At 46.1% G+C, this 126,767-nt stretch overlaps 2 protein-coding genes and 1 pseudogene across 2 annotated transcripts; 2 read left to right on the forward strand and 1 right to left on the reverse strand.

Annotated features, from left to right (window-relative positions):
* The first annotated feature begins 25,664 nt into the window (after window positions 1–25,664).
* Window positions 25,665–26,960, forward strand: LOC123460149 (1-acylglycerol-3-phosphate O-acyltransferase ABHD5). The gene is made up of 2 exons (XM_045147812.1): window positions 25,665–25,692; window positions 25,814–26,960. Exon 2 carries the CDS (start codon window positions 25,891–25,893, stop codon window positions 26,815–26,817), a length of 927 nt encoding a protein of 308 aa, XP_045003747.1. The 5' UTR covers window positions 25,665–25,692; window positions 25,814–25,890; the 3' UTR covers window positions 26,818–26,960.
* A 17,935-nt stretch (window positions 26,961–44,895) lies between these two features.
* On the reverse strand, window positions 44,896–48,278 carry LOC123460249 (annotated as a pseudogene).
* Window positions 48,279–56,096: 7,818 nt separating this feature from the next.
* On the forward strand, window positions 56,097–85,155 carry Mal (mal, T cell differentiation protein). The gene is made up of 4 exons (XM_004651750.2): window positions 56,097–56,276; window positions 78,778–78,945; window positions 80,052–80,177; window positions 84,583–85,155. The coding sequence occupies exons 1-4, from the start codon at window positions 56,184–56,186 to the stop codon at window positions 84,655–84,657; spliced, it is 462 nt and encodes a 153-aa protein (XP_004651807.1). The 5' UTR covers window positions 56,097–56,183; the 3' UTR covers window positions 84,658–85,155.
* The last annotated feature ends 41,612 nt before the right edge of the window (window positions 85,156–126,767 follow it).

Consider the following 126,767-nt stretch of genomic DNA (forward strand, 5'->3'; position numbering starts at 1 on the left):
GGTATCACTGAGGTGTGGGTTTGATTGGGTTTGGTCTGTGGGTCCTCTGAAGCCACCGCTTTCCCATTGCACCTTCCAGGGTGCCACATCCAAGTCTTGTCTCACAGCTGGCTTTGGGCAGAAGTAGACTAAGACATCCCACGTGGTCCTCTGAGGACCTCGTGGATACTGAGCATTGGAGACATGGTGTTTTGGGATGCAGGAGCCCTCAACTCACACCATGATGTCCTGCACCAAGCAAGTTGCCAGTAGGTTTGGTTCATACCTGTCCAGGACAGCAAGGGATAACCTGCTTGCTCTGGGCAAAAACCAGGATATGATCTGTCTCTCTTTTTTGTAATTTGAGGCAGGGTCTCACCTTAGTACAGGCTGACCTAGAACTCACTCTGTAGCCCAGACTGGCCTCAAACTCACAATGATCCTCCTACCACAGCTTCTTGAATTAATGGGGTGAGCCATCATGCCCAGCTCAGGCCATCATCTCTACAAGAGATAGAGAAAGAATAAAGTGTTGACATTTAAAACACAAACAAGCCTTATAGTCTCTGGGACTGACACACTGGTGATGTGCCCAGAAAATCTCTCACTGGCAAGGTATCACACTCTTCCTACCCCCAAATCTGTCACTGACCTTCCCATTAGGAATATGAGGTGATGCATATCTCAGTAAAAACTGAGCACTGCACACATGCTCACTGGAGATGGACTATGAGGAGTATAGCCTATTAAAAAAAAAGATTTATTTTTATTTATTTATTAGACACAGAATGAGAGAGAGAAAGAATGGGTGTGTCAGGGCCTCTAGCCACTGCAAACAAACTCCAGATGCATGCGCCACCATGTGCATCTGGAGTATAGACTAGTTTTCACCCAAAGTTCAGAACTCAACTCCCAAGGTGCACTGTTCCATTCTCAGTCCGATCTGGCCCTCCCTAGGACACCAGCCATCCCAGTAAAGTCCTCTTGCTACCCCCACCATCCTCCCTCAGTCATCTCTGATGTACCTGCCCATCACCTCCAGTGGTCCATGGAAGTGTGTGTGTGTGTGCGTGTGTGCATGTGTGCGTGCATGTGATTCCATGGTGATGCTGGACCACTGTACAGAGGCTGAACTGCCAGGAATGAACTTCTACTGTCTGAGTGACCAGGGTCACACTGAGCTGGGTTTATCTCTGTGTACAGGTGTGGGGCAGGACTGGAAATCCCTCTGCCTCTCAGGGAATGTGTTTCATCGGTTAAGGAATGATGGGTCAGTGGCAAAGCCCACTGGGGTAAGTTCAGGTGCCTCCCAGATGGTTTTCTTTCCGACTCACCTGCCAGGGCATCTAGGAAACTCACAGATTTCTGCATCCACATCCAGGGTCGAATTTCCCAGAAGACCACGTCTGACCCACTCTCTGGTTCTGTCTGCTTTTCTGAACTAAGTTTACATATTCTGAGCATTAGATCACACCGCCCTGGGATTCAAGCCAAGTAGGACACCCCTGGTCCACCTGCCCGCCCCTGTCAGACTCTGAGGCTGCGCACTGTATCTATGTGGAACATTCCTGGTGAGAGCGCCCAGGAAATAGGTGAGGGAGGCAGGGCAGATGGAGACCCTGGCTGGCCATGAGTTTGCAGCTAACCCTGCTGGGACTCTGGAGCAGGCTGGCATGCAGGCACCCTGCCTGAGCCCAATGGGTAGTCTCTATCTCCACCCCAGCTGATAGGTCCAGGTGACAGCAGATGCTGCAAAGCAGGAAGAAAGGGAATAAAAAAGGCCATTTGCAGCCATCTGCGCCACAGGCACTATTTGGGACATATTGATACCAATATGGCAGCATCCTCTGGCACAAATAGCATAGTCAGTGGTCAATAACCTCCTTCAACGTGGTCGGCTGGAGATGACTCAGTGATTAAGTGTGCAAGTATGAGGGCTTGAGGGGTCTGAGACCGCTGGAGCCCAAATCTCCGGATCCCACATAAACTGCTGGACTTGACCCCGTGTGCCTGTTACTCCAGTCCCAGAAAGGGGCACAAATATCAGAGCATCACTCATGAAAACCAGCAAGCTGTAGTATCAGTAAGGGACCCCAGCTCAAAATGAGAATGGGCAGAAGAGCGTTGGAGCAGGATGCTGTATGTCCTTCCAGGGCCTCTCCACGCGCTGCAGGCAAGCACACGGCTGCCACAGGGCACATACCACACCCACACACACATACAAAACACATGAAATACATGAACTGGTAGGCCAGTGGGTCCACGACACCACTCTGATGTAGACAGCAGGCGTTTCCCTTTACCCAGGCAAGGCTGGGGACCTCCTGTGTCAAGGAGAAAATCCTGTTTAACAAAATAAGGGCAAGCTGAAAGAAAGAAAGAAAGAAAGAAAGAAAGAAAGAAAGAAAGAAAGAAAGAAAGAAGGAAGGAAGGAAGGAAGGAAGGAAGGAAGGAAGGAAGGAAGGAAGGAAGAAAGAAAAGAGAGAGAGAGAGAGAGAGGGAGGGAGGGAGGGAGGGAAGGAGGGAAGGAAGGAAGGAAGGAAGGAAGGAAGGAAGGAAGGAAGGAAGGAAGGAAGGAAGGGAAAGGAAGGAAGGAAGGAAGGAAGGAAGGAAGGAAGGAAGGAAGGAAGGAAGGAAGGAAGGAAGGAAGAAGGAAAGAAAGAAAGAAAGAAAGAAAGAAAGAAAGAAAGAAAGAAAGAAAGAAAGAAAGAAAGAAAGGGACCTGTACAGGTGAGGACCAGAAAAGGGAGGTAGCTGTCCCCTTACACACCCCAAGGGCCTCCCTGGAGGCAGACGCCTGCAAGACTGCCAGCTCTGAGCCTGCCCTCTATAGTGACTTTGAGAGAGCAAAACTCTCTCTTCCTTCTCTTTCCATCTCCCTCCTCCTAGCAGATGCTGAGATGCCAAGTTGTCCTGTCATTTCCTCTCCCTGACTCCAGTAAGTCACCTCAAGACTCTCCCGTGCCGGGTTTAACATTACTTCATCTACATGAGACCACGAATCTGCGAAAGGGACTCCCGGCCCCGCAGTGGCCCTTGGAGGGGTGCACAGCGACTCCAAGGGTGCATTCCAGGCAGCTGCTCTTGCTGGCAGCTTAGAAGGTGCATCAACCAGAGAGGTGACCTACCACTCTCTCCTGCGTGGGGTCTCCTCTTCCCACCTTGAAGAAGGAGTCCTCAGCCAGGGCAGCTGCTAAGAAGGTGACAGTGATAGCCCTGGACCTGCATGTCTTTGGACTAACACCAGCTGGCCTGGGCCCAGCTGGTGGGAACCCACTGGGGTCCATGTGCGGGTCCACACAGCTGGACGCATGGCCACCTGGTAGAGGTGCTCTTCCCACTTCACACTGCACCCTACAGTCTGTCCTTCCTTCCCTTAGCTCCACCTCAGACACTACACCATGAACCTGCCAGAGTCTTCTCTCCATTGCACTGAGGATGGTGACATGACCTCAGCACCTGGGCTGGCCCTAATTAGCTGGCCAAGAGGAAGCCAGACCCTCTTTACCCAGCCCCCTCCTCTGTTTTGGGCCCAGTACATAGTAGCCCTAACAAAAATGCATTACATGTTGGTAGATTCTCGAGGTCTCTTCTAAGGAGACTGTTGAAATGATAGCTATAAAAATAGAACCAGGGCTGCAGACATGGCTTAATGGTTAAGGTGCTTGCCTGCAAAGCCTAAGGACCCAGGTATGATTCCCCAGTACACAAGCAAGCCAGCTGCACATGGTAGCACATGCATCTAGAGTTCGTTTGCAGTGGCTGGATGTCCTGGCATGCCCATTTTATCTCTCTATCTGCCACCCCCAAAAATGGATAAATTAAAAAAAATTTAAAGGGAACCAAATTCAGGAGTCAGGTTGATATCAGGGGAAGGATCAGGAGTAGCAACCAGGGGGGCTGGTTGACCCCCAGTGGCCAATGATGCCTATAAAGTAAAGACTTGAACAGATCTGTTTGGATAGCTCAGGGTTGGCGAGCACTTAGAGGTTCCTGGAAGGTGGCTCACCTGAAGAGGGCATCGCATCTTTTTGCCCTGCCCCACCCCTTACCCTGTGCCTTGCTCCCTGGCTAGAAAAGAGTTTTCTCCTTTACAAGGAGGGGGAAGTACCAAGTGGGCCGTTTCCCTGAGTTCTGTGAGCTACGCCGGCAAGTTATCCCATGTGAGGAGGATCAAGGGACCCTCCAATTTCTAAACAGTTGGCCAGAAGCCAGGGGACAACCTGAGCCTGTCCTCTCAAGGACAGTCTTGTGGGACTGAGGCTTCAGTCTGTGGATCTGATGCTAGATCCAGACAGTGTCAGAATTGAGTTAAATTGGAGCATACCCAATTGTTATCTCAAGAATTGGTTAGAAGCAGGTGAGGGTGGGGGAACCCCATGATCTGGAATCAGAAGAGAAGCGCTGAGGACAAACAATAGAGAGAAAACAAGGTTTACTCTTCAGAGTTGTGCCCACATTTTTAGGAAGAAGAGGGTGCAGATGTTTCTCAATTTGTGTTGAAATTATGTCTGAATGAACCTACCATCAGCTGAAAATGCTATAAATAAAAACTACACTTAATCTACCTATCTACTAATCTATCTAGCTTAGCCTGGCCTCTCTAAAACATGAATAGTGTGTTGAGCATCTCATGCGGTTATACGCTGCACTGAAGCAGTGTTGTCTGCAAACCCTCACAACTGCATGGCCGACAGGAAGCTGTGGCTCACATTATACCATGCACCTCTTGTCCAAAGAAAAGATCAAAATGTTAAAAGTATGGTTTTGGGTCTGAGAATGTCGCTAAGGTGGTAGAGTGTCTGCCTAGCGTACATGAAATCCTAGGTTCAACCCCAGCACAGCATAAACAGGGTATGTGGTTATGCCTTAAATCCTAGTGCTCTAGGATATGGCAAGGGATGATTCTGTAAGCATGTTGATCAGTTAAGGTATAATATTTCCAGGGTGAAGTTATGTCAAGGTGGGTATCAGTGACTAAACTGTATACTCTCCATACTCCCCCCAAATCAGATGTTAAAGTCCTAATTCCCAATGTATTTGGAAATAAGGGTTTAAAAAATGTTGTATTATTTATTTGAGAGAGAAAGTGGGTGTACCAGGGCCTCTACCCACTGCAAACGGACTCCAGACACATGCACCACCTTATGCATCTGGCTTATGTGGGTTCTGGGGGATCAAACTTGGGTCCTTAGGCTTCACAGGCAAGCACCTTAACCACTAAGCCATCTCTCCAACCCAGAAATAAGGTTTTTAAAAGGCAATTCAGAATTAATGAGATCACAGAGAAGGTCTGGACACTGGAGAGGTTTCTCTTGCCACCATGCTGATACCTCAAAAGGTGCAAGTCAGGAAGCCATCCTTGGTCTTTGTAATGATGAATCGTCAGCTTGGCTGCATTGAGAATCACCATGGAAACATCTCTGGGCATTTTGAGAGGGTGCTCCCAGACAGGCTTAACTGAGGAGGGAAGACTCACCCTGAGTGGGTAAGTCTACTCTGTGGGCTGGGGTTCTAGACTGAATAAAAAGGAGAAAGTTAGCTGAGCGCTAGCATTCATGTCTTCCTCTCTGCCTCTCCTTCCTGGCTGTGGATGCAGTGCGGCTAGCCACCCGATACTTCCGTCAGCACACCTTCCCTACCATGATGGACTGTACCCCCTCAAAGTCTGACCCAAAATCAAATACCTTTGTCAGATATATATATAATTTTTATTGACAAGTTCTATGCTTACAACAAACCATGGTATTTCCCTCCCCTCCCCCACTTTCCCCTTCATAACTCTGCTCTCCATCATATCCCCTCCCTCTCTCCACTAGTCTCCCTTCTCATTTGATGTCATCATCTTTTTCTCCTATTATGAGGGTCAGGCACTTTGTCACAGCAACGAGAAACAAAACTAACGCAGTCTTGTGCTTCCAACCTCCGGAACTGTGATAAACAGATGTCTACATGTCAGCCCTTTGCTCTGTGGTCTACGGTTGGGTCAGTCTGTGCAAACTAAGTGCAGTTATACCAAGTCATCACCCCAAAACTTGGGAGGTGGAGTTCATCTTGAATTACATAGCCTATGCCAGCCTGTGCTACATTAAAACCCTGTTTAAAAAACAAAACAAGTCTGTGAAGTGTTTTCATCATGTGTTGCAGGAATGGGCACAAGTGAACTCCCTTCAGCGATGTTAATCAGTGACAGAAAGCAGTCCCTCTTCCGCTAAGATCGTGGAATTACTGCTTGAGCTGAGTCAGTTACCACAAAGTTCCACTAGACGGCGCATAGGCTCCACTTGGATGTCAGAAAGGACGGATCATCGGAGGTGCTACCCAGTGCTAGGCGCTCCAAAGGGTGGGACCCCAGGGAGAAATTTAGGGATTTTACCAAACGGGGGGGGGGTGAAGGCGCCTCTCCACAGGAGGTGCCACAGAGAGAATGAGGTGCTCCTCACGCTGGGAGCTTTACTTTTTGCTTCACATATGGGGAAACTGAGGCCAGAGGCACAGTGAACGTGCTTCAGCACAGGTCGCAAGTTGGGTCAAGGGTGAAGGAAAGGAGGCAGTGTCACAGGGAGCCCACATATTTGGGGGAGTGGAGGGCCTTGGTGTGGGAGGCCACTTGACATATGAAAGAGCACAGTAAGGAGAGAGAGGGACTCTGCTGTAGTTACCTGTGGTTGCTGGGACACACCCAGCCAAAAGCAGCTGATGGGAGGCAAAGGTTTACTTCGGTTTATAGTCTCCCATGGAAGCTTCGTCATGGCAGAAAAGGGATGGTAGAGCAGAAACTGGGCATCACTTCTTGCCAGGGCAGCTGGTAGAAAGCAGCAAGAGGATGAGCTGAGCTGGCAAAGGGCAAGCTAGCTGTAACACCCCTAAGCCTGCCCTCAGCCACACACTTCCACCCAAAAGGCTCTGCCTCCCAGATTGCCACCAGCTGGGGACCAAACATTGAAAACACATGAGTCTATGAATTCAAACCACCACAGAGCCCAAGGAGGAGGCAAGGCTCAGAATTAAGACGAGATCCAATATGGGATGGTGTGTGTGTGTGTATGTGTGTGTGTGTGGTGTGTGTGTGTGTGTGTTGTGTGGTGTATGCACTGTATACAGATTCGTAGGCCCCATTTGTGCACATAGGGAGGCGAGAACATGGGGTGTCCCTCTTATCACTCATTTGCATATTTCTTTGAGAGGAGGGTCTCTTCCTCAATCCAGAGCTGCTGTCTATGAGCAAGTCCCAGCAATTCTCTGGTCTTAGCCATCCCACACTACCCTTCCATGCACGCTAGGCAAGGATATTACATCCCAACCCCCTATACTGAAAATTTAAAGCAAGTGTGACGGTGTGGTGGTTTGAATGCAAAATGTGACCCTTAGGGTCATGTGTTTGAATACTTGGTCCTTAGTTGGTTGCACTATTCAGGAAGATTGTGGAACCTTAAGAGGTGGAACTTTGCTGGAGGAAGCATGTCACTGAAGGCAGGCCTTGACATGTTACAACACAGCCTGCTTACATGCATTTCTCCCTACTTCCTCCCTTCAGATGTGACACATGTGACTCTGGCTTCTCTCTCTCTCTCTGTTTCATCCTTCTTCCCTCCCTCCTCCTTGTTAACAGGAGAATGTGATTCAGCTTCCTGCTCCTGCCATGAGTATCCTGCCATGATGAAACTTGCCCTTAAAACTATAAGCCAGGGCTGAAGAGATGGCTTAGTGGTTAAGTGCTTGCCTGTGAAGCCTGAGGATCCCGGTTCAAGGCTCAATTCCCCAGGACCCACATTAGCCAGATGCACAGGGGACTGCACATGTCTGGAGTTAGTTTGCAGTGGCTGGAGGCCCTGGCATGCCCATTTTCTATCTCTATCTGCCTCTTTCTCTCTCTGTCTACTGCTCTCAAATAAATAATTAAAAAAACCCTATAAGCCAGGGCTGGAGAGATGGCTTAGTGGTTAAGTGCTTGCCTATGGAGCCTAAGGACCCCGGTTGGAGGCTCAATTCCCCAGGACCCACGTTAGCCAGATGCACAAGGGGACGCAGGCATCTGGAGTTCATTTGCAGTGGCTGGAGGCTCTGATGTGCCCATTCTCTCCCTCCCTCTTTCTCTGTCTGTCATTTTCAAATAAATAAATAAAAATAAACAAAAAAATTTTTAAAAAACAAAACTATAAGCCAAATAAATCTTTCCTAAATTGCTTCTGGGCAGATATTTTGTTCCCAGCAACAGTAAAGTCAATGGTACAGGTGGTTAATTTTGACTCTAAATGATGGGATTTAGAATCACCTAGGTAACAAATCTGTGGGCATGTCTGTGAGAGCGTTTCCAGGGAGTTTTGACCTAGAGGGGAAGCCCCACCCTGAGTGAGTAGAGCCATTCCATGGGCCGGGGTCCCACACTGAGTAGAAAGGAAAGGCGTGGAGCACCAGCCTGCACCTCTGCTTCCTGAGACACACGACCAGCCACCTCTTGCTCCTGCCGCCATGTGCCCTGCTGTGATGGACTGTCCTCCAAACTGTGAGCCAAAGTAAACCCCTTCTTCATGTTGGCCACGTGCTTTCTCGTGGTTATAACAAAACTGATAGAAAGTAATATGTGGAGATTTCAGATTTTTGGACTCGTGTGTAAATTACATGACTTGTGAGTTTTAGGTTGAACTTTAAGTTCATAAACAGTGATGGAATATTTAAGAGACTATAACGTTAATCACATTTCAAAGTTAACTTATTAGATATAGACACAATGGCTCTAATGTCAATGTAGGCATATTTAAGAAAGAAAATGAGTTTACTAAACTTATAAGAAGCTTATAGAACGTATAGAATGCTGGAAGATGTTCGTTAAACTAGTTTATAATAGAAACCATATACTAATTAAAAGCCCATTAGTGACTATATTATAACAATGAAAAATCTACAAATAAAATTAGAAAATAATTCTTACTGCTGGTATTAAAAGAATAAAGTACTTAGGGATAAATTCAACAAAAAAATACACTGGAAAAAATCACTGAAAGAAACATTTTGTGTTGTTTTGTTTTGTTTTATTTTGAGGTAGGATAACTTGGAATTCATTATCTAGTCTCAGGATGGACTTGAACTCAGGGTAATCCTCCTACCTCTGTCTCCCAGGTGCTGGGATTAAGGGTGTGCACCACCCTGCCTGCCAAAGATTTTTTTTTTTTCTGAGGTAGCCCAGGTTGGCCTGAAACTCACTATGTAGTCTCAGGGTACCCTGGAACTCAAGGTGATCCTCCAACCTGTACCTCCCAGTGCTGGGATTAAAGGCATTGCCACCATGCCTGGCTCACTGAAAGAAAGTTAAAGAGCTCTGTAATTCCAGCACTTGGGAGGTGAAGGCAAGAGGATTAAGAATTCACTGTCATCCTTAGCTACATAGCAAGTTTGAGGCAGCCTGGGTTACATGAGACCTTGCCTCAAAAAAAAAAAAAAAAGCAAAAAAGGATGGAGAGCTTGGTAGCGCATGCCTTTAATCCCGGCATTCAGGAGGCAGAGGGTCCGAGGACCACTGTGAGTTCGAGGTCAGCCTGAGACAATAAAGTGAGATCCAGGTCAGTCTAAGCTACAGTGAGACCCTGCCTTAAAAATACCAAAAAAAAAAAAAAAAAAAAAAAAAAGATGGAAAAGAATCCATATTTATAAGTTAGAGGGAGAATCATAAGAAAGCAATATTCTTTTTTTTTCTTTTTTGGTTTTTTTTTTGTTTATTTTTATTTATTTATTTATTTGAAAGTGACAGACAGAGAAAGAGGCAGAGAGAGAAAGAGAATGGATGCGCCAGGTCTTCCAGCCACTGCAGATGAATTCCAGATGCGTGCGTCCCCTTGTACATCTGGCTAACGTGGGTCCTGGGGAATCGAGCCTCGAACCAGGGTCCTTAGGCTTCACAGGCAAGCACTTAACCGCTAAGCCATCTCTCCAGCCCTTCTTTTTGGTTTTTTGAGGTAAGGTTGCACTCTAGCCCAGGCTGACCTGGGATTCACTATGTAGTCTCAGGGTGGCCTAGAACTCATGGCGATCCTCCTACCTCTGCTTCCTGAGTGCTAGGATGGCACTCCACCTACCTCTGCCTTCCCAGTGCTGGGGTTAAAGGCATGTGCCACCATGCCCGGCTGAAAGCAATATTCTTTTAAAAATGATCAACAGAGGGCCGGAGAGATTGTCCAGTGGTTAAATCACTTGCCTGCAAAGCCTGGCAATCCAGATCCAATTCCATGGTACCCAAAGCCAGATGCACAAAGTGGTGCATGCAACTGGAGTTCTTCTGCATCAGCTGGAGGCCCTGGTGTGCCCATTCTCTCTCTCCTTGCAAATAAGTAAAGAAAATTAATATTAAAAATGATCCACAGATTAGTGAAATCTCTACAAAAATCTCAATGGATGGTTTTTGTGGGGTTTTTTTGTTGTTGTTTATTTGTTTTTAAAAATTGACCCAGGGCTGGAGAGATGGCTTAGTGGTTAAGCGCTTGCCTGTGAAGCCTAAGGACCCCGGTTCGAGGCTCGGTTCCCCAGGACCCACATTAGCCAGATGCACAAGGGGGCGCACGCGTCTGGAGTTCGTTTGCAGAGGCTGGAGGCCCTGGCGTGCCCATTCTCTCTCTCTCCCTCTATCTGTCTTTCTCTCTGTGTCTGTCGCTCTCAAATAAATAAATAAATAATAAAAATAAAAAAATTAACCCAAATTCACATGGAAGTGGAAAGGATATGGAATAGCCAAAACAATCTGCTAAAAATTTTTTTTAATTTATTTATTAAAGAGAGACAGAGAACGGTCACACCAGGATCTCTAGCCACTACAAATGAACCCCAGATGAATGTGCGCACCATGTGCATTTGGCTTACATGAGATCTGGTGAATTGAACTTGGGTCCTTAGGCTTCACAGGCAAGTGCTTTAACTGCTGAGCCATCTCTCCAGCCCCAACAATCTGTTTTTAAAACCAGAGTTTATTGTGAGCATTTTGTGTGTGTATGTGCGCGTGCGCGCGTGTGTGTTTAGTGTCTGGTATATGCATGTGTGTGTGCAGATGTGCATACCTCCTTTTGCAGGCACCAAAGAAAGATACCGGGTACCGTCCTCTGTTGCTCTATTTCTTCACGATAGCATGTCTTGCTGAAACTGTAGCATGCCAGTCTTCAATTGACGCAGCTGACCACTGAGCCCCAGCGATTCTTCTGTCTCCATCTCCCTAAGGCTGGGGTTAAAGGCACTCATGGCCACACCCAGCTTTTTACACATCTGCTGGGCATAAAACTCAGCTCCTCGTGCTTGCACAGCAAGTGATGTTTCCACTGAGCCATCACCTCAGCCCCAAGAAGGATTCTCTCCTTCTGTTTTCATTACTATTTGTATGTATGTATGTATGTATGTGTATGGGCATGTATGTGCTGCAGTGCACGTGTGAAGGTCAGAGGATAACTTTGAGTTCTTTCTCCTCTCCTTCCACTTCTTTTGAGACAAGGTTTCTCTCACCACAGCCTCCACCTCCTCTTGCCATAGTCATGTTAGGATACAGACACATGTGTCTTCCTGTGTCCAGATTCCTGTGGGCTTTGAGGAGGATCAAACTCAGGTCAGCAGGCTTGCAAGCGAGTGTCCTTAACCACTGAGCAATCTCCCCAAGAAGAGGTTTTAATAGAGATTTTAAACTCGGACGTTAGGGGAGAGAGACACTCAGGAAAAGAATAGTACATACTCAATACCCGAAACAATCTTTAAAAGGACAAAGTTAGAGGACTCACACCTCCAATTTAGAAATGCAATAAAAAGCTGTGGTTATCAGTTGTTTTTGAGGTAGGGTCTCACTGTAACCCAGGCTGACCTGGAACTCATTTTGTAGTCCCAAGATGGCCTCAAACTCACAGCAATCCCCCTACCTCTGCCTCCAAAGAGGATTAAAAGTGTGAGCCACCATGCCTGGCAAGAATCATCTTTTTATTTTTTATTTTTTTTGGTTTTTCGAGGTAGGGTCTCACTCTGGTCCAGGCTGACCTGGAATTAACTCTGTAGTCTCGGGGTGGCCTTGAACTCACGGTGATCCTCCTACCTCTGCCTCCCAAGTGCTGGGATTAAAGGCGTGCGCCACCACGCCCGGCTAAGAATCATCTTTTTAATAAGTGGTATTAAGACAAATGGACACTTTGACACTCGCTTGCCAAAATCCAGAGTTGATCCTCTACTCATGCCACATATAATAATTACATCAAATAAATAAAAGGTTTAAAGGCAAGAGCTAAACTAGTTAAGTCTTAAAAGAAAATCCAAGCCAGGTGTGGTGGCACATGCCTTTAATCCCAGCACTCAGGAGAAAGGAGGAGGAGGATCATTCTGAGTTTGAGGTCAGCGTGGGCTGGAGTGACACCCTACCTCAAAAACCTAATGAATGAATGAATGAAAAAAGAGAGAATCTAGAAGCACATATTTGTGACCTAGAATTGGGTAGTGGTGACTTAGATAGGACACCAAAACCACAAGCAACAACAACAACCATATATATATAAGCTGGCCTTTATCATATGTATAAACTTTTGTACTTCAAGGACATCATCAAGAAAGTGAAATAGAACCTACAAAATTAAGTATTTACAAATAATCTATCTGAAGAAAGACTTGTATCTGAGATATACGAAGAGCTCTTGGAACTCTTGGATTGGGGAGATGGTTCAGTGGACAAAGCATTGCTGCTCAGGTGTGAGTACCTGTGTTTGGATTCCCAGAACCTCTGTAAAAGTCAGAAGCCATGATGGGCCTCTGTAACCCTAGCATGCTGATGCTGAGATCAGAGACAGAGACAGGGGAATTTATCAGAAGCTCACAAACCAGCCTGGAAAGCACAGTAGTGAACAACAGCAGTGAGAGAGAGAGAGAGAGAGAAGGCGTCAAATAAGATGGAAGGTGAGGACAGACATCCAAAAGTCCTCTGCACGTGCACTGTGGCATGAGCACACCAGCTTGCTCTCTCTCTCACCCACACGCATGCACACACTCAAACTCTTGCAGCTCAATAATAACATAAAAGTCCTGAAAAAGGGAGACAACAGATCTGAATGGAAAGAATACATACAAAGGGCCAATAACTGTGTGTAAAAATGTTCAATTTAATTTGCCATAGGGAAATACAAACTAAAATCAAAAAGAGACGTCCCGTGCAGAATGGCCAAAATAAAAATGACAATACCAAATGCTGGCAATACAGGAAAACAGGACATTTTGTATATTGGCGGAAGGAATGGACAGCATATCACTCAGCAAAACTCAACCTACCATGGCCATATGATCCAGCAAGTGCACACCTGGACACTGATCCAGAAAAGAACCCCCGGGCAGGTCTCAACCTTGAATTTTCTGATTTTCTTAATTCCTTATGTGGGACATGGAGGTTTTCATGTTTTAAAAGTGTCCTGCAATATGGACTGTCTGGACTCTGGGCCTTAGGGTTGGTATGGCCTGAAGCCTCTGATCCTTGGTTGTGCAGGATAGACAGACCTAAGGACGTGGCATGTCCCTGGTGAGCCTCAGTGTGGGCACAACGTGGGATGTGACAGGCGCCGGAGATCAGGAGTCCCAGTGTGCGCATATCATTCGCTCTGCTTCCCTCCTGTCCCAGCCCCTCCCTGACCCCTGGCCCAGTATTCCACTGCTTCTATCATCTTGTCCTTTCAAGAATATTATTGAGATGGGGGTCAAGGAGATGGCTCAGAGGAACAAGCTCGTGCTGAGCAACACTGAGTACCTGAGTTCAGATCCCCAGACCTTATGCAAAAGTCGGCATCTGCAATTCCAATGAGAGTAGCCAATGGCGAGAAGGGAAACACAGACCGAATTTACCAGAAGATTTTGATAAGAAACTATGCCTAAAATGGAGCAAAGGGGGGATCAGCCTGAAAAGTTGCCCTTTGACCTTCACATGGCATACTTTGGAAGGGACACATACAATAAATTACAAAAAAACAATAATTTTAAATGAAATACATTGTGTCAAACATGTTAGGGTTAGATTGTTAAAACTCAGCATGAGCAGGCTCAGGGCCACACAGGCCTTGGGCCAGGTGCTCATGTCATGACCCCTGCTCCCAGTGGAAAGCAGAGAACACAATGGGCAGGGGAAATGCTTGCTGAGCCAATGAGAGCTACAGGCGGAGTGAGGAGGAAGATCCTGGGCCTGCCTGCATTGAAAAGCAAATGACCTCCAGTGCTTGGGTGAGTCAGCCTGGCACTGATCTAGGGATTTCAGAGAGAAGGAGTCTCACTGAGGAACCTTGGTGCAATGGATGGCAGGACTATAGTATTAAAAAGCATATAGGGTGAGGGGCTGGAGAGATGGCTCAGCAGTTAAGGCCTGGCTTGCAAAGCCTAAGGGGACCCTGGTTGAATTCCCCAGTACCCACATAAAGCCAGACACACAAGGTAGTGCATGCATCTGGAGTTTGTTTGTAGTGGCTGGAAGCCCTGGTATGCCCACTTTCTCTGTCTCATAAATGAATAAATAATTTAAAGAAGAATACAGGGGGCAACTGAGCTACTACTAACTGAAAAGTCAGCACAGCCCTTATGTCTAAAAAGACACAAGGGAGGCAGTGGTGACCATGAAGCCCTGCAGATATGCCACAGTGGGGATGATGCCACAGGAGAGCCACCAAAGGCTCAGAGCTGCTCACTGTGGCTACTTCACCCACCTAAATTAGGAACACTGGTTTCTGCCCTCCACATGTCTGCCAATAGCTGCCAGAACCTACCATTGACCAAACCAAATAAAATAAAGGCCTGGACCTTGAGAGCAGGCAGGGCAGAGCAGGGCAGGAAGTGAGCTGCTTGAGAGAAGTCCTGTCTGTAGAATGTACCATTCAGCGTCTCGTTCACAAGGGAGGGCACACGTGCATGGAAACACCTGCTTATGCCTTTATTCTTGGTGTCTGTTGTTTCCAAAACACTTACACCTTCTGGTTTTATTTGATTCCAGGGAACTGCTGATTTTTCTTTAAAAAAAAAATAGAAAAACTCTCATCTGAGAAGTAACTTACAGAAATTATAGAAGGTTCAGATGCTTACCTGGTGAACGTAGGCATCACCGAGAAGCCCCTACTGGAGGTGGTCCACGTTAGTATTCTCCAGCTGTGTTTGAAAATGTCACAGTTCTGTAACATCCATGGGCAACAGTAGGTGCCAAGAATCCCGTGACAAGGCCAGGTCATATAGAATTCACCAAGGAGGCTCTCTGGGGCTGCTGTTAGCCTGTTGCCCACTTGATGATAGAGGGAAGGGAGGAGGGCATGCTCAAGTCAAATAATGAGGGCATCAGTGAGACAGCTGAAGGGGACCTGCCTCTCCTTGGGCCATGGGACAGATGTTAAGCACTGTTAAAATGAGTTAGTGCTAAACATAAGTTCTTCAAGTTCTAATTGTGAACACTCCTGATGTTCCTTTTCTATAAATAAGTATTGATGCTGGAGGATGGGGCAGTTTAACTCCCTAACTGACAACTGTTGAACTGTGCCTCTCTGCCCTGGCTCCTTTGAGCAAAAAGACTGTCAATCAAGCAGCCAGCCAGACTATCAGAATGGCAGCAGTCATTTTGAATGATCTGCTATCATCTTGAAGAAACCACAGAATGATCAGAGCTGCTTGCTGTGACTCCTGAGGCTGTAGCATCAGCCAGGACTGTCTGAAACCATCTGGACCAACTTTCTCCTATTACAAACCTTGGTGGGCCGTAGATGACCCTGCAACCATGCCTTCCTAGGCTACAGGGAAAGCCCTTCTCATGGCCTAGCAGAGAACTGCTGTAACTACTACAAAAGAACAGCGCTGTGACTGGTGAAAGCAGAAGCCTTCATGTACATGTGGGGTATGCTGGCATTGGAGCAACCCCGCTTCTGTGCCTATATAAGCTCACTTGGTCAAGCTGGCAAGGACACACTCTCCTTTGCTGCCTCTCCTGGTGTCGCAACATTAAAGGGAAAAAGAGTTCTCTCAGATCGTCGTTTTTGGCTACTTTCAGTAGATGGGCTGAGCTTGAAGTGTAAAGAAAGGAACAGGGGCAGCAGAACCCATGGCAGTGCGGGCTGATCCATCACACAACGCTGTACAAGTAACGCCTGACTGGCTGCTTGTCAACTAAGAAGAGGTGTGGCCTTGACACCAGCCGCAGAAGCAGAAAGATCAGTAGCAGCTGCTTCCCGAATGGCTGAAACTTAGACAAGAGCCATGGCAAGAAGAGGCAACAGTTTCAGGATACCCATGGCAGTAACATGAGGGGTGCAGAAGTAGAGGGGGGTTGAAGAAGGATGGAAGGCTGTAAAGTGTCTGGGAAGAAGCTACAGGTTCTGGTCACAAGTCCAGAGAGCTGCCACATCTTTAGGATCGAAGGTCTGAGGACTCCAGACCTGGGAGCTGTAGTAATGGTCTGTGTCAAGGGCTGATAAGTGGTCACTTCCTAAGGCTTCTCGGGACTTGTACCACTTATGGGGCTGGGGCCCTGCTAGCCGAGGCTTGCAAGACCTGGAGCGCTAGAAGCTGCTGCCCGCACTGCTCCCGCCTCATGAGCTGCCACTCACTGCTGCTAAACGCTTGTCAGACGTCAGAGTGCCACAGACCAGCCCTTGAAGAACTTCTCCGTGCCTACCTCCAATTTCTATCTGGACACAGCAAAAGGACCCAGTCAGCTGACTGGAAGCATTGAGAGGGTGGCTCAGAGAGAGAGGGAAGGTGTTAGGATGGGACTGTGTGTCTTAAAGACATCAAGGCCAAGAGTACAAAAGAACATCTCCAAGGTGCCCAGAAAGCCTGGACAATGAAAACCACCAAGGGAAGCTCAGATAGGCACATAGCAAGCAGCCCAGAACTGAGTGCCCACAGCCAGCAAAGGAGTGGTTGCCACTAAGGAACCACAGGTGAGGAGGGCATTGCACTTTCCTTCTTCTCGCTGGGGTAAAGCACCTGACCAAAAGCAGCCAATGGGAGAACAGGGTTTTTCTCAGGCTTACAGATTCCAGGGAAAGCTTCAGCGTGGCAGAAGAAAGCAGCTCACTTGGTTACACATCTACAGCAACACCAGCAAGCATGAGCCACTCTGAACACAAATGGCTGGACTCAGCCCCAAGGTCTGCCCCTGGTGACACACTTCCTCCAGCAGGAAGGCTAAGTAGGAAATTTGCTCACAAACACTTGAGGCAATGGGGACATGACCTTCAGACCACCACAAAGAGGCCTGCTTGGGGCTCACCTCGACAGCGAGAACCTCGGGCAAGCAGCAGCCATTATTTTGCCCACTTCCTCTGAATGCCTCTGGCTGAGGACATGAGGTAGAGAGGCAAACAGGGAAGTCTGGGTTCAGAAGGAAGAGCACAGCCCACCCCACCCCTTCCACAGAAGGATAAAATATTGCAGCATTCGTTTCAGACTTCTAAACCTACAAAGCAGAACTATTCCTTCATATCTGGAAACCACAGGAGCTACCAAGCACTTGAAATGAGGCTGCTCCAAGCAGCAGTATGCACTACATGTAAAATTCACTCAGGAGTTCAAAGACTTGCTATGATAAGAAAGAGTATCAAATATCTCAGTGATTTCCATATTAGTTACACATGGAAATTATAATGTGCTAGACATTACTGGATTAAAGAAAATACATTCTCACTTTTTCTAACATGGTTACTAGGATATTTAAACAAATGTTTGGTTGCTATTGACCATGTGGTTTTTCTCTTTGATACACTTGCTATAAGAAGGGACCATAAGATGTCACCCAGTACCTGGCAGGAAGGACCCGCATGGTATGGAAGGGGACAGAGGTGGGAGGAAAAACAGTGCCTTCTGCTTTCTCACTGCTAAGCTCAGCTCTTCCAACAGACTGTGATGGTCATTGGAGAAATCCACTCTCCCTTTATTTCCCTCTTGGACGCCAGTTCTTACCCTGAAGGAAAGCACGGATATATTACTATTACATGATTAAAAAATGGGCTTGGAGGGGGGTGGAGATATGGCTCAATAGTTACGGCGCTTGCCTACAAAGCCTAAGGACCCAGGTTCAAATGTCTAGTGTCCTGGTAAAGCCAGATGCACAATGGCATGCAGCTGGAGTTCATTTGTAGTGGCTGGAGGCCCTGCCATACCCATTCTCTCTCTCTCTCCTATCTCTCTCTGCTTACAAATAAATAACTAAAAATATTTTTTAAAAATGAGGTCCAAGCCTGCTGTGGTGGTGCATGCCTTTAATCCCAGCACTGGGAGGCAGAGGTAGGAGGATTGCTGTGAGTTCAAGGCCACCCTGAGACCCCATAGTGAATTCCAGGTCAGCCTGTACTAGAGTGAGACCCTGCCTTGAAAAACCAAAAAAAAAAAAAAAAAAAAAATGAGGTCCAACTCTGGGCATGGTGGCACATGCCTGTAATCCTAGCACTTGGGAGGCAGAGGTAGAAGAATCATGTGAGTCTGAGGCCATCCTAGGACTACAAAATGAGTTCCAGGTCAGCCTGGGCTAAAATGACACCATACATCCATAAAACACAAAATAGATTCAATTGTGAGCATAATAAAGGAACAAAACACCATACCAAGGGATAAATAATATTTTCCATACAATCATAGTGAAAAATTTCACAAATCTAGGGAAAGAGATGCCAACTCAGGTAAAAGAGGCATAGAGAAAACCAAATAGGATCAGAAAAGAAGCTCCCTATATCATATCATAGTTAAGATACTAAGTGTACAGAACAAAGAAAGACTATTGAAAGCTGCAAGAGAGAAACTTCATGTCACATACAAAGGCAGACCCATCAGAATAATAAAATGGAAAATTTAAAAGCCAGAAAGACTTGGAATTATGTATTTCAAGTCCTGAAAGACCAAGTTGCCAACCCAAACTACTATACCCAGCAAAACCATCAGTCATAACTGAAGGAGAAATAAAAATTTCCCATGATAAAAGTAGGCTAATGGAATTTATGACCACCAAGGTAGCTCAACAATGGATATTGGAAGGAATACTTCAGAGGGAACAAAAGGGTTCAACATATCAAAGGAACTATAAGGGGAAAAAATAAACAATACCAGGATAGTTGTTAAACAACCAATGCCCAAGAAAACACAAAACACTACAACATGATAGGAAAAAATTAAAACATTAAAAACTAGATTGAGGGCTGGAGAGATGGCTTAGTGGTTAAGCACTTGCCTATGAAGCCTAAGGACCCCATTTCGAGGCTCGATTCCCCAGGACCCACGTTAGCCAGATGCACAAGGGCACATTCATCTGGAGTTCATTTGCAGTGGCTGGAAGCCCTGGTACGCCCATTTTCTCTCTCTCTCTCTCTCTCCCTCTCCCTCCCTCTCTCTCTCTCTCTCTCTCTGTCACTCTCAAATAAATAAATAAATAAAAATGAAGAAAAAATTTTTTTAAAAAAAACTAGATTGAACATTTGCAAGGTAGAGGTAGGAGGATCACTGTGAATCACTGTGAGTTCGAGACCAGCCTAACACAGTGAATTCCAGGTCAGCCTGGGCTAGAGGGAGACCCAACCTCAAAAAACAAACAAACAAAACAAAGCTAGAAAGATTGCTCAGTGGTTAAGGCACTTGCCTGCAAGGCCTGATGGCCCAGGTTCAATTCCCCAGTACCCACATATAGCCAGATGCACAAAGTAGCACATGCATCTGCAGTTTATTTGCAGTGGCTGGAGGCCCTGGGGCACCCATTCTGTCTCTTCTTTGTCTTTCTCTTTCTCTGTCTGCTTGCAAATACATAAATAAATATTTTTTTAAAAATAAACTGGATTCAAGTCATGGTGATATATGTCTTTATTCCTAGCACTTAGGAGGCTGAGGCAGGAGGATCATGACTCAAGATCATCCTGGGTGATATATTGCGGTTCTGTGTTATAAAATAAAGTAATATAAGATAAACCAGACTCAGCATCCTCCAAGGAGACCCTACCTCTGAAAGCTTCCACCACCTCCCTATAATTTTCCTTGGCTGGGTCCAAGCCATTAACATACAGGCGTATGGAAGACGCTCTGGATGTAACTATAGCAATGGGCTTGGTCAGTTTGACAGACCTGTGAGGGATCATGTACATTCTGCTAGCCTCTTGACACGCCTGGGAGAGATTATCTTTATTATGTTAATTGAGGTAGAAAGACCAGTCTAAAGTGTGGGTAGCACCATTCCAGGAGCTGGGCTGACGCTAGGATTTACCCTCTTGCTTCGTTGCTGTTGATTAAATGTGACCGGCTGCTTCGAGCTCCTGTTGTCACGCCTTCCTCACCATGACGGGCTGCACTCCTGAGACTGTAAGCAGAAATAAGCCTTTGTCTAAGCTGCTTCATGTTAGGCATTTAGTCCCAGCAACGCAGAAATAACTGAAACAGGCTCCTTACTTCTTCCTCATGAAAGCAATTTCTGAGACTTCAGTTCTCAAAAAGGAAAGAAAGATATGACAAGATCCTCCTAGTGGCTCCTAGGTCGTGGCTTGGGACTTGTGGAGGTGAGCCCTGCCTCCTTCGCAGGCAGCTGACCTCTGCGGAAACCACTACCCACCCCACCAGCTCTTCCTGAAGCTCACCTACTCACCTGTGGTCTCCAGACCTGCAGGGGGCAGCACGCAGCTCTGCAGATAGGCAGCCTGCTCCTTTCCAGCCCCTGGATGACAGGAAGATGGATGACAGATAGAAGTGTCACAGTTACCTTCTCATTACTGGGACAAACTCCTGACCAGAAGCAGCTTATGGGAGGAAAGGGCTTTCTTCAGGCTTACTGTTTCCAGGGAAGCTTCATCATGGCAGAAAAAGCTGGCTTACTCTATTATAGGGAACTGGGGTTCAGGAACAAACCTTGAACCCCAAACCTCAAGTTTGTGTCTGTAATTTAACCAAAGAATTGGATAAACTAGATTGAAAAGAATGATTTTTTTTTTTTTGCTTTGTTTTGTTTTTTGGTTTTTCAAGGTAGGGTCTCATTCTAGCCCAGGCTGGCCTGGAATTCACTCTGTAGTCTCAGGGTAGCCTTGAGCTCACGCTGATCATCCTACCCCTGCCTCCTGAATGCTGGGATTAAAGGCGTGAGCCATCATGCCCAGCTAAGAATGACTTTTAAACCACCACATTTTATGTAAAAAATATCAGAGGGCTGGAGAGATGGCTTAGTGTGAACACTAGCTTACAAAGCCTAATGACCTGGGTTCAACTACTTAGCACTCACATAAAGCCTGTTGCACAAAGTAAATGTATCTGCAGATTGTATGCAGTGACTGGAGGCCCTGGTGTGTCCATTTTCCCCTTAAATAAGTATAAATATCAGGAATAAGAGGTAGAGGGAGGATTCACCACATGGTCAGGGAGCCCATGTTGGAGAACAAACATGGGTCCTGGAAACAAAAATGTGAAGAGGGGTTTTCCTAAAAGGCATGTGTTTCCAAAGAAATTAAAAGGCCATAAAATCAGAAACAAAGAAATATCCCTTCTCACCTCGGCAGTCAGGTCGCTAGAGTGGGAGAGGCCTAGTCTTGCTCGCATGGGGGACTCAGGAGTGGAGTTGTGAGCAGACCACGGTGTTCCCTTCCGTAGGTAAGATATTTGCAGTCAGCATTTTGGAAGAGATTGGCGCACCATGTCAGGTGTGTCATCCAATTGGCTTAGGCTCACAGAAGGGGTCCACCCACACCTGGAAGGGGTGCACACTCCAGAGAGAGAGAGAGATTGAGAGAGCTTTGATTGAATGAGATGAGAGCAGATGCTGAGTCCTGCAACTGAGGGGGGGGGGGAGCCGAGGTAGGCATGATGTAAGGTTCCTCCTTATACGTCTGTCCTAACTGTTTTAACTGCTTGAGCCCCCCCCCCAAAAAAGCTATCTGCCTAGTCCCTGTCAACTCTATCACACATCCACAGCAGACAATGAACCCAGCAAGCACAAACCACCAGAGCTCAAAGAGAGCTCAAACTGGCTCTGAACAACCCTTAGGGCTGGACTCAAGATCTGCCCCTTTGACATACCTCCTCCAGAAGATTTAAGTGGAAAGCTTAATCAGAAATACCTGAATCTGGGGCTGGAGAGATGGCTCGGCAGCTAAGGTGCTTTCCTGCAAAGCCAAACAACCTGGGTTCAATTTCCCCAGAGCCCATGTAAAGCCAGATGCACAAAGTGGTGCAAGTATCTGGAGTTTGTTTGCAGTGGCTGGGGCCCTGGTTTACCAATTGTCTCTCTATCTGCCTCTCTCTCTCTCCCTTTTTCTCTCTCTCTTTCCTTGCAAATAAATAAAATACCTGGGTCTTGAACTTTGGATCTCCCTGCCTTAGCTTCAGAGTGCTAGGATTACAAGTGTGCCTAACATGTCAGGTTTACTCAGCGTTAAGGATTGCACCAGGGACTTCATGCATACTAGGGAAACACTATACCAGCTGAGCTACATCCCCAGCCTCCAGTGACTTTCTTACTTTCTGCTAGCTCAAGAACTCTAGTGAAGTCTCTAAGTTCAGCCACCTGAGCTGAGATGCCTGGCAGCAGAGGCCTGGCCTTATAAGCAGCATTCTCTCAAGAGAGAAGACACTCTAAAGAGAGACACTTGTGACCCTGTTTTTCAGCTGTCAGACTATTGAGAAAATGGACCCCAAGGAATTGGAATCTCCCCAGGAATCCTATGTTTGTACAGGGGAAATGCTAGAACCCTGGTGCCCGCCAAAGGAGGATCTTGTCTCCCAAAAAGAGATTTCTCAAAGTTCTGATGAGTTACCAGACCGACTCAGAGGACAGACTGGAGCAGAAACAAAGATGGGTCAGTGAAGGGTCGGACCCGACCTGATCAGTACTGCTTTGTCATGCACACCTCTCACCTTTTTAAACAATATTTTATTTGCAAAAGAGAGAATGAATGTGCCGGAGCCTTGAGCCACTGCATGCACTACTTTGTGCATCTGGCTTTACATGGGCACTAGAGAATCGAACCTGGATAGTTAGGTTTTGCAGGAACTTTCCTTAACTGCTGAGCTATCTCTCCAGCGCCTTTGTCTTCTTTTATTTAATTTTTTTTTAATTTTTCTTTGCAAGCAAGGGGGGGCCAAGAGAAAGAGAGAGAATGTGTGTGTGTGATGTGTGTGTGTGAATGAATGTGCCAGGGCCTTTTACCACTGCAAGCAAACTCCAGATGCATGTGCCACTGTGTGCATCTGGCTTTATGTGAGCACTGGGGAATCAAGCCCCGGGCCATCAGGCTTTGTAAGCAAACAACCCTAACCACTGAGCAATTTCTCCAGTCCTAAGAATTTATTTATTTATTTATTTATTTATTTTTCAAAGTAGGATCTCACTGTAGCCTAGACTGACCTGGAACTCACTCTGTAGCCCAGGCTGGCCTAGAACTCACGGTGATGCTCCTAACTCAGCCTTGCAGATGACAGAATTAAAAGTGTCTGCCATCACACCTTCTATTTAAATCAAAACCTCATCAGGACCCAAAGATGAACTTAGAAGGTCAGTGGATGCTTTATTTGTCCCTTTTCCTAATGTGGCCCTAATAAATAAATCTCCTTTCTCTGTGTCTCACTGTTGTTTGTCCCTTTAGCCTACTGAGGACAGGTGTCTAAGCCTAGCTGCTTAGAGCTGTAGTTGCCCGCTCTAACCCTAACAACTACACTAAGAGCCTCAGTGGTGTCTTCCACAGAGACACTGGCATAGTCCACCTTATGTCCTCCTTCTGATGTGAAGGAGTGACCATCAGTAAACCAAGTATAATCAGGGTTTTCTAGGGACTGCTTTTGCAGGTCTGACTATGGACAGTCAGAGATAGAAAGGACCTCCAGATAGTCATGATGAGCTTGTCTTATATCCTCAGGAAGAAGTGAGAAGGTAGCTGGACTTAAGAGTGAATTGCTATTGGGGAAGCCTGCCTGACCATAGTCAAAGGGACCCGTTAGTTTTTAATATGGAGAGGAGCTGATGTGGGACATAAATAGTAACAGATGACCCAACAGTGAGCTTAAGGGCTTTCTTAGCTAGTGTGGTTGTGGCTGCCAGTCCCCGAAGGCAGGGATCAGGTCTGTCTGTTTGATTAGAGCCTTCCCAAGTCTTTCAAGGGAGCCATAGGGTTTTCACTGGCTCCCTGCTCAGTGGATAACAGTTTGATATAATTAAGGATTTTAACCCTACTCTTATTCCTTCTACCACACAGGCTATCAAATGACCACAAGGCCATCTATCTACTGGCTCATCATAGTCCCAAGCAGGTCTACATAGGAATGGCTGCTGGTCCCACAGAGCAGTCTGAGTTACAGGCATGTAACGGATCTCTAAAGAGCTGAGAGTAATTCTTTGTGTCTCAGTCTGGGTAAGAGCTGGCCTCAGCAGAGTATTAATGTAAGCTCATGAGAGGTCAATATGTTGAAATTCATCTGAGTCATGAGAATTTTCCTATATCTGTTCTGATTTTCCTTAAGTCCTGCATGGGAAAAAGACTTGAATTTTTCAGGCCCATCTTCATCTCCCTGAGTGTCCCTAAAAGGGGCTAAGAGCCAACTGGAGGTTTGGAAAGTCCCAAGCAGACTAGGGAGACAAGCCTGAATTAGTTCCTGAGCCTAATGGGGGAGCAAGCGTAGGAGGGTAGACAGAGGCAGAAGAGGAAGCAGGAGTCTCAGAATTTCCTCTGCAGAGGTTTTAAATTGGGAGGGGAGGCTTCAAGAATATCCCCCAAATTCCTAAACGCTACCTGGAGAGGGTCTCCTCAAAGCCAAGAGGCTAGGATTCAGTTTGCACTGGCCACAGAGGACCTTATTAATGCTAAGAGAGAGAGAAAAAAAATGAGCACAGGAATCTCAGACTACTTCCATTTCCCCTTACAAAGACAGCTCCAATTGAAAGATGTATTGTAACTTAAATTGCCATCAAAGGGCAGGGGGTACATGTTGCCACCTTTCCCACAGTACTGAAGCCCAGCAGTGTTAACAAAAGAAAACCAAACATTTTTTTTTTCTTTTAGAATTGAGGATCAAATAGGTCCAAGTTCCTCAGGATGCATCCCCAGGGTGTGTCTGCTGACGCTGAGGGTTGATTTCAGGCCTGCGAGAGAACAGAAGGTGGGCATGGCTCCTCTGGATGACAAGCCTGATCTTGGGAATCCCTCTAGACAGGCCTTCTGAGAGAAGGGCGCCACCTCCTCGGCCCTGTGCCTGGCAGACTCCTCCCTCAGTCTCTGAAGATCCAGGACCTGGCCCGATCTCATTTCCATCAGCCACATCCGCAAGGTTGCCTTACAGAGTTGATCACGGCAGGGCATAGGCTTCTTGCACAATTTTATTCTATTCTCCTGAGAATCCGGCAGGGAACGAGGTGCTTTGTTTTCTTTCAAAAGTCTGAATGTAGTACAAACCTCATGTTCGGCTGTAAACTCACTAAGGGAAAAAAACCAAGGTCAGGGGGTGTAATAAGGGCCGTCACCATGTAACAAGAGGGAAGCATTAGAAAGGAGCTTAGAGGTGAATTGTGCTGGAAACTCAGCCTGCCAGATCCTCGCTGCTAAGGTAGCAGCAGGGATGGACCTGGGATCCTTTTTTTTTTTTTTTAATTTTTATTAACATTTTCCATGATTATAAAAAAAATATCCCAAAGGGCCTCTGCGGCCGGGCGCGGCCCAGCCGGCCTGTCAGCCGGCTTCAAGACGCGTTGTTCTTTACGCCGGCGCGTCGCGGCGATGGCCGCTGAAGAGGAGGTGGACTCGGGCGAAGGAAACTTCACGGAAGGGTGTGCAGAGTGATTGTCTTCCCAACGCTGCTGTGCGTGTGCGTGCTCCTGAGATGGGTCGTTGTGGTTGTCCTGAAGGGTGGACCTCGGAAGACGACCATTACAGGTCAGGATGGCTAACGGGCTGGCTTCCCACCTGGTGTCCTACATCTACATCACACCTTAAAGAAGCTGAAGAGAAAATGTTAAAATGTGTTCCCTGCACTTACAAAAAGGAGCATGTTCGTATATCTAATGGGAATAGAATATGGACACTGAAATTCTCCCACACTGTTTGCCATAAAACTCCCCTTGTTCTCCTCCATGGTTTTGGAGGAGGGCTTGGACTCTGGGTACTGAATTTTGGAGATCTTTGCACCAATAGGCCTGTTTATGCTTTTGACCTATTGGGCTTTGGACGAAGTAGTAGACCCAGGTTTGACAGCGATGCAGAAGAAGTAGAGAATCAGTTTGTGGAATCCATCGAAGAATGGAGATGCGCCTTAGGATTGGACAAAATGATCTTGCTCGGGCACAACCTGGGTGGGTTCTTGGCTGCTGCTTACTCACTGAAGTACCCATTGAGGGTCAGTCACCTCATTTTAGTGGAGCCTTGGGGTTTTCCTGAGCGACCAGACCTTGCTGATCAAGACAGACCAATTCCAGTTTGGATCAGAGCCTTGGGAGCAGCATTAACTCCCTTTAACCCCTTAGCGGGCCTCAGGATTGCAGGACCCTTTGGTTTAAGTCTAGTGCAGCGTTTAAGGCCTGATTTCAAACGGAAGTATTCTTCAATGTTTGAAGATGATACTGTGACAGAGTACATCTACCACTGTAATGTACAAACCCCCAGTGGTGAGACAGCTTTCAAGAATATGACAATTCCTTATGGATGGGCAAAAAGGCCAATGCTGCAGCGAATTGGTAAACTGCACCCTGACATTCCAGTTTCAGTGATCTTTGGCGCCCGGTCCTGCATAGATGGCAATTCTGGCACCAGCATCCAGTCGTTACGCCCACAGTCATATGTGAAGACTATAGCTATCCTTGGTGCAGGGCATTATGTATATGCAGATCAACCCGAAGAATTCAACCAGAAGGTCAAGGAGATCTGCAACACAGTGGACTGAGCACACTGAAGCACTGTAGGAACAACTGGTGACTGGCAGGCTCTTTGGCAAACTCATCATTATAGCCAAGAATGAGAAATAACCCAAGAGCTAGGCAGTCTCCTGTGCTGACTTTGCACATGTTTTTAAGAAGTCGCTTGCATATCTAAACCAGTTAGTGCCTTTTAGAAGGGTGTTCCTGGGCTGGAGAGATGGCATAGCGGTTAAGCGCTTGCCTGTGAAGCCTAAGGACCCCGGTTCGAGGCTCGGTTCCCCAGGTCCCACGTTAGCCAGATGCACAGGGGCGCACGCGTCTGGAGTTCGTTTGCAGAGGCTGGAAGCCCTGGCGCGCCCATTCTCTCTCTCTCCCTCTATCTGTCTTTCTCTCTGCGTCTGTCGCTCTCAAATAAATAAATAAATAAAATACATTTAGAAGGGTGTTCCTTTCTCCTATACAACATTTAAATATACAAGAGCCTACAAACTTAATAGCCTTAAATAAAAGGTTATTTGTCCTCTGATATACTAAAAATTTGTTATTTTTTAAATGAGACATTTTTACCTAACTTTGCTGATTGGGTCCTTTTTATATTCTAGTCTGTATTGCCAATTTAAGGGCACGATTTCCAAGTATGTTAGTTATATGCGTAAAGGTGCACTTTATTTTCTTTCCAAATATTTTATTCTAACAACTAATATAGTTAATCCAAATCCAGAGTATTTTTTATGTAAAAATTTTTAGTTGTTTAGAATACTTCGTTTTGAAATGTAGTGAAAAGATAGGCTTTGATCAAAAGAATGGGTGTCAATCACTAGCATTAATTCTCCTGGTTTTCCTGTTTTTATGTTTAAGACTGGAAGGCTATGTTCAACATTTTAAATGTGATCTATCCTGACATACAGTCTGCATTACATTGGAACTTTTGTGTGATACAGTGTCTTACTTCCAAGGAAACATGGCCTTAATACTTCGGTGATAATTACTGAAAACTTGCCCCTTTTCCTTCCCATTAATGTGATCTTTCCCAGAAACCAGGAAAGAACAAATGGAACAGATTTCTCACTCATGGGGATATTGAGACTGTTACTTTTCAGTAAGCCAGGTCATTTTTTTAATGAAAATTCTAACTCATATTCATATATACTTATATATATGATAAAACTGGGTTACATTTTTACCACTAAACCATAAAGAATAGGTGGTGCGGTTATGTCTTGTGGTATCAGACATGAGCTAGCACTTGTATTTATTTTTTAATGAGTAATGTGTTGATTGAGTCGTTTATATACTTTGAAGTTATATTACAAAAATCCTATAATGTTGATTGAATTGGTTGACAGTAACTAATAACAAATTTAGCACTTTCTCACATATTTAAAACAAGGGAAATTTTGTAACTGTGAGAAAGTTCCATGTGGTAACTGGATGCTGCAGACAGCCTCCTCCACAGAAAATGAAATAGAATTACCAGCAGTGCACTTTGCTAACATGGCTTATCTAGGAGAAAGGCGGGCAGTGTCAATGAAAGCAGTGAACTAGAGCTAATCCTGTGATGGTTGGTGTCATTGCATTGTTTGTGGATAATTAGGAAATTTGTTATAAAAGATAAAATTTTATCACTGTTCATTAACTACCAGAAAGACTGACTTCTGTTTTCAGCATCTTCCCCTATGAAAGAAGAGATAGATGATAGTGAAGCCAGACTTCAGCTTCCTGGTGACTCCTTAGGTGCACTGGTTTAGTGCAGGAAGGTGACAGGGGAAACTTAAGAACAAAGGTAGCCTTTACTTTGTAGTTAGTGAGCGTCTTGAGTGGCCACATTGAAACCTGGAAGTGGTATGAATAATTTGAGCAATACTTCTAAATTTTGTTTACTACTCACTAATCTCTCTTAGTTGTTATTCTTTGCTGGGTGAATGCTGGTTTCTCTCATATGGGGAAGTCTCTGTATAGGAAATGGTTTTCCCCAGATATCAAGCAAAAACGATTTTCCTGCTGACTGACCTGGCTTTGTTTGTTGTCATACCTCTTTTGAATTTAAATTGTTCTGTGGTAAAACATATATGATTTGTGAAGATTGAACTATCAGAGAATTTTATAATCCTAGAATCCCTGAGAATGCGATGGGTGCTAAATGTGCTTTCTTAAATCTGTTACAATATTTGATTTGAGTTATACACAGTGTGCCTTTGTCTTCTTTCATAAAATAAACTTGACTGTGGTGGCAACAGCAAAAAAAAAAAAATATATATCCCATGGTAATTCCATCCCTCCCCACCCCCACACTTTCCCCTTTGAAATTCCATTCTCCATCATATTACCTCCCCATTACAATCATTGTACTTACATACATACAATATCAACCTATTAAGTACCCTCCTCCCTTCCTTTCTCTTCACTTTATGTCTCCTTTTTAACTTACTGGCCTCTGCTACAGAGTTTTTTCCTTCTCACGCAGAAGCCCAATCATCTGTAGCTAGGATCCACATATGAGAGAGAACATGTGGCGCTTGGCTTTCTGGGCCTGGGTTACCTCACTTAGTATAATCCTTTCCAGGTCCATCCATTTTTCTGCAAATTTCATAACTTCATTTTTCTTTACCGCTGAGTAGAACTCCATTGTATAAATGTGCCACATCTTCATTATCCACTCATCAGTTGAGGGACATCTAGGCTGGTTCCATTTCCCAGCTATTATAAATTGAGCAGCAATAAACATGGTAGAGCATGTACTTCTAAGGAAATGAGATGAGTCCTTTGGATATATGCCTAGGAGTGCTATAGCTGGGTCATATGGTAGATCAATCTTTAGCTGTTTTAGGAACCTCCACATGTTTTCCACAATGGCTGGATCAGATTGCATTCCCACCAGCAGTGTAGAAGGGTTCCTCTTTGTCCACATCCCCGCCAACATTTATGATCATTTGTTTTCATGATGGTGGCCAATCTGACAGGAGTGAGATGGAATCTCAATGTAGTTTTAATCTGCATTTCCCTGATGACTAGTGATATAGAACATCTTTTTAGATGCTTATATGCCTTTCGTATTTCTTCCTTTGAGAATGCTCTATTTAGCTCCATAACCCATTTTTTGATTGGCTTGTTTGGTTCCTTATTATTTAATTTTTTGAGTTCTTTGTATATCCTAGATATTAATCCTCTATCAGATATATAGCTGGCAAAGATTTTTTTCCCATTCTGTAGGTTGCCTCTTTGCTTTTTTCACTGTGTCCTTTGCAGTACAAAATCTTTGTAATTTCATGAAGTCCCAGTGATTAATCTGTGGTTTTATTGCCTGAGCAATTGGGGTTGTATTCAGAAAGTCTTTGCCAAGACCAATATGTTGAAGGGTTTCCCCTACTTTTTCCTATAGCAGTTTCAGAGTTTCAGGTCTGATGTTAAGGTCTCGAATCCATTTGGACTTAATTCTTGTGCATGGCGAGAGAGAAGAATCTATTTTCATCCTTCTGCAGATATATACCCAATTTTCAAAACACCATTTTTTAAAAAATTTTATTTATTTATTTATTTGAGAGTGACAGACACAGAGAGAAAGACAGATAGAGGGAGAGAGAGAGAATGGGCGCACCAGGGCTTCCAGCCTCTGCAAACAAACTCCAGATGCGTGCGCCCTTGTGCATCTGGCTAATGTGGGACCTGGGGAACCGAGCCTCGAACCGGGGTCCTTAGGCTTCACAGGCAAGCGCTTAACCGCTAAACCATCTCTCCAGCCCTCAAAACACCATTTGCTGAAGAGGCTGTCTCTTCTCCAATGAGTATTTTTGGCACTTTTATCGAATATCAGGTGGCTATAGCTACCTGGACTTACATCTGGGTCATCTATTCTGTTCCACTAATCTACATGTCTGTTTTTGTGCCAATACCATGCTGTTTTTGTTACTATGGCTCTGTAGTATAGGTTAAAATCAGGTATGGTGATACCACCAGCCTTATTTTTGTTGCTCAGTATTATTTTAGATATTTGAGGGGTTTTGTGATTCCAAATGAATTTTTGGATTGTTTTTTCTATTTCCATGAAGAAAGCCTTTGGAATTTTGATAGGGATTGCATTAAATGTGTAGATTGCTTTAGGTAAGATTGCCATTTTCACAATATTGATTCTTCCAATCCAGGAACAAGGGATGTTTCTCCACTTTCTAGTGTCTTCTGTGATTTCTCGCATGAGTGTTTTAAAGTTTTCATTGTAGAGATTCTTTACTTCCTTGGTTAGGTTTATTCCAAGGTACTTTATTTTTTTTTTATGCAATTGTGAATGGGAGTGATTATCTGATTTCATCCTCTGTGTGTTTGTTGTTAGCATATATGAAGGCTACTGATTTCTGTGTATTTATTTTGTATCCTGCTACATTGCTGTAGGTTTTGATCAGCTCTAACAGTTTGCTAGTAGAGTCTTTTTAAAAAAAATTTTTTGTTTATTTTTATTTATTTGATAGTGACAGAGACAGAAAGAGGCAGATAGGGAGAGAAGAGAGAGAATGGGTGTTCCAGGGCCTCCAGCCACTGCAAACGAACTCCAGACGCTTGCGCCCTCTTGTGCATCTGGCTAACGTGGGACCTGGGGAATCGAGCCTCGAACCAGGATCCTTAGGATTCACAGGCAAGTGCTTAACCGCTAAGCCATCTCTCCAGCCTGCTAGTAGAATCTTTAGGGTCCTTTATGTATAGAATCATGTCATCTGCAAATAATGATAACTTGATCTCTTCCTTCCCAATTTGTATCCCTTTTATGTGTGTCTCTTGCCTTATTGCTATGGCTAAGACTTCCAAAACTATATTAAATAAAAGTGGGGACAGTGGACAGCCTTGTCTTCTTCCTGATTTTAGTGGAAAAGCTTCCAGTTTTTCCCCGTTTAGTAATATGATGGCTGTACGCTTGTCATAAATAGCCTTTATTATATTGAGATATGTTCCTTCTATTCCCAGTCTCTGTAGGACTTTTATCATGAAGGGATGTTGGATTTTGTCAAATGCTTTCTCTGCATCTAATGAGATGATCATGTGATTTTTGTCCTTCAACCCGTTTATGTAATGTATTACATTTATAGATTTGCATATGTTGAACCATCCCTGCATCTCTGGGATAAAGCCTACTTGGTCAGGGTGAATGATCTTTTTGATATACTCTTGTATTCTGTTTGCCAATATTTTGTTGAGAATTTTTGCATCTATGTTCATGAGGGAGATTGGCCTGTAATTTTCTTTTTTTTGTTCTATCTTTGCCTGGTTTTGGTATCAGGATGATGCTGGCCTCATAGAAGGAGTTTGGTAGAATTCCTTCTTTTTCTATTTCCTGGAAAAGCTTAAGAAGCAATGGTGTTAGCTCTTCCTTAAAGGTCTGGTAAAATTCAGCAGTGAATCCATCTGGGCCTGGGCTTTTTTTAGTTGGGAGATTATTGATAACTGTTCAGATCTCCATGTTTGTTATAGGTCTATTTAAGTGATTAATCTCATTTTGATTTAATTTAGGTAGGTCATATAAATCAAGGAAATCATCCATTTCTTTCAGATTTTCATACTGTGTGGAGTATATGCTTTTATAGTATGTCCCTATGATTTTTTGAATTTCTCTGGAATCTGTTGTGATGTTACCTTGTTCATCTCTGATTTTATTAATTTGTGTCTCTTCTCTCTTTCTTTTGGTCAGATTTGCTAAGGGTTTATCAATCTTGTTTATCCTTTCAAAGAACCAACTCTTTGTTTCATTAATTCTTTGGATAGTTTTTTGTTTCTATTTCATTAATTTCTGCCCTAATCTTTATTATTTCTTCCCGTCTACTGATTTTTGGTTTGCCTTGTTATTCTTTTTCCAAGGCTTTAAGATGAAGCATTAGGTCGTTTACTTGTGACCTTTCTAATTTCTTAATATAGGCACTTAAGGCTATAAATTTACCTCTTATAACAGCCTTCAATGTGTCCCAGAGATTTTGGTATGTTGTGTTCTCATTATCGTTTGACTCTATAAATTTTTTGATTTCCTTCTTGATTTTTTTCATTTAGTATTGTATTGTTTAGTTTCCATGATTTTGTGTATGCTCTATAGCTTTTCTTGCTACTGAATTGTAGTTTAATTCCATTGTGGTCAGAGAATGCAAGGAATTATTTCAATTTTCCTGAATTTGTTAAGATTTGCTTTGTGTCCTAATATATGGTCTATTTTAGAGAATGTTCCATGTGCTGCTAAAAAGAATGTATATTCTGCAGTCTTTGGATGAAATGTCCTGTATATATCTGTTAGGTCCATTCCTTCTATGACCTCATTTAGTCCAGATGCCTCTCTGTTTATTCTTTCCCTGGATGACCTGTCAATTGATGAGAGTGGGGTGTTAAAGTCACCCACCACCACTGTGTTTGGTGTTATCTGTGACCTTAGTTCTAATAGTGTTCGTTTGACGAATTTGGGAACCCCCATGTTAGGTGCATATATGTTTAGGATTGTAATGTCCTCCTGTTGGAGTGTGCCCTTAATCAATATAAAGCGACCTTCCTCATCTTTCTTGACTAACGTTGTACTAAAGTCTACCTTGTCAGATATTAGGATAGCAACCCCTGCTTGTTTTCTAGGCCCATTTGCTTGAAACACCGTCTTCCAACCTTTCACACTAAGATAATGTCTATCCTTTGTAGAAAGGTGAGTTTCTTGAAGACAACAAATTGTAGGATCCTGCTTTTTAACCCAGTCTGCAAACCTATGTCTTTTTGTTGGGGCATTGAGGCCGTTGATATTAAGAGATATTGAAAGGTGTGTATTTATGTTTGCCTTTGTGTGTGTGTGTGTGTGTGTGTGTGTGTGTGTGTGTGTGTGGTTCCGGTTCTACCTGTGCTCTCTTGTGTTAACTAGTATTTGAGTATTGCTTGTTTTTCCAGGTTCCTTATATGTATGCTTTTCCTTTTCTTCAGCATGGAGGATTCTATCAAGTATTTTCTGTAGAGCTGGTTTTTTCTTCAATTACTCCTTTAACCTTCTTTTGTCACGGAATGTCCTTATTTCTCCCTCTATTTGAATGGATAACTTTGCAGGATAAAGTAACCTTGGTTGACAGTTGTTATATTTCAGAACTTGGAATACATCACTCCAAGCCCTTCTGGTTTTTTGTTTTGTTTTGTTTTGTTTTGATTTATTAGTTTTCTTTTCATCAAATACAGGCAGTTTGGTACCATTGTTTAGGCTCATCTATGATCTACCCCCTCCCATTAAACCCTCCTTGTTGATGTAAATGGGTTGTGCATTGGGGAGTTAGTCCCCAGTTATTGGTATGCTAAATGTCCCTGCAAATCATGACCCAACATGTGACTCTGACATTCTTTCTGCTCCCTCTTCCGCAAAATTTCCCTGAGCCATGTTGGGTTCATTTTTGGTCTGCTTCAGTGCTGAGGTGTTGGGGGCCTCTGAGGCTCTGGCTCTCTGATTTGGTAGGAGTTGATTTTTCTCTGCGTTGATCTCCTTCCCCTTTGTGCTGGTATCTGGTTCACAGGAAAACATCACCCTTGCTTGTTTCACCAATTGTCCTTAGTTTCAGTTGGGCCCCTTTCGAGGTATGTTGGGGCAGCTCTCTCCATAGGATCTGCATCTATCTGAAAAAGAGAAGCAGATTCTCCAACGGAGAGTAAGTTAGCACCCAGAAAATTGAAATAACACTTACTTTTTTGCTAGACAGTTTGATAGGTGTGTAGGCCCTCTTGTACCCCATGATTGATGATAGCTTGATATTGTAGAGTGGGCTTGTATTTGGGTATGGTTCTGACTTGTTTCCCAGCTCCAGCTATGGGTCTAGTACCACTGAGTGGATCAGTTAGCCAAATCAAGAGTAGTTGGTTCCCCACCATGGCTATGTGCCACTATTGCACTTGTGTGGGCATCACGTCAGGTTATTTGTTGCTAATTAGATTAGACAATGAGTTGCTTGGACAGATATTGGTCATTTCCCCCAGTCGCCTATGTAGCACCTTCTGGCACTAGACACGCTGACTGTCTGGGGACTGACTCTCTCCTAGCTTCCAGCCATGCCGTTCGATTTTGCGTATCAGCTGCATATGGAGTCTTCAGCAATAGGGTCTTACCACTGGCATTTGGTGGGTCATCAAGTACTCTGACAGAAGTCTGTCATTGTTTTGGGAAACCTTGTAGGTTTCTCTGATCAAAAGCTCATTGTGGATGGTAGCCCCAAGCTGGAAGTGGGGATTACAGGCCAGTGCCCACTAATAAATTGAGGAAAAACATAACTAATATACAAGAGTTAGAGAGGAGAGAGATAGAGGGGAGAGGGAGGGAGGGAAGATGTAGAAGATCTAGGTTAGTCTTGATCCTACCCTCTCCAGTGTCTTGTGGTTCAGGTGTTTCCTGTAAAGGTCTAGTGAAGGTTTAGCCATTTGGTCTGACTTTTAGGAAGTAGAATTTTATGGTACCATTGCCGTTTGGGTCCAGATTACTGTTTTCCAGGCTTCGATGCCCTCCCCGCCCTCCCTTCCACTCTATTGTCTAGTCCATGAGGTGCTTGCTGAGTATGTAAGGTATCTTGGGTAGATTCAGGTTTCATAGTGTCCCAAATATCTTGAAATTCCCACTCATACTTTTCTATAAGTTTGTCTTTCTCTTTTTTGGCCTCTATTAGATCTGCCACCTGGTCTTCTAGCTTAGATATTCTGTCCTCTCCCTCATCCATCCTACTGGTGAGATTTTCTACAGAGTTTTTTATTTCATTAACTGTGTTCTTCATTGCTAGTAATTCTGACTGGTTTTTCTTTATTATTTCTATTTCCCTATTTATGTCTTGTATTGCCTTCTTTATTTCATTAAATTGGTGTCCTGCATCTTCTTTGATTCCTTTGATTTCCTCTTTGATTTCCTCTTTGATTCTTTTGACTTGTTCTTTGACCTCTTTGAACATATTTATAATCATTCTTTTGAACTCTTTCTCAGACATTTCCTCTAACTCGTTCTCACTGGAGGACATTTCGGATGCACTAATACTTTTAGGTGGATTTATATCCATCTTGCTTTTTAGTGTTCCTTGTGTTATAATGTATATATTTTTGCATCTTGGATTAAGTTAATGCTTGGATTTTCTAGCTAGCTGGGTATTCTTAGCTATATCAATTGATTTGATGTTATATATATTCAGGGTAGGAGCTTAAGGTGTTAGCTGTGGCTCTTAAGACTCTCAGAGTATCTACAAAGATGTTCCTAGGGGTTGAGTTTCCCTGCTATGGGAGTATTCAAGCAGGCTGAGTGGAATAAAATACAAGTAGATTCTAAAATTTAACTAAACACTGTACACATTCAATCAAAAACAGCCCCATGTATGTATGCAAGAGTAGTTATTATAATGACCAGATCTTCTATCAACAAAGAGGTTAAGATTTCTGGTCTTTTGAGGGATCCAAGTCAGCTTGCGACCAAGTGAGACCCTTCCCTGGTGCAACCCCAGTTACCTTGGATGATTTTGGTCTCAGTCAAGTTGCTGCCTGGTTCGTCAGGCTGTTGTTCTGATTTCTGGAGCTGGGCACTGGCTTTTCCTATGGGGTAAACCAAGCCTGGCAATTGTGACCCTGCAGATCAGCACCCCTGCTGCTGGAACTGCTGCTGCTAAAGCTGCCACTGCTGGGTCTGTTGCCGCTGCTGCTGAAGCTGCTGCTGCTGCCTCTGCTGCTGCTGTAGCTGCCACTGCTGGAGCCACTGCTGCTGAAGCTGCTGCTGTTGGGTCCACTGCCGCTGCTGCCACTGAAGCTGCTGTGGGTTCTGCTGCTGCTGCCGCTCCTGGGTCTGCTGCTGCTGCCCCGACTGGAGCTGCTGCTGCTGGGGCCACTGTTACCGGTGCCGGAGCCACTGCTGTTGCTGCCGAACTCTGCTCCCGCTTGGGTCCCGCTGTTGGCTCAACTTGGCGTAGCCGGGTCCCAGGACCGCTGCTCTGTTCCCCCAAGCTGGGCTCAGGCAGTGGGGGAGGGGAGGGAGCTGTAGCTGCTCTGGTTCTCTCGCTGCTCCAAGCCGTTCTGCTACCTCGCGGTCTGCTCCTCCGCTGCTCGCTGCCGCTCTCCCTTCAAAGTTCCTGAGTTGCAGAGAGCGAGGTGTGAGGGGAAGCTCCCGCACCTGGCTTTTCCTGCGGCTGGAGCCGAGTCTGGCGGCTTTCTGTTGCGCTGCTGCCACCGTGGTTGAAGGAGCTGCCAGGGCCGCTTTTGCCGGCCTGTGTGGGCTCTGGATGCTCTGGATCTCTTCCACTTCTCTACTGCCGCTTCAATTTCCTATTCACCTCACTTTTTAGTAAAAGTGTGTATTTTGCTGAGGTTTTTTGGTATTTTTCCCCGCTAGGCTGCTTTGGCGTGGTACCTACACCGCCATCTTAACCGGAAGTCCTGGGATCCTTTTTTCTCAGGATGTTAGCCATGGATTCAGAATTTCTCCTTGTAAGGACAGTTTAGGTTGATCAGTGGCTATTTAAGCAATCAATAAACCTCCAAGTTAGGGATTCCCACATTTCCAGAATACTCCCCATTGCCGTCTTTTTAAAAATATTGTATTTATTTACTTGCAAGGGGAGAGAGAGAAAATGGGTATGTCAGCACCTCCAGCCACCGCAAGCAAACTCCAGATTCATGCACCACTTTGTGCATCTTGCTTTATGTGGGTGCTGGAGAACTGAACCCAAGAACCCAAATCCTTAGGCATTGCAGGCAAGCACCTTAACTGCTGAGCCATCTCCCCAGCCACTTATATTTTTTTTGCATGTGTATGTAGGTATGTGTGGGTTGCATGCATGTGTGTGTGTGTTTGCAGTTGTGTGGGCACACGTGTGTGCACTTATAAGTGTGCATGCATATATGTAGAGCTCTTCCTGGGTCATGCCTCCCTTCTCCACTGAGACCAAGCCTCTCACTTGAACCCAGAACTCACCATTTCAGCTAGTTGAGCTAGCTCACTTGCTCTGGGGAATCCCAGTCTCTGCCTTTCAAGTGCTAGAACTGCAGGTGAGTCTTCATGCCCACCAGGCATCTGTGTGCTGGGGGTCTGAACTCAGGTCCTCACACTTTCGGGGCAAGCACGTGACCAACTAAACAAGCCTTTGTGGTTCTATCTGACTTAGGAACAGGGTCTGTAAGCCTAGGGACTCCTGGCCTTCAGCGCTGGAGGCTCTCGTTTGTCTAGGGAAGAGAGTGTTGGCTTTAGGGGGAGGGACATGGAAAAGAGAGAGCAAAGCCGAGATTCCTCATCCTTGTGGGCTGAAAGCAGTCAAGAACCCCCTCCCTGACCTTCAGATCCCACCAAAGAGTTGCCTGGGCCAGGGGTCATCAGTTATGGAAAAAGCAAAGTCCTTCCCACTGAGGAACTTGGAGAAGAGAAAGCTTCTGGTGAAAGGACGCAGCTTCTGAGGAGTCCTAAATAGAGACCATCACTCATTAGAAGAACCAGAGATGGTATCCAGATCCAAGTCATGGCACCAAGATGCTGTGGGACTTTCCCCCATTCTTGGTTTGTTTGTTTTTATTTATAAACAAAGCAACTTTTGGGGGCTGGAGAGATGGCTCAGTGGTTAAGACACTTACCTGCAAATCCTAACAACCCAGGTTCAATTCTTCAGAACCCACATAAAGTCAGATGCACAAAGTGGTACATGTGTCTAGAAGCCCTGACATGCCCATTTTCTTTCTTTCTCTCCCTCTCTCCCTCTCTCTCTCTCTCTCCCCTTATAAATAAATAAATAAATATATTTTTAAATTTTTTAAAGATATATTTTATTAATTTATTTGAGAGAAAGAAAGAGGGAGAGAATGGGTGCACCAGAGCATCCAGCCACTGCAAACAAACAACTCCAGATGCATGCGCCCCTTGTGCATCTGGCTTAGGTGGGTCCTGGAGAATCAAACGGGGATCCTTTGGCTTTGCAGGCAAACACCTTAACTGCTAAGCCATCTCTCCAGTCCTAAAAAAAAAGTTCTTATTCACAATTCCTATATATTTAGACAACATATACCATGATCATAAAACCCTCCCACCACCCTCTCTTTTCCTCCTTCCAAATCCTTCCTGCACCAAATCCCTTCTTTCCAACTAGTCTCTCTTCTCTTTTGATGCCATCATTTCCCTCTTCCTATTGTGCAGGTTTTGTGTAGGTAGCATCCACCACTGTGAGGTCACAAATACCAAGACTACTTTGTGTTGTAAGCAGTCCTCCTCCTCCTTTGGCTCTTACATTCATTGTTTCTGCTGCCTCTTCCACAGTGGTCCCTGAGCCTAGGGTGAGAGAGAGATGTCTCATTTAGTGTGGAACATTCCACTGTCACTTCTCAGTTCTCCAGTGAGTTGTGAGTCACCCTGGTGGTCACCACCATCTGAACAGAGAAGCTTCTCTAACCAAAAGGGGGGAGTAGGTATAATATATGGACATAAACATAATTATTTAGAGGGCAGTTTGGTGGGCATAATACATCCATTTGGCCAAACAGTAGTAGTCCCCCTCCCAGAGCTTATGACCTCCTAAGCCATAGGCTTTTGGTAAGTGTTCAGTACCAGGCCGTAATACTCTCTCTGGAGCTGACCTCCAGTCCAGAGAGCAGGTGGTTTCCCCGTAGCAGACATGCCACATTCTGTGCTCTCCTTGAAAAGAAGTCAGCAAGACACACTTGAGACACAGTCTTGTAACAAGCAAGCAAATCTTTATTCAAAATGGAAGCAGAGGCTGGGGATGTAGCTCAGCAGGTAGAGTGCTTGCCTGGTCTGCAGAAGGCATTAGGGTTGATCATCCTTGGCTACATAGTGAGTTTGAAGCCAGCCTGGGATGCATGAGACTCTGTCTCAAAAAAAAAAAAAAAAAAAACAGTAGCTGGGTGTGGTGGCACACTCCTTTAATCCCAGCACTTGGGAGGCTGAGGTAGGAGGATCACCGTGAGTTCGAGACCACCTGAGACTACATAGTGAATTCCAGGTCAGCCTGAGCCAGAGTGAGACCCTACCTCGAAAAACCAAAAAAAAAAAAAGAAAGAAAGAAAGAAAAGGTAAGGAAAGGGCTGGAGAGATGGCTCAGTGCTTAAGGGTGCTTGTTTGTGAAGCCTAATATGGACCAGGTTCAATTCCTAGTACCTATGTAAAGCAAGATGCACAAAGTGGCACATGCATCTGGAGTTAGTTTGCAGTGGCAGGAGGCCCTAGTTTACCATACTCACTCTCTTTCTGTCTGCTTTTCTCTCTCTCTCTTGTAAATAAATAAAAATTTAAAAAGAAAAAAGAAAGAACAGAAAAGTGAAAGCAAAGGAGAGCGAAACACTTGGAACTACATCTGCTTGGTCTGGCATTTGCTTTTCTACCTTGGCCCTCATTTCTCCAGTTAGCATGTTTGCTCAGAATTGGTTTGAACTGGAAGTTACTTATTCCCTCTTGAGATTTGTTCAAAGTCTTGTGTTAGGTCCCATAACTGCCTACCAGTCATATCACCTGACTGTATCAAAATAAAGACACCCTACTGTTTGGGGAGGGAATCTTAGCATGAGACCCGGCACCAGCAGATCCTGGGAAGCTATACCAGCAAGCCAGCTGCAAGGTGGCTTACGAGAACAGAAAGAGTAGTGAGAACTGCCTCACAGGGGCTCCCTTTCCCTAGCAGATTAGGTAGATAGGTAGAAAAAGAGAGAGAGATGATAGAAAGCTTTATATAGATGATCTGGATCCAGATAGAGATATCATCATGAGTGGTTAGAGAGCACTGATTTTCCCCCTCTTCCTTCTCCTCCTTTTTCTTTTCTTCTTTACAGTACAGGGGATTCAAACCGGGGCCCCATGAATGCTATGAAAGTGCTCTACTATGGAGCTACCCTCTCAGGACTCCCTTTTGAGATAGAGTCTTGTTAAGTTGCCCACACTGGTTTTGAACTTACAATCTTCCTGCCTCTGCCCATTGAGCAGCTGGGATTATAGACATGAGCCATTAAACCCAGCTGAGTTTACCTGATGGAGATGATGAGGTCTACACTCAACTCCTCCTTCCTTCATAGGTTCTCACATTTCAGTCCCAATTGCCCATAGCAGGTAACAGGCATGGAGGGACAGCTCCATGTCACTGAGCCTGTGGAAAATTTTTCTTTTCTTTTTAAAAATTAATTAATTTGCTGGGCGTGGTGGCGCATGCCTTTAATCCCAGCACCCGGGAGGCAGAGGTAGTAGAATCGCTGTGAGTTCAAGGCCTGAGACTACAGAGTTAATTCCAGGTCAGCCTGGACCAGAGTGAGACCCTACCTCGAAAAACCAAAAAAAAAATTTATTTATTTATTTATTTATTTATTTATTTTTATTATTATTATTATTTATTTTATTTATTTTATTTTTTTTTTGTTTTTGTTTTTTCAAGGAGGGTCTCACTCTGGTCCAGGCTGACCTGGAATTAACTCTGTAGTCTCAGGGTGGCCTTGAACTCTCAGCAATCCTCCAACCTCTGCCTCCTGAGTGCTGGGATTAAAGGCGTGTGCCACCACGCCCGGCTTAATTAATTTATTTTTTAGAGAGAGAGAGCATTGGCACACAAGGGCTTCAGCCCCTGCAGTTGAACTCCAGACGCTTCTGCCACCTAGTGGGCTTGCCTCACCTTTGTGTGTGTGGCTTAGGTGTGATCTGGAGAGTCAAATGTGGGTCCTTAACTTTCACAGACGAGCGCCATAACTGCTAATCCATCTCTCCAGCCCGGTGAAAAATATTTAAGTTACCCAGTTCAGGAAAGCCAGCCAAGCCCACTCCATGTCTCACACACACACACACACACACACACACACACACACACACACACCACACGCTACCCTGATAGTTCCAGCTTGCTGTGCTGTGTCCGTGGTGTGGCTATCCCCTGCATGGACCTGCCTGGTGCCCTGCTCTTGTTTGGAACTAGAAGTAACAAAGGGTTGTGCCTTGCATCTGCCTGAGTGTCTTTGTGCTGTATTCGCCATCAAAAGATGCTTTAAACCTCACAAAACAATCGGTTCTGTGAGCAGAATGGAGTGGTTGTGGCAGCGACGTGCGCAGCTCCACTGGGGAATGCGCTAAGCTCCTAACTGGCTCCAGATCACCAAGAGAATGTTGAGCACAGCCTCCAGCCTCCCCTGCAGCCCTGATGCCTGCCCCCTGGTTGACCAGTGATTTCTAAGTCTCTCCTCACCCACATTTCCTCAGGAAATATCCAAAATGGATGGTACTAACTGGCTAAACTCCAGGAGCAATACCAGCATGGGTGGGGCCATCTCAGGGCAACTGAAATGACAGGCCATCTGTAAGGGCACTTCCCAGGGCCACGCATTCTGCTGTGCTTCTGAGTCAGTGTGATTTTGTTACTGTTTGGGGCAGAAGAGCCTGATCAATAGGATCTTTTCAGGGATCCCTCTGGAGGAAGGTGCCGTTTGGGACCCCCATGGCAAAGAAATGGCACCTGGCCTTGATACTGTCGCCTTGCATGGGAGCAGGAGGCTACCCGTCCTCCCTGCTGCTGTCACCTGCACACTCCTGCTCTCCACGTCCTGACACATTTCCAGAAGTGCCCTTGGAGGCTGCTCACTGTAGATGCTATCCCTGCCCCACATATGAGAGAAAGCATACAATATGTCTTTCTCCTCCCCTTACCCTCTCCTGTTTCCTCATTCCACTCCCTTCAAACCCCTTTCCTCTCCTCATATACTCTGCTCAGGTTTGAATATGGTTGGCACCCTCCTGAATCCTATCCAATTCAATCCCAAAGTCATATGGTAATGGTTTTAAGATGGTAGAAACAGCTAGTCAGTCCCGTCCACCCTCACATGCCTGGAGCCCACTAGGGGAGACCTCTAGAGAGTTGGCTAGGTGGCCAATGCTTGGCAAGGCCTCAGGTACCACCTGCTCCATACACATCATGCCATGGTGCCAGCTGAAGGCACAATGAGCAATGGAGAAAATGAGTCCCCAAGCCAGGTCTCCACTGTGGCTGACTGACCCTCTAATCTTCCATCCCAACAGGCAGCTCTCTCTGTGTCATGCTCCAGTCTAGATGTGGGTTCACAGGAACCCCCAGTGGTGGGTTCGCTCAGGTGACCTTCCCATCGTCTGCTCTACAGGACTGTGGACAGAACAGGACCTTCTACTTGCTAGAAGGAAAAAGGACAGAAGAGGCCTCAGGTCTGGAGATACCACCTGAAATGAGCTGAGGACACAGGTGTGCAGGTAAGCGCCAGTGTGTCCTCTAACTGATGCTTTGTCCGTTCATGGGAGAAGACTTTTTGTGAGTGCTGATATGCACACATGCCCACGTATAAGTACAACACACACACCAGTAATGAATCCCAGGTAATCCTGTGAGTTACTGCTAACGCCAACACCAGCTTCCACATCTTGAAGTTTACATTATGTCAGGCACTTCAAAAGGTACTCAACATGTTTTTATCTTGCTAACAAATAATCCCTGGAGAGGGATTACTATCACCCTTAAATAAACAAGGAAACATGGACACATAGAGGCCAAGTAATTTGCCTGAAGCTGAACAGTGAGTTAACAGCAGCAAAGGGACTGTGTTTCTCAGTTTACTCTGTAACCTGAGAGCCACTGGGTCTCTTTAAATAAATAAATGTCTGTTTTGAATACAGCCTGAACCAGAACAAGGGCGATGCTTCTGAGAAAAAGAGGTACAGCCTGCTGCCCAGCACCTACATGGTCAAGTTCTCCTCTTAAGAAGGAAGCCCAACGCAAGAGGGCTGTGACCACAGGAAGGCGTGAGGTAGCTCAAGCAAGCACAGATCAGATAGCAGAGGCCTCCTGGACCCAGGCACCTACCAGTGCCTGTCCCCGGCCTCAGGTGTGCAGCTGGCTCTGTCGGCCATGCCTCTCCTAGCCATAGAAGCTGGGCTCACATGGGAATAGAGGAAAGAAAAACGAGGCTCCCAGAACATCACTGAACGACGCTCCCTGTCTCAGGACCGGGAGTCCTGTGGTCCAAAGTTCCCTGATGGCAGCCAGCTGGCTCTCCCCAGGCGGGAGGAGGGGCCATGCGGGTCTGAAGGCTGCAGCCTGGGTGTGCTTTACTTTGATGGAGCTTTTTATTAGAATTTGTCTATCTCCTGCCCTCAACTCCACCTCCCCATCTCCCTCCCCTGCCTCCATGCTGGTTTCTGTCCTTATGTCCTTTTTACCTATGCACTTAAATTAGCCAGTACAAGACTTAAAAAAATTTTTTTAACTTTTTTTTTTATTTATTTGCAAGGACAGAGAGAGAGGGGAGGGGAAATGGGTGTGCCAGGGCCTTTTCCCAACTGAAAATGAACTCCAGCTCCTGCACCACTTTGTGCATGTGGCGTGGGTACAGAGGAACCGAACTCAGGGCATTGGCCTTTGAAAACAAATGCTTTTAACTACCAAGCCATCTCTCCAGCCACAAAATCTTTTTGCCCAGGTTGGTCTTAAACTTAGTCCTCCTGCCTTAGTCTCCCAGATACTGGGAGTAAACGTGCATACTACCATACCCAGTTCAAACTTAAATTTTATTTCTTTTGTTGTTGTTATTTGTTTGTTTTATTTATTTATTTGAGAGCAACAGACATACAGAGAGAGAAAGAGGCAGATAGATATAGAGAATGGTCAAGCCAGGTCCTCCAGTCACTGCAAACAAATTCCAGATGCATGCACCATCTTGTGCATTTGGCTTATGTGGGTCCTGGGGGATCAAGCCTCCAACCGGGGTCCTTAGGCTTCACAAGCAAGCGCTTAACCACTAAGCCATCTCTCCAGCCCTTAAATTTTATTTCTTTAAAATATTTTATGACATTTATTTATTCATTTATGTGTGTGTACACACATGCATTCCCACACGGCGGTCTATTGCCACAATAAACCAGCACACCAGCTACTTGCCCACTTTTTTTTGCACACACTTAGTTTTAGTGTGATAAAGCAACTGGTACACTTGACGTTTAAGACCAAACAGTACCTTTTTCCTTTCCAGTGAAAACAAAGAAAACTTAAAAATAAAACCAAATTACAATAGAGAATGTCAATTCCAAATAAAACCTACTGGTTCTGCTGATTCTCCCATAGAGTGGCAGGGCTCAAGTCATCATTAGCAGAAAATTTTATTTTAAAAGTGTCATCTTAAACTACAAGGATGTCCATTAAACATCACAATTAAACATGCCAAAGGAGAAGCCATGTTGTCAAAATTCCCACTTAGCCCACACAGACATCTTAAACCCACCTTTTGCTAACCTTCTATACCACATTTTTTAGAAGATTTTTTTCTTTTTATTAAACAAGAGAAAGTAGACAGGTACATGTCAGTGAATGCTAACTGTCTGGATTCACATAAAGACAGTGTAATCTCTGAGCCCAATATACAGAGAAAGGAGGAAAGAAGCTAGAATTCTATGTACTACTTCCCAGGGGCCAGCACCCTCCAGCTTCCATCAGAGTGAAGGGAACAGAAGTTTTTTCTTTTCTCCTACAGAGCATGGTGGTAGTCTTGATTCCATACAGTTCTTGCTTAGACAGGAAGGGATAAAAATGAATGTAGACTGAAAATGTGGAGATTCAGGCTGGTGAGATGGCTTAGTAGTTAAGGCATTTTTTTTTTTTTTTTACTGCAAAGCCAAAAGACCCCAATTCAAATCCCCAGGATCCACATAAGCCAGATGCACAAAGTGGCGCATATGTCTGGAGTTCGTTTGCAGTGGCTGGAGGCCCTGGTGCACCCGTTCTCTTTCTCTCTATCTGCCTCTTCCTCTCACTCTCTTATAAATATATATATGTGTGTATGTATGTATGTATGTATATATTTTAAGAAAGTGGGGATTGTTTTCCCATTGTATTCTGATCAGGCTATTTCCCCCCAACAAAAGTTGAGAACCATGATGTTGAGAAAAAGATATCTAAAAAAACAGTGCTCCATGGGATACTTTTTATAATCATGGAAAATGTTAATAAAAATTGAGAAAAAAATATAAAACTTAAAAAAAAAAACAGTGCTACTGAGCATGAGAGGGGGGTCGTCTTCTCCTTCATCCTCCTCTCCTTCCTCCGCTTCATTGTCACTGTCGTCTTTATCCTCATCCCCTTCATCACCATCATCTTCCCCCTCGTCATCCGTATGGGGAGCGGAGCAGTGCTGCAGCCGGGCGCGTGGGGAAGCAGGGCAGAGCCCGCCCCGCTCCCGGCTCTCCGCGTGCCCATCCCGCTGGCACTCCTCTGCCTACGGCCGCAGCACGATTTCTTTCTGATTTCAGTCGACCTTGAAGATGGATCATCACTTCCACGCAGATGAGATTCTTTGGAAAGGACTTTGTTTTCAAAGTAGGGATTTTCATCAAAATAAAAATCGAATCTGGAACCTGATTTTATATCTTCAAATTCTGTCGCCTCCACTCCGCTCAGGCAAGGCAGCGCTGCTCGTCTTCCTCCCCGAGCAGTGCCCACACTTGTGGGTGGGTGTCACACGTTGCCACCCAAAACTCTGGGACTTTGGCGACCAATTCTGACCTCTTCTGAAAAAATGGTTGGCGAAGTTTGTTATATTTCTGTTCTGCTTTCGAAATTTCCTCCCTGTCTTGCTCACTAGGTCTGTTTTCTGTGGTACTTCATCGATATGTTCAATTGCTTTTTGCTGTTCTTTTGGGTTTCTTGGGTTGAGGTAGAAGTGGAGATTGGCATTTAGGTGCCATGCTGCCAAGAAAGTCCAAACAAACAACAACAACAAAAAAAAAGCCAGCTCCAGGAGCCTCAGAGCATAGTGGGGGGCGGGGAGCCCCACAACACTGCTCCACTTTTTGTCAGACTTTACTTGAGTGACTGGGGAGTTGAACCCTCACTGGCAGGCTTTGCAAGTAAGTGCCTTTAGCCACTGGGCCAATCTTCACAGCCCTTTAAACTTGTGTTTGCTTAAAAGAAAACAAATGGATGTATTTCCATGCATCTTTTCTCATCTCCAAAAGATGTTCTCCTGCATCGTGCTGCGCCAGCACCTGGATGCCTGCTGTCTGTCCCTCTTCACCCCCGACATGGTGTCTGGATTCAAGCTTCCTGAGCACAGGGATTGCTGCGCCCTCGCTGAATGGATTAGACGCAGGCTGAGCATAAAGGGCATCTGATAGAGTGGGGGCTGGGAGACCAACATGTCTGAGGGGCCTGGCAGGGCCATGATTCTAGGTGCTCTGATATTTTAAGGCCTTTGGGGACCATGAACTTTGGGAAGATGGTGGGGCCTGGGAGGTGACCAGGTCTGGGAGGTGATACAGAAATGATGGGTCTGAGTCACCTCTGTGATACTGCAGCTGGTTCTGCAGCCAGGCCAGCTGCCCCGACAGGTTGGGCTGGTCAGCCGAGAGGCTGTGGTTGCCATCGGCCTCCTGGGTTGGGCTTCTCTCCTATTCACCACTAAGGAGCAGTCTCTCTGGGAACCTCCTCTGTCATCCAGGTGGGGCAGTGGCCAGACCCCTCCCTTCCTTCTAAGGCTTGGTTTGTGAGTCATAGTCCAGGACCCCCAGGCAGTCAAGAGCTTTTCCTTCCTCTTCCCTTAGGCCCCACTGCCTGGGAAACTGGTCTGTTTGGTTTGACAAGAACCAAGACATCCAAACACCTGAGTCAAGAATGGAGGATTAGGAACCTAAGGGAACACAATGCTGTGGAGCCTGAGCATCCCTGGGCTTTCCTGAAGCCCGCCTGCATGCTGATTTTCTCCGTCCTCTCCTCTCTCACTCTTCCTGAACCATAAGTAAACACTCCTTGCAGAAGTCTGGGCCAGGCCCTGAGGCTGAGCACCTACCCCTGCCCCACCCCCAGAGAGGAACATGTATGCTCCTATGTTCTTCATGAGAGCACCCCATGCTTCTTTTAAAAATATTTTATTTTTTATTGCAAGAGGGGGAATGGGCACACTAGTGCTTCCAGCCACAACAAACATACTCCACATACATGGGCCACCTTCTGCATCTGGCTTGCGTGGGCCCTAAAGAATTGAACCTGGGTCCTTAGGCTTCACAGGCAAGCACCTTACCCACTAAAAAAGCCATCTCTCGAGCCTCACGCCCCCCCCCATTAAGCTTCTTTTACAGTAACTTTTCATGATGTTCTTGGTTGAGATTTTACTGCTCTTTTTTTTTTTAAATTAATTTATTTATTTGAGAGTGACAGACACAGAGAGAGAAGGACAGATAGAGGGAGAGAGAGAGAATGGGCGTGCCGGGGCTTCCAGCCTCTGCAAACGAACTCCAGACGCATGCACCCCCTTGTGCATCTGGCTAACGTGGGACCTGGGGAACCGAGCCTCGAACCGGGGTCCTTAGGCTTCACAGGCAAGCGTTTAACCGCTAAGCCATCTCTCCAGCCCAGAGATTTTACTGCTTTCTGATCTCACGCTGCTCCTCCTGATCACCAAGTTTCTGAGCCAATTCAGGGACCTCTGGACTGGTACCATCTTCCTGTTTCTTTTGGCTCTGTTCCAAGTGCTTGACACTGGCCAGCCATTCCAAAGACTGAAGAAACATTGGTTCCCACTGGACTCTGCTCTGCTCTTCTAGAGGGGAACACACACTGGCCTTGGCAAGAGCCCCGAGACATACTCCTCCAAACCTCCTGACTGGTGTCCTGGCCTCACCACCACCCCAGCCATTTCGTTACCCAACCTAGCTCCCTGGACCTGGCCAGCTTGGATGTGGCACTTGGGAATTTGAGATCAAATGAATGGCCATGTCACCTCTTGGATATAGAAATTGAGAGAGCTAACTAATGAGTGTGCCTCTATAAAGGCTTCAAGAAATAATCCACAGATCTTTTTTCTGTATTTTCTAAGTGTGAGTGTAATATTTTTTTTTCCAAAAGAAAGCAGGAATGAAAGCTTTTGGCAGTTAATGGTTGTTGGGGTACAGGAGACATTTTCTTCAGTGATGTAACCCCTGATAATTGCCCATGCTCTGGGAAATAACCCTCTACCTTTGCTCATTCAAGCAATCCTAATTAAACTCAGAGTATCATGGAAGAAAGAAAGAAAGAAAGAAAGAAAGAAAGAAAGAGAGAGAGAGAGAGAGAGAGAGAGAGAGAGAGAGGAAGGAAGGAAGGAAGGAAGGAAGGAAGGAAGGAAGGAAGGAAGAAAGAAAGAAAGAAAGAAAGAAAGAAAGAAAGAAAGAAAGAAAGGAGGGAGAGAAAGAAGGAAGGAAGGAAGAATAAAAGATGAAAGTAGATGGGAATTAGTTGGGAGGAAAAAGGGGTGCAGTGGGAGAGGGACAAGAGAAGATAAGGGAGTAATAAAAATACATTATATACACGCACGAAATTTTCAAAATTAATTCATTTAAAAAGAAAACAGGGGGTTCTGGAGAGATGGCTTAGCGGTTAAGTGCTTGCCTGTGAAGCCTAAGGACCCCGGTTCGAGGCTCGATTCCCCAGGACCCACGTTAGCCAGATGCACAAGGGGGCGCACACGTCTGGAGTTCGTTTGCAGTGGCTGGAGGCCCTGGCGTGCCCATTCTCTCTCTCTCTCTCTGCCTCTTTCTCTCTCTGTCTGTCACTCTCAAATAAATAAATAAGACAAAAAAATTAAAAAGAAAAAGAAAGAAAACAGGGGGGCTGGAGAGATGGCTTAGCAGTTAAGCACTTGCCTGTGAAGCCTAAGGACCCTGGTTCGAGGCTCAATTCCCCAGGACCCACATAAGCCAGATGCACAAGGCAGCACATGCATCTGGAGTTCGTTTATAGTGGCTGGAGGCCCTGGCGTGCCTATTCTCTCTCTCTCTCTCTCTCTCTCTCTGCCTCTCTGTCACTCTCAAATAAATAAAAATGAACAATTTAAAAGAAAGAAAGAAAGAAAGAAAGAAAGAAAGAAAGAAAGAAAGAAAGAAAGAAAGGAAGGAAGGAAGGAAGAAAGGAAGGAAGGAAGGAAGGAAGGAAGGAAGGAAGGAAGGAAGGAAGGGAGGAAGGAAGAAAGAAAGAAAACAGGGGACTGGAGGGATGGCTTAGCAGTTAAGGCACTTGGCCTGCAAAGCCAAAGGATCCTGGTTCGACTCCCCAGGACCCACATAAGCCAGATGCACAAAGGGGGCACACACATCTGGAGTTCGTTTGCAGTGGCTGGAGGCCCTGACACATCCATTCATTCTCATTATCTCTCTTCCTCTCTCTCAGAAAATAAATAAAACATTTAAAAATTAAAGCTGAGATTTCAGCAGTTCTTGAATAAGTAAATAAGAATGAAAGGACCAGGTTGCTAAGGAGAATCCATCGCTGGAGAGTACTTACTGTCCTGCTTAGTGGCAGGCTGAGCAGAGGTTTCCCCTTCTCTCGCCCCCCGGGGGTCTTTGGAGACAGCTCCAGGAAGTGTGAAAATCAGAGCCAAGGTCGTTCCAGATGCACCTGCTTAACCTGGTATTTACTCACCAGCTAAGGAGATGCACCGGGTAGCCAAGGTGACCCGAGGGGTGTTGCAAATGCAGCCGCAAGGAAAGGTGTCTGTGACACAGAGAGGCGAGGCGTGAGCCTGCCCAGCCCCAGACATGTGGAGTCTGCATTCCCAGGACCCACTAACCAGGCCTTGATGTGAGACTCATGTTTCCTGAGGTTTCGGTCAACGTGAGCCAAATTCCTGGGGCAGCTTGCTGGGCAGGTGGGGCACCACCGATTAGAGATGTGGCTTTTGTGCCTGGGGCAGGCTCTGGGAAGGGAGGAGCCCTAGGCCACTATTCTTTTTTTTAATTATTTTTTTTAATTTTTGTTAATAGCTTCCATGATTATAAAAAATATTCCATGGTAATACCCTCCCTCCCCCGCACTTTCCCTTTGAAACTCCATTCTCCACCATATCCCCTCCCCATCTCAATCAGTCTCTCTTTCATTTTGATGTCATGATCTTTTCCTCCTATTATGATGGTCTTGTGTAGGTAGTGTCAGGCACTCTGAGGTCATGGATATCCAGGCCATTTTGTGTCTGGGGGGAGCATGTTGTAAGGAGTCCTAGCCTTCCTTTGGCTCTTACATTCTTTCTGCCACCTCTTCCGCAATGGACCCTGAGCCTTGGAAGGTGCGATTGATATATTGTAGTACTGAGCACTCCGGTCACTTCTTCCCAGCACCATGATGCCTTCTGAGTCATCCCAAGGTCACTGCCATCTGAAAAGAGAAGATTCTCTACCCAAAGTGAGAATAGCATTAATATAAGGGTATGAACATTAAGAGAAGTGCTTACTGGGCAGTTTGATAACCATAGTATATACATTTAGCCAGACATCAGCAGACATTATACCCCTAGGGCTCATGACTACACCTGTTTTAAGTTTTCAGTATCAGGGATGTATTCCCTCCTGTGGAGCAGGCTTCCAGTCCAATTAGAGGGCAGTTGGTTTCCACCATGACAGACGTGCCACTATTGCACCCGTTGACTCATTTGGGCTGGCTGGCCAAATATAAGGCTTGCAGTGTCCACTGAGGCCACTATTCTTGTGGCTGAACAGAAGGAGCTGACTAAGCTGGTGCAGGCATCTCCTGCCCTCAGATTTTTGTTTCTTCTCAGCCTTGTTCTTTCCTGCGCTGCCCTGGTGCTCCTTACTGCCAACATGGGTGAAAGGTTTTTCCTGCCTCTGGGCCCCTTACTCCACAATTCCCTGGGTCTGGCTGGCATCCTTTGTCCTTCTTCTGGGCTCTTTAAATTCAGTGCAGCTTTGTAGGCCTCTTAACCTCTTTTGCCGGCCTCATCCATCCCAGCCTTCTGCTCTTACAGAGCACATGATTACCCCTGCTCCTTAAATTCCTGAACCTCCATGTGCTTCTTCCCATGCCTCATTGCATGACCCTGATGCTCCTCACATAAGCCCACACTCTGGGGTGAACCACACATCACCGCTCTACATTTGGTTCTTAAGTGGGCAAGTCTCTCCTCACCACCTGGCTAGCTGTTGCCTACAAGTTCAAGGGTCTTCCTCACATGAGCTCTCCATCCTTGGCCAGAACACACTGTGTGGGGGTGGCGGGGGACTCTTGGGGCTCTCTGCACTCTGCATCTAGCATCAAACATCACTACGTATTTATTATGCTGTGTTTGATGGGCAGCTGTGTCCTGTACCCAGTGACAAGCTTCCAAAGGCAGGGATCTGGGCTGGGGCAACAGCTCAGTTCATAAAGTGCTTGCTGTACAAGTGTGAGAGCCTGAGTCCAGATCCCTAACCCCCAAACAACATCAAGCATAGTGCTGCGTGTCTGTAACCCCAGGGCATGGGGAGGGAGACAAGAGAATCTCTGGGCTTTACAGTCTAGGTAGACTAACCAACTTTGTTAGCTTTGGGTTCAGTGAAAGACTCTCTTAATAAGTAACATGGAGAGCAATGGATGAAGACACCTGACTTTGAGCTCTGGTCTCCATATGCAGATGCACACGTGTGCATACCCACCTGCACATACGTGCACACTCACACACATACAAAGATACACATACACATGAACACACACTACACATACATGGACAAAAAAAAAGGCAAGGTTCTTAGCCATCCCGTTTCATGGTCTCCCCATTGCCTGGCAGTGACTGAACTTGGATGGATGAGGGGACTTAAGGACGAGCCTCTATTCTATTTGCTGTTACGTGTGTAGGGCCGGCCCAGAGCCACCCCCCCCCCATGCTCATAAATAGGGCCTCCACTGTGCGAGCTGCCCTCAACTCAACCTCGCTATGGAAAGACTGGCCCCATTGGTATATGCTAAGATCTGAATGCTTGTGCACCCCCTTTTATACATTGAAACAACCCCTAAGGTGTGATAACAGGAAGTGAGGCCTGAATAGACTCAGGCACCACCTGTCAGGTTTGATCTAAAGTAAGAAGAAAGTCCCAGTGCAGATCCAGCCCAGAGAAGAACCTAGCCATGTTTCTGCTAACCTGAGGGTCATGTTCCTTTTAGATATAACTCTCCAGGGTCTTGTTTTTCCCACTCGCACACCCTCCACCCTCCATCCCCATTTCAAGTCATCCAGACGCTGCCAGCTGCCTTGGGAGCTTCCTGATGTCTTTCTAAATGGCAGAGGGCTGGGGCTCTCTGGTGCTAACAAACAAGCACAGAGGAGGCTGAGAAAGGAAAAGGGAAATGTTGGGGCTGTACCACTGAAGGAAGCACAGCACACAGTATCCCCAGGGAACCCATCAAAGGACAGCACTCTGGGTGGGGAGCAACCACTGCTTCCAATCTCAAAATTGTGGAGTTTGTGCAGTCAGCACAGAGACAGAGGGAACAAAGTCTGCTTTCTGGATCCAAGAAGTCTGGTTGCCCACCATGTGACCTGGGCATGCTACCATCCGCACTAGCCTGGATGGTGAGGTGATGCCAGCCGGAAACGCTCTAGGGATTACAGGAGGTAACATGGGCTAAAGTCTATGGCCGGGTGTTCAGTTCCCCTTATTGCCAGCAGGGGAGCTCAGTGCTTTATGCCGTGCAGGGAAATCTATGTCTGGGTGACTGTTTATCAGACAAAGAAAACCTCTAGGGTAAGCCGCCACCCAGAGCAGTTCTTCCACCTCAGGCCTGCACCCAGATTCTCCATCCATAAAGGGGATGATGACTTTCAACTTTCTTCAATTCCCAGTAGGGAAGGAAGGGTCCAGAGCCCTGTCAACAAGCAGGGATGCCTCAGAGAACAGGTGCCCTGAGCTGCCCACTCACACTAGATTTAAGAGGGCGGGGATGGTCTGCACCGAGCATGGCATCCAATTGGCAATTGTCCATCTTCCACATGGTCTTAAGTGCTCGAAGTGTTGAAGGCCAGCATCCCTTGGGTTCCAGGCTGAGCTCCATTGTTCAGCAGCTGTATGCCTTTGCACAGCTGCCTGTCCCTTCTAAGACTGTTACATTATCAGTAACATGGGAGTCAGCTTACTAGCTTTGAAACCAAATTGCACCTGCTTTTATTTAGTAGCAGCTCCTGTCCCACGACTTGTTCCCTGAACCCGTACCTCCCCCTGAATCCATTCTCCCAACCTCCACACAAGCTGAGGTGACCGCATCCTTACTCAGGCTTCAGAGTACACCCTACCTCGCAGTTTCTACTTTGAAAAACCCTGCCCTAGGTCCTCCTCTAGGTTCCTGGAAGTGCCAGATCCACCGCAGGCAAACACCCCACTTCACACCCATCGTGCTGCTAGGAAGACTCGGCAGTGAATTCTGAACTGAGGCTGATGTTTTCATACTCTGCTGGAAACCAAACTATGGCCTTGGACATCTTTTAATTATGACCCACCTAGAGGGTCAGCAAGTGGCCAGTGAAGTCTGGGGAAGTTTTCTTGGGAAATGAAGGCAGACCCATCTGCACTGCTCTGGCTCTTTGTGTTCAAACAGGGTCATTCCAGCTCCTCCTTGATGGTCTGATTGGACAAAGCCAAGGCCTCCTGGCATTGGGCTGATGAGCTCCCTTCTCATTTCTTCAGGAGAAGGACAGCACCACAGGCCATGTGAGATCAGTGAATGGCACTCATGGGGTGGGGAGGCTCAGCCTCACTGGATGCACCAGGATCTTTCCTCCAAAGTCTGCAGCCTAAGTGTGAAGAACTTAGTCACAAAGATTTGAAATATGTAGTGAAATTACCCATACCAACCCCCCTTAAAATATCTCAAGATCAGGTAAAGATATTATTGAGTCAACAGAACTTCTGTGGTTCCTAGTTAATACATACTCCTAGAAGAAATTACTAAACAATTTTGGCTGGATTTGCTACAGGGTCATCTCCCACCCTGCCTGTGGTGGCCTTCCATGGCTAGCTTATTACTTGGAGACATGTCTAAACGTTCTGTCTTTCGGACTAAAAAGATGCTGTCTCGGGATCCAATTAGCAAGCTATAAGGTGCCCAAGGGTGAGTTAGGATACTGGGGAAGGGTCCCTGAAAATCCTTCCATTATCATGTCCAGTCATATTCTAATCTGGTGATCTGGGGAAGTGGTGGGGGCACCCAGTCTCATCTCCCCAAGGATGACAGCCCACAAGAGGCTCACAGAGGCACAGTGGGATTTTCCACTTCAAATGCCTGGTCCCTTTCCATAAGCAGTTGCTATCACCAGCTCATGACATGGCTTTTGCTTTTGGAAAATATGTCCAGGAATGTACTTCTGCCCATAGGAACTGCAGAAAGATGGTGGGAGCGAGAGTAAGGCAGCGGTTGGGGTGGGCCTGGGCTGGCTCGCCCTCCAGCTGGGGCCGGAGTTCAGCTTTTAGCAAGTGTACAGAAAACTTGGCAATAGTCCTATAAGTCAAACAGACAACTGCTGGAGTGCGCTACTTGTTGAAAACTAAAGGCAGGAATGAATTGTAAGGGACCAGGGAGATGGTTCAGTCAGTAAAGTGCTTGCTGTGCAAGCATGAGCACTTGAGTTCAGTACTGTGGAGACAGAAAGGGAATCTCTAGGGTGTGTGGCAAGCTAATCTAGTCAAGTCAGGTGAGCTCCAGCTCAGTGAGACACTGTATCAAAAATAATGTGGATAGTGAATAATATGTTGACCTCTGGTATCCTTACACACACACACATCAGGTATGCACACAGAGGGAAGGAGGGAGGGACGGAGAAGTGGAGGGAGGGAGGGAGAGAGGGAAGGGAAGGAAGAAAAATGAAATAAAAACTCTAATTTTGGGTATAGAGGAAGCAAACCCCACGAAAGAACGCTGCAGTCTAGAGTCCAAGGGCATGCAGCCAGCGAGGTCTGTCCCACCTGCAGATTCACTGCAAACCTGTCCTAACACACGATCAGCAGCTCCCCTCCCTGGCTGGCGCTGCTGAGAGCAACCTCCTGCTTTCCCAGCGGCAAGTAGCTCCCTCGGCAAGTTGAACGGGGCCGGGCTATGGCCACGCAGGGATAAACAGGTCGGTGACCTGAGGTGGTCTCCACAGCACCCCAGTAGAGCCCAGCCTGCAGCTGACGTCAAGCCCAGGAATGGGTCCCACTGCGAGCGTCCCCCAACGCAGTGATTGGAGAGCCAACCTGAGCAAAAGGAAGGGTGCCAAAGGGAGGAGGTTTCAAGGGCCAAGTAATTGAGACAAATCTTTCTTAAAGGATGGTGATCACCTGAAAGGCACGCAAAGCCACAAAGCGTCTCGCAAAGATGGCTTTGTCTGCTCCCCTCCCATCCTCGCGAGTGGCACGCAAGGGTGGGACCGAGTAGTCAGACTGTCACCCCCCAGCTCTGCAGGCCCTTAAAGTGCCCTCTGTGGGCTTCAGGGCGGTGCCCATGGCGCTCTGGCCATGTCCCTCGGGGCGGGGGACCGGGACAGGGCGGGCGATCGGGGCTCCGCCCCCCACTGTCCGAGGCTCGCCGGCTCTTAACCCGCGCGCGAGGGCACCCAGGCCACTGGACTCCGCGGAGCAAGCGAGTGGTCAGCGCGGAGCCAGAGCCGCGCGCATCTTTCCAGAGGCCGACGCCAGCTCGCCGGCATGGCCCCCGCAGCGGCATCGGGCGGCAGCACCCTGCCCAGTGGCTTCTCGGTCTTCGTCACCTTCCCGGACTTGCTCTTCGTCTTTGAGTTTGTGAGTGGCCCGTGCACCCCGCATCCGCCCCGGGTTAGGGACGGGCGGCTCCGGGGGCCTCCGCGCTGCTGTGCGGGGCCGCCAAGTCCTGAGGTCCCCGGAGCACTCAGGCAGAGGGTGCAGGACGAGGGGACGAAGTCCAGGAAGTCCTCCTCGACCCGATCGCCTGTCCTCTTTCTGAACCGAGGACAGTGGGGGTCAGTCTAGCCTTGGGTGAGATGCTGGGCGCAGCGAGCGGGTCTGTTTGCGCGCTGGTCCGCCTGGCCCCGTCCGCGTCCTGGCGCGTCGTCCCCGTCCGAGCGCAGCAGCGCCCTGCCGCAGGGAGGTTTCATTTAAATAAACAAAATCCGCCGGAGAAACCTTAGTATTGCTAATTCAGAGATTAGGAGGAACCAAGGTTTTCCTGGCCACTGGAAGTTTCTGGGAAGGGAACGTACTTGCGACGAGTTTGACCGCGCGATAAGAAAGACGTGGCCCCTTGGCTCCGCGACGGTCTCGGGGACCAGCGAGAGGGATGGGGAGAGGCTGGGAGACCTGGAGCTGACTGCGCCCGCCTGGGTCCCGCCGGACCTCAAACCCTCAAACCAGAGCCGGGGCTTCGGGAAAGTTCCCTGGTGTGGGCGACCGGTAAAGCGTTCACGGTGTCGTCAGGCTCCTCTGGGCCGCCGCGGTCCTGGAGGGGTGTGACTGTTTATTCTGTGGGTGAGGTTGGTTTTCCACAGCCGCGGGAGACACCTTTTCCAATGCGAGCCTGAGTTGGGGGTGGACCTTGAAAGCTGACCTCCAGACTGTATTCCAGCTTCTGATTGAAGCAGGGTGGTGTGAACACCCAAGGCTGCAGGCTGACTCATCCGTAAAGGGCTAAGGGTAAGGGTGGTGGTGTCCTTGTTCCATGGTAGCTGGGAGTCATTGAGCTTGAGGTGACAGTTAAGCTCAATTCTGGATGTGTCAAAGGGACTTGAAGTCCCGGGTAACCAGGACAGTGGATATGACATTTAGAAAAAATCCTAGACATCACTTGAGTCCAGCCCCACCATTTATAGATAGGGAGACCCAAGTGGGGAGGGGCTTGCCCAAGGTCACTCAGACCTTCAACTGGCTTTTCTGCCTTCCTGAGTTCCTTCCATGTTCAGGGTTGCCAGGCAAACACTGAAACAGTGCCAGCTCAGTGGATTTGATAGGCCACATGCCAATGTGGGAGGGTGCCCACTGGATCATTCTTACCCCCAAAGGTGCCTTCCAGTGCTTGTCTTGACATCTGTTAGCTCATGTTTTTGTCTGATGTTGGGTTTCAGAGAATGTGCAAATGGTGTCAGGACCTGGTACTCACTAATGTGTGACTTCTTCAGAGCTTTGCAAGCAAGTGTCCTGATGGAAAGAGAGCATGTCTTAACAGTGAGATGCGAGAGGAAGGGAAGTATTTAAACAAACAAGATCTTGGTGTCTCATAAGTAGCCCAGTAACTGATATTTGGCTGTTTGGGGACCATTATAACAAGAATCAGGAGAGGATGTGGCAGATGGGCTTCATGCTTTTGCAAAGACTCTGGTACAATCCCAAACACACACACACACACACACACACACACACACACACACACACTCACACACGAGCCAGAATCACATAGCCAGGACCTGACCTGATAGAAAGCATGCCCTCTTAGGGCTCCCTCTGCCTCTTCTTAGTAGCTCAGAGTGGGAGAAGTGACCCTGAGGTGAGCTGGGGTGGGGGGGAAGCAGCCCAACCAGGGAGGAGGATCTAATCTGCAGAGGGGACAGGAGGATCCCACCACCCATTGTTGCAGAGAGAAGAAAAAGAGGGTTCTCTAAGCTACCTGTTTAGTGAAAACTCACTTGACCAGTGTGGTTTTGTGGCCTGTGGCAACAGAAGTTTCTAGGGTTTCCCCTTGGCCAGAACACTTTTCCCTTAGCTGTCTTGGAAACTGTGTCTTCACCTCAAACATTGCTCCTATTCCCACCCTCACCTGTCACCTCCTGAGCAGCCGTCAACTCACTCGCTATCTTTGAATAGCTTTCTTCCGGAGAGATTGGACTGCAGACCCTAGTCCTTTACCGTTTCCTCTACATTGGTTATATATATGATGCTGTTTGTGTGTTAGTGGAAAGAGGGGAGAGTTTTCTTAAGTTATGGAATATTACAACTCAACAACCAAAAGAGAGACAACACAATAAGGAAATGGGTGACAGGCTTGAGCATACCTTCTTCCAAAGAAAAAAGAAAAATGGGTATTGAGGGTCTGGAGAGATGGCTTAGCTATTAAGGCACTTGCCTGCAAGGCCAAAGGACCCAGGTCACATTCCCCAGCACCCACATAAAGCCATATCCACAAGGTGTCACATACATCTGGAGTTCTTTTGCAGTGGTTGGAGACCCTCGCACACCCATTCTGGCTATCTCTATCTGCCTCTTCTCCCCCCCGCCCCCCGCCTCTCTCTCTCCAATAAATAAATAAATTTTTATTTAAAAACAGGCAATGAACACCTGAAAAGATCCTCAGGCACATTAGTCATCAAGTAAATAAAATCAAACCCACATTGAGATACCACTTCCCATTCATAGACTGACTGTTATTGCAAAATGGGTGGAGGGCTGAAAGCATTTGCCTCAGAAGTGAGAGTGCCTGAGTTCAGATGCTCAGGACCCACGTAAAAAAGCCAGACGTTGTGGCTCTAGCATCTGTAATCCCAGTACGTGGTGAGTCTCTGGTGAGACAAGAAATCGAGTCTGGGCACTAGCCTGGTGAATGCAGCAGTGAATGACAAATGAGAGACCCTGCCTCAAACAAGGTGGAAGGAGACACCTGAGTTGTCCTCTGACCTCCACACATGCACAGTGTTCATTTGGCTTTAAGTGTGTCCTGGGGAATGGAACCTGGACCATTGGTTTTCACAAGCAAGAGCCTTTAACCACTGAGCCATCTCTCTAGCCCAACAACAAAACTTTTTAAAAAATTTCCTCCAAATAGAAAGTAACAGATGTTGTCTAGGATAAACAAAGCTTTGCATGATGCTGGTGAAAATGAAAAATGGTTCCGCCACTGTGGGAAACAATTTGGTGGTTCCTTAAAAAGTTACCTTTTGACCCAGAAATTTCACAGCTAGCTATATGACCACAGAATTAAAACTGACTTAAATGAGTACAGGTGCAAGAATGTTTATAGCAGTGCTATTCACCATAATCGACAGGTGGAAACAGTCCTGCCACCAAGAGAGGAATTGGGTAAATAAAACACAGCCCATCCCTACCAGGGACTTTTATTCAGTCATAATGAGGAATGAGGTCTGATGTGGGCTGATGAAGCTTAAAAACTACACTGGTGGGCGTGGTGGTGCACACCTTTAACCCCGGCACCTGGGAGGCTGAGAGAGGAGGATTGCTGGTTGAGGCCTGCCTAAGACTCCATAGTGAATTCCAGGTCAGCCTGGGCTAGAGTGAGACCCTCCCTTGAAAAAAAAAAAAAAGGGAGAAAAGAAAAAAGAAAAACTTCTACACTAGGTGAAGGCAGCTAGAAAGGTCATAGATTGTATGATCCTAATAACATAAAATACCCAAAATTATAACCCTATGGAGACAGAACACAAACTGCTGGTTTGCAGAGGACTGGAGGGAGGGGAAGAGGGGACAGTTGCTCTAAGGGCATGGGGTGTCCTGTCAGGATGATGAAATGCATTTGGTTAGATTGAAGTGATGAGTGTACATCGTCCTGAATGCACTACATGCTGCTGAACACATCAATCTTAAATGGTTGGTTTTATGGTACATAAATTTCATCCGGGGCTGGAGAGATGGCTTAGTGGTTAAGCGCTTGCCTGTGAAGCCTAAGGACCCCGGTTCGAGGCTCGGTTCCCCAGGTCCCACGTTAGCCAGATACACAAGGGGTCGCACGTGTCTGGAGTTCGTTTGCAGAGGCTGGAAGCCCTGGTGCGCCCATTCTCTCTCTCTTCCTCTATCTGTCTTTCTCTCTGTGTCTGTCACTCTTAAGTAAATGATATCATCATAATAATAAATTTTTTTTTAAATTTCATCCTAAAATATTAAGAAAATTTTCAAATGATATACATACATACACTTTATCAAGCACCCACATTTATCAAATTATTTGTCAAAACTTAAGATTAAAATGTTGCCTTATTTGCCTTTTAATATTCAAGAAGTGCAGCTCTTGTGATGTGTTCTTAGACTGGTGGCTGTCCTACCTTATCCTCCCTCCCTCCTGCATCTGCAGAAGCGCTGAGGCTGAAACCGATGTTCCTCCTTCTCAGCACCCTGCACGCTTCCACCTCGCACAATCGTGAGCATGGCATTGTTCCACGGAGTCACACTTATGAAAACGAGGTTGTGCTGCGCCTATCATTCTGCCACACACAAATGATGCTCTGTTTATTTATTTGCAAGGAGAGAGAGAATGGGCACGCCCGGGCTTCTATAGCCACTGCAGACCAACTCCAGATGCATGCACCACTTTGTGCAGCTGGTGCTACATGAGTACCCGGGAATCAAACCTGGATCCCTAGGCTTTGCAGATAAGCACTTTAACTGCTAAGCCATCTCTCCAGAGATTTATACATGTGGACATTGTTTATCCATTTTTCTGTTGATGGATATTTTGTCTGTTTTTGGATTATTACTTTTAGCTTTTGCAGACAACAATGCCAAGAACATTCTTGCAATGGCCACTGGAAATTTCTCCCTGCACACATAGAGTATTTGACTGCAAGGTCACAGGGCATGCCATATCTCTGCTGTTTCTCACTGCACTGCTATCCCAAGAGGTCATTCAAATTGACAGATCCTGGCCACAGGTCCCAGGTTGCTCATACAGTTAGATGAAATGTGGGGCCTGTGCCTACTCAGGGCCCTTCCAAGCCTCTATCTCCTTTTGTATGATTTAATAAAGAAGCCGCCCCCCCCACCGTTGTATATGCAAGCTAAGCCTGGACCTGCTCCACTGTCACTCATAGCATATGAAAGTCCCCATTGTGACTCATCCTCATCACATTGGGTACTGTCAGACTTGGTAATTTTCTGCTCATCTAATGGGTGGGAAATGCTTGATTATTATTTTTTTTAATTCTGTAGTGCATGGACTTCAGGATGACTCAGGGTTCAGTTTCCCATGCCTGACGACCCAAAGGTCCGGGAGGGGTAGATGTCCAGGACCTACAGGGTGGAGCCATTCCACTCCCACAGCAGGGAAAGCTGCCACTGGGGCAGGCAAGGGTTGTGGCCCCAGGTGGGGCTATAAACCTCACCCTGGCTTAGCACTTTCACCCTAGGGCCCTTAATCTTTGAGAGATCCTCAGGGAAATTGGAAGGCAGTCTCAGATAAGCAGTGTGACCTCGCCTTTCTGAGTATCCCAGAGTTACAGGAAATGAGCATGCAGATTCATCCCCATATGCGCTCAAAGGGTGAAATGGCCAATGCTTTCTCTTCTCCTATACCTCCACCTACGGCTTTGCTTATGGCCTTTTCCTCTGTAAATATGTCCCCACGCAATAAGGGACTTTTCCATTGGAGCCACAGTGTCGGTTTCCTCCTCCTTCTGCCCCCTCCCCGCTTCTAAATCAGTGGCTTCATGACACTCAGGCCACCATTCCCAGGAAATAAGGTTAACATGAATGTCTTTGGTCTCAGCTGTGCCAGATCCTTGTTGAGACAACTTCTCTGACACATTAATGGTAGAGATGACCCCCTCGACGCACCCTTTGAAGAATAATGACATCAGTGTCTGGAAATACTTACATCATTATCCCAACCCCTCTCCTCTCCCAGAGATGGGCTGGAAGTGAAAGAATGGCTGGGAGTTCATGGAGGAAAATGTTTGGAGAAAAGTGTGCTAATAGTCAGGTGGGTGATTCACTAGGAAGGCTGAGGCAAGAGAATTGTCTGAGTTTGAGAGGAGGGGAAGGAGGGGGAGGGGAGGGGAAGAGAAGAGTGTGCTATCCAGAGATGGATATTCAAGTTCCACGCACATCTCAGGAGCTGGGGGAGGGATGCAGGGTCCCTGGGGAGAGCCGGGCGCTGGTATGGTGCATATTTTAGGGTGGAGGCAAGATAGAGAGCCACCTGAAATTGGCTTGCAATTTTGACTCCTGCAGTGAACTAAACCTAGCAATTACTAAAATGAGGCCTTTTCTGAAGAGAAGAGGAACTTTTAATTGTGTGACAGTGACCAGACAAGTGCAACATCTTCACCTGGCTGCAGAACAGCCAACCCCACGGACTCAGTCACAAAATCTTGGAGCCGCTCACTGCTGGGAGGAAGGTCCACATTCTAATAGGTCAAGATGACAGCCTGCCACAGCACACAGGACAGAGAACCACGGCCACTGGATGTTCAGAGCTGGGTAGAAACTAAGCCCCAGAGAGCTAGCCCGTTGGCCATGCCACTGGGTCTGCAGGGACCCGGGAATATTTCTTACAGTGAGGGTAGATCTGCCTTCACCCAGCGCGTCATCTTACCTTAAAAAGGATCAGGAACCCATTTGGCAGCTCTGGAAGGGCTTGGGTCTCTTCTCCCCCCGCCAAACCCAAAAAGGAAAGGACAATTCAGAGACACTGGGAAGCTCACCTCCCTTGTCAAAAATACACCCTATGATTAGGCCTGGCGTAATCTTCTGCACTGGGGGTGGGGGGGGAGGGCAGAGGTAGGAAGATTACCATGAGTTCGAGGCCAGCCTGAGATTATTGTGAATTCCAGGTCTTGGACTAGAGCAAGACCCTACCTCGAAAAATGAAAAAGGAAAAGGAAACCCACCCTATTAGTTCTGAGTCACTGAGTCCAAGAATCTGTGTGTGATAAGCCCTACACATCCATCTGATTCAGTGGGCATGGCCATGTTTGAGTCAGGCCACCCCTCAACCTGTGCACAAGGCGATGGAATACTGGGGACAATTGTCAGTGAGGGGCAAGGCACCAGGTGTCCTGAGGTCCTCATAAGTCCAAGACATGGATTCTCTCCATTCCATGAAACATTTCCACACAGACCCCAGGGAGTGGGGCTAGCCCTACGAGGCCAGCATAGGACCCTGGCTGGGTCGACCCCACCTGGCTATGTGGTACTGCATGTTCTGAGCTGTAGACCCCTCTGTGAGCTATTGAGAGAGGGTCACTGCCAGATTCTACCCCGGCTTTCTCTTTTCTTCCTTGTCTCCTCTCTAAAGGAAGAATTGTAGAGGGGGGGGGGCGGGGAATCAGTATTCTTGGCTTTGAGAAGTGACTTTACCAGTTTTTCAAGAGCCAGTGGCCTGCTTTGATCAGGAGTCAGTGACTTTGAGCCATTCTATTGAAACTAGATGTGACCACAGGTGAAGAGATTGCTGCGCTTGGCCATTTCGGCTGAACTATATTTTAAAAGATCGTCCTTAGGCATTCTATATCACCCTTCTGGGGATGTGGGAGAGGGTCCCAAGAGGGATGCAAGGTTTCCTCCGTGCCTGAGAGCCTCTGAAAGCAAAGAGAAAACATGGGATGCTTCTGATGGAGAGTGGGGGCCAGAGACAGCTGAGAACGGAGCTCTTTGAACCTATGCCTGCCACGCCAGGTGCCCAGTGGAAGAGTGCCCTGAAAGTGGCTGGACTTTAGTTCCGGACTGGGACACATCCCTGAGAGAAGGGCTGCGGTGGTCTTGGCACCTTGGGGCAGGTGGTTTTGAGCTGGATGGGGACTAGGGGTTGACTCCTGATGGGTTCAGCACTGAGCCCCAACTTTCTGGCAGAAGCACATGGTCATTGTTTCCATGTCACAACGTAGCCTGGGGCTTCCTCCTGAGCCCTTGTGTGTGTGTCTCAGGACATGGCATGACTTGGGACCTACAATCCCAGAGGCAGGTACTGGTACAATACCCAGGAGATGTTTCTTCTGGGGCCAGTAGACGTGAGGCCAGTGGCAGTAGGACCCTTGTTTCTGAGGCAGGAGTACCATGGTGGAGTGTGATTGACCCCTTCTCACAAGCTTCGATTATGTCCAGGGAGCAGGTCCCTCCAGGCCTCTATACCATGGGGCTCCAGTCCTACATGCCGGTGGGAAAGTTTGGCTTCCTGGCCACTCCTGGCTAGGCACCAGCAGTGGCATTTCTGAGCATCATTAATGCATGGCCATGAATCTGCTGCACAGCCTCAGGCTCTCTGCTGTTGCCACCTTGCACACAGGTAATTTTCTGCCCTTGTCAGGCAAAACAACCCCAGTGTGGATCACCATAATGGACCAAGGTACTAAGGTCTTAAAAAGGACAGAAAACTCTTCACACACATAACAGATTGATAAACTTGGGCAGAAAACAGAAAGGGAAGAAGGGAGGAAAGGTCCTTGTGAAATTCCCGGCTCAACTCCCAAGGAGACACCCTGAGAGCCAAGGCACAGGCTTCAGGAGTGGGTGCTCAGGAAAGGCTGAAGATGGTGCCTTCACCTGCAGCGAGAGGGAGGCAAGGAGGGTGTGGTCGTGACAGTGTCCCGGACAGCAACTTACAGGCCTGTGCCTGCAGACCAAGGTGCATTGTCCCTTAATGTTTGATCCTTCTCTTGTTAGTGGGTTTTAAACACAAGCCTTGTTATTCTTTTCCTGGGAAAGCACAGTTTATGGGCACTCACTGTCTCAGCGGCAGGAGGAGTCAGCAGAAGTTGCCTCCCGAGCCACCATCTCTGAAGTTCCTTCCCTGTCTGGAGCCCAGAAGAGCCGCGAGCCAGGTCGGCCCAAGGGACTAGTCTCCTCTCCCTTTGGTGCCAATGTTCTTTCTCACGGCCATGTCCAAGGCCAACCCGAGCTATAGGGATGATTTCATGATCAATCCAATGGGATCCTGAGGGTTTCCAGACCTACTAGTTCCTTTCCTGGGCTCTGAGGGCAGCTTGTTAGTGCTCAGCAGCTGTGGGGATGCGGCAACAGTGCCGTGGGTTCCGGGGACAGCAGCAAACCTCAAGGAGGGCTGTGAGGATGAAGCGAGTCTGAGCAGTCACGACGAGCGTAAGGATGGAGATCCATTCCGAGGAGCGCCTCACTAGGCCATTTCGCTGTTCTGTGAACATCACAGAGTGGACTTACACAAACTCAGACAGCTATGACCTTACCGAGCAATACAATCTCAAGGGAGCAGTGGTGTACACATGCAACACCGACTGCAATGTCATTATATAGTGCAGAATGTATGTACAGGGCTCTTAAGAACTGCATAGCAATTATGTACACACTAGACTAAGAAGTACATAATTGCTATTCAATAGACGTTAGGTGTGATTATTATTGATTAGCTAATAATTCAAACCTGTGCTCTTGGAACAATGTGTCATCTGGTGCTAGCGGAGGGGTCTGCCCACCCCTCACCACCTCTGAGGCCTTCTCAGGGCTGATGTGCAAGGCAGGATGGGATAGAACTTGGGGCGGGGATGTAAAAGGCATTTTACCATGTGTGCTCACAGTTACCGTGTCCTGCACAGACACCTTCCCACGGAGGTTTCCAAGTGGCTCTTCTCCCACCAGGAAGGGCCAACAAAGACGGGAACTGCAGCCACGGAAAGGGTGCAGTAGGGGTCCTGCTCGGCTTTCACCCTGAAGGCCGGGTGCTTCCGCTGCTACTCTAGGCACTGCCCAGCCAGCCTGGTGCCAGAACGGGTGGGAAAAGCTTCGTGGGCTCTGCGGGCAACACCAACTGCTGCATCTGCCCACAGGCAAGGGAACCAGTTATGAGTAGAACTGGAAAGGATTAACCTTCCCCGAGTGTCTGGCAGGATGCTGACTATCCTAAAAGGCCCCAGTTCAGAGTGGCACACAAAGTCCACCCATGCCTTCCGAGGTTTCTGTCATGTCCTGCAGATGTGAGGTCACATGTCGGGCACAGTGAAACTGGGGCACCTAGAAGAATGACAAGGAAGTCACCCAGTTTGTTGGTTCTTGGCCTCCTCCTAAAACCAACCATAGCCCACTCACGTTTAATATGGCAGGGATGTGGAGCAATGCTCCTGTGTAGGAGGTGACCTTTAAGGCTTACCTGTCACCGGTACCTGGAAACCCACCCCAACATCACCCTTTCCTGGCACTCAGCACGTGTCCTGCAGGCCCTTGCTGGTGGCCTGTCTTGAGACTACACACTGGATATGCCCACGTCCCCAGCAACTGACTGGGCACTTGGCAGGATCAGTAAAAACAAAAGAACTTGTTCTCAGCAAGGTTGGTAGAAAGGAAACCGGAGTCTGCTCTCTCGCCTGGCTAACATTTACAGATTGAAAGATGATCTTGACTTTAAGGGCAGACAGAAGGAGAAATTGGCAGTGGCCACAAAATCCCAAGAGAAACGCTGAACCCTCAAGAAGTATTCTGGGTCCTTGGTGGGTGTTTCCATCTCGCTGTTTGTAGATATGCACCTGTGTGCGCGCACACTCGTGTGTGTGTGTGCTAGTGCAAGCATACATGACACACACACTCACCACTTTACTAACCTACTTGGTGACTCCTATCAATATCTTTTGTTTTCTGGTGTTAAAGCCGCTCCTTTCTGGTCTAGTGTTTCCACAGATTTTGTCTGTTACAGGTGGCTTGTCTGGTATTTTTCACAGAAACTTCTTGCTTCTGTTTATCTTGTTGGGTAAAGCCAATGGGTATAGGTGGGGTAGGCAAAATTTTCCATCCAAATGAGGACATACCTGTGGAAACCACCTACACTGGCAGTCAGAAAGGAGTTTTTCTTTATTCGGGAAATAGTGACTGCTCCATAGCCAGGGAGGAAGCTGTGTGCTAAGTCAGCCACATTTCCTTGTGCAGATGCTTAGAGCTGTGGGGCAGAGGGCTTCCCCGGAGCCCCACAGTGAGTAAAATCACTGGCCAGGATGGGGGCTCTTCTCATTCCACACTCACTCTGGAATTGCCCCTGTCAATTCCTCCTTGGGAGGGCTGATGCGCTCCCCTGGATTTAGGAGCCTGCTGGTAAAAGAATTAGCAGGACAGGACCACTAATGTAGGTAAACTGAGTCAGGTGCTCCTAAATGCTTCAGGTGTGCCCCTTGGGAGGAGCCCCAGAAATAAGACTGTCAATAAGCTGCCTTTTCAGTTGAGGGGGTCCCCACACAGAGAATCTTCTGGTTCCCTCCACCTTGCCGCTCCCACAGAGAGGGTCAGTGTAGGGATCCTGTGCAAAGTCCTGACCTCTGCCCCTTCCTATGTGAAGCCTGTCCCTGGTCACCTCATACTTTCACCAGGTGCCTGAATCTGCCCTTGCTAGACCCCGAGCTACTCCGGGAGAGAGGGAGGAGCAGGACTTCCATAGCGGATAGCGAGGAAGAGATGAGCTTCACGTGTGTTCTCCCCACCCCCATGCCAGGGATCCAGCTCGGGGGTTTTGCCCGTGGCAAGGAAAGTGCTCTAGTGCCCTGAGATGCGTCCCCAGCCCCTGGCATGTCTTTGAACAAGGTGTGTCTCCCACAGTACCACGTGGTCATTCTCAACACCTGTTAAACATGAGTGAGTGGCGGGAACCTGGACTGTGACTCACTAAGAGCTGAGTTTCTCCAAACTCAGGGGTGGGGCTGACTGTGACTGGAGAAACCCCTGGGTTTACCTCCCACCCTCTCGACCTCTCCTGTCAGAACAGGACAGGAAGCCTCACATTGCCTCTGAGGAAGAACCTGGGGAAGTGCCAGGGGTCATGAGCATTTGTATGACCCTCTCTCTGCGCACATCACCCTTCCTGAGCTGGCGCTGCATATGCTCTTGACCTCACCACAGCTCCAGAGCCTGTCATTCCGCAGTGCCATCCCCTCCATGGCACTAGCTCATCCTTAATCTGCTTCTGCATACAGCACATGACCACACACACGTGTGTGCACAGGTGTTGCATGTATGCACAGGAACCCCCCTACACACACAAGCATATACATGAACCCATGTGCACGCACATGCTTATAGCACAGAAATGCTTGCATACATCCCATGCACACACACGTATCCACACATACATGGCCATACACAGAATGTCCTCTGCTCTCTCCCTGACTCACGGTATGATGAATATTTTAGCTGGCTCACCCTTAGAGATGGACACAGCCTACTGGTAATCAAACACACAGTGGTTATATTGATTAAGTCATGACCACAAAGCACATCTGGTATTGAAAGAACTCCTGGCTGCCAAAAAGACTCAGTGAGGCTGGTGGCTCACACCTTTAATCCCAGGACTCGGGAGGCAGAGGTAGGAGGATCGTCAGGAACTCCAGGTCAGCCTGGGCTAGAGCAAGACCCTACCTAAAAAAAAAAAAAAAAAAAAAAAAAAAAAAAAAAAAAAAAAAAAAGATTCAGTGAGAAAATGCTCAGTGAAGAGTTGGGGCCACTGTTCCTGGTGGTCCTGGGACCACATCCAAGGACATGGAGCCTGGCCACCCTCCCTGTAGCCTGGGATGTACTGGGAGGCTACCTTCTTATCCCTCTTGTGGAGACAACTTTGCCACTTGACCCAAGGGTCAGGACAGCCTAGTGTTTTATGAACAGCCTAAAGTTCTTTCTCTTTTCCTGAGGCAAGTCCAACAGACTGGCCTATTTTTTTTTAATAAGAGAAAGCAAGAGAAAAGGGGCCAGATGTTGGCATGCTGGGGCCTCCAGCCACTGTGATCGAACTCCAGACGTGGGGTGCGCCACCTTGTGCATATGTGGGACCCTGTGCATGCATCACCTTGTGTGTCTGACTTATGTGAGAGCTGGAGAGTAGAACATGGGCTTCACAGGCAAGCGCCCTAACCACTGAGCCATTTCTCCAGCCTTGCGCAGCCTAAGTTCTATCACCTATTTCGTTTACTTCCCAAGAAGGCAAGGCACAAACTCCTGGTCACGTTTGTCTTTAGAGGAGCTGTTGCAAATTCGGATGCTGGGTGCTGGGGGACCCCGCCAGTAGGCATGGCGGCAGAGTCCTCTTTGGCTCTTGTCTTGGCATGTTCTTCTGACAGGGTTTCTGCTGTGGGCACCCTGACATCTGGAAACTTTCCAGAGAATTTGAGCAAGTCCTTGGCATTGACTTCAGTCCCAAGTTCTGCAGAGGAAGCACTGGGATGTCAATGAAGAGCTCTTTCAGCCAACATGTGATGGAGACTCCAGATGAATCTCAAGAATGTGCTGGAGAATTTCTTTCCCCCTATAAATGAGCTCATTGTTAAAAGGAAGGTCTTCTCACTTCTTCATGCCCATTGTGCTTCCTTCTGCAGAGGCAGACACATTTTTCTCGATGTTCAGTTCCTGGAAGACAATGGGATTTTCTCTTTTTAATGCTATTTATTTTTTTGAGACATGTAGCCCAGGCTGCCCTTGAAGTTGTTATGTAGCCAGAGAAGACTAACTTCTGATGCTCCTGCTTCTACCTCCTAAGAAGTGGTTGGGGTTACATGTACCAATGTGTCTGGTTTATGTAGCGCTGGGGATGGAACCCTGTTAACTGAACTAATCCCCAGTCCCTGAGGTAACTTAGCTTCTGGCTTCAGCCTGGTGTGGTGGTGGGCATCTGTAATCCCAGTACTTGGGAGGCAGATGCAGTAGAATCACTGCAAGTTGAGACCAGTCTCCAAAATAGTTAATTAAGTCTAGCTCCCAGGAAGTTTTTGAAGGGAATAATTGTGCTATTGAGATCCTAGGACCCCGGAATTTTCATGTGGTCACGGGTACGAGTGCTTCATTCTGTGACAGTTGTCATGACAATCACTTAGAGCACTGCTTGTGCTAGGAGCTTCACAGACACAAACTCGTTTCATAAGTGTAAGTATTGTTATCACTATTTTTCAGATAAGGGAGTAGAAAAATTAAGTAACTCGGTCATAGATACCAGCTTCTCAACTAGTATGTGACAGAACTGGAATTCAAACACATTGACTCTAGCTTATGATTTGTTTTATAATTTTTTGTTTTTGATTGACGACTTCCATAATTATAGACAATAAACCGCAATAAATCTCTCCCCCCTCACTTTCCCCTTCACAACTCCACTCTCTATCATATCTCCTCCCCCTTTCAATTAGTCTCTTTTATTTTGATGTCATCATCTTTTCCTCCTATTATGATGGTCTTGTGTAGGTAGTGCCAGCCACCGTGAGGTCATGGCTATCCAGGCTGTTTTGTGTGGAAGAGTGAATTTGTAACGAGTCCTACTCTACCTTTGGCTCTTCATTCTTTCCACCACCTCTTCCACAATGGACCCTGAGCCTTGGAAAGTGTGATAGAGATGTTTCAGTGCTAAGCACTCCTCTGTCGCCTCTTCTCAGCACTATGGTGCCTTTGGAGTCATCCCAGAGGTCACTGCCATCTGAAAAGGGAAGTTTCTCTAACCAAAAGTGAGAGTAGCATTTATATATGGCTATGAACATTAAGAGAAGTGCTTACTTGGGCTGGAGAGATGGCTTAGCAGTTAAGTGCTTGCCTGTGAAGCCTAAGGACCCTGGTTTGAGGCTCGATTCCCCAGGACCCACGTTAGCACAAGGGGGTGCAATGTGTCCATAGTTTGTTTGCAGTGGCTGGAGGCCCTAGCGTGCCCATTTTCTTTCTTTCTCCCCCCCCCCCAAATAAATAAATAAAAAGAAAAGTGCTTACTGGGCAGTTTGGTGAACTTAAAATATGCATTTAGCCAGACACCAGAAGGTGTTAACACCCCTAGGGCTCATGTCTTCCCCCGTTACAGGTTTTTAGTATCAGGCACGTATTCCTTCCCATGGAGCAGGCCTCCAATCCAATTAGAGAGCAGTTGGTTTCCCTCATAAAAGACATGCCACTATTGCACCAGTTGACTCATTTGGCCTGGCTGGCCAAACTTGAGGCTTACAGTGTTCACTGCTTCCACCACTGACGGTTTCTGTCTCCCAAAAGGCTTTCCAGCTTTCTGTCAGCTGATCTACGCAGAGGAGGTTTTCAGCTCAGCTCCAGCAGGATTTCTCAGTGATCTTGCAGCCCCAGCATGTAGATAGTAATAGTATCTTACCCTCTATTCCTGGTGGGAAACCCAGAGCCTCAGCAATGGCTAGCTTATAGTTTGTACCTTTATGTACTCTGGTCTGCCTCACATGGATAAGTTATAAGAAAAAGTGTCATATGAAAGCTCCCCACAAATTATCTCCCGAGGAATTAATTTTTTCACAGAGATCATTTGATAGATTAGACCTGTGGCACTGTTTAAGTCTTTGGATGTATGCTCCATTGAAGAGTCTGGAACCTTTTGTTCCATTTGGGGCATTATCTCTGCAGCTCTTCCTAGCACCCAACATTGACATCCCAGTGTGGGAGGAAGATCCTATCACCAGAGCAGCCCTCCCCTCAGTCAGTGAGGCAAGGGAAAGAAAGGAAAGAGGAAGGAAGAGGAGGGAAGGGAAGGGGAGGGTATGGAAGAAGAAGGGAAAGGAAGAAGAAAGGAAAGGAAACTTTCAAATGATGCTTTGAACCAAAGGCTAAGTGGGATCTGAAGAGGGGCTTTTGCTGGCATCACTGCAAAGCCAGCAGGGTATTCAAGACAGGACTGTTTCCTCTTCTGCTTGGTAGAAGTTTCCAGAACATCACCTGAGGCCTGACATTATGAAATATATTTCTAGCCCTTGACAGAAAACCTTGATCCTCTCTTCCTTGTCCAGAGCCTCTGCCTTTCTTTAGCTGCGCCTAGACATTGGCATTTTGTTTTGTCATGGTGTCCTCGCTGATTTCATACCTAGTCAGGACTGATGACCCCTAGGGTGACAGCCCAGCTTCAACCCCTATTTCCAGTTGAGAGTTCTGGGGCCCTCAGGAGATATTCAATCTGTGTGGCTCTCTGGCCACCAACTTAGCTTTGTCTGAGACCACCATTGGCAGCTTCCCCATCTCTGTTAGGATGGACAGTGATAAGATAGAGTGGCAGGGCTTAGCAGTTAAGGCATTTGCCTGCAAAGCTAAAGGACCCAGGTTCAATTCCTCAGGACCCATGTTTGCCAGATGCATAAGGTGGCACATGTGTCCGGAGTTCATTTGCAGCGGCTGAAAGCTCTGGCATGCCCATTCTCTCTTTCTCTCTCTCAAATCAATAAAATTAAAAATAAAACTTAAAAAAGATAGAGTGACATACTAGAATACGGTTTGACAGAGATTAACAGACCCCTGAGCCACACCTCCACCTGGATGAGTAACATCTGCAAAATAATAGCCTCTGCCCATTTGCAGCCTGGAAATTGGGAGCAGAGGTTTTTGTTACAAAGAGAGATGCTTGAACCCTCACCTACCCTGTTGCTCTTGACAAATATTTGGTCAGCGGGGTCCTAATGCCAGGCTAGAGAGCGTTGCTCACTGCGCAGGAGTGCCTTATCTCTCGGGCGTGGGCTCTGTTTGCTCTCTGCGCGCCCCGGAGGTGTGGTGAGGTGCGCGCCGCCGTGATTCATGCCCAATCTAGGCTTTCGTGGCTCGCCCTTTCTCTAGCTCAGTTCTAGCCACCTTCGCCCCAAACTGGTGCCCAGCTCCCCCACTCTCTGGAGTCCCTATAGCTGCTCTGGTATCCCCTCAGAATGTCCTTCTTTTTTTTGGTTTTTCAAGGTAGGGTCTCACTCTAGCTCAGGCTGACCTGGAATTCACTATAGAATTTCAGGGTGGCCTCGAACTCATGGCGATCCTCCTTCCTCTGCCTCCCCAGTGCTGGGATTAAAGGCGTGCACCACCACGCCCGGCCCAGAATGTCCTTCTTTTGGGCAGCCACACCTGGCCCTTTGGCCCCATTAACCTGCTAAATGTACCGCTTTCTCTAAAGCTCCGTGGAGGCCACGCACCGGTTCTGGTCGCGTTGCCTGCTCAGGGCTGGTTGTCAGCCTTACCCTCAGTATCACTGGGAGGAGGGCTTGGTCCTGAGCTCGAGGACCCTTGGGGACACCGAGAACCTCGTATAAAATGGCCTGTCGTGTGCTCGCATCCTTCAATACGCTCATCTGTCCTGTACTGGTTGGGAATAGTCTGCCCCTATTTCGGGCCCCTCCACTCTGTTCTCCTGCACCTCTTTGTCCTCTCCGAGGTGCTCCGACTCTCCCAGATCCTCCCACTGCGGCTCCCTCCCACCCTGCCGCAGAGCAGCCCTGCATTCCACACACCCCCATCTCCCACACCTGCTGGGCCAGATGGTGAGGGGCATAAGGAAAGACCCACTGCTGGTGTCCTAGAAGCAAAACCCCTGGCTTGAAATGAATTTTTCCAGCTGAGGATGTGATATATTACAGGGACAGCTGGGGGCTCATGTAAGAATGCCCCTGGGGACCAGTGGTTTCATGGCGCTCTGGCACCCCAGTGAGCTGATGTGAGGCTGTGAGCGTAGAGCTCTTTTCTAAAAGTCTTCTGGAAAGGTAATTTCTCACCTTGACATTATACTGAATAAAATGGTGAATGGCTAAGGATTATGGGCCTTGGGGTAATGAAAGTGTCCTGAGCTTGGATGTGGTGGTGGCAGTAAGTATCTGTGAATACATTAAGCACCATTGAAATGCATGCTATTTGTGAACTGCATCTCACTAAAGCTATTTCAAAAGAGAGAGAGACACGCACGGTGGCTCCCATCTGCAATCTCAACACTAGAAAAGCTAGTGTTGAACTAGGATTGCTGTGAGTTCAAGGCCAATCTGAATGACAAAGTTCTAGACCAGCCTGGGCTACAGTGCGAGACCCTGTCTCAGAAATAAGAGAAACAGAAAGACTTCACACTAGTTTGAACCCTACTGTACCCGTAAACCGTGCAAAGCTACAACACCAGCCGAACTTCAAAAGCCGATTTGGTAGGTGACATGCTCCAAGGCAGGACAGGATCCAGATGTTTGTCAGGGACTGGGAGCTGGGTTTGAGCACAGGGTGGGCTTTGTTCTGTGGACAGCTGTGAACAAGAGTTTGGAATATAGATTCCAAGAATCTATAAATTTTCATGAGAGGGAGGAGGGAGGGAGGGAAGGAGGGAGGAGGGAGGGAAATGGCTTAACAGTTAAAGCACTTGCCTGCAAAGGCAAAGCCAGATGCGCAGGGAGGGAGGAAGGTGGAACATAGTCTTCATCAGACTGATAAAGGCACACAGCACACATGCAAACCAGCAGCCTGGCTTCATCCTGCAGAGGCCAGAAGCTCCGAGCCAGCCCAGAGCTGGTGTCTAGCAAGTTCAGGTACAGGTCTTGGCAGCCTTCAGCATCAACTCTGGCTCCCTGCTGCCCAGCCCTCGATTCCCAGCCTCAACTCCCATAGGGAAGAATGGAGGGGAATGGTAACTGAGATGCAGTCCATGCCTTGCAGAGCAGGAGCTGAAAGCCCTTTCACAGCGACCATTTCTGGGTAGCATGTACAGTACTTGACCTTATATGCATTTTAGAGTTAATTTTCTCTCAAAATAACCATATGGCTATAGTAAACATAAAACAATGTCACCATCTAACCCACCTCTGCTGGCTGTGATCTGGGAGAGCCCTAAACACCTGGACCCACTTGGCTCTTTTCAGGAGTCAGAGAAGCTTCCCTCCCTCCCCAGCCCCGCCATGACATTCAGTGTCCCTCAAGTCTCCTTAAGTGTTCTGGCCCAGTAGGTCTCACACAGGTTCCATAAGGAATGCTCCCCAGCCCATGGCAACACGAGCTGCTCCTTTAGAGTCTGGTTCTAAGTCACTCTAGCTTGTCCACACCCACTGACCTAACTTGGAGAGGGAGAGTGGCTGTCCAGATGTACCCAGCACCTACCCACCCCACCCCGCCCACACTCAGAAAAGCAACTGCTGTGAGTAAGGCAGAATTCATTCTCGCCCCCACCTGGTCAAAGAAAGTGCCATTTTGTCACTAGCCAGATACCCTTGTGCTGGAGCTGAGGGCTGCAGAAATGTGCAGGACTCCTGGGATTGTGTGACTTAGATGGTCAGAAGGTGACCAGACCAAAGGCTCTTAGGAGAGAAATGTCCCTGGTTGATGCTTTTTTCTGCCCAGTAGATGGACAGACCCAAATGGCTCTCTCGTTTCTTCATGCCTCATAAATGGAGGTACAGCTCAGCCATAGACGCACTCAGACCCAGTATGGAAAAGCCACAGAATTGGTTTGATTTGAAATGTAGCTAGAGATGAGATGTCTATGCACATCTTATTCTGTGATGGCCTGAGGGTCTTCGTTTGGATGATTCTGCCCCAGTGTTCCTAAGGTGCACAGCACGTGCTATTCGGACTGTCGCATGCAATCTGTATCATCAGTGGAAGTATTTTCTGGTCAGAGATGCCAATATGTGATTCATTTGCACAAATTGTTAGTGATAAATACAGATTCTTCATTGCACTGGGTTTTCTAACTAGTGACTCTCCTGATGATTCCTAGCAAGAGGCCCTGAGGACAGACACAGAGGAAGATAGTGGTATTTCTTTTTTTTTTAAAAAATTTTTATTTATTTATTTAAGAGCAACAGAGAGAGAAAGAGGCAGAGAGAGAGAGAGAGAGAGAATGGATGTGCCAGGGCCTCCAGCCACTGCAAACAAACTCCAGATGCGTGTGTCCCCTTGTGCATCTGGCTAACATGGGTTCTGGGGAATTGAGCCTCGAACCAGCGTCCTTAGGCTTCACAAGCAAGTGCTTAACCACTAAGCCATTTCTCTAGCCAAAGATAGTGGTATTTCTAACCCAGCAAGTGGGGAGTGTGGGTCGTGGTAGATGGGGCCATAGTGGCCATGTCTTACGATAGAAGACCAAGGACTGAGAGTGGAACTTGTGCCCTGACCCGTGCTTCAGTACCTTCTAGGCCTTTGACTGCAGAGCCCCCTCTGTGGGTCCCAACCTGCCCTCATCTGTGTGGGGGCAGGTGGCCAAGACTAAGCTGACATCCCACTGGACTGAAAAAGATCAAGGACAAGTAGAGGAAACCCTAGCTAAGGACTTTGTGGCTCAGCCACTCAGGGGTTACTGGCCCCACATTTGTCCTTGTACACTCCTCTCTGCAAACCTTGGGGACATTGGCTGCAGTGTCTTCTAGCAAACCTTGGGGTGTGCTTTTCTCATACCTGCTGTTGGCCATCCGAGGAACGAGGATGACCTGAGACCTTTGCATGCCATCCTCAACTGTGACTTTCTGAACTTGGGGATATAAGTCTGAAAAAAAAACCAACAAAACATTTAAATACTAGTCACATTGTGGCTAATGTGACTTATAAGTGTATTGGGTACCCTTCTTGTTGCTGGAATAACATACCTAACAAAAAATAAGTTTAAAGTGGGCTGGGGAGATGGCAAATCACTTAAGGTGCTTGCCTGCAAAGACTAACAATCCGGGTTCACTTCACCAGTACTCACGTTAAGCTAGACGCACAAAGTAGTGCATGCATCTGGGGTTCATCTGCTCTGGCACTATACCCTGGCACACTCATATCCTCTCTCTTTCCTTGCAAATAAATAAATAATTTTTTTTTGGTTTTTTTTTTTGAGGTAGGGTCTCACTGTAGCCCAGGCTGACCTGGAATTCACTAAAGAGTCTCAGGGTGGCCTCGAACTCACAGCGATCCTCCTACCTCTGCCTCCTGAGTGCTGGGATTAAAGGCATACACCACCATGCACAGCTTATAAATAATTTTTTTAAAAAATATCTGTTTAAAGGGCTGGAGAGATGGCTTAGTGGTTAAGAGCTTGCCTTCCTAAGAACCCTGGTTCGAGGTTCAATTCCCCAGGACCCATGTCTGGCAGATGCACAAGGGGGCGCATGCATCTAGAGTTCGTTTGCAGTGGCTGGAGGCCCTGGCATGCCCATTCTCTCTCCCTCTCTCTCTCCCTCTTTCTCTCTCTGTCGCTCTCAACTAAATAAAAATAAACAAAAATAATAATAATAAATCTGTTTAAAGCCAGGCATAGTAGCTCATGCCTTTAATCCCATCACTTGGGAGGCTGAGGTAGGAGGACTGCTGTGAGTTCGAGGCCACCCATAAACTACATAGTGAGTTCCAGGTCAGCCTGGGCTATAGTGAGACCCTACCTCAGAAAAACAAAACAAAGAGAAAATCAGTTTAAAGGAGGAAGGGCTTATTTGGGTTTATAGTTTGAGGTGACAGTTCATCATGGTGGCAGGAGCTTCAGACGGCTAGTCATGTCCAGTCCACAGCAGGCCCCCAGAGTGCAATGAGCGCTCAGCTTGCTCTTTACCCCTGAAGTCCAAGATCTCAGCCCATGGAGTGGTGCCACCAAGGTCAAGGCATGTCTTCCCAGTTCAGTTAACCTAATCTAGATCATTCCTCTCAGACATGCTCAGAGGCTTATTGCCTAGGTGATTCTAGGTACTGTCAAATTGACAATATAAATCCTCACACCCAATAAAGCAAAAATCTAGTTGCTACTTTTTTTCAGTGTTGGAGATAAAACCGAAGGCTTTAGTAGTTGTTAAGCAAGTGTTCTGAGCTGCATCTCCAGCCCTTGGGTGTTTTTTATTTGTTTGTTTTGTTTTTGTTGTTGTTGTTTTGTGTGTTTTTTTTCAAAGTACAGTTTCATTCTGGCCTAAGCTGACCTGGAACTCTCTGTTGTTCCAGGCTGGCCTTGAACTCATGGTGACCATCTATGTCTGCCTCCTGAGTGCTTTGATTAAAGGCTTGCACCACCATGCCTGGCCCCAGTCCTTGGTGTTTTTTTTTGTGTTTTTTTTTTTAATACAGGGTTTCACTATGTATCTTAGGCTGGCCTTGAACTCACTGTCTATCCTAGGCTGGCTGAGAACTTGCTGTCCTTCTGCTTCTGACTTAGGGATGGGATTACAGGCATGTGCCACTATGCCATGCTGGTTGCTACAAATGCATAAAAGAAAAGTTATTTTAATAACAAAGCAAATGAGGACAGAAACGCAGGAGAAAGAAACCATTCTAATAATAATAAATAATAAAACACTAAAGATCTTGGGATGATGAAGTAATTGCACCTGCCTCAGTTTTCCAATATGACAAATGACTTAATTCTTCAATCATATTTGTTATGAGGATTAACAGAACTAATATTTGTGGTGTGCTTAGGACAGTGTCTGACATAAATATGATATAAATATATGTTATACACTTAAAAAATTAAAATTGTATTTAAGAAATGAAGCAAAGCAAGCCAGCAGGGGATCACAGAGGTAAGATTGAAGCTCCAACCTAGGGTCTTGCAGGGGATGAAAGGCATTCCTTTTTTTTTTTAATTAATTAATTTATTTATTTGAGAGCGACATACACAGAGAGAAAGACAGATAGAGGGAGAGAGAGAGAATGGGCGCGCCAGGGCTTCCAGCCTCTGCAAACGAACTCCAGACGCATGCGCCCCCTTGTGCATCTGGCTAACGTGGGACCTGGGGAACCGAGCCTCGAACCGGGGTCCTTAGGCTTCATAGGCAAGCGCTTAACCGCTAAGCCATCTCTCCAGCCCGAAAGGCATTCTTGCTCCATGTTTCCCTGTCTTCTTCCTGTGTATCTGCACCCCGTGCTCCTGATGGGGCTGGAGCCAGAGCTCTTGCACTCTTGGGCTCTCCCTTGCTCTGACCCTCTCCCCCCAACTCCTCCCTTGCAGGTCTTCGGGGGCCTGGTATGGATCCTGATCGCCTCCTCCCTGGTGCCCATCCCCCTGGTCCAGGGCTGGGTGATGTTCGTGTCTGTGTTCTGCTTCGTGGCCACCACTGCCCTGCTGGTCATGTACATAATCGGTGGCCATGGTGGGGAGACTTCCTGGGTCACCATGGTGAGTCCTGGGTCAGGGTATTTAGTGGGAGGAGGTAGCGTTGGATCCTCTTTCATGAGAAGGTGCTTTTCTAGTCCTAAATGGGGCTACCCTGGAGCTGTCTCCCAGCACAATCCAAGGCTGAGCCGGCCCAGCCTGAGCTGAGACTGGACTGTGCAGCATCCGGGGCTCCCTGCGGCAAGGTCGGAAGGTGGAGGCGGCATGCGTGAATCTGCTGCCGGTTCTCATCAGGTGCCTGCTTCTCTTCTGTGACGCCTTCTCACATTAAACCAACACCCTAAACCCACCTACTCACATGCACCTTCCACGTAGCTACCGGCTCCCCTCCGTCACCCAGGAGGGCTGCTGTCACGCTGGAAGAGCAGGGTCCTGGAGACCGGCCCTGGGCTGGTAGCTCAGTGGCTAGGCCAGGATTTCTGCCTGGCTGCACAGCGAGTGGCCGTCCTCCATGAAGACTTGATAGAGGACTTGGGAACCACAGTGACCTGTGGTCTTCCTTGAGCATGAGTTCTGCTTTGAGGGTAATATTTACATAAGGAACAGTTGCTTGTTACCAACTAGAAGGGGGTATAGGCCATTTAGACAGGCCTTTCCCTCTCCAAAGGTCTCCTATTTAGACTTTTTTTATTTTAGAAGGAAAGAAGGAGAGAGATAGAGGGACACAGAAAGAATTGGCACACCAGGGCCTCAGCCACTGAAATCGAATGCCAGGTGCTTGCGCCACCCAGTGGGCATGTGTGACCTTGCGTTTGACTCCCCTTTGTGCATCTGGCTAACATGGGATCTAGAGAGTAACATGGGTCCTTAGGCTTTGCAGGCAAGGGCCTTAGCCACTGAGACATCTCGCCAGAACCTAGTTAGACTTTTGAAATCACGTTCAAATTACACCCAGAAATAAACAAAAAGAAAAAGAAAAAAATGCACTCAGAGAAACAGGTCAACTGGGCTGCTGCTCAAATCCTCTGGGAGAGTCCAGGTTGAGGGCTCAGGGGTGGCAGGTGGTGTTCACAGGAAGTAGAATAGGCAGGCAAAGGACTACAGCTTCATGTCTATGTCAGGATGTTGCTTTCTCCGCATCTCTCTGACACATCCTTTCTGACCCTCAGGATGCAGCCTACCACTGTGTGGCCGCCCTGTTTTACCTCAGTGCCTCTGTCCTGGAAGCCCTGGCCACCATCAGCATGCAAGAAGGTTTTACCTACAAGCACTACCATGAAAACATCTCTGCTGTGGTGAGTCCTTGGCAGCCCTGCATCTGCTGTATGCACAGAAAGCTGCCTCCTCCAGCCCACAAAAAGGCTCCAAATAGAAGGCTTCCCAGCCCAACCCTGGTTTCACAGTCCATTACCTTTGGGGTGATGACCTCAGGGAGGGTCAGGAGACATCAGTGGCCAGACTGCCCTGCTCCATACTGAGCAAGGATGGAATGAAACCTTCCCTTTGTTTCTGAAGCAGCAAATCCCCTAAGAAGGGAAGTGACAGGCCCCAACTCCTTTAGCCATAGGTCTGGTCAGAGGTGCAGGGGCCCTGGTGTGGGTGGGCACAGGGGCTCATGCTGGGATGGCTTTGTACTGGCGAGACATCTAAGGGATGATGGCCTTTGATTGCCTGCCACTGTCCAACACTCTCTGAATGATCTTATTAGACCTTTATGCAATCCTGTGAGACCAGTGTTATTGTTACAGCCATCTCACAGACTGCATAGCCAGCCTGGATTCAATGTGTTGTCAAAAATCAACAAGTTTTATAGCTAGGATCTCAGCCACCTGTGTTCTTAGCACCAATGTGGAGCAGTGGGATCTGGCCACTTGGGTCTCTGGACCTTCATGTATCATCCACTGAGGCACACCTCAGGGCAAGGGACGCTGAGGCCAGGGTGGATTATCTTTTAATGGGATGGGTCCAAGTGACAGGGGTTAAGAAGACTTCTGTTTCATAAAATGTTTTTCAGAGCGGTACCCTTGGACCAGTGTGTTAGAGCACTCTTAGGATCCAAAATATAAAATGTATTTCTGACTGAGGGTGGTGTTAAGAAAATGAGAGCAAGTTTTAGAAATAGCACTTCTGAGCTGGAGAGATAGCTTAGCAGTTAAGGCACTTGCCTGCAAAGCCAGAGGACCCAGGTTCGACCCCCACCCCCGGACCCACGTAAGCAGCAACTGGAAGCCCTGGCATGCCCTTTATCTCTCTCTTTCTCTCCCCCTCTTTCTATTTCTCTCTCCCATAAATAAATAAAGTAAGATATTTTTAACAAAGAAAATAAATAGGGCTTCTCAGTTTTCTGTATGACCTAAGCTATGAGGAAGGTAGTGGGGATGGACCACAAAATGCCTGCACTTGTCCCCTCCTCCTTCTGGAAAGGGCGGGGCAGAGGCTGAACAAAGTCCACAGGATTGTTTCTGTGCAAGATGCCTCTTTTTCTGCCCAGGGTGGGTCTGGAGACAAGTTCTCGAAGCATCAATCCTATCAGGACCCCAGAGAATCCACAGGCTTCCCTTATGCTCCCAGACAACAGCCACTTCCATAAACATGGCCACCTTTAAGTACCTGTCACTACCCTCCACAGTGTCCCTCAGCATGAACTCCTTTCACCATGGCCAGTCTCTGAACCATAGCACAGCCAGGCAGCATCTTGTTGCTATTCCGTCCCGAGGCCGGCAATCAGTCTCCTCCATCACCATTACCATCACCATCCTTGCCTGTTCCAGGAGCTTTTCTGACCTCTCCCTTCCCACCACAGAAGCCTCCGTCTTAACAGATCTCACAAAGCATTCGTCAACAAGTCCTGAAAACCCTGTGCATAGCAGTAAAAAGGATGTGGTTACTGGGTTGGCACTTGCTGAACAAACCCAGGTGGAATGAATTAACGCCCTTGTCTGCTGAGCAGGACTCAAGTTGAGAAGCACTGCGCTCTACTGCATGCCAGCTTTTTTCTCCTTGACTTTTTATCAAAGGCGGTGTTCATCCAAAGAAGTGTGCAAGTTACATGTGTGAATATTTGTGAATTTTCAGAAAATGAATTCTTCTGTATGGCCAGTATCCAGATTAGGCACAGAATACAGGCTAGGGTTGTCACTGCATGGAAGATAAGCACCTGCCAGGAATGCACAAGGCCCTAGGTTTGACCCCCAGCATTGGACTGCACTTATTGGTACTATAAAATAGAAGAAAGAGAGAGACAAAGAGAGAAGAAAGAAGACAGAAACACAGAGCGTGGAAGAGACAGGAAAAGAGGGAGACAGGAATGAAGAAGGAAAGAAGGAAGGAGAGAGGGAGGGAGGGAACACAATAAACAGCTCTCAGAAATCCCTCTCTTGTCATTATGGCTGCATCTCTGTCACCAACCAATTTCTAGCACCCAGTTGATTTAAATGGAATTATACAAGGCACATTCTTTGATGTCTGGCTTCTTTCAACCTTATGTGTGTGAGAGAGATTCATGCATGCTGTTGGGTGTGGCAGTAGACATTTTTCTCACTGCTGTATAATAGTCCATTACAGGCCTATCACAACATCTATTTATCTATTGCATCATTGACTGTGTCTGCACATGTTACTATAGAGTTGGATAGACACAGCATGGCCAGGCAGTCAGCAGTGATAGAATCAAGAATCGGGGCTGGGGAAAGGGCTCAGTGGGTAAAGTATCCACAAAATAAGTAGCAAGTGTGAGGACCTGTGTGTGGAACCCCAAAACCTACAAAAAGCTGGACACAGTAGCATATCTGTAAATTCCAATGTCCCTATGGCAAGATGAGAGGCAGAGACAGAAGAATTCCCAGAAGCTCATGGGCCAGCTAGCCTGGCATATGCAATGGAGACCAATAAAGAGACCTTGTCTCAAACAAAGTGGAAGGCAAGAACTAATGCCTAAGGTTGTCCTTTGATCTCCAAATGAGCATCATGGCACACACGTACCACACACACACACGCACACGCACACGCACATGCACACACACACACACACACAGAGTATAAAAAAGAATCCAAATGTGCTTAGCAGACAGGTGCTCTCAGCTGAAACCAAGAAGGTGAAATGTGAGCCATGTTCAAGGTAAAACCACTTCCATTTAAAATATCCACTGGATGAGTGCATGGAGGAGACATCACCAATACTCAGGACTTAACACCTGGCCCTGCTCAACCAACATGCATTCAGACAGTCTTGCATGCCATTCCGGTGGACAGGAGCTTCAAGGAAAGCACCTGGAAGCTTCTCGCGTAGCCCTGGCCTTTGGGGACAGCAGCCTGAGTTGTAGCCCTCTCACGGGTCCTCATTAGAATCTTGTCAGAGGAGAATTTCTTCCCTCTCTCCTTCTTGTGTGGTGAGGCCTCTTCACTGGAGATGCCCCAGAGGTTGGTGGAAGTTGACTGAGGAGTGCTAGAGATTTCTGGACCTCTCCATGGTGGACAATAATGGCAGCTTGTTACAGAGAAGGGTTTCTGAATGTCAAAACAGGTCTCAGCATGTCCCCAGCTTTTAATGTCATCTGTGCACCATCTACTTTCTGTCCCTGCTGTGACTTCTGAGGTGCTATTGCTAAGGGTTCTCACTGGGCCTGGAAGTCCCATCTGAGCAGCACAGGTGACTTGAGAGGGCTGGCTGCTCATTCGTACGTGACTACTCCTTTCAGATAGGGTACTTATAAGTTCCAGGATGGGTTCTCAGAAATTTATTATTAACTAGCCTGGCTTATTCATTGCCTTTGTCCAATGAGGATGGAGCATTTGCCCATGGGGGAGGGAGGGGGCATACATGCAGCAAGGGCTCCTGTTTATGAGCATTTTCAAGAGTCACAGGAGCGTGGCTGCCCCAAATGTTGTGCTTGGGCTGGAAACTCTTGACCCTTGTCCAAGGTCATAAAACCAGGTGCAAATGCTGGACTTGGGGACAAGCAAGCCTACTAGGAGGCCAGCCATCCAGCATAGAGTGTCAGGGCACAAAGTGCCCAAATAAGCATGGCAAGTCCCAGGTGATTGTTCACCACAGTTCCAGGGCCTTTGTTCCCAATGCCAACGTGACTGGCCACATCACCCCAACATGTTCCTGGTAAATCCCTTCATTTTGACAAAAGCTGAGCATCCCTCCTTCCCTTGCCTGCCCTCTACTTCCCACGAAACCTGGTCTTATTACCTATGCATGGAAAATTAGGAATCCAAAATTAAGAGGAAGGTGTCTGAGCATGTGCAGGCAGGAGACCTTAACCAGAGCCAGGAAACCCACATGCCCATACCTTCATAGCCTAGTCTCTGGGGTTGCAGCTTGGACATTGGACTTAGTGGTATTGGCAAGGAACTTTCCCTCAGGGAGTCACTGACACCTGTTTGGAATGCTTTACTTGACATCACACCCCTGTGTCAGGTCAGCTGACCCCAACAGGACTTATGTAGTGGTAAGTAGTTTGCCTAGTACACAAAGACCAAGAGAACATTAGTTAGGCAGTCTGGGGCTCTGTATAGAAAGAATTTGGGGTGCACATCTAGCTAAGTAGGAAAGGATGAGCTGGGAAGCAGTGGCAGTATGAATATTCTGGGCCCGTGCCCCAAAAGCCATGTGACACAGTATAACAAGCGGGTGTCCCCCCACTCCGTGTGCCCCCATACCTTCCCATTAACTGTCTTTTCTCTGGGCTCTAGGTGTTTGCCTACGTGGCCACTCTGCTGTACGTGGTCCATGCAGTGTTTTCCTTGATCAGATGGAAGTCTTCCTAAGGCAGCAGAGCAAGAGCTGGAAACCCAGATGGCACCATCTTCTCCCAGCATAACTTTCTAGAACACAGACATGATGTGGAGAAAAGAAGACAAGCCAAAACACAGCAAAACAAACAAACAAACAAGAGGCCACACTCTTCCTCATGGGTGTCATGTTCACCTTCTGTCACAGGCTGGGGTTTGTGTTCCACTCCAGCTGTGGAACTCTCCTTCCAGGGTACCCTCCTGCCCACAGTGACAGGGCAGAGGGTGGGAAGTGAGGGCCCAGACCTGAGGAGTAAATGACAGTCCCTGTTGATCCCTGGAGCAGGTCTTGAGACTGCTTCTTGGAATCTCCCACAGGTGCTTCAAGTACCCATGTCCTGGCATGTTTCTAAGTCTTCATGGATATTCTATGTGTCCTAGGAACTGAAATTCACCCAGCAGAAGTCTCCAGAACTCTGTGGTGGAAGATAAAATACTCTTTGAAATACTTTATAAAGTCCCTTTTTGCTGATACTTTTGTGGGGTGTTTTGGTGGGGGGTGTTGTTTTTTATTCTCTGGTATCAGAAACACCTTCCAGTGTAGTTTCTTCTGAGGAATTCTCTGACTTAACCTGATCTCAAGTGACAATTCAGATGATGCCTATGTGCTTGCCCACTCCCTCCCAGAACCCCTCACTGGGGACTGCACCTTCCCAGCAACCCCCACCAGGATGGGATCCCTCCTCTGGAAGCACCAAGTACCAGCCATGAGGCTCTACCTTTTCCATACAAGACACAGTAGTCTGCTCAGATAGAACTTTCTTAAGCCCAAAGACTACTAGGGGCAGTCATTTCCTCTTACTCTTTGTAAGGCTGATCTGAAATGGCCTGGGGGTGGTCTGGGGTCTCTTTATGTGAATAATAACCTGGTTCTTGGAATGCTCTTGGACCACTCCGTAGGAGAGAAAGGGACGGACTACAGAATGAAAGGGAATATGGCGACAACTGGTGAGAGCCACATATCCAGTGGGAGATGTCGGGGCTGACAGAAGGTGAAATCATTAGAAAGGAAAACTAAGAATATGGAAAGCTTGGGTCCCTTTTAGGAGATTCCTCTTGACTAGGTGGCTCAAAGAAGTGAATGACATTCTAGAGATGGGACCCCCAGACTAACACCTTGAAGACCATCAGCTCCCAGTTACGCAGGTATAGAGGCAGCAGAACCACTGTCAGCACACAGGAGCACAAAAGCTTTAGGCCAAGGTTTAACTAGTGGACATTTTATTCCATCAAACTTGGAGATTTCTCACAGCTAAACTGAACCGCAGAATCCTCCCCACCGCCAGTTCTAAAGACGGAGCCCAGGGTCTTGTGCTTGCAAACACTACCACTGGCCACACTGGATCTGAAAGGCGTGTTCAGGAGGGCCTTTGTTATACCTGCACTATTGGTGCCACAACCCACTGGAAGTGAGATCACTTAATAGCCAAAATTTCATAGTAAAGTGAGCAAAAACTTTGGGGGTTTATCATATTTTAAAAATTATAATTTAAGAGATGACAGGAAGTCTATCCTACATTTAACAAAATTTGTAATTGAGTATTAATTAAGGAAAGTCTCATTTTTTTTTTCAGCAAAACTGACCCATCACATTATAAAAACCTACAACATTAAATAAATGAGGCTTACTTTTTGGTGGAAGGAAGAGAGGGAGGGAGGGAGGACTAAAATGAATTCCCCAAGGGTTGGATGTTTAAGTTTTTAATCATTAAAGGAACTTTCATATGATCTTTATCTCTCTCTCTTTTTAACTTACAAGTTGCAACTACGAAACCCTGATTAAAGACCTTACAGATAGTTCTCAGACACAACTCTCTTCTATCCTGGGTCATTAAAGTTCCACAGTTTTGTTTCCCATTTGAATCACATCCTGTTGAAATTGAGTAGAATGAGATGGTGTGGTTTTGCCTCCCCAGCCTCAAGGACTGTCCTCTCCTGACCTCCATCTTTCTTCCCCTCTAAACTAGCCTCTGCCCATCCCACTAGCCCCTGGTGCTCAGTGATCAAATATTGGCAGGAAGACCTATCTGCCAGGAACTTTGCCCCTCTGGGAACCCATCAAGTTTGGCAGGAAGAGCATTGAAGAAGCTGCTGGGAATAGCCCAACAGACATCAGCCTGCACAGAATGGGCAGGGCCAAGCACCTGGGTGCTCCTCAGTCAGTTCCCCAGGGGGGGGGGATGTCTGCCTTCCAAAGCTCCCTCTGCCAGCACACCTTACATCTGCACGAGGGTCTCGGTCAAGAGAAAATCATCGGTGGAGGAGAATGCCCTGTCATCTCCCTACAAAGAACAAGAGAGGGCTGGAGGGATGGCTTAGCAGTTAAGCTAGCCTATGAAGCCAAAGAACCTAGGTTCGATTCCCCAGGACCCACATGAGCCAGATGCACAAGGTGGCACATACTTCTGGAGTTTGCTTGCAGTGGCTGAAGATCGTGGCCTGCCCATTCTATGTGCCCCCTCAAATAAATAAGTAAATAAAATTTAAAAAGTACAAAAGAAACACCAGCACCCAAACATCCCAGTTCTCACCTGTATAGCCATCTTGCCGGCTATCTTGGATGAGGGCCCCAGTATGCAAAACATGGTGCCTAAATCTGGATCTTGGCCAATCCCTCTAACCCTGAGTTCCGAGCTTGACTTCCCCATCGTGCTCAGACCTGTCCTTCTGCCTCTTGGGAAGTGAGCCTGAGACTTTCTCATGGACATGATGAAAGAGGTCTGCAGTGGGGATGAAGTCCAGAATTACGGACAATCCTAAGGCTAGCAGGTCTGAAACAGGAGACATGGATGGACACAGGTCCTAAACTCAGTTGTCTTCATAAGAGCTGTGTCACCCCAGCTCGGGTGGCTCCAGCGTTCTACTTCTCAGTGCACAGAGCCAAAGGCCAACCCAGCCCAATGGACACTATGCAAAGGAAGGTAGAGCTGGGTATTCCTAAGCACAGAACACAGCTAAATCCATGGACTGGGGATGTAGTTCAATCAGTGGAGTGCTTGCCTAGAGTCACAAAGCCCTGAGCTCCATCTCCAGCACTGCATAAAACCAGGAGTGGTGATACATACCTATAATGCCTGCACTTGGGAAGCAGAGGCAGGAGGATCAGAAGTTTAAGGTCATCCTTGAAGTTTGAAAGCAGCTTGGGCAACATGAGACTCTATCTCAAAAAGGAAAGAAAGCTGGAGAGAAGGCTCAGTAGTTAAAGACACTTGCTTGCAACACCTGATGGCCTGGGTTCAATTTCCCAGCCACCCACATAAAGCCAGATACACAAAGTGGTGCATGTGTCTGGAGTTTGTTTGCAATGGTTGGAGGCTCTGGTGCACCTATTCATATTCCCTCCCCCCCCACCTTTCTCTCTCTCTTTCCTTGCAAATAAGTAGACAAAGAAAACATTTTTTTAAAAAGAGGAAAAGGAGAGGGAGAGATAAAGGAAGAGAGAGGGAAAGAAAATGAGGGAAAGGGGGAAGAGAAAAAGAGAAAAGGGGAAAAAAAGGAAAACGGGGCAGGGGGAGAGGAGAGGTAAATGAAATGAAAAGAAAAAGCTCACTTCTTTTGTGAGCCTAAAGAAGGATTAAGAAGCAGCCAGTGTCTACTTCATGACCTGAAGCCAGAGTCAGCTCCCCAGCAGAGAGGACTTTCACACAAAGGGTCACTGGAGCCACTGAGCCTGGGGACTGTGGCTCAGGCCTGCTCCTCCCCTGATCAGCGCCCCCCCCCCCTACACACACACACAGAAACTCAGCACCCAGCCAGATGCCAGGAGAACCACTGAACATAGCATGAGTGAGCAGGCCTGGAGCCAGGAGCTCAGGCCTGGCTTCCTGCATTCTGTCCTTCAGCCTCTTAGGAAAGAACAGTGAGGAGTTCTTGTGGTGGGACTGGGCATTGGGACAGCTATGTGGAATCCTCTGGCATGCTTGGACTAGACAGTATCTTGGTGAGTCACTGCCCTCCCTCCCTATCTGCAGGCCCAGGGGCACCTCCACAGAGGTGGTGGCTAGGAATGGCCAGTGTGGCAAAGGTGGGCCCCAGGGCAAGGCCCACAATGAAAGGCAGGCATGTGCCAAGCCCAACTAGGATGTTGGAAGCTCTTGCCTGTGACTTCACCTGGTGGTAGCTTCCTCATTTCCCATCCAGATGACCTACCCCCAATAGGACAGGGTGGCCTGAGAAGGGCCTTGTCCGGCATAATGGATCTCCCCTTTAGACCAACCTCCTATGTTCCATTCTGCACCCAGTAGGTCCTCTCAGACCTGCCCATTAGGAGACCACTTTAGAGGACCGGAAGACTTCATCAACACTCTAGAACCTAACTCTCAAGATGCCTCTTTCAGCACCTTGCAGGTAGCAGGACTATTTTGGCAAACTTGCCCCAAAGAAGGATCGAAGGCCTCCCTAACTGGCCTTCAAAAGACCACAAAGGGTTCATGCTGCCAGCCATGGGCTGGAGCAAGCTGGCCTTCGGAGCTCACACAAGGACCTGTTGTTCCCTGAATCAATTGGGGCTGCTGTGGGGTCACAATGGGGCTTTTCAAGGAGACAAAGGGCCTCTGGCCCTGCAGAGTGTCTCTGCACACGTGGGCATCTGCCCAGAGCATTTAAAACTATGCAAACTGCAAAAACAGCTTTAAAGTGATTTTCCTCACTCTGTGTGAACCCGTGGTCTTTGTTCTCTCTGGGCCGTGTGCAGTGATGCTGGAGAGCTGGTGAATGCTGGGGTACCCAGATGGGGCCTCTTTCCTATGCCCTAGGTGCACAGTGCCAGGCTTGCTGAAGTGCTCACAGAGGTCTGAGCCAGGCAGGGTGCCAAGATGCCAGGACTATCCGTGACTCACACTCCACCAGAGCCTGCTGGGACAGCTGCCCATGCTCGGATACAGGGCTGCTGGGAGCGTCTCCCTTGGTCATTGGATCACTGGGCAGCCTGTGTGGTCCTGCATCAGCTTTCCTCTACTGTGACAATGTGTCCAAGACCCTCAGCCTCATAAGAGGAAAGGTTAGTGGTGGCTCATGGTGTCAGAGGCGTCATTCAGTCCCTGGTCACTGGGCCCTGTTGCTTTGGGGCCCATTATAGGATGGCTGAAGCATGAGGCACAGAAGCCTTCTCATGGCCGCACCCTCTGTGAGTTCATCTTCTGAAGTTTCAACCACCTCCCCAAAGTGCCACAGGCTGACAACCAAGCCTCCAATGTGTAGCTTTCAGGGGACAGCCAAGGTCCAAACTATAGCAGGCTCCTACCATTTAAATGAGAAAACTGAGACACAGACAGGATAAGTGATTTTCCCAATGCTGCACTACAAGAAGGCATTTCTTTCGCAGTGGCCTATCATTTCCGCATCCTTCTGGAATCAGGGAGAGGCAATAATAGTGACTTCACTTCAGATGACACAGGAGAAAACCACAGCAGGAGCTCAGCCTCCCAGTGGGCGTGTCTCGGATGAGGGAGGCTTGGTCCTTGTCTTGGTCAGGGTGAGTGGAGGTCTCAAGAGTTCCTGGGGGCCGAAGTCCCGAGGACAAAGCCGCAGCTTGGCTCTCTGCTGAGAAGCAGAGCCCATGGGCTGCCAGCTGGGCAGAGGTGGGGTAATAGGTAGGCTGGATAAGAGGTGAAGTAGATGTGACCAGATTTGTAAACTCGGAGCCCGCAGAAAGGACATGGTCCCAGACATGGCCCAGCGTGTGGCCTCTCTCTCAGCTCAGCTCCCTGTCTACAGAGTAGGAATAGTAATCTTGGCTCACAGGTTGTCAGGGGACTTGAGAGCATAGTTTCAGTAAAACTCCAAGACCAACGAAGGCTCAGGATATGCCATCTGTGGTTATGATGGCATAATGGAGGGAAAGGTCTAGAATGCTCCTGAAGTTTCTAGCCTGGAGGGATGATGGCTATTTGTTACCCATTAACCATGTTCCTGTTATAAACTTGGATTGGAACTTTTGCTTTTCCCCATAGAACATGTCATAACTTGCTTCAGTTTACCTTGTAAAGCAGACGGTCCCCTGGAAAGAGAAGGCTCCTACAGAAAACCTCTGGTCACATAGGGGGCTATGTCAGAAGGGTCTAAGAGGGTCCAGGTCACCGGGACAGACAGAGGCTTCCCTCAGTCCCTGGTATGTGGAACCTCACTCCCCAGGAGACAGCATTGCTAGCGGGGGTTGGTAGACGTGCAGATAGTGAACCCAAGGGCCTGAGAGGCCCAGAACACCTGGCACGCTAGGCTTCTACCCCAATCCCTCCTCTGCTCACCAGTCCCTTGTCCTCAGGCCTCTCTGTGCTCTGTGTGTGTGTGTGTGTGTGTGTGTGTGTGTGTGTGTGTGTATGTGTACATGTATGTGCATGCATGCGTCTGCACATACCAGAGAATAATTTCAGGTGTCATTCCCAAATGATATACATCTGACTTTTAAATTATTTACTTATTTGGTGTTTTGAGGTAGGGTCTCATTCTAGCCCAGGTTGACCTGACCTGGAATTCATTATGTAGTCTCAGGGTGGCCTTGAACTCACAACAGTCCTCCTACCTCTGCTCCTGAGTGCTGGGATTAAAGGCGTGCGCCACCATGCCGTTATCCACCAAGCTTGAGACAGGGTCTGTCACTGGCCTGAAGCTCACCAAGTAGGCTAGATGGCTGGCCAGTGAATTCCAGGGATCCTCTTCCCCAGCACTAGGATTGCAGGCATGTCCCACCGTGCTTGCCAACCTTACATGGACTCTGGGCTAGAACTCAGGTGTTCATACTTGAATGGCAAGCGCTTTACAAGCTAAGCTTTCTCCCCAGGCCCTGCTCTCCTTTTTGAAGACACCCCACAGCTCTCGGCACTGAGGTGAAAAGAGTGACAGGAACTAAGTCAGAACAGCCAGCCTATCCACACAAAAGGCAGAAACGGGGGTGGAAAGAACACATTGAGACTCACTGTATGGGACTTCAATGTCTAACATGCACAAGGAATCTGGCCTCATGGCCTCCAAATTCTAGGGTCATAGATGGTGATGATCTTTTTTCGTTTTGTTTTGAGGCATGGTCTGGCTCTAGCCCAGGCTGAGCTGAGATTCACTATGTGGTCTCAGGCTGGCCTCAAACTCACAGCAATCCTCTTACCTCTGCCTTTGGAGTGCTGTGATTAAAGGTATACAATATCACACCCAGCCTCCTCTTCTTTTTGATACAGGACCTCATTCTGTAGTCCGAGCTGCCCTCAAACTCATGGCAATTCTCCTGTCTCAGACCCTTTAGGGCCAGGATGATAGGCATGAGCCATCATACCCTGCTTCGGATTGCACAGGGCACCCATCCACAGTGTGTAAGATGAGAGACAGGCATCATGCAGAAATCCTACCACACACTCCAGGTGCACTGTGGTGGAGATGAAGATGGCAATGATGGGCTTCACAGTTCATGCCCTGCAGGGCTCATGTGCCATCTCCTCCAGGGAGCTGTCCCCACACCTGTCCTGTTCCTGGATGTCTTAACTCACCATATCCTCATGCTCTCTCCTTAGGTTTGCATCCCCCAGACACCAACCCTGACACTACCACATCTAAGCAAACACCTTGACAAGTTCTTGCTATCCTCAATATGACAGAGTGAGGTCAGAAGACTGGAGGGTTTACCAGCCCCTGTGACAAAGGGAGGAGGAAGTGAATGGACTCGAGTGCCCATCCTGTGACTCACTCCTGTCCCCTAAGCTGGGAAGGGCTGGTCTGCCGGGGAAGGTACAGGTTGACAGACAGCATATTTTCACGGATTTCTCACATCTAAAATCAAGGTTGGGGCCTCCAGTCTCGGCCTGTGCCCCACCTCAGACACACAATATGACAGGAATGCACATGGAGACAGTATGCCTAGCCATGCCAGCCTTGTGGCCAGATACCGCGATAGGGCTGCCCTGCCCTTCACCCCACTTATCTGAGCTGGGAAGAGTGTTCTGGGCCCAGTGTTAACAGGTGAAGGATGCTGACCCTCATGGAGTCTCCCACAGGGAAGCTTCCTATACCCTGGCCCAGTGATCCTGCAACAAAAGGATACGAAGGGTAGGAAGGCCTCACTGGTGGGGGAAGAGGAAAACTAGAGCCACAGAGAAAGTGTCAGTTCAGACCCCTCATATCCCATTGTCTGGATGTGGTTCCTTCATGTGTTAACTGGGAGATCCCCAGGTGCATTCTCTGATGGGAGCTGAGAGAGCCACCTGCTTTTTCTGTGGTTACCTGGTGACATTCCTCGTAGGCAGGGCACCATCTTCACTGTGAGACCACAGAAGCAGGTTCCTGGGGACTGAGTCACATCAAACCAACAACTCTGCCAAGAGGCAGAGCCAGATCTCGTCCCAGAGCAAGTCACACAGACTAAGAACGCTCAAGGTCCCTACTTGTACCTCAGGCTAGATCCAGGGTCTCAGCTGCTGAAGCTTCTCTTTAAAGCTTGAAAGACCAACTTCTCCCAAAGACTCTTGCATTTTAACTGAACACCCTTGAACTCTACAAGGCAGGCTGTCACCCACCATGGCTCATGGGACAGCAGAGTGAGGATATGGAGATTTGAAAGGTGGAAATAAAATAACCATTAGATAAGTGTTGAGTGCTTCTGCAGTTCATTCCTATCTATTGCATGTCCCACTCGTGTTTCACTGTGGGAGTGTGGCTCGGGTGCCCCATCACTCTTAACTGATGTTTTCATTGACTCAGCTTTGGCTACTGTGAGTAACACTGCTCATACCAACCCTGTAAAAGTTTTGGTGTCAACCAGTGCTTCCTTTTTTTAATTTTTATTTTTTTATTGACAACTTCAATTATTGTAAACAATAACCCATGGCAATTCCCCCACTCCCCCCCCCACATGCCCCTTTGAAACTCCACTCTCCATAATATCCCCTCCCCCATCAGTCTCTTTTATTTTGATGTCATGATCTTTTCCTCCTATTATGATGGTCTTGTGTAGGTAGGTAGTGTCAGGCACTGCAAGGTCATGGATATCCAGGCCATTTTGTGTCTGGAGGAGCACATTGTAAGGAGTCCTACCCTTCCTTTGGCTCTTACATTCTTCCCGCCACCCCTTCCACAATGGACCCTGAGTCTTGGAAGGTATGATAGAGATATTTCAGTGCTGAGCACTCCTCTTTCACTTCTTCTCGCCAAAAATGAGAGTAGCATTAATATATGGGTATGAACTTTAGGAGGAGTGCTTACTGGGCAGATTGGTGAACATAGTATGTACATTTAGCCAGACACCAGCAGATGTTACACCCCTAGGGCTCATGACCACCCCAGTACAGGTTTTCAGTATCAGGAATGTATTCCCTTTCATGGAGTGATTGGTTTCCCCCATAACAGACATGCCACTATTGCACCTGTTGGCTCATTTGGCCTGGCTGGCCAAATTTAATGCTTGCAGTGTCCACTGTTGAGTATCTTCACTGGTGATTTCTCTCTATCCCATCAAACTACATGCAGCATAGCTTTTTCCGGCTTTCTGTCCACTGGTCTACATGGAGGAGGTTTTCAGCTCAGCTCCAGCAGGATTTCTCAGCAACCTTGCAGCCCAAATATGTGGAGTCTTCAGCAATAAGGTTTTACAATCTATTTCTGGTAGGAAACCAAGGGCCTTGGCAATGGCCTATAATGTTTTGGGGTACCAAGACCACCCTACCCAACAACTCACTGGAAGGTATCTCATCTCTGGAACTGAAAATTTTCTAGTAATAATCTATGGCTTCTGAGTGTTCCATTGTCCAAAAAAGTAGGTTTCCATATGAATTATTTATATCCTCTTAGGTTTTGATTAGCCCTCCTTCCACCTTTCCTTTACTCACTCTCTTCTCCTGACCTCACTTAGGCCTTTTCATCCCCATTAATCTGTTCTTCCACTTACATATACACAATACCATCCTATTAAGCCCCCCTCCCTTTCTATTCCCTTTCTATCTCCTTTCTAGCTTACTGGTCTCTGTTACTTAGTTTTATTCCTACTCACATAGCAGTCCAATCATCTGTAGCTAGGATCCACATATGAGGGAGAACATGTGACATTTGGCTTTCTGGGCCTCACTTAGTATACTCCTTTCCAGATCCATCCATTTTACTGCAAATTTCATAACTTCATTTTTCTTGACCACTGACTAGAGAACTCCATTGTGTAAATGTGCCACATCTTCATTATCCACTCATCAATTGAGGGACATCTAGGCTGGTTCCATTCCCTAGCTCTGTGAATGGAGTGGCAATAAACATGGTTGAGCAAGTATCTCTAAGGTACTGAGAAGAGTCATTAATATGCCTAGGAATGCTATAGCTGGGTAATTGGTAGATCTACTTTTAGCTGTCTCAGAAACCTCCACACTGATTTCCATGATAACTGGACCATATTGCATTCACACCAACACTGTAGAGGATTCCTCTTTTTCTGCATCCCCGCCAGCATTTATGGTCAGTTGTTTTCATGATGGTGGCCAATATGACAGGAATGAGATGGAATCTCAACTTAGTCTTAATTTTCACTTCCCTGATGACTAGGGATATAAAACCACTTTTTTAGATGCTTATATGCCATCTGTATTTCTTCTTTTGAGAACCCTCTATCTCTATCTAGTTCCATAGCCCTTTTTTAAATTGGATTCTTTGATTTCTTTTTTTTTTTTTTTTTTTTTGGTTTTTCAAGGTAGGGTCTTACTCCAGCCCAGGCTGACCTGGAATTCACTATGGAGTCTCAGGGTGGCCTCAAACTCACGGCAATCCTCCTACCTCGGCCTCCCGAGTGCTGGGATTAAAGGCGTGCACCACCACGCCCGGCTTGATTACTTATTAATTAATTTTTAGGGTTCTCTGTAGATCCTAGATATTAAGCCTCTATCAGATGTATAGCTGGCAAAGATTTTCTCCCATTCTGTAGGTTGTCTCTTTGCTCTATTCACAGTGTCCTTTGCCATACAAAAGCTTTGCAGTTTCATGAGGTCCCAGCAGCTCATCTGTGGTTTTATTACCTGAGCAATAAAGAAAGTCTTTGCCAACAGCAATATGTTGAAGGGTTTCCCCTACTTTTACCTCTAGCAGTTTCAGAGTTTCAGGTCTGATATTAATGTCTTTGATCCACTTGGACATGGAGAGAGAGAAGGATCTATTTTCATCCTTCTACAGATATATATCCAGTTTTCCCAGCACCATTTGCTGAAGAGTCTGCCTTTCTCCAATGAGTATTTTTGGCATTTTTGTGGCTATAGCTGTTCAGACTTACATCTGGGTCCTCTATTCTGTTCCATTGATCTACATGTCTGTTTTTGTGCCAGTACCATGCTGTTTTTGTTACTATGGCTCTGAAATATAGGTTAAAATCAGGTATGGTGATACCACCAGCCTTATTTTTGTTGCTCAAAAATCATTTTAAATATTCAAGGATTTTGCACTTCCAGATGAGTTTTTGGATTGTTTTTCTATTTCCGTGAATAATGCCATTGGAATTTTGATGGTGATTGCATTAAATGTGTAGATTGCTTTTGGTAAGATTGTCATTTTCACAATATTGATTTTTCAATCCAAGAACAAGGGATATCTTTCCATTTCCTAGTGTCTTCTGCAGTTTCTCACTTGAGTGTTTTAAAGTTTGCATTGTAGAGATCCTTCACTTCCTTGGTTAGGTTTATTCCAGGATACTTTATTTTTTTGATGCAATTGTGAATGGGAGTGATTCTCTGAATTCATCCTGTGTGTGTTTATTCCAGGATACTTTATTTATTTATTTTTGATGCAATTGTGAATGGGAGTGATTCTCTGAATTCATCCTGTGTGTGTTTTTTGTTAGCATATAGGAAGGCTACTGATTTCTGTGTGTTTATTTTGTATCCTGCTACATGGCTATAGGTGTTTATCAGCTCTGTTTGCTAATAGATTCTTTAGTGTCCTTTATGTATAGAATCATGTTATGCAAACAATGATAACTTGATCTCTTCCTTTCCAATTTGTATCCCTTTTATGAGTGTCTCTTGTCTTATTGCTATGGTTAACACTTCCAGTACTATATTAAATAAAAGTGGGGACAGTGAACAGCTTTATTTTGTTCTTGATTTTAATAGAAAAGCTTCAAGTTTTTCTCCATTTAGTGTTATGTTGGCCATAGGCTTGTCATAAATAGCCTTCTTTATGTTGAGATATGTTCCTTCTATCCCCAGTCTCTATAGGACTTTTATCATGAAGGGATGTTGAATTTTGTCAAATATTTTTTCTTCATCTAATGAGATGATCATGTGATTTTTGTCCTTCAGTCCATTTATATAGTTTATTACATTTACTATGATTTTTTGAATTTCTCTAGTATCTGTTGTGATGGTGCCTTTTTCATACCTAATTTCATTATTTTGTGTCTCTCTTTCTTTTGGTCAGATTTGCTAAGGGTTTATCAATCTTGTTTATCCTTTAAAAGAACCACCTCTTAGTGTCAGTGATTCTTTGGAAATTTTTGTTTATATTTCAATGATTTCTACCCTAATCTTTATTATTTCTTCCCATCTACTGATTTTCAGTTTGCCTTGTTCTTCTTTTTCCAAGGCCTTAAGGTGAAGCATTAAGTTGTTTCCTTGCAACCTTTCAAATTTTTCAATATAGGCACTTAAAGCTGTAAATTTCCCCTTAGGACTCCCTTCATTGTGTCCCAAAGGTTTTGGTATGCTGTGTTTTTATTATCATTTGACTATATGAATTTTTTATTTCCTTCTTGATTTCTTCATTGACCCATTCATCATTTAGTAGTGTATTGTTTAGTTTCTGTGTTTTTGTGTATGCTCTATGCCTTTTCTTGCTATTAATTTGTAGTTTGATCCCATTGTGATCAAACAGAGTGCAAAGAATTATTTCAATTTTTCTATATTTGTTAAGATTTGGGTTGTGCCCTAATATATGGTCTATTTAGAGAATGTTTCATGTGCTGCTGAAAAGAATGTGTGTTCTGCAGAATAGAGGACCCAGATGTAAGCCCAAGTAGCTATAGCCACCTGATATTCGATAAAAATGCCAAAAATACTCATTGGAGAAGAGACAGCCTCTTCAGCAAATGGTGTTTTGAAAACAGGATATATATCTGCAGAAGGATGAAAAATAGATTCTTCTCTCTCGCCATGCACAAGAATTAAGTCCAAATGGATTAAAGACCTTAACATCAGACCTGAAACTCTGAAACTGCTAAAGGAAAAAGTAGGGGAAACCCTTCTACATATTGGTCTTGGCAAAGACTTTCTGAATACAACCCCAATTGCTCAGGCAATAAAACCACAGATTACTCACTGGGACCTCATGAAATTACAAAGATTTTGCACTGCAAAGGACACAGTGAAAAAAGCAAAGAGGCAACCTACAGAATGGGAAAAAAATCTTCGCCAGCTATATATCTGATAGAGGATTAATATCTAGGATATACAAAGAACTCAAAAAGTTAAATAATAAGGAATCAAACAAGCCAATCAAAAAATGGGCTATGGAGCTAAATAGAGCATTCTCAAAGGAAGAAATACGAATGGCATATAAGCATCTAAAAAAATGTTCTACGTCACTAGTCATCAGGGAAATGCAGATTAAAACTACATTGAGATTCCATCTCACTCCTGTCAGATTGGCCACCATCATTAAAACAAATGATCATAAATGTTGGCGGGGATGTGGAAAAAAAGGAACCTTTCTACACTGCTGGTGGGAATGCAATCTGGTCCAGCCATTGTGGAAAACAGTGTGGAGGTTCCTAAAACAGCTAAAGATTGATCTACCATATGACCCAGCTATAGCACTCCTAGGCATATATCCAAAGGACTCATCTCATTTCCTTAGAAGTACGTGTTCAACCATGTTTATTGCTGCTCAATTTATAATAGCCAGGAAATGGAACTAGCCTAGATGTCCCTCAAATGATGAATGGATAATGAAGATGTGGCATATTTATACAATGGAGTTCTACTCAGAGGTAAAGAAAAATGAAGTTATGAAATTTGCAGAAAAATGGATGGACCTGGAATGGATTATACTAAGTGAGGTAACCCAGCCTAGAAAGCCAAGCGCCACATGTTCTCTCTCATATGTGGATCCTAGCTACAGATGATTGGGCTTCTGTGTGAGAATGAAAATACTTAGTAGCAGAGGCCAGTAAGTTGAAAAGGAGACATAAAGGCTGGAGAAAGGAAGGGAGGAGGATACTTAATAGGTTGATATTGTATATATGTAATTACAATGATTGTAATGGGGAGGTAATATGATGGAGAATGGAATTTCAAATGGGAAAGTGTGGGGAGGGAGGGAATTACCATGGGATATATTTTGTAATCACAGAAAATGTTAATTAAAATTAAAAAAAAATCTAAAAAAAAAATGAATGTGTGTTCTGCAGCATTTGAATGAAATGTCCTGTATATATCTGTTAGGTCCATTTGTTCTATGTCCTCATTTAATCAAAATGCATCTCTGTTTATATTTTGCTGGGTGTGGTGGTTTGATTCAGGTGTCCCCCATAAACTTAGGTGTTGTGAATGCTAGCTCCCCAGCTGATGGAGATTTGGGAATTAATGCCTCCTGGAGGGAGTGTATCATTGGGGGCGGGCTTATGGGCTTTATAGCCAGTTTCCCCATGCCAGTGTTTGGCGCACCCTCCTGTTGCTGTGGTCCACATTATGTTGGCCAGGGGGTGATGTCCACCCTCTGCTCATGCAATCATTTTTCCCTGCCATCGTGGAGCTTCCCCTCGAGCCTGTAAGCCAAATAAATCTCTTTTTCTCAGAAGCTGCTCTTGGTTGGGTGATTTCTACCAGCAATGCGAACCGGACTGCAACACTGGGATGACCTGTCAATTGATGAGAGTGGGGAGTTGAAGTCACCCATTATGACTGTGTTTGGTGTTATCTGTGACCTTGGTTCTAACAGTATTTGTTTGATGAAGTTGGTAGCCCTCCTTTTAGGTGCATATATGTTTAGGATTGTAATGTCCTCTTGGAGGGTTCCTTTAATCAATATAAAGTGACCTTCCTTATCTTTCCTAAGTAATGTTGATCTGAAGTCTACCTTGTCAGATATTCGGATAGTGACCCCTGCTTGTATTCTAGGCCCATTTGCTTGAAACACCATTTTCCAACCTTTCACCCTAAGATAGCATCCATCCTTTGTCGAAAGGTGAGTTTCTTGGCAGCAACAAATAGAAGGATCCTGCTTTTTTTAACTTTATTTTTATTTATTTATTTATTTGAGAGAGAAAGAGGCAGAGAGAGGGAAAGAGAGAATGGGCATGTCAGGGCCTCCAGCCACTGCAAACAAACTCCAGATGCATACGCCTCCTTGTAGGTCCTGGGGAATTGAACTGAGGTCCTTTGGCTTTGCAAGCAAATGCCTTAACTTCTAAGCCATCTCTTCAGCCCTAAAGATCCTGCATTTTAATCCAGTTTGCAAACGTATATCTTTTGCTTGGGGCATTGAGACCATTGATATTAAGAGTTATAATTGAAAGCTGTTGGGGGGGTTGCCATTTTTCTTGTTCTGTAGTTCTTCTGGTTTTACCTTTGCTGTCTTGTATTCACTAGTAGTTGAGTATGGTTTGTTTTTTCTAGGTTCCTTATATGTGTGTTTTTCTTTCTCTTCATCACAGAGGATCCTGTCAAGTATTTTCTGTAGAGCTGGTTTTGTCTGCAAGTCTTCCTTAAACTTGCTTTTATTGTGGAATGTCCTTGTTTCTTGCAATATAAAGTAACCTTGGTTGGCAGTTGTTATCTTTCAGAACTTGGAATACATCATTCCAAGCCTTTCTGGCTTTTAGTTTGTGTTGAGTAATTTGATGTTATCCTAATGGGTTTGCCTTTGTATGTGACTTGATTTTTCTCTCTTACTGCTTTCAATACATTTTCTTTGGTTTGTATGTTTGGTAGTTTAATTATAATACATTGAGGAGAGGTTATTTCCAGGTTCTGTCTGTTGGTGTTGTAAAGGCTTTCTGTATCTGCATTGGCATCCCTTTCCTAATTTGGGGGACTTTTTCATCTGTGATTTTATTGAAAATGCCTCCTATGTCTTTGAAGTAAAATTCTTCTCCTTCTACTATACCCTGAATTTTTATGTTTGATATTTTCATAGTCTCCTGAATATCTTGAAATTTCCATTCATACTTTCATATTAGCTTGCCTTTCTCTTTGTTGGGCTGTATTAGATCTGCCACCTGGTCTTCTAGTTTAGATATTCTGTTCTCTCCTTCAACCATTCTACTAGTGAGATTTTCTGCAGAGTGTTTACTTCACTAACTGTTTTCTTCATTGCTAGTATTTCTGACTGATTTTTCTTTATTATTTCTATTTCCTTCTATCTTGTATTGACCTCCTTATTTCATTAAATTGGTTTCCCATGTCTTCTTTGATTTCTGTGAACATATTTAAAATCATTCTTTTGAAATATTTCTTAGGCATTTCCTCTAAATTTGTCTCACTGGAGGTCATATCTGATGCACTAATACTTTTTGGTGGATTTATATTGTTTTGTACTTTTGTGTTTCTTGTATTATAATGTAGATATTTTTGCATCTTAGATTAATTTAATGCTTGAGTTTTCTAATTTTCTGCATTATTATTAGATGTACCAATCAATCTGATGTTATATATCTTCAGAGTAAGAGCTTAAGGTGCTAGGTATAGCTCTTAACCCTCTGAGAATAACCAAACAAGTGAACCCAGGTGTTGGGTTTGCCTGCTATGATACTATTCAAGTAGGCTGAGTAGAACAAACATTAGGCACATTCTAAAATTTAACTAATAAATGTACACATTCAATGAAAAAAAGCACAGAGTATTTATGCAAGAGTAGGTATTATGACACCCAGATCATCTAACAAAGTCACAGTCCCTAAGTATGTGTATTGCCCCATACCCTTAATCCTGTCAACTGGGAGGCTAAGATTTTTGGTCTGTAGAGGGTTCCAAGTTAGTTTGTGACCAAGTGAGACCCCTCCCCAACAAATGACAGAAGAGGAAGCAAAGGCAATATAAATCAGGAAGCAGCAAATGACAAGCCCCAAATATAGCTTATTTAAGAATGGCAAATCCAACCATCCATCAGATTTAACATATACTTTACCCTGACATGGAAGGTGCAATTAGCATTTCTGATTCAAACCTATATACCAGGCTTATTTGGTGAGTACTGACCTGGTGTAATCCCAGTTACCTTTTGGGATGGCTTTGGTCTCAACTATGCTATACGTCTGCTTGGGTCCCTCTTTGCTGTGCTGCGGGCTCAGGTAGGCTGGCTGGGTCAGTGGGTCGCTACTCTGATCACCTGTGCCAGGTGCTATGTAGATGAACTCCCTTCCCCAGGTCTCTGGTGCTTGCTTGTACTGGTGGCAGGGGTGGGGAGGCTGTGTATGGTGGCTGAAGTTCTCCCACTGATCCTCATTATTCTCCTCCTCATGAGTCACTCCGTTGGTCCCTGCCGTCCTCCCTTCACATGTCTTGAGTTTGCTAGGAGGCCATTATGAGTGGAAAATCTCTTCCCTGGCTTTTCCTGTGGCTCTGGCTGAGCTTTGCAGCTGTGGCCACATAGACCTGGTGCCACTGCTGCTGGAGCTGCTTCTGCCTGCTTCTGTGGGCTCTAGATGCTCTGAATCTGTCATATCCTCTGCTGCAGTTGATGATTTCTTATACACCTCACTTTTTAGTAGAAGAGTATAATTTGCTGTTTTATTTGGGGTTTTTGTTGTTGTTGTTGTTGTTTGTTTGCTTTGCTTTTTCTCCCCTAGATTGCTTTGGCATGGTTCCTATGCCACCATCTTAACTGCAAGTCCAAATCCAGCTCATATTTTCTTTATTCTTTGGTAAATACCTAGCTATTGGATGACTGGGTCATATGATCAGTGAATTTTGAGATTTATAAGAAACTATCAAAATGGTTGTACCAGGGACATGAGAGATGGTTCAGCAGTTAAGGTGCTTGTTTTCAAGGCCTGATGGTCTGGGATCAATTCCCAGTACCCACATAAAGCCAGATACACAAAGAAGCACATGCATCTGGAGTTTGTTTGCAGCAACAAGAAGCCCTGGCACACTCATTCACTGTCTCCTTACAAATAAATAAATTACTTTTAAAATAAAAATAAAAACATGATTGCACCCTTTTGCATTCCCACCCCAGAAGTAAATGACATTTTAGTTCCTCCACATCCTCACCAACACTTGTGTGGCAGTTATCTTCTCATTGCTGGACAAACACCTGATAAGAAGCAATTTATTTCAGGCTTACAGATTTCAGGAGAAGCGTCATGATATCAGAGGAAAGCATGGCAGGAGCAGAGGCTGCACATCACTTCTGCCACAGCAGGTGGAAGCAGCAGCAAGAGAATGAGCCAAACATTGGCAAGGGGAAGCTGGCTATAACACTCATAAGCATGCCCACAACAACACACCTCTTCCAGCAAGGCTCCAAATGCTAAACTGCTACTGGATGGGATCCAAGCACTCAGAACATGTGAGTTTATAGGGGCATGTAATTCAAACTACCACATCCCTCCCCTGACCCACCAAAACAGATGACCTTTAAAATTTCCCATAGTTGGGTTACAGAGATTGCTCAGCAGTTCAGATACATGCCTGCAAAGCCTAATGACCTAGGTTCAATTCCCCAGTTCCCATGTAAAGACAAATGCACAAAGTGGCACATGCATCTAGAGTTTGTTTGCAGCAGCAAAAGGCCCTGCTGTGCCCATTCTCTTTCTCCTTGCAAATAAGTATATTTTTTAAAAGTCTGCCAGGCATAGTGGTGGACGCCTTTAATCCCAGCACTTGCAAAGCAGATCTAGGAGGATTGCTGTGAGCTTGAGGCCAGCCTGAGCTAGAGAAAGACTACATCCAAAAACCTGCCCCCATTGGAAATGGACTATAGGCATAAGCCACCACATTGGGATTAACAATTCCAGTGCTGTTCAAACATCCCCATAGTCCAAGACCTCTTAACTGTGAGCTATAAAACCAAAAGAACATAATGACAGAGGATAAACATTCACACTGCAAAAGATGGCATTGTGCATAGCAAGGAAAGATTGAACCAATACAATATCTAAAACAAACAAGACAAATGTCAAATCCTATAGCTTCAAGTCCAACATCTCTAACCAGTGACAAAATCTCTGAAGTTTCAATCCTACCCTTGTAGCTGGGCTGCTCATCACCTAGGGAAAACTCCATGCCAAGCCAACAGCTCTCCTTGGCAGCCATCCCATAGTCCTTGTATCTCCAAAACATCCTAGAATCTACACTTCAAACTACAGTTCATCCATGGCATAGCTCCATCAGGTCTCCATGCAGGTAACCCAACGAACATGCTTCATTCACATTGTTCAGTGGTCCTTTTCAAAGCACAAACTGTGTTGCAAATCAAATGACCCTTTCTTTCTTGCATTTGTTATACTCCCAGAGTATAGGTGGGCTACCAAGTTGGTTAATGCAGGAAACCTTTAAGAGCATGACACTCCTTCAGCTTTCAGACCTTCTACTTTCAAAAATACCAACATTCTTTCTGTTGTCTCAATGCAGAACAGCTGACCCACTCTCACTGGTCCTAATCTCCCAAACAATTACAGCTGAATGTACAACAGTTTTGGTCTAAGGTTTTCATTTCTTTGTATATCATATCCATTGGCTCATACCACTCTTTTTTTTTTTTTAATGTAACAAAACCCTACACAAGTTTTTAGAACACAGGAAGAACAGTAAGTATCTCACCCAAACTGCTTCTAGGCCTGTCTGGACAAAGCTCCTTGTTCCTCTCATAAGTCCAACCTCACAAGCTCCCAGTCCACAGTCCTTTCTGTATTTAGGCCTTACAACTCTGACCAGAATGGTCCAGCAAACTGTGCCTTCAGAACAAGGTTTCAAAGCCTTCCACATCCCTCCTTCAAATCAGTTTCAAAGCCAAAACCCACACAGTCAAGTTTTTAGCAGTAACAACCCCACTTTTGGCACCAGCTTTTCTGTTGCAGTTACCTTGCACTGCAGGACAAACACCCAACAAGAAGCAGCTTATGGGAGGAAAGGGTTTATTTTGGTTTATGTATTCCAGGGGAAGCTTCATTTTACAGGGAAAGCATGGCATGAGCAGAGTTTGGACATCACTTCTGCCACAGCAGGTAGGAACAAAAGCAGGAAAGTGAGCTGAACACTGGCAAGGAGAAGCTGGATTTAACACCCATAGCAACATACCTCTTTCAGCATGGCTCTAGTTCTCAAATTGCCACCAGCTGGGAAACAAACATTCAGAATACATCTGAACATGTGTTCAAGTTTGGAACATTTGATTCAAACCACCACAACCTGTTACTGTCCATTTTCAAATGTTACCCTTTCTTGGGGGTGCATAGTGGTATTCAAATGAAATGGGGAGGGGAGAGTCAGAGTCTCATAGTCCAGGAGGACCCAACTCATTATGTAGCTGAGCCTTGAACTCCTAATCTTCCTGACTCTACCTCCCAAGTGCTGAAATTATAAGCATATGCCACTATACTTGGCTCCTATTGAGATTTTAAAGATTTTATTTTTATTTATTTATTAGAGTCAGAGAGAGGGGGACAGAAAGAGAGAAAGTGAGAATGGCCATTCCAGAGCCTTCAGCCACTACAAACAAACTCCAAACACATGTGCCACCATGTGTATCATGCTCACATGGGACTTGGAGAATCAAACCTGGGTCCTTAGGCTTCACAGGCATGTGCCTTAACTGCTAAGCCATCTCTCCAGCCCTCCTGTTGAGATTTTAATATGCACTTCTCTAGTAACTAATGATGTTGGATGATTGTTCATATGATTTTTGGCCTTTTTATGTCCTCTTGTGACATGTGACTTCAAATCTGTTGTATAGTTTCTTTAAAAATTGTTCATTTGCAAGGAGAGGGAAAGAGAAAGAGAGACAGAGAAAGGAAGAGGGAGAGAGAGAATGGGCACATCAGGGCCTTTTGCCACCACAAACAAACTCCAGATACATGTGTCATGTTGTGCATCTGGCTTACATAGGTATTGGAGAGTTGAATCTGAACTGTCAGACTTTGCAAGCAATTACGTTTAACCACTGAACCATCTCCCCAGCCCCTGTTGTGATCTTCTGTTAGGAAGGAGACAAATAGCCAGATAGATATAGCTAGATAGATGATAGAGAGAGATAACATATTCAATTCTTTTTTTTAAAATATTTTTTTGTTCATTTTTTTTTAATTTATTTGAGAGCGACAGACACAGGGAGAAAGACAGATAGAGGGAGAGAGAGAGAATAGGCGCACCAGGGCTTCCAGCCTCTGCAAACGAACTCCAGACGCGTGCGCCCCCTGGTGCATCTGGCTAACATGGGACCTGGGGAACTGAGCCTCGAACCGGGGTCCTTAGGCTTCACAGGCAAGCGCTTAACCGCTAAGCCATCTCTCCAGCCCCATATTCAATTCTTGTTATCCCCAGTAATTACTTCCTAAAAGTCACCACAAATAGTCAAGTTAGTGAATAGTAAACTACTGCTCCTAAGGATAAATGCAGGGCTATGACCCTATCACATTTTCATCTGCTGAGAAATATATAAATTTGTTCATGTATTTTTCCATTTACAGACATTTTACTCAACTATATCTTGTTGAGTCATTAGTAATCTCATGGCTAACAACACTATAACTCATACCTGAACGAAACTCATTAACACATGTATTTTTCTGTCAAGCACATCACAGCCTCCTTGTACTTAGAAACACTGCACAAATCTTGAGCACTGCACCTGGGGGCATTTTCGACTGCAAAGTCACCAACTAAAGTACCAGATGTGAAGATGGAACATTGAATAAATTGTAAAAAAGACCCTTATTTCTTCTGTTTGAGAGCTGAAACTGGAAAGCAGAGTGTTACCTTGTGCAGGTCGAGCAAGGCAACTCAAGATTTCTTTTTTTAATATTTTATTTTTATTTATTTATTTGAGTAGAGAGAGAGAGAGAGATGCATGTGCCCCCTTGTGCATCTGATTTACAACAGTCCTAGGGAGTCAAACCTGGGTCCTTTGGCTTTGTAGACAAGCACCTTAACCAGTAAGCCATCTCTCCAGTCCTCAAAATTTCTTTTTACAATTTTTGTTTTGTTTTGTTTTTGTTTTTTTCAAGGTAGGGTTTCACTCTAGCCCAGGCCAACCTGGAATTCACTATATAGACTCAGGATGGCCTTGAACTCACAACAATCCTCCTACCTCTGCCTCCCGAGTGCTGGGATTAAAGGCATGTGCCACCACGCCCAGCTCATTTTTCAACTTTTTATTGACAATATCCATATATATACACAATATACCATGATCATAATCATCTCCCACCACCTGTGCCATTCACTGAGTCCCTGCTTTATAGAGCTAGTCCCTCTTCTATTGCTTTTAATTAAGTAGGAACTTTATATGGACACATCACGTGTTGGTACTACCATTTCCCTGCTCCCTGCCCCCATTCCACTGAGGGAGCTCTGCAGTGGGATTGCTGGTATTCACCATGGGATTGTGGGTTATGAGATGTGAGGGCAGCACTCAGTCATTGTAGTGGGGGCAATGCCTCCAGCTATTCCCTCCCACTCTGTGGGTCTTACAATCTTTCCATAGCCTCTTCCACAAAATTCCAGGAGCCATAGTGGATGTGTTTTAAGTCTATTTTAGTGTCGAAGTCTCAGTAGCCTCTGGATTTCTGCTTTGGCATATGTTGAGAATGCTTAGTGTCTGTCTCCATGACGCTGGCACAGGTTGGCAGGCTCACCATGGAAGCAGCACTCTTCCTCATCTTGCCAGTTCCTCTGTAGCTTCACCTGGGCCCTGGCTAATGTGGAGTGTGGTGTATATCCCTTATTCTCACTGCCTTTTGAAAAAGAAAAACAGATTGTCCAATAAAGATTAAGGTCAGCATAGGTTCAACGGGATAAGCATTGTTAATTAAGAAAGGTTTTGATGGGTGTAGCCTCTCTTTAAGCGAAAGAAAAGTGGGAGCTTCTCACTGGAGTCCGTGATCTTGGTCTCCATAGCCTCTTCTATTTTGTGTTTGTTTGTTTTTCAAGGTGGGGTCTCACTCTAGCCTAGGCTGACCTGGAATTCACTATGTAGTCTCAGGGTGGCCTTGAACTCATGGCAATACTCCTACCTCTGCCTCCTGAGTGCTGGGATTAAAGGCATGTGCCATCATGCCTGGCATCTTCTATTTTTGTAATATTTTATTTTTATTTATTTATTTGCAAGAGAGAGAAAGAAAGAGGCAGTGAGAGAGAGAGAGAGAGAGAGAGAATGGATGTGCCAGGGCCTCCAGCCACTGCAAACCAACTCCAGATGCATGCACCCCCTTGTGCACCTGGCTTACATGGGTACTGGGTTAGGCTTCGCAGGTGAATGCCTTAACTGCTAAGCCATCTCTCCAGCATTCTTCTATTTTTATTGGCAATTTTTATGTATGTAAAAGTGTATTTTGATCACAGTCACCCTGCCTCCCTTCGTCCCTTCCTCCTCCCACTCCTATTCCTCCCTCTGCCTCCTTCCAACCAGTCTCTCCAGGAGTTTTTAAATACATTTTATTTATTTGAGAGAGAGAGAGAGAGAAAGCCTGAGAGAGACAGACAGAAACACACACACACACACACACACAGAGAGAGGGAGAGGAGGGAGAGGGATGGAGGGAGAGAATGAGTGCACCAGGACCTCCAGCCAGTGCAAAAGCACTCCAGACACATGTGCCACCTTGTGCATCTGGCTTATGTGGGTCCTGAGGAGTGGAACCAGGATCCTTTAGCTTTGCAGGCAGATGCCTTAGCTGCTAAGCCATCTCTCCAGCCCTCAAGTATTTTTTAATTGATTATAAATTTTATTGTGTCCCCAAAATATTATAGGCCATTGCTGAGGCCCTTGGTTTCCCACCAGGAATAGATGGTAAGACCCTGTTGCTTAAGACTCCACATACTTGGGCTGCAAGGCCACTGAGAAATCCTGCTGGAACTGAGCTGATAACCTCCTCCATGTAGACCAGCTGACAGAAAGCTGGAAGAAGCCATTCTGCATGCAGGTCAATGAGAGAGAGAGAAATCACCAGTGAAGATACTCAACAGTGGACACTGCAAGCCTTATAATTGGCCGGCCAGCCCAAATGAGCCGACGGGTGCAATAGTGGCACATCTGTCATGGTGGAAACCAACTGCCCTCCAGTTGGACTACAGGCCTGCTCCATGGGAGGGAATACATCCCTGATACTGAAAACTTAAAACAGGGGTAGTCATGAGCCCTAGGTGTGTAACATCTGCTGATATCTGGATAAATGTATATACTATGCTTATCAAACTGCCCAGTAAGCACTTCTCTTTTATTTATACCCTTATATTAATGCTACTCTCACTTTGGGTAGAGAATCTTCTTTTTTCAGATGGCAGTGACCTTGGGACGACTCAGAAGGTATCATAGTGCTGGAAAGAAGTGACTGGAGTATTGAGTAACATCTTGATAATACCTTCCAAGGCTCAGGGTCTAATGTGGAAGAGGTGGCAGAAAGCATGTAAGAGCCAAAGGAAGGGTAGGACTCCTTACAACGTGCTCCCTCCAGACATAAAATGGCCTAGATATCCATGACCTCACAGTGCCTGACACTACCTACACAAGACCATCATAAGAGGAGGGAAAGATCATGACAATAAAATAAAAGAGAGACTGATTGAGATGGGGAGGGAATATGATGGAGAATGGAATTTCAAAGGGGAAAGTGTGGGGAGGGAGGGTATTACCATGGGATTTTTTTATAATCATGGAAAATGTTAATAAAAATTGAGAAATAAAATAAAATAAAATAGAAAAAATTTATTGTGTGGCCCTACTGGGTGCTACTCATATTTCCATCACAGCATGCACTTTACAACACTATGAGGACTAGCCAGCAGGAAGTTGGCTTGCTTTTAGGTTCCAGCATGATCTCTTGATGTACTGTGTCCATGGCCTGTGGTATTTTCAGCAATAGGGTCTTTCCATTTAGCTTAGTGAGTAACCAAGTGCTTTGGCAATGGCCTGCATTGTTTTAAGCCCTTCATGAGTCTTCCTCACCAACAGCTCACTGTGGGGTTATTACAACCAGGTTTTCACTACTGGCAGAAATCACCTGACCAAGAGCAGCTTTTGGGAATAAAGAGTTTATTTTGGCTTACAGACCCAAGGGGAAGCTCCATAATGACAGGAGGAAACAATGTCATGAGCAGAGAGTGGACATCACCCCCTGGCCAACATAAGGTGGACAATAGCAACAGAAGAATGTGCCAAACACTGGCAAGGGGAAACTGGCTATAACACCCATAAGCCTGTCCCCAACAATACATTGCCTCCAGGAGGTATTAATTCCCAAATCTCCATCACCTAGCATTCAGAATGCCTAAGTTTATGGGGGATACCTGAATCAAACCACCACATTCTGCCCCTGGCCCCCATAAACTGATAACCATACATGATATAAGATACAATGCATTCAGTCCAACTTTAGAAGTCCCCATAGTTTTTATAATCCCAATGATGTTCAAACACTCCCATAAACCAAGGTCCTTTAACTGAACCATAATGCCAAAAATTCCCCCCCCCCAAAAAAACTATAATGGCACAGAATAAACATTCACACTGCAAAAGATGGCATTGGCCATAGCAAAGAAATATTCAACCAGTAGGCAGGCATGATGGCACACGCCTTTAATCCCAGCACTCAGGAGGCAGAGGTAGGAGGATCACTGTGAGTTCAAGGCCACCCTGAGACTCCATAGTGAATTCCAGGTCAGTCAGGGCTAGAGTGAGACCCTATCTCGAAAAACAAATATATATATATCTATCAACCAATGTAAGACTTAAATGGGGAAAACATCAAACTCTATAGCTCCAAGTTCAACAACTCTAGTCACTGACAAATCTCCAAGTCCAATCATTTTAAACAAACATTTAAAACAAGTCTCTGGAATTCCAATTCTGCCCCTTCAGCTAGGCTACTCACAGTCCTGGAAAACTTCATCCAGGGCCAGCAGCTTTCCTTACCAGCCATCTCATGGTCCCGGCATCTCCACTGGGTCTCCACTGCAAGCCACGGTTCATCCTCATGGCCCCATGGGGTCTCTATGCAGGCAACCAGCAAACCCAGTTCACGCTGCCCATGGCCATTTCCAAAACCCAAGACCATGTTGCAAACTCAATGACCTTCTTTCCAGCATTTCTTATACTCCACAATACCAGGTAGGGTGCCAATTTGTTAATCCAGGGGGGGAATAAAGCAGACTTTGAAGAACAGGACACTCCTTGAGCACTCAGGCCCCTTCAAAAGAGTCGACATTCTTCTTGTTGCCCCAGCGCAGGTCAGCTAGCCCAGTCTCTTAGGTTGTAATCTCTCAGTTGCAGCTGAACGGGCAACAGTTCACCCAAAGATTTTTCTTTCTGGGCCATATCCCTCTGCACACACCAGTTCATTTCTATGCAAAGCAACCCTGCACAGCTTCTCAGGACATGGGCACAAGAGCAAGCTTCTCACACAGACTGCTAGCCCAGTCCAGGCAAAGCTCTTTCTCACCCTCATAAACCAAACCTCACAGTCCATAGTTCTGACCAGAATAGTCCATCGAGCTGTACTTACAGCACTGCAAGGCATCTCTTAGGCCAAGGTTTCAACTCCTTCCACTTTCCTCTTGAAAGTCAGCTCCAAAAGGCCAAAGCCACATAGTCAGATGTCTAGCAGCAATCCCACTCCTCGGGACCACTTTACTGTTGCAGCCCAGTTCGCATTGCTGGTAGAAATCACCCAACAAGAGTAGCTTCTGGGAAAAAGAGATTTATTTTGGCTTACAGGCTCGAGGGGAAGCTTCACGATGGCAAGGGAAAACAATGGCATGAGCAGAGGGTGGACATCACCCCCTGGCCATAAGAAGGTGGACCACAGCAACAGGAGGGTGTGCCAAACACTGGCATGGGGAAACTGGCCATAAAGCCCTTAAGCCCGCCCCCAACAATACACTCCCTCCAGGAGGCATTAATTCCCAAATCTCCATCAGCTGGGGAGCTAGCATTCACAACACCTAAGTTTATGGGGGACACCTGAATCAAACCACCACACAGGCAAAGCTCTTTCTCACCTTCATAAGCCAAACCTCATAGTCCATAGTTCTTACTGCATTCAGATATTTCAACTCTGACCAGAATGGTCAATTAAGTACTGCAAGGTGTCTCTTAAGCCAAGATTTCAAATTCATTTGCATTCCTCTTGAAAATCAACTACAAAAGGCCAAAGCCACACAGTCAGGTGTCTAGCAGCAAATGACACCACTTCTCAGTACCTACTTTACGACTACAGTCAGTTTTTCATTGCTGGCAGAAATCAACCAACCAAGAGCAGCTTTGGGCGGGGGGGAGTTTATTTTGGCTTACAGACTGGAAGAGAAGTTCCATGATGGCAGGGGAAAATGATGGCATGAGCAGAGGGTGGACATCATGCCCTGGCCAACATAAGGTGGACAACAGCAACAAAAGAATGTGCCAAACACTGGCAAGGGGAAACTGGCTATAACACCCATAAGCATACCCCCAACAATACACTGTCTTCAGGGGGTGTTAGCTCCTAAATCTCCATCAGCTGGGAACCTAGCATTCTGAACACCTAAGTTTATGGGGGACACCTGAATCAAACCACCACAGGGTTATAACCCACTTCTGGTATTGTGATTTGCCAACCAGTTCCTATAGTTTTAGGGTTAGGCTCTCTACCCTCTACAGGGTCTTTATTCTGTAACTATCTCCCCACCCCCTTATTAGCGGTTTTATGTTTCAGTTCATGATCCAGGAGGCAGATTTCTATGGCACTGGATCATGCTGTCATTGGTTTTGTGTATGCCTCCCAAACTTCCCTTCTCCCTATATCTCCCATACCCTTCCATCCCCTAAGTTCTATCCCTCAAATTAATTGTCACGTAACCCCTCCTCCCCTGCCTCCCTATATCCCCTTTCTTCTAATTGTCTTCTAATTGTCCACTGGTAATTGCACCAATCACTTCGGGTATTGCCTCAGGTATTATATAATTTGGGTGACTAGGTGATGTATGGAATTTTCAACTAGCAAGGCTCACTTGTATGTGTGTTTAGGACATATGAGCAAAGCTGGGTATAGGGTCTTTGTCAGCTATATAGTGAGTGTTTTATCTCAGACTATGGCATATATATATATCTTCTCCCAGTCTGAGGATTGTCTTTTCTTTTATTAATATTTTTATTTATTTGTTTGTTTATTTGAAAGAACAAGAGAGAAAGAGGCAGAGAGAGTGAGGAAGGGAATGGGGGTGCCATGTCCTCCAGCCACTGCAAACAAACTCCAGACACATGTGCCACCTTATGCATCTGGCTTACTTGGGTCCTGGGGAATCAAACCGAGGTCCTTTGGCTTTACAGACAAATACCTTAACTGCTAAGCCATCTCTCCAGCCCAGTTTTTCTGTCTTAATAGTATCTTTTAAAAGTGTTAGATTCTACTGGGAGTGGTGGCACATGCCTTTAATTCCAGCACTCGGGAGGCAGAGGTAAGAGAGTCACCATGAGTTCAAGTCCACCCTGAGACTACAGGGTGAATTTCAGGTCAGCCTAAGCTAGAGTGAGACCTTACCTCAAAAAAAAAAAAAAGTGTTATATTTCAAGAAGCTGGAGAGATGGCTCAGCAATTAAAGGCCCTTGTTTGCAAAGCCTACCCACTCAGGTTCAATTCTCTAGTACCCATGTAAAGCCAGCTGCACAAAATGGCATATGCATCTGGATATGTTTGTTTGCAGTGGCAAGGGGCTATGGTGTGCCCACAGTCTTGCCCAATCTCACACTCTCTCTCTTTCTCTCTCTCTATCCACTCCCCCTTCTCTCCTCTCCCTACTTGCAAATAAATTAAAATATTTTTAGAAACATACTTTAGGCCTGGGCTAGAATGAGACCCTACTTTGAAAACAAAACAACAACAACAACCAAAACCTTTACAAAAGTGTTAGCTCTTGGGCTGGAGAAATGGCTTAGTGGTTAAGGCATTTCCCTACAAAGTCAAAGGATCCTGGTTCAACTCTCCAGGACCCACATAAGCCAGATGCACAAAGGGGTGCACAATCTGGAGTTTGCAGTGGCTGGAGGCCTTGGCATGCCCATTCTCTCCCTCCCTCTCTCTCTCTGTGCCTCTTACTCTCAAATATATAAATAAAATACATATTTAAAAAGTGTTAGCTCTTTTTTTGGCTGTTCATCTCTCTTAAACTTCCAGGTCCCTGCTCTGGAAACCCCCTCCCTGCACCGATCTCAGCCCGTCTGGGATCCCCTATTCCCACATGGGCTTTACCCCCTCTCCTCCCTCATTGTGGGAGCTCGCTCTACTTTTTCCTCTTTTCTTCGCTTAGTCTAATAAAGTCTCTCTAAACCTTAATAAAGTGTTCGATTTCATTTGATGTTTTTTAAATAATTAATGTTTTTAATTAAATTAATTTATTAATTTAAGAGAAGGGGGAGGTAGAGAGAGAACAGGCACACTGGGGCCTCTAGCCACTGCAAATGAACTCCAAACACATGCCCTACCTTGTACATTCAGTTGACATGGGTACTGAGGAATCAAACCTGGGTCCTTAGGCTTTGCAGATAAGTGCCTTAACCACTAAGCAATTTCTCCAGCCCCCCTTTTTTTGTATTTAGTTTAATTTGGGGGGGGTTGAGGTAGCATCTTGCTCTAGCCCAGGCTGACCTGGAATTCACTATGTAATCATTTTTAAGGAGTCTTTGCCTACTCCAAAGTCTTAAAGATTTTTTCCAATAGTGTCTATAGAAATGTTATTGATTTGACTTAAAACTTTTAAAAATACTTTATTCATTCATTTATTTATTTGAGAGAGAAAGAGGCAGATAGAGAGAAAAAGAGAATGGGCACACCAGGACCTTCTGCCACTGCAAACAAACTCCAGACTCATGCACCACCTTGTGCAGCTGGCTTACGTGGGTACAAGGGAATAGGCTTCACAGGCAAACACCTTAACCACTAAGCCACCCCTCCAGCCATGATTTAACTTTTATATTGAGGAGTATGATCCGTTTTGAGTCAATTTCTGTGAATCACATAAAGGTGGAGACTTATCTTGGCTTGTATTGAAAAGGGCTCACCTACCCCCGCTGAGCTTCCTTAGAGCCTTATCAAAATCAGCTGATGGTATCACAGGTCAATTGACCATATATGCGTAGGTCTTCTTTCTTGGGTCTCTTCTCTATTCTCAATTTGTGCTGTTAATTTATGCATCTGTCCTTTTACAAATACTGCCTCGTTTTTTGAGACAAGGTCCCCTTTAACCTAGAGCCATGTATCCAGGCTGACCTCACATTCATGGCAGCTACCCTGCCCTAGTCTTCCAGGGGCTGGGAGGATAGGTGTGCATAACCTCAGCTGTCTACACTACACTTTTCTGATAAATCTTAATGGTGTCTTGAAGTCGGGTATGTAAACTTTGTTTTCTTGTTCAATTTTTTTTCAGAGCCCTTTGCATTTAGCATAACATTTCCTCTTTATCACTATCAACAATAACAACAAAAAGAGCCGGATTGTTTAAACTGGGATTTCCTTGACTCAATTTCAGGAGAACTGGCATGTTAGTGAGAGGATAGGCTTGGAAGGGTGGGGGGTGCCTCCAGACCACAGGGCGCAGGGCTAGGCAGGTGGTGTCATACCTGGTCCTGTGGGAGGTGACCACTGCCACCTGCACCCAGAGCTTGGCATCCTGCTAAGTGTCTCTGCAGCTGCCTGGCGAGATGCCAGCCCTGGTCACAACTGCAGCGGCTGGGCCTACTAAACGCCAAGGGGCAGCCCCAGCCCTGGTGAACGGCCTGCAGGCTAGGTCGGTGCACGTGGAGCCTGCTTGGGCTCTCTGGAACTGTAATGGGAAACATTACAATTCACAAATTGGGGAAGTGGGGAAAGGAGCATCTTAGTGCTGGACTCACCTGAGGAGAGAGCCAGCCTCCCCTTTCTGTCAGGATGCAAAGAAGCCGCTTCCCAACAGGCAGACCCGACCACAGAAGCTTACACTCCTTAGGAAGAAGGGAAGAAGCTCCTTGACAAGAGGGACCAGTTCCCAGCTCTGGGAACCCTCCCATCCCACCAGGAGCTTTTGTCCGTAATAAACCCATTACCTTCACTTTCTCTGCACCTGGGAGATGGTCTGTTCTGCAGCATCCAACTCTGTTCAAAGGAAGGAATGAATCCAAAAGCCCTAGATGGCACCAGAGGGCCCCCGCCCCACATTAACGATTTTCACTCTTCTAATTTTCAAATGGAGTTAATTTCTCCATTTTATTTAGTCTAACTTTCTCATAGCAATGGTTTTCTTTCTCTCTTTCCTTCTTCCCTCCCCCCCATCCTTTCCTTTCTCCCTCCCTCCCTCCTCCTTATTTTCCTTTCTGATACAAGGTCTTACTATGCAGCCCAGGCTTACCAAACTCACTAGGAAGCCCATGCTGGCCTCAAGCTTAGAGTCCTCCTACTGCTGCCTCCCAAGGGCTGGCTTAAGAAGCATGGACCATCACCTACTCTTGTGTCATTTTCTAGATACAGAAATATAGAAGATTTTTTTTTACCAGTTTCTTCCCAATTTAATGTTAATGTAAATAATATTATTTTTATTTTTAAGTGCTTGGTGACTTAAATTGATATAATTGACTCTCATATATTAATCTCATATGGCCTTGCTAAACTCAACTATTCTAGCAGCTTTTTGTTGATATCTTAGGATGGTACACGTATACAATCATAACCTGAAAATATTATATTACTTTTTCCTTTGTAATTTTTTTGACAGGCTCTCATATATCCCAGGCTGCCATCAAACTCATTATATAGCTGAGAATGATCTTAAAACTACTTTGAGATTCAATCTCATCCCAGTCAGAATAGCTATCATCAGGAAAACAAAGGACAGCAAATGCTGGTGAGGGTCTGGGAAAAGGGAGCCTTTACTCTCTGTTGGTGGGAGTGTAAACTGATGTAACCATTGTGGAAATCAGGGTAGTGGTTTCTCAAAAAACTAAAATTAGAGCTACTGTGTGACTCAGCTATCCCACCCCTGGGCAAGTACCCAAGGAGACTCTATATCCTCCCACAGATATACCTGCACATCCATGTTCACTGCGGCTCTGCTCACAATAGTGAAGACATGGGACCAGCATTGCTGTCCAGCAGCAGATGAAGGGATAAGGAAAATGTGACAATATATACAAGGGAATTTCACTGAGTGGCAAAGAAATAATGAAGTCACAACTCTTCATTTTCCTTTCTTAATGGTTTTATTGACAACTTCCATAATTATAGACAATAAACCATGATAATTCTTTCCCTTCCCCCATTTATTCCCTCCATTTATTGCCTCTCTCAATTAGCCTCTCATTTATTTTGATGTCATCATTTTGTCCTCCTATTATGAGGGTTTTGTATAGGTAGTACCAGGCACTGTGAGGCCATGGATATCCAGGTCATTTTGTGTCTGGAAGAGTGTATTGTAATCAGTGATACCCTTCAGTGGCTCTTACATTCTTTTTTTTTAAATTATTTTTTGGGGGGTAGGGTCTCACTATAGCTCAAGCTGACCTGGAATTCACTATGTAGTCTCAGGGTGGCCTCGAACTCATGGTGATCCTCCTACCTCTGCTCCCAAGTACTGGGATTAAAGGTGTGTGCCACCACACCCAGCTGGCTCTTAGATTCTTTCTGCCACATCTTCTGCAATGGACCCTGAGCCTTAGAAGGTGTGATAAAGCTGTCTCAGCACTGAACACTCTGCTGTCACTTCTCAGCACTATGGTGCCTTTTGAGTCATCCCAGTGGTCACTGCCATCTGAAAAGAGAAGCTTCTCTAACCAAAAGTGAGAGTAGCATTAATATATGGGTATGGATGTTGAGGAAAGTACTTACAGGGTAGTTTGGTGAGCATAATATATGCATTTAGCCAGACAACAGCAGGTGTTTCTCCCCTAGGGCTCATTGACCCCCCTCCCACCACCATAAGCTTTTGACTAGATTTTCAGTATCAGGCATGTATTCCCTCCCATTCAGCAGTCCTCCAGTCCAATTAGAGAGTGGTCGGTTTTCCCCATAACAGACACTGTTACATTTGTTGGCTCATTTGACCTGGCTGGACAAACTTAAGGCTTTCAGTGTCCACTGTTACTTATCATCAATCATGACTTCTATCTCCCATAGGGCTGCATCCATAGCTTTTGCCAGCTTTCTGTCAGTTGGTCCACAAGGAGGAGGTTTCACCTCAGCTGCAGCTTGATTTCTCAGTGACAGGCAGCCCATGCACGTGGAGACTTTAGCAATAGGGTCTTACCATCTATTCTTAGTGGGAAACCAAGAGCCTTGGCAATAGCCTGTAATTTGGGGAGGGGGCATCAAGGGCCTCCCTGGCCAACGACTCACTGGCACCGAAATTTTTCTAGTAACAATCAATGATTTCTAGGCATGCCATTATCCAAACAAGTAGGTTTCCAGGCCAGGCATGATGGTGCATGCCTTTAATCCCAGCTTTCTGAAGGCAGAGGTAGGAGGAATGTTGTGAGTTCGAGGCTACCCTGAAACTCCATAGTGAATTCCAGGTCAGCCTGGGCTAGAGTGAGACCCTACCTCAATCCCCCCCAAAAAAGTAGGTTTCCATCTGGCTTATTCATAACATCAAAATCAAAATTTAAATTTTGATTAAGCTTCCTCCTACCCTTTACTCAATACCTTCCCATGAGCTCACTTAGGCCACTGCATTCCCCAGTAATCTGTTCTTCTACTTACATATATACAATACTGTCCCCTATAGCCCTTCCCTCTCCTCCCTCCCTTACAGCCCTTTTCCTATAGCAGAGGCTTACTGGCCTCTGCTACCAATTTTTTGGTTCCAACTCACACACAAGTCTATACATTTGTAGCTAGGATCTACATATGAGAGAGAACATGTGACATTTAGCTTTCTGGGCCTGGGTTACCTCACTTATATAATCCTTTCCAGATCCATCCATTTCCCTGCAAATTTCATAATTTCATTTTTCTTTACCACTGAATAGAACTCCATTGTAGAAATATCCCACACCATTATCCACTCATCAGTTGAGGAACATCTAGGCTGGTTTTATTCCCTACCTCTTGTGAATAGAGTGGCAACAAACATGGATGAGCAAGTATCTGTAAGGTAGTGAGAAGAGTCCTTAAGACATATGTCAGGAGTGCCATAACTGGGCCAATCTATTTTTACCTGTCTCAACAAGTTCCACACTGATTTCCACAATGGCTGTACCAGTTCACATTCCAACCAACAGTGTAGAAGAGTTCCTCTTCATCCACATCATTGTTAGCATTTATTGCCATCTGTTTTCTTTTAAAAAATATATTTTATTTATTTATTTGAGAGAGAGACCAGAAAAAGCAGATAGGATTAATCAAAATCTAAGAGGATGGGCTGGAGAGATGGCTTAGCGGTTAAGCGCTTGCCTATGAAGCCTAAGGACCCCGGTTCGAGGCTCGGTTCCCCAGGTCCCATGTTAGCCAGATGCACAAGGGGGCGCACGCGTCTGGAGTTCGTTTGCAGAGGCTGGAAGCCCTGGCGCGCCCATTCTCTCTCTCCCCCTCTATCTGTCTTTCTCTCTGTGTCTGTCGCTCTCAAATAAATAAATAAATAAATAAATTTAAAAAAATCTAAGAGGATACAAATAAATACATATGAAACAATGAAACACTCAGGAGCTGTAGATTGTTACTAGAAAATTTTCAGTGCCAGGGATGGGATACCTTCCAGTGAGTTGTTGGCCAAAACATTACAGACCATTGCTAAGGCCCTTGGTTTCCCACCAGGAATAGACAGTAAGACCCTATTGCTTAAGACTCCACATACTTGGGCTGCAAGGCCACTGAGAAATCCTGCTGGAACTGAGCTGATAACCTCCTCCATGTAGACCAGCTGGCAGAAAGCTGGAAGAAGCCATTCTGTATGCAGGTCAATGGGAGAGAGAAAAATCACCAGTGAAGATACTCAACAGTGGACACTGCAAGCCTTAAATTTTGCCAGCCAGGCCAAATAAGCCAATGGGTGTAATAGTGACAAGTCTGTCATGGTGTAAACCAACTGCCCTCTAATAGGACTGGAGGCCTGCTCCATGGGAGGGAATACAACTCTGATACTGAAAACCTATAATGGGGTAGTCATGAGCCCTAGGGGTAGAAGGTCTGCTGCTGTCTGGCTAAATGTATATAGTATGCTCATCAAGCTGCCCAGTAAGCACTTCTCTTTATGTTCATACCCATTTATTAATGCTACTCTCACTTTTGGTGAGAGAAGCTTCTCTTTTCAGATGGCAGTGACCTAGGGATGACTCAGAAGGCATCATGGTGCTGGGAAGAAGTGACAGGAGTGCTCAGCATTGCAATATCTCTATCACACCTTCCAAGGCTCAGGGTCTATTGCAGAAGAAGTGGCAGAAAGAATGTAAGAGCCCAAAGAAGGGTAGGACTCCTTACAAGGTGTTCCTCCAGACACAAAATGCCCTGGATACCCATGACCTCAGAGTGCCTGACACTAACTACATAAGACCATCATAAATCATGACATCAAAATAAAAGAGAAACTGACTGAGAGGGGGAGGGGATATGATGGAGAGTGGAGTTTCAAAGGGGAAAGTGGGGGGAGGGAGTGCATCACCATGGGATATTGTTTACAATCATGGAAATTGTTAATAAAAAAATAAATTTTTACAAATTCCAATGGTATTCTTTGCAGAAATAGAAAAAACAATCATAATTCATTTGGAAGCACAAATAGCCAAAACAATTTTGAGCAACAAAAATAAGGCTGGTGGTATCACCATACTCAATTTTAAGTTAGATTACATAGTAACAAAAACAGTATGGTAGCCAGGCGTGGTGGTGCATGCCTTTAATCCCAGCACTCAGGAGGCAGAGATAGGAGGATCGCCATGCGTTCAAGGCTACCCTGAGACTTCATAGTGAATTCCAGGTCAGTCTGGGCCAGAGTGAGACCCTACCTTGAAAAAGAAAAAAGCAGTATGGTACTAGCACAAAAACAGACAAGTAGATCAATGGAACAGAATAGAGGACCCAGATGTTAAGCCAAGCAGCTATGGCCATCTGATTTTCAAAAAAATATTCACTGGCAAAAAGACAGTCTCTTTAACAAATGGTGCTGGGGAAACTGGATATCTACATGTAAATGGATGAAAATAGATCCTTATCTCTCCTCATGCACAAGAATCAAGTCCAAATGGATCAAAGACCTAAATATCAGACCTGAAAGTCTGAAACTGCTAGAGGAAAAAGTAGGGGAAACCCTTCAACATATTGCTACTAGCAGACTTTCTGAATATAACTCCAGTTGCTCAGGAAATAAAACTGCTAATCAGCCACTGGGACTTCATGTAGTTACAAAGATTTTGTATAGCAAAGGACACTGAACAGAGCAAAGAGGCAACCTACAGAATGGGAAAAAATCTTTGCCAGCTACATATCTGACAGAGGACTAATATCCAAAATACATACAGAACTCAGAAAAGTAAGCAATAAGAAATCAAACAGCCCAATTAAAAAATGGGCTATGGGGCTGGAGGGATGGTTTTGCAATTAAGGTGCTCACCTGCAAAGCCAAAAGGACCCAGGTTTAATTCCCCAGGACCCATGTAAACCAGATCTAGAAGGTGGCACATGTTTCTAGAGTTCATTTGCAGTGGCTGAAGGCCCTGGCACACTCATTCTCTCTCTCTCTCTCTCTCTCTCTCTCTCTCTCTCTCTGTGTGTGTGTGTGTGTGTGTGCCTCTTTTTTTCTCTCTCTCAAAAAAAATAATTTTTAAAGGGCTATGGAACTAGAGTTCTCAAAATAAGAAATACAGATGGCATAAATCATCTAAAAAAAGTTATATATCCTTAGCTATCAGGGAAATGCAAATTAAAACTATTTTGAGATGCCATCTCACTCCTGTCAGAATGCTATCATCAAGAAAACAAATGACAATAAATGTTGGCAATGATGAGGAAAAAGAGGAACCCTTATACACTGGTGGGAATGCAATCAGGTCCAGCCATTGTGGAAATCAGTGTGGAGGTTCCTGAGACAGCTAAAAATAGATTTACCATATGAACCAGCCATAGCACACCTAGGCATATATCCTAAGGACTCTTCTCGCTGCCTTACAACCCTAGAGATACTTGCTCAACCATGTTTATTGCCACTCAATTCACAATATGTGGGAAATGGAACCAGCGTAGATGTCCCTCAACTGATGAGTAGATAATGAAGATGTGGCACATTTATACAATGCAGTTCTACTCAGCAGTAAAGAAAAATGATATTATGAAATTTGCAGGGAAATGGATGGATCTGGAAAGGATTATATTAAGTGAGGTAACCCAGACCCAGAAAGCCAAATGTCACAAATTCTCTCTCATATGTGGATCCTAGCTACAAATATTTAGACTTGTTTGTGAGTTGGAGTAAAAATTGGTAGCAGAGGCCAGTAAGCTAGAAAAGGCTGTAAGAGAGGGAGAAGAGGGGAGGACTTAAGAGGATGGTATTGTGTATATGTAAGTAGACAAACAGATCACTGGGGAGTAGAATGGCCTAAGCTAGGTCGGGGAAGAGATTGAGTAAAAGAAGGGTAGGGGAGGGTTAATCAAAATTGAGGATATTGTGAATAAGCAATATGAAAACCAACTTTTTTATAATGGCACACTCAGAATCCATAGACTATTACTAGAAAAAGTTCAGTACTAGGGATGGGAGATCTTCCAGTCAATTGTTGGCCAGGGAGGTCTATGATGCCCCAAAGACATTATAGGTTATTGCTAAGGCTCTTGGTTTTCCACTAGAAAGAGATGGTAAGATCCTATTGCTGAAGACTCCACAAGCCTGGGTTGCAAGATCACTGAAAAATCAAACTGGGGCTGGGCTGAACTCCTCCCTGTAGACCAACTGACAGAAAGCTGGAAAAATCTACACTGCATGCAGTCCTATGGGAGAAATCATCTGTGGTGAAAACAAGCCTTAAGTTTGGCCAGGCAGGCCAAATAACTGAATGGATAAATAGTGGCATGTCTGTTATGTGGGAAACCAACTGCTCTCTAATTGGACTGGAGGCCCACTCTATGGGAGGGAGTACATGCCTAGTACTGAAAACCTAACCAAAGCCTCTGCTGGGGGGGAGGGGAGGTCATGAGACTTAGGAGTGTAACACCTGCTCTTGTCTAGCTAAATGAATATATTATGCTCACAAAACTGCCCTGTAAACACTTTATTAATGTTCATACTCATATATTAATGCTACTTACACTTTTGATTAGAGAAGCTTCTCTTTTCAGATGGTAGTGACCACTGGGATGACCCAAAAGGCACCATAGTGCTGAGAAGTGTTCAACACTTAAACATCTCTATCACACCTTCCATGGCTCAAGATCCATTGCAGAAGGGGTGGCAGAAAGAATGTAAGAGCCAAAGGAAGGGTAGGGCTGCTTACAATGCAATTTTCCAGACAGAAATTGGCCTCCATATCCTTGACCTCAAGGCCCTCATAATAGGAGGAAAAGACGATGACATCAAAATAAAAGAGACTAATAGAGAGAGGGAGGGGAGATGATGGAGTGTGCATTTGTGAAGGGGAAAGTAGGGGAGGGGAGGGAATTATAATGGTTTACTGTCTGTAAGTATGGAAGCTGTCAATTAAACAAAGGTGGATGGCCTCTAAGAGGAACAACATGTAGGTTATCCTCCAGCCTCGATGTGTAGTTGAACCCACACAAACACATGTACAAATTCACAATACTAGGCAAGCACTCTATTCTCTTTCTCTCAAATAAATTTTAAGAAAAGCTTTAGCTCTCCATACAGTCACACAGCAGTGTACTGAGGCTAAGGCCTCAGCATATGAATTTGAAGGAACACAATTCAGCCTAGAACAATGAATGCACAGATGCAGGAAAGAAGTCGCAGAGGGCTCACTGGAAGCTCTGGAGGACAACATGGAAGCAGCAACTGAATTTTCTTGTGGAAACACATTAAAACACCATAGTTAGGGGCTGGAGAGATGGCTCAGTGGTTAAAGTGCTTTCCTACACAGCTTAATGACCCAGTTAGTTTCCCCAGTACCCACGTAAAGCCAGATGCACAAAGTGGCTCATGTACCTGCGGTTTGTTTGCAGTGGCTGGAGGCCCTGGTATGGCCATTCTCTCTCTCTTTACAAATAAATAAAAATATTTTTAAGCTCTTTTGTGTAGGTGCACACATGCACCCACATGGGGATCAAAGGACAATCTCGAGAGTCGGTTCTTGCCTTCTGTCTTGTTTAAGACAAGCTTTCATGTTTGCCAGTGTGTGAGTATGGCAGGTGAGCTTCTGGGGATCCTCTCATCTCCACCTCCCTTCTCACTATAGGCACACTGGGGGTAGACACTACCATGTGTGGCTTTACATGGGTTCTGGGGAATCTGAACTCAAGTCATCGTGATTGCACAGCAAGTGCTTTTCACCACTGAGCCATCTCCTCAGCCCAGTTTTCTTCATGTGAGTGTGTGTGTTATGGTATGTGCAATGTATGCCATGTACGGTGTGTGCAGCTGTGTGCACCTCATGCATGTAGAGGCCAGAGAACACCTGCTGTCCTCCTCTTATTGCTCACTTGTGTATTTCCTTGAAATGAGGTCTCTCCCTCAACCCAGAGCTGCTCTGTTAGCATGCCTGAGGGAACCCCTGGTCTATGCTGCATGCAGACTGAAGTACTGACATGCATAGTTACACCCAGCTTTTTATGTGTATGGTAGTTTGAACCCCCATAAACTCATGTGTTCTGGATGCTGGGTCCCCAGCTGGTGGCAATTTGGAAATTGAAGTCTCCTGGAGGAGGTGTGTTGTTGGGGGTGGGCTTATGGGTGTTACAGTCAGCTTCCCCTGGCACACTCTCCTGCTGCTGCTATCCACCTGATGTTCGCCAAGAGGTGATGTCTAGCCTCTGTTTATGCCATGGTTTCCCCTGCCTCCTGGAGTCCGTAAGCCAAAATAAACCCTTTCCTCCCACAAGCTGTTTTTGATCAGATGCTTTGTGCCAGCAAGGAGACGCTGATTGTAACAATGTGGGATCTGGGTGGCTGAGCTTGACCATTTCTGGCCCAAGACGCTTTGCTTACTAACTGCTGAGCCACCTCTCGAGGCTGAGTGAATTTCTCTTTTACAGTGATTGCCCATAATTAAACTGAGACTTGTTGAACCAGTCTGGAGTCATTACTTCCACCAATGCTGTGGCTGCTCCAGTCTCTGGGTGTGATGCTTTCCCTTTCCCAGGGAGGAAGATGAAGAGAATAAACTAGCCCATGACCCAGGAACTGAGAGTTTCACTCACAGTCACCTCACCATCAGCCCCTCCCTGGAAGGCCTCCTTACTGCAGCTTCCCTGTCTCATCTCATCAGTCTTCGGAGACTGGGCTTGGACGTGGTCTAGTGAGCAGACATGAGCTTCCTGCCCTGAAGGAAGAAGGAGCCACTCCAGGATGTGGCCAGGACCCATGCCTTTTGCCTTAAGGGATGTAGCCAAGCACCCAGAACACCCGACACTACCAGGTCTTCAGAGCCTGGCTGTGAATCGCAGCCAGACAGCTCTGCATACCAGCTGTGGAGTACAACATATTCAAGCTTGAGAGAAAGTGCACACTGTCAGGGGTGGCTGGCAGCCCTCCAGCTGGTCTCTGTTTCTTCGTGTCTTGCAAGTTATCTTCTAGACAGCAAAGAGGGGTTGGAGAGATGGCTCAGCAGCTAGCCTGCATTCAACTCCCCAGTCACTCCACTAAAGCCAGGCATGCATTCATTTACAGCAGCCAAAGACCCTATTGGGCACGCGCACACACATACACACACACACACACACACACACACACACACACACACACGTTAAAAACTAAAAAAGATATCAGGGCCTGGAGAGATGGCTCAGTCACTAAAGGTACTTGTTTGCAAAGCCTATTGACCTAGGGTTCAATTCCCCAGCCACCCAAATTAACCTGGACAAGGAATTTGATTGCAACAGTAAGAGAGTCTCTCTCACACAAACATAAACAAATAAGTAAATGAATAATTCCTTAAAAATAAAAACATGAAGTCAAAATAAAGTTTCACCCAGAAAAGGAAATAATGTTTCCAATGCCATAGTTTGTGATGGTCTGTTTTTACTGTGCCCTTGGGGGTTTGGCTTTTAGATGCATATACATGGCAGTGATATAGCGCGTGTGTGTGTGTGTGTGTGTTGCCTCAACCAAAAATACAAGCACTGGTCCCAAGCTCTGGAGATTCTGATTCAGTTGCCCAGAGGTGGACACAGGAACCTGCACATTTAAGAAACTTCTAGGAGCTGGAGAGATGGTTCAGTGATTAGGGAGCTTCCCTGCAAAGCCTGACGACCCTGGTTTGATTCTCCAGCACCCACATAAAGCCAGATGCCCAAAGTAGCGCATGCATCTGGAGTTGGTTTGCAGAGGCTGGAGATCCTGGCATGTCCATTCTGTTTGTGTCTCTTCTCTCTCTTTGCAAATAAGTAAAAATACTTTTAAAAAAGAAGTGACTAATCTTGTCATATTTGGAGAAAAAAAGACTCTTTTAGGGGCTGGAGCCCCTAAAAGGGTTAAAGGCGCTTGTTTGCAAAACCGGATGGCCCAGGTGTGATTCCCTAGTGCCCACATGAAGGCGGTGACACATGTCTGGGATTAATCTGCAATGGCTGGAGGCCCTGACATGCCCATATTCTCCCTTTCCCTCTCAATAAAAAAGTAAAAATTAAAAAAGAAACCTCAAGGGTTCTTAATGGGCAGACAAGTCTGGGAATCACTAACACAGAAGGTACTAGAAGGTCCTGCCCTCAGCCTTATTGTCCTTCAAAGGAGCGTTCCTGGAAGGACTTAGCGATGTCATGAATACTGTGGGTCTCTGGTGCTTAATGGAGTACCAGCACCATCAAAGTGAGGCAGGAATATTTATATGCCTGTGCATACTGCCTCAACCATACCTCAGAGGAGTCAGACTTTCTGATTCTAAAATCCTGTGGC

The sequence above is a fragment of the Jaculus jaculus genome, chromosome 4 (assembly GCF_020740685.1).
Source record: "Jaculus jaculus isolate mJacJac1 chromosome 4, mJacJac1.mat.Y.cur, whole genome shotgun sequence".
Lineage (NCBI taxonomy): Eukaryota > Metazoa > Chordata > Mammalia > Rodentia > Dipodidae > Jaculus > Jaculus jaculus.

Excerpts from the sequence above, each read along its gene's own strand:
- Mal (XM_004651750.2), top strand. The coding sequence starts at position 56,184 with ATGGCCCCCGCAGCGGCATCGGGCGGCAGCACCCTGCCCAGTGGCTTC. Across the intron at positions 78,946-80,051 it reads AGACTTCCTGGGTCACCATG|GATGCAGCCTACCACTGTGT; the intron begins GTGAGTCCTGGG and ends TCTGACCCTCAG. Across the intron at positions 80,178-84,582 it reads ATGAAAACATCTCTGCTGTG|GTGTTTGCCTACGTGGCCAC; the intron begins GTGAGTCCTTGG and ends TCTGGGCTCTAG.
- LOC123460149 (XM_045147812.1), top strand. The coding sequence starts at position 25,891 with ATGTTAAAATGTGTTCCCTGCACTTACAAAAAGGAGCATGTTCGTATA.